The following is a 129281-nucleotide window of genomic DNA, read 5'->3' as shown; positions in this document are numbered from 1 at the left end:
TGAGCCCAAGGTACCGACGCCTGATAAATACGAAGGGGATTTGGGAAGATGCCGTTCATTTCTTATGCAGTGTGGTTTAGTGTTTGATCTGCAGCCCCACTCTTACGCCACAGACAAGGCTAGGATAGCTTTTGTTATTGAACTGCTGCGTGGTAGAGCTTTGGAATGGGCTTCAGCTGTTTGGGAACAACAGGACACCTGCATGGCGTCATACCAGGAGTTCACGGCAGAGATGAGAAAGCTTTTTGACCATCCAGTCCGAGGTAAGGACGCAGCTAAGCGGTTGCTCTCTCTTCGCCAAGGAGCTCGTTACGTGGCAGACTTTGTGATTGAGTTCCGGACATTGGCGGTGGAGAGTGGGTGGAATGAGGAGGCACTACAAGCGGATTTTTACCAGGGGTTGTCGGAGCAACTCAAGGATGAGCTGATCTCCTATCCGGAGCCTTGTGACCTGGACAGTTTGGTCGCATTATCTATTAGGGTGGATAACAGAGTTCGAGAGAGAAGGAGGGAGAAGCAGTGGGTCCGGTCCAATCAATCAGCTACTCGGTTACCATTCGGGTCAGGAGGTGGACCAGAAGGTGTTAATCATGTTTCCTCACACGGGATTAGTGGAGGAGTCCTGCCGCCAGATCCTGAACCTATGCAAGTGGGGCGGCACGGGTTAACTAAGGACGAGCGCCAACGTAGACGTGAGACCAACAGCTGCCTCTACTGTGGTAGCTCGGGACATTACATCTCCGTTTGTCCTCAGCGCCCGTTAAACTGCTCGGCTCGTTAAGTTTGGGAGGTTTGTTAGCGAGCCAGTTTCAACCTCTCAAGAGCCCTGTCAGACCTCGTTTTCCTGCTACCCTCATAAATAAGAATCAGAGTTTAGCGATTAACGCTTTCATCGATTCAGGTGCCGATGACAGCTTCATTGATGCCGACTTAGTGGAACAGCTGGGGCTTTCCAAGGAGCAATTACCGGAAGCCATTGAAGCAACCACTCTGAACGGCAGTAGTCTGGCACGGATCACTATGAGGACTGAACCGGTTAAGATGTTGTTGTCGGGGAATCATTCAGAGGTTATTTCTTTTTTCATTTTGCCTTCCCCCCATGTTCCTCTGGTTCTTGGATACCCCTGACTAAGAGAACACAATCCCTCGTTCGATTGGGTGACTGGAAAGGTAACTAGTTGGAGCATTGAGTGCCATGCTAACTGCCTCAGGACTGCCTGTTCTCATGCTGTTTCCAGTCGGGTCAGTGAGTCTGCTCCTCCTGATTTGTCCCTGGTTCCTGAAACATATCACGAGTTGGGTGAGGTGTTCAGTAAGCAGAAGGCTCAGTCACTTCCTCCCCACCGACCTTATGATTGTGCGATTAATCTGTTCCCTGGAGCTGCCTTTCCCAAGGGACGGTTATACAGTATCTCTCGACCTGAGCGGGAAGCCCTGGAGACCTACATAAAGGAGTCTCTTGCTGCAGGTCTCATTCGTCCCTCGTCATCACCCCTGGGAGCTGGATTTTTTTTTGTGAGTAAGAAGGATGGCTCTCTTCGACCGTGTATTGATTATCGGGGGTTGAATGATATTACGGTCAAGAACAAGTACCCCCTGCCCTTGATGAGCTCCGCTTTCGACTCTTTACAGGGTGCTACTGTGTTTACGAAGCATGATCTACGCAATGCGTATCATCTGGTTCGGATCAAAGAGGGGGACGAGTGGTTGACTGGGTTCAATACACCTATGGGACATTTCGAGTACCAGGTGATGCCGTTTGGACTTTCCAACGCTCCAGCAGTGTTCCAAAGTTTGGTGAATGACGTGCTGAGGGATATGATCGGTCTGTTTGTGTTCGTTTACCTGGATGACATCCTTATTTTCTCCAAGGAGCTTTCCAGCCACATCCAGCATGTTAAGCAGGTCCTGCAGCGGTTATTGGAGAACCGTCTGTTTGTGAAGGCAGAGAAGTGTGATTTTCACGCCCACACTACATCCTTCCTCGGGTACATCATCTCCAGGGGTGAGATCAAGATGGACCAAGAGAAGGTTCGGGCGGTTCGGGATTGGGCCCGGCCCGGTACGAGATTGCAGCTCCAGAGATTCCTGGGATTTGCGAACTTCTATCGGAGGTTTCTCCGTGATTACAGCCGGGTGGCCGCCCCTTTAACTGTTCTGACGTCTTGCACCAGAACTTTCTGTTGGACTCCTGAGGCAGACCGAGCATTTCTGAACTTGAAGAGCCGATTCACCAACGCCCCGATTCTCTCTCAACCTGACACTTCCCGTCAGTTTGTTGTTGAGGTGGACGCATCTGATGTGGGGGTGGGCGCCATCCTGTCCCAGCGTAGCTCCACTGACGGTAAACTCCATCCCTGCGCCTTCTACTCTTGTCGTCTTTCACCAGCTGAGAGAAACTACGATGTGGGTAACCGGGAGCTTCTCGCTGTGAAGCTTGCCTTGGAGGAGTGGCGTCACTGGTTGGAGGGAGCGGAGCAACCGTTTGTGGTCTGGACTGACCACAAGAATCTGGCTTACGTGCAATCGGCTAAACGTCTCAACTCCCGTCAGGCCAGGTGGGCTTTGTTTTTTGGACGCTTCAATTTTTCCCTGATGTTCCGACCTGGGTCGAAGAACGGCAAGGCGGACGCCTTGTCCCGGATGTTCTCCAAGACGGAGGAGAGTGGGGCCAAGACTGAGACGATTATTCCCCAGAACCTTGTCGTGGGAGCCGTTACATGGAGGATTGAGGAGGATGTGATGGCGGCCCTTCGGACGCAGCCCGGCCCCGGTAACGGTCCACCCGGTCGGTTGTTCGTGCCTGAGTCGGTCCGTTCTGATGTCCTTCAGTGGTCCCACGCCAGCAAGATAGCTTGTCACCCTGGCGTTGCCCGGACTATGGCGCTACTGCGCAGACGATTTTGGTGGCCTGCATGGGAGAAGATACCCGGAGGTTTGTTGCCGCTTGTCCTGTTTGTGCGCAGAATAAGAGTACCAATCGGCCCAGCTCTGGGCTTCTTCACCCCCTTCCTATTCCCCGGCGACCTTGGTCGCATCTGGCCCTGGACTTTGTCACGGGGTTGCCCTCTTCTGTTGGGAACACGGTCATTCTGACCATTGTGGACAGATTCAGCAAGTTTGCTCACTTTGTCCCCATCTCCAAGCTTCCATCTGCCACTGAGACGTCCGAGATCCTTGTTAGGGAGGTTTTCAGGGTCCACGGATTGCCCAGTGACATTGTTTCTGACCGTGGTCCTCAGTTTACCTCTGCTGTCTGGAGATCCTTCTGTTTGGCCATTGGAGCTACAGTCAGTCTCACATCTGGTTTTCACCCCCAATCTAATGGTCAGGCGGAGAGAGCCAACCAGAAGATGGAGTCCACGCTGCGCTGTCTTGTCTCCTCTGATCCCACCTCTTGGTCCTCTCAGTTACCCTGGGTCGAGTATGCCCATAATACTCTCCCTTCATCTGCAACTGGGATGTCTCCCTTCCAGTGCCTGTATGGTTACCAACCTCCCTTGTTTCCTTCTCAGGAGAGGGATCTCTCGGTTCCCTCTGTCCAGGCCCACATTCGTCGTTGCCACCGGACCTGGCATCGGGCCAGGAAGGCCCTCCTTAGAGTTTCGGACCGGTATCAGATCCAGGCGAATCTTCGCCGTATTCCTGCTCCCGCTTATACCGTCGGAGATAAGGTTTGGTTGGCTACACGGGATCTTCCTCTACGGACTGAGTCGAAGAAACTGTCACAGAAGTTCATTGGTCCGTTTGTGGTGGAGAGAATCATTAATCCTGTTGTGGTTCGACTCAAGTTGCCTGCAACGCTTAGAGTACACCCCACCTTTCATGTCTCCTGCCTCAAGCCGGTTCTCCTCAGTCCTCTGTTGCCCCCTCCTCCTCGTCCTCCTCCCCCTCGGATGATCGGAGGTGGTCCTGCCTACACGGTGCGCCGCATCATGGACTCCAGACGGCGGGGTCGAGGGTTCCAGTATCTCGTGGATTGGGAAGGATATGGTCCAGAGGAGAGGAGTTGGATTCCTCGGCGTCAGATCCTTGATGCTGACCTGCTTCGTGACTTCTACCGCCTTCACCCTGACGCTCCGGGTAGTACGCCCGGTGGCGTTCGTCGGAGGGGGGGTACTGTCACGAATCCCGCTTCCTGAGTCTGTTTTTGCCTGTGTTCTGTCCTGGAGTGTTTTTTCCGGTGTCCTGGAACGCACCCTGTCTGGTTGCCGGGCGACGTAGCTAGTTGGAGGATCTCTGAGTACCCGCACCTGTATCCCATCAGCTATCTGCACACCTGGTCCTGATCATCACCCCTCCACTTCATAAGCGCTGACCTGACATCCATTCCCTGCCGGATCGTTAGCCATGAACATCATTCACCCGGAACACTCATCCCATCCCTACCTGGTCGTCGGTGACTTCAGTTACTTCTTTGGATCTGCCTATTCGATCCCATCAACTCACCTCCGCTGCCCGCTCCGCCACTTGGATTTTTCTATCACTACATTTAAACTTGTAAATAAATACTCACCTTCGTCTTACTCTCCTTATCCTGGTCTGCTTCTGGGTTCTACATTAGAAAACCGTGACACAGGTAGGCTAGTTGAGAACAAGTTCTTATTTGCAACTGCGACCTGGCCAAGATAAAGCATAGCAATTCGACACATACAACAACACAGAGTTACACATGGAATAAACAAAACATACAGTTAATAATACAGTAGAAAAAAAGAAAAGAAAAGTCTATATACAGTGAGTGCAAATCAGGTAAGATAAGGGAGTTAAGGCAATAAATAGGCCATGGTGGCGAAGTAATTACAATATAGCAATTAAACACTGCAATGGTAGATGTGCAGAAGATGAATGTGCAAGTAGAGATATTTTGGTGCAAAGGAGCAAGATAAATAAATAAATACAGTATGGGGATGAGGTAGATAGATGGGCTGTTTACAGATGGGCTATGTACAGGTGCAGTGATCTGTAAGCTGCTCTGACAGCTGGTGCTTAAAGCTAGTGAGGGAGATATGAGTCTCCAGCTTCAGTGATTTTTGCAGTTCGTTCCAGTCATTAGCAGCAGAGAACTGGAAGGAAAGGCGACCAAAGGAGGAATTGGCTTTGGGGGTGACCAGTGAGCTATACCTGCTGGAGTGCGTGCTACGAATGGGTGCTGCTATGGTGACCAGTGAGCTGAGATAAGGCGGGGCTTTACCTAGCAGAGACTTGTAGATAACCTGTAGCCAGTCGGTTTGGCGACGAGTATGAAGCGAGAGCCAACCAACGAGAGCGTACAGGTCGCAGTGGTGGGTAGTGTATGGGGCTTTGGTGACAAAACGGATAGCACTGTGATAGACTGCATCCAATTTGTTGAGTAGGGTGTTGGAGGCTATTTTATAGATGACATCGCCGAAGTTGAGGATCGGTAGGATGGTCATTTTTACGAGGGTATGTTTGGCAGCATGAGTGAAGGATGCTTTGTTGCGATATAGGAAGCCGATTCTAGATTTAATTTTGGATTGGAGATGCTTAATGTGAGTCTGGAAGAAGAGTTTACAGTCTAACCAGACACCTAGGTATTTGTAGTTGTCTACGTATTCTAAGTCAGAGCCGTCCCGAGTAGTGATGCTGGACGGGCGGGCAGGTGCAGGCAGTGATAGATTGACTAGCATGCATTTAGTTTTACTTGCATTTAAGAGCAGTTGGAGGCCACGGAAGGAGAGTTGTATGTCATTGAAGCTCGTCTGGTGGTTAGTTAACACAGTGTCCAAAGAAGGGCCAGAAGTATACAAAGTGGTGTCTTCTGCGTCGAGGTGGATCAGAGAATCACCAGCAGCAAGAGCGACATCATTGATCTATACATAGAAGAGTCGGCCCGAGAATTGAACCCTGTGGCACCCCCATAGAGACTGCCAGAGGTACGGACAACAGGCCCTCCGATTTGACACACTGAACTCTATCAGAGAAGTAGTTGGTAAACCAGGCAGTGCAATCATTTGAGAAACCAAGACTGTCGAGTTTGCCAATAAGAATGTGGTGATTGACAGAGTCGAAAGCCTTGGCCAGGTCGATGAATACGGCTGCACAGTAATGTCTCTAATCAATGGCGGTTATGATGTCGTTTAGGACCTTGAGCGTGGCTGAGGTGCATCCATGACCAGCTCTGAATCCAGATTGCATAGCGGAGAAGGTACGGTGGGATTCGAAATGGTCGGTAATCTGTTTGTTAACTTGGCTTTCAAAGACCTTAGAAAGACAGGGTAGGATAGATATAGGTCTGTAGCAGTTTGGGTCTAGAGTGTCACCCCCTTTGAAGAGGGGGATGACCGCAGCAGCTTTCCAATCTTTGGGAATGTCAGACGATACGAAAGAGAGGTTGAACAGGCTAGTAATAGGGGTTGCAATTTCAGCAGATCATTTTAGAAAGAGAGGGTCCAGATTGTCTAGCCCGGCTGATTTGTAGGGGTCCAAATTTTGCAGCTCTTTCAGAACATCAGCTATCTGGATTTGGGTGAAGGAGAAATGGTGGGGGGCTTTGGCGGGTTGCTGTGGAGGGTGCCGGGCAGTTGACCGGGGTAGGGTGGAAAGCATGGCCAGCCGTAGAGAAATGCTTATTGAAATTCTCAATTATAGTGGGTTTATCAGTGGTAACAGTGTTTCCTAGCCTCAAAGCAGTGGGCAGCTGGGAGGAGGTGCTCTTATTCTCCATGGACTTTACAGTGTCCCAGAACTTTTTTGAGTTAGAGCTACAGGATGCAAATTTCTGTTTGAAAAAGCTGGCCTTAGCTTTCCTAACTGCCTGTGTATATTTGTTCCTAACTTCCCTGAAAAGCTGCATATCACGGGGGCTGTTCGATGCTAGTGCAGAACGCCACAGGATGTTTTTGTGCTGGTCAAGGGCAGACAGGTCTGGAGTGACCAAGGACTATATCTGTTCCTAGTTCTAAATTTTTTGAACGGGGCATGCTTATTTAAGATGGTGAAGGAGGAACATTTAAAGAATAACCAGGCATCCTCTACTGATGGGATGAGGTCAATGTCATTCCAGGATACCCCGGCCAGGTCGATTAGAAAGGCCTGCTCGCAGAAGTGTTTTAGGGAGCGTTTGACAGTGATGAGGGGTGGTCGTTTGGTCGCAGACCCATTACGGATGCAGGCAATGAGGCAGTGATCGCTGAGATCTTGATTGAAAACAGCAGAGGTGTATTTGGAGGGGGAATTAGTTAGGATGATATCTATGAGGGTGCCCGTGTTTACGGATTTGGGGTTGTACCTGGTTGGTTCATTGATCATTTTTTTTGAGATTGAGGGCATCAAGTTTAGATTGTAGGATGGCCGGGGTGTTAAGCATGTCCCAGTTTAGGTGATGATGCAATCTCTATTGCACCACACACTGCCCTTTCCCACCTGGACAAAAGGAACACCTACGTTAGAATGCTATTCATTGACTACAGCTCAGCGTTCAATACCATAGAGCCCTCAAAGCTCATAACTATGCTAAGGACCATGGGACTAAACACCTCCCTTTGCAACTGGATCAATGGACTTCCTATCGGGCCGCCCCCAGGTGGTAAGGGTAGGTAATAACACATATGCCACACTGTTCCTCATCACGGGATTCCCTCAGGGGTGCGTGCTCGTTCCCCTCCTGTACTCCCTGTTCACCCATGGCCAAGCACGGCTCAAACACCATCATTACGTTTCCCAATGACACAACAGTGGTAGGCCTGATCACCGACAAATATGAGACAGCCTATAGGGAGGAGGTCAGAGACCTGGCAGTGTGTGCCAGGATAACAACCTCTCCCTCAACGTGATCAAGACAAAGGAGATGATTGCGAACTACAGGAAAAGGAGCGGCGAGCACACCCCCATTCTCATGGACGGGGCTGTAGTGGAGTAGATTGAGAGATTCAAGTTCCTTGGTGTCCACATCACTAACGAATTGTCATGGTCCAAACACATCAAGACAGTCGTGAAAAGTGCACGACAACACCTATTCACCCTCAGGAGACTGAAAAGATTTGGCATGGGTCCTCAGATCCTCAAAAGGTTTTACCGCTGCACCATCAAGAGCATCCTGACTGGTTGCATCACTGCCTGGTATGGAATTTTGACTTGGATTAAATGTCAGGAATTGTGAAAAACTGATCTTAAATGTATTTGGCTAAGGTGTATGTAAACTGCCGACTTCAACTGTATAGTCGGCAGTTCACATACACCTTAGCCAAGTACATTATTTAAGCTCAGTTTTTCACAATTCCTGACATTTAATCCAAGTCAAAATTCCCTGTCTTAGGTCAGTTAGGATCACCACTTTATTTTAAGAATGTGAAATGTCAGAATAATAGTAGAGAGAATGATTTATTTCAGCTTTGTTTCTTTCATCACATTCCCAGTGGGTCAGAAGTTTACATACACTATATTAGTATTTGGTAGCATTGCCTTTAAATTGTTTAACTTGGGTCATACGTTTCGGGTAGCCTTCCACAATTTTGGCCCTTTCCTCCTGACAGAGCTGGTGTAACTGAGTCAGGTTTGTAGGCCTCCTTGCTCGCACACGCTTTTTCAGTTCTGCCCACAAATTTTCTATGGGATTGAGGTCAGGGCTTTGTGATGGCCACTCAAATACCTTGACTTTGTTGTCCTTAAGCCATTTTGCCACAACTTTGGAAGTATGCTTGGGGTCATTGTCCATTTAGAAGACCCATTTACGACCAAGCTTTAACTTCCTGACTGATGACTTGAGATGTAGCTTCAATATATCCACATAATTTTCCTCCCTCATGATGCCATCTATTTTGTGAAGTGCACCAGTCCCTCCTGCAGCAAAGCACTCCCACAACATGATGCTGCCACCCCCGTGGTTCACGGCTGGGATGGTGTTTCTTCGGCTTGCAAGCTTCCCCTTTTTCCTCCAAACATAACAATGGTCATTATGGCCAAATATAAAAATATACTATTTTTGTTTCATCAGACCAGAGGACATTTGTCTAAAAAGTACGATCTTTGTCCACATGTGCAGTTGCAAACCGAAGTCTGGCTTTTTTATGGCGGTTTCAGGTTTCAGGTTATGTCAATATAGGACTCATTTTACTGTGGATATATATACTTTTGTACCCGTTTCCTCCAGCATCTTCACAAGGTCTTTTGCTGTTGTTCTGGGATTGATTTACGCACCAAAGTATGTTAATCTCTAGGAGAGAGAACGCATCTCCTTCCTGAGCGATGTAACGGCTGCGTGGTCCCATGGTGTTTATACTTGCGTACTATTGTTTGTACAGATGAACGTGGTACCTTCAGGCGCTTGAAAATTGCTCCCAAGGATGAACCAGACTTGTGGAGAACCACCATTTTTTTTCTGAGGTCTTGGCTGATTTTTTTTAATTTTCCCACGATGCCAAGCAAAGAGGCACTGAGTTTGAAGGTAGGCCTTGAAATACATCCACAGGTGCACCTCCAATTGACTCAAATGATGTCAATTAGCCTAACAGAAGCTTCTAAAGCCATGACATAATTTTCTGGAATTTTCCAAGCTGTTTAAAGGCACAGTCAACTTAGTGTATGTAAACCTCTGACCCACTGGAATTGTGATACAGTGAATTATAAGTGAAATAATCTGTCTGTAAACAATTGTTGGAAAAATTACTTGTGTCATGCACAAATTAGATGTCCTAACCGACTTGCCAAAACTATAGTTTGTTAACAAGAAATTTGTGGAGTCATTGAAAAACGAGTTTTAATGACTTCAATCTAAGTGTATGTAAACTTCTGACTTCAACTGTATATACACACACACACACACACACACACACACACACACACACACACACACACACACACACACACACACACACACACACACACACACACACACACACACACACACACATACATACAGTATATACGAGCTGACAAGGTACAAATCTGTCGTCCTGCCCCTGAGCAAGGCAGTTAACCCACTGTTCCCTGTGCTCCGAAGACGTGGATGTCGATTAAGGCAGCCCCCCACACCTCGCTGATTCAGTGGGGTTGGGTTAAATGTGGAAGACACATTTCAGTTGAAGGCATTCAGTTGTACAACTGACTAGGTATCCCCCTTTCCCTTATATACAACCACAGGAAGACTCAGGAGCCCACTTTCAGTGAGTGTAGACAGCCTGCTGCTGCCACTCTGCTAATCAGATGGGAGGAGGAGAGTAAGTAGGGGGTCCATGTGGGTAACCGGGGGGCCCTGCGTTGATTGGGTGACTGATTAATACAATTAAAATAAAGAAACTGCATAATAAATAAATCTGACTTGTCAGTTGTGTTAGTCAGGGGCTGGGCCCAAGCCCATAGTTACGTGTTTCTATTTAAATTTTAAATCCAACCACAGGAGCCCGCTCTCAATGTTCAAAATTCAGCAGAGAGCATAATTTAGCCACAGGGGATCAATAGTTTATAAAACAAAATGTGGTTACGACAAGCACATAGTGGTATCTGCACAAAGGGTCTTAAAAGGGTGTTGCAGAACAGCTTCAATGCGCCTTAGCATAAAATCTACAAGTGGACTTAAACCATGCCAGGAAAATGCACCTCATACCATAAAATGTTGTATCATTTGTTTACTCAAGTGTTTCCTTTATTTTGCCAGTTATCGGTATGCCTACAGTCAGGAAGGCTGCCGTTTGGACAGCATGTGTGCCATAGATATATAATCCATAGAAGAGTTTTGTAACCTCTTAAACCGGGTGTACACTACACGACTTTCAAAATCCTAACGTTGCTAAACTATTTCCTGTTATGTTTTTGTCTTGCTAACGTAGTGGTGCGCACACTAAACGATGTGGTACAGACAAGGGTCACACACTACAAGATTCTTCACTTGGTCTTGAGGATTCTCGATACCATGCTGTCTCAAGAAAACAATGATCTGATTAAATTTAACGTAGCTACAACGAGCTGTGGCTGAAGGCAGCCTCAGATGTTTTCAGTCATATATTCACGTTTGCCATATAGAGTTGAAACATCTAGCCAAAATGTTGAATTGAATAACATTGTGAACTACAGAGCTGTAACGATTTGACACTTTGGCTTTGATTAAAGGCATGTACAAACGCATACTAGTAGTAGTCATCGCTCCATCTCGAGTCCACACATTATGGGTGATGTGAAACAACTAATCATCTCACTGGCTTCTTCTCAGGTGAGCTCTCATTGGCTATTGCTCATCACTGTTCTCAAAACATGTTGTTGCACATCTCACACTACAAGAGCATTGTAGATTTTGTGCGGATAAAATCAAACATATAATATTAGGACCTCTCGGACTGCTCAAATATGAGCTCGGTAGCACTCAGATTGCGTCTCTGAACCGCTTACATTAAACGAGCGTTGGTGACGGCCGCGCGCCCCGAGTAGGCAAAGACATGTGGATTTTGTCTCTGATCTCAAAAACTTGTCTGGGAAAGCTCAACGTCGGGGCCAAAATCGTGTAGTGTACGCACGGCTTTACCCTGGTAATTTGACTGTTCAACTCATGGTTACGCTATCAAAGGATGCCAGTCCTGACTTGAATGGGAACCACCATTTATGGATTTTATTTCTATGGTTGGTTTCGGCTGTCGGTTTGCCTTTGCAGATTTCAAAATACAATCGAGGGAAAAATGTACAGAAAGAAAATGCCTACTGCTGAAAAGAGAACACTAATCTGTCTGTAGAACCAATAGGAAAAAATACCTCAACTCCCAATTTGTAGCGAACAGCAGCACCGTTTTTCAAAGTAGATCTATTGCCACGAGTGCATCAGCCATCACCATGAGTAGCGTATGGTTTCATCTTCATCATTAGTTGAGTCAGTGTGCCACTGGAAATGTTATTTAGTATCCTACTGTAGCCTATGACATAAGGTGCATTCGGAAAGTATTCAGACCCCTTTACTTTTCCCACATTTTGTAAATGTCAATTCTAAAATTGATTAAGTTGTTTTTTCTCCCTCATCAATCTACACACAATACCTCATAATAACAAAGCAAAAACAGGTTAAGATATTTTTGCAAATCTATTAAAAATAAAAACTTAAATAGAACATTTACATAAGTATTCAGACCCTTTACTCAGGACTTTGTTGAAGCACCTTTAGCAGCGATTACAGCCTCGAGTCTTCTTGGGTATGACGCTACAAGCTTGGCATACCTGTATTTGGGGATAGCCCTATTTGGTAAAAAACTAAGTCCATATTATGGCAAGAACAGTTTAAATAAGCAAAGATAAATGACAGTCCATCATTAATTTAAGACATGAAGGTCAGTCAATCCGGAACATTTCAATAACTGTGAATGTTTTTTCAAGTGCAGTCGCAAAAACCATCAAGCGCTATGATAAAACTGGCTCTCATGAGGACCGCCACAGGAAAGGAAGACCCAGAGTTACCTCTGCTGCAGAGGAAAAGTTCATTAGAGTTAACTGCACCTCAGTTTGCAGGCCAAATAAATGCTTCCCGGAGTTCAAGTAACAGACACATCTCAGCATCAACTGTTCAGAGGAGACTGCATGAATCAGGCCTTCATGGTTGAATTGCTGCCATGAAACCACTACTAAAGGACACCAATAATAAGAAGAGACTTGCTTGGGCCAAGAAACACAAGCAATGGACATTAGACCGGTGGAAATATGTCCTTTGGTCTGATGAGTCTAAATTTGCGATTTGTGGTTTAAAAGGCAGATTTCTTTCCCCGGCCCTGTATGTACTTCTATGGTCTCTCTGTGTACTACTATAGACTCTCTCTATGCGCTCTCCTAACACTTCCTTCCTAAAGACCTTTATGTTTGAGCCTCATCGGTCCACTTCAAAGAGATGAAAAATAACTGATGCATTACCATCCCTTTATTCTTTTACTCCAGGTTTCTTCATGCAAAAGTAAAATACTGATTTGATTTCCTGCCTCAATTATGGAGATTGTTTTTACATCATTGTGAATTACCATATGAAAGGCATGTTGGATATGAAATTCAAATCAAGCATTTTCATGCAAAGTGCCTCCCATCCTATTGACACTTCCCAATTGAATATATCTAATGTGTTACTACTATTGGTTTATTGGTTTACTCAGATCCCTATTAGCTTTTGCCAAAGTAGCAGCTATTCTTCCTGGTGTCCATAAAAAACACAAAACAGGACAAGGAACAAAACACTGATTCACTGATAGACAAGGACAGTCACACCAACTTAAAATACAACAATATACCAACAATACAAAAAAATATATATATAATAAAAGTACAAACAATACAACAACGACAAAAAAATGTTTGTTAGTGTGTCTGTGTATGCGTGTGTTTAACCCCTCACAGTCCCCGTCAATCCATGAAATATTGTTTAATATTTGTTTTTAAAAGGTAATTTTGCTATTTGCCTGAGTAATTGGAGATGGAAGGGAGTTCCATGGCATCATGGCGCTGTAAAATACTGTGCTTTGCAGTGAATTTGTTTTGGACTTGGGGATTGTGAAGAAACCCCTGGTGGCATATGTATGGGTGTCTGAGCTGAATGTTATTTGATTATGCAGACAATCTGGATTTTTCCTTACAGTAATACTTCTCATAAAAACTAGAAGAGAAGCAGTTCCTCTCTTGTCAACCCTCAACCTATCACTCCCTGACCGTAGAGAGCTTGTTATGTCTCTATTTTGGTTTGGTCAGGGTGTGATTTGGGTGGGCATTCTATGTTCATTTTCTATGTTTTGTATTTCTTTGTGTTTGGCCGGGTGTGGTTCTCAATCAGAGGCAGCTGTCTATCGTTGTCTCTGATTGAGAACCATACTTAGGTAGCCTTTTTCCCACCTGTATTTGTGGGTAGTTGTCCATTTATAGTTGCCTGTGAGCACTTCGTTGGCGTCACGGTTTCGTTTTGATGTTTATTGTTTTGTTGGCGACATCTTAAAATAAAGAAGTATGTACGCTGACCACGCTGCACTTTGGTCCACTGTTTCCACCAAAGAATGGCATGCTTGTTGTTGTTAGTTCTGTATGTGCAGTTAAGGCCAAGGTGTGCTTCTCTGTTTTGAGCCAGCTGCAGCTTTGCTAGGTCTTTTTTTGCTGCACTTGACCATATTACCAGACAGTAATCAAAATTGGGACAAGAACAGAGCCTTAACAACTAGTACAGTTGATTTGTGTAAAATACGCAGACCTTTTTATAACAGACATGCCCCTCCGCATCTTCACAACAACTTTGTCAATATGACTTGACTATTACAATTGACCATCCATGTTATATGATTCAGCAGTCCATCAACCAGGTGGTGTGTTTAAGTGTGTGTGTGCTATGGGAGACATACACTCAAACATCATATTAGTGAGAAATACACTCAAACACATGTATGTATCGTGAAACTGACAGTAATGTGTACTGTCAGTTAATTTAAAGGTCTACTCTTATAATAAGTGACTTTTGAGTTAGGAAATGAAAACCATCTATACCCTGAGAATAATAATGTTCTTGCTACTGAAGGCCTTGGAAGTAGGCTTCACTCAGGCAAACACCATCACCCACAAGAAGAATCTCTGTTCTCCTAGAAGGCACTTAGTCAAACAGGACACACATTAGCATGTACACAGTACACACCACAGTTGTGTGTGTGGATGGAACACTGTATTTGAACCTCATTTTCGGATCACTGAGTTTTTGCAAAAAGCCATTATGCTCTCTAGTGTGCATTTCGCTGTCAGTGATTCAGCAAAAAGAGATGATCAGGTTAAGTATCATAGTAATATAATGTAATGACAGTTATTAAGTGATAACCCTGATGGAGAAATGAAAGAAACTATTATTATGTACAAAAATGAGCCTCTGAGATAATTACATGTTTCTTAGTGTTTGAAAATGTTTTGATATTAATATTGTTCTTTGATCAGGAACTTTTATGCACCTATGAAAATCTACACCTATGAAATCTGTTAGATGTACATACTACCTTCAACACTTCTCCTATGGTGGCCTACATGTAATGTGTAATGTATGGAGGCCACCCAATGTCTTTTAGCCCGAGGGTTGATTGACACACCAAAAGTCAGAGAAGAGCAACAATATTGACAGGAGAGATGAGAAAAAATCTTAAAGAATAGAAGCAGCAGTGAAAAGTTGAATTGATATTCAACAGGTGTGATGGTGGATGACAAAAGCAGGGAGAAAGGTGTGTGTGTGTGTGTGTGTGTGCGTACGTGTGAGAAAGAGATGGCTTAAAACCAATCTATATCCAAAACCTTTTTGGCAGCAAGAATGGGTCACAGTCACAAGTAGGGCTGTGGTGGTCATGAAATTTTGTCAGCCGGTTATTGTCATGCAAAAGACTGCCGGTCTCACGGTATTTTACCGTTAATTAACATAAACACGTTTAGCATCGCCAGGCCTCCACACATACAAGTCGCTGATGCACCTCTTTTCAACATCTACAGACCCCTTGACTTTTTCCACATTTTGTTAGGTTACAGCCTTATTTTAAAATGGATTAAATCATTTTTTCCCCCACACAATACCCCATAATGACAAAGCTAAAACACTTTTTTTTTTAGAAATGTTTGCTAATTTATAATCACATTTACATAAGTCTTCAGACCCTTTACTAAGTACTTTGTTGAAGCACCTTTGGCAGCAATTACAGCCTCGAGTGTTCTTGGGTATGACGCTACAAGCTTGGCACACCTGTATTTGTGGAATTTCTCCCGTTCTTCTCTGCAGATTCTCTCAAGCTCTGTGAGGTTGGATGGGGAGCGTTACTGCAAATCTATTTTCAGGTCTCTCCAGAGATGTTCGATCGGGTTCAAGTCAAAGCTCTGGCTGGGCCACTCAAGGACATTCAGAGACCTGTACCGAAGCCACTCCTGCGTTGTCTTGGCTGTGTGCTTAGAGTTGTTGTCCTGTTGGAAGGTGAACCTTTGCCCAAGTCTGAGGTACTGAGCATGTTTTCATCAAGGATCTCTCTGTACTTAGCTCCGTTCATCTTTGCCTCGATCCTGACTAGTCTCCCAGTCCCTGCCACTGAAAAACACCCCCACACTATGATGCTGCCACCATCATCCTTCACCGTAGGGATGGTGCCAGGTTTCCTCCAGACGTGATGCTTGGCATTCAGACCAAAGAGTTTAATCTTGGTTTCATCAGCCCAGAGAATCTTGTTTCTGAGAGTCTTTAGGTGCCTTTTGGCAAACTCCAAGCGGGCTGTCATGTGCCTTTTACTGAGGAGTGGCTTCCGTCTGGCCAGTCTACCATAAACACCTGATTGGTGGAGTCTTGCAGAGATGGTTGTCCTTCTGGAAGGTTCTCCCATCTCCAGAGGAACTCTAGAGCTCTGTCAGAGTGACCATAGGGTTCTTGGTCACCTCCCTGATCAAGGCCCTTCTCCTCCGATTGCTCAGTTTGGCTGGGCGGCCAATTCCTTCGACTTCACGGCTTGGTTTTTATTCTGACATGAACTATCAACTGTGGGACCTTATATAGACAGCTGTGTGTCTCATAGAAAAGGGTCTGAATACCTATGTAAATAAGGTATTTCTGTTTTTAATAGATTTGCAAACATTTCTACAAACCTGTTTTTGCTTTGTTTTTTTATGGGGTATTGTGTGATTATAATTTTTTTAATCCATTTTAGAATAAGGCTGTATGTAACGTAACAATGTGGAAAAAGTCAACGGGTCTGAAAACTTTCCGAAGGCACTGTAGTTGGCATGGTAATAATGACATCAAGGCTATGAAAGCAAAACTGTCTCCGTTTCAGCATGATGTACAGGGAATTTGGAAATTAGATTTTATTGTCTGTGAAACCCAGATGAAGTGTCCATTGAACTCTCAGACTGATTCAACAGTACTTTGGATGACAGAAGTTGTGGGGATTCAATCACAGCGGAACTGTCGTGGCTGAATCAGAATTAGTTAGGTAACATAGATAGATAAGATGTTATTTTCATCATATGCTTGTGAGATACTTGTCATTAGAATGGTTCCCTTTGGACTATAGGGTTGGCAGTTGCATTTTCCCTTCTCAGCTAGGGCTTAGTCACTTGGGGCCCAGAGAGGGGAGAGGTCAGGCTTGTCTTCATATGTCAATGTATCTGTTAAACCATGTGATGCTATGAAGGTTGCCCTTATCTTGACCTAGTATATGACCTAAGAGGCTCACTGTCTTTTCTGAGCTTGTCCAGGAGGGGGTGTATTTGAGATGGGGGTATCTAGAATTGACAATTGATATATGCCATTGGATGAGGTAATGTTTTGGTACCAAGCACGAGTTTGAAATCTCGTTTTAGGAGACCAAACTGAACGATAATTTATAGCTAATGCTATCTAGCTATGGGATACTCCTCTTTCAAGTAAAAGGTTCTTTGTAAGTTGAGAGGGGTGTATCTTGGCTATAAATTATACAAAGATTTTTTTGTAGAGACTCTCAGAGAATTCATTTATAGACACTGAATTGATCTGAGAGTCAAAAAGGGCTATGGTGAAGTTCATATATAATTAAAGATGGACTTTTAAATATAACTCTGACTTGTGTGTGGTTTGCTCTCATCATTGAGTAATACAGGAAATTACCACGACAGAACTCAAATATCAAAGCATCTAAATACAGGCGTGACAGAAGGGAGAGAGAGAAAGAGACTTTTTGGAAATTAAGACATTTTGGTTATAATTTCAGACATTCCTGAAAATTACAGCTATGCTCTGAGAAGGAAAATCAGGTTTACAACAAATGAATGCATTTTCCTAGTCATGTATGCAGCCCTTTTTTTATTAATAGAAATGACTCACATAATCAGTTTTCATTATGGTTATGAGGAGATGGGCTTACTTTCCTTTAATCCTGAATGTTCGACACTAACATTACATAGTTGCCATGAAATTCCCATTTTCAGTTTAAGGCACAACAAAACTTTTTGGAGATTGAACTCCTCATAGAGGTCAGAAATGTCTGTTCCTTTCTGTAAACCGTTCAACAATATTACAGAGTGCATTGCCAATGACTAGCATTCAGAGTACATCACTTTACTTTGTCTTCTTGCTTTTTGACTTTTTGTTCTTCCCTCCAGCTTTGGATGCCTCATCCTGCAAAACAATAAAAGAACATTGAATAAAAGAGGGAAAATAGAAAAGACGAAGAGCACCACTTCATTACAAAGCTGGAAAACATACAGTAATTATCCTCAACCAGTGAGTTGTTTACCTTATAATCAGTGTATTAGATGTATACGCCTTCAGTGTAGTTGGATAGCAAATGGCTACCAATGTTTCACCTTAATACGCATATTCCCCTGATCTGAATCAGCAAATGAGATGTGACCACCATGTTGCATTTATTATTCCACAAGACCACATTGGCCAGACAACTCGCTGAACGAGGGAGAGCTCAGTTTGTTGTTTTGGAAAGTTTTGAAAGTCTGAAGAAGTGTTCTATTGAAAAAGTGTCACAGCCGGCCGTAACCGTGAGACCCATGAGGCGGCGTACAATTAGACCAGCGTCGTCCGGGTTAGGGGAGGGTTTGGCTGGAAGGCATTTCCTTATCTCATCGTGCTCTAGCGACTCCTTGTGGCGAGCCGGGCGCCTGCTAACTGAACTTGGTCGTTAGTTGGACGGTGTTTCCTCTGACACATTGGTTCGGCTGGCTTCCGGGTTAAGCGAGTAGCGCGGCAAGAAGCAGTGCGGCTTGGCAGGGTTGTGTTTCGGGGGACGCATGGCTTTTGACCGTCGCCTCTCCCGAGTCCATAGGGGAGTTGCAGCGATGGGACAAGACTAACTACCAATTGGATACCACGAAATCGGGGAGCAAAAGGGGTAAAAAAAAAAATTAAAATATAGGAAAGTATTTAGACCCCTTGACTTTTTCCAAATTTTGTTACAATACAGCCTTATTCTAAAATGGATTAAAGAAATAAAAATCATGAGCAATTTACAACACAAATTTATAAAAAAGTTAAACAGAAATACCTTATTTACATAACTATTCAGACCCTTTGCTATGAGACTCGAAATTGAGCTCAGGTTCATCCTGTTTCCATTGATTATTCTTGACATGTTTCAACAACTTGATTGGAGTCCACCTGTGGTAAATTCTATTGATTGGACATGATTTGGAAAGGCACATACCTGTCTATATACGTTCCCACAGTTGACAGTGCATGTCAAAGCAAAAACTAAGCAACGAGGTCGAAGGAATTGTCCGTAGAGCACTTTGACAGAATTGTTGTCGAGGTACATATCTGGGGAAGGGTACCAAACAATTTTTTGCAGAATTTAAGATCCCCAAGAACACAGTGGCCTCCATCATTCTGAAATATAATACGTTTGGAACCACCAACACTCTTCCTAGAACTGACCTCCCAGCCAAACTAAGAAATCAGGGGAGAAGGGCCTTTGTCAGGGAGGTGACCAAGAACCCGATGGTCACTCTGACAGAGCTCTAGAGTTCCTCTGTGGAGATGGGAGAACCTTCCAGAAGGACAACCATCTCTGAAGCACTCCGCCAATCAGGCCTTTATGGTAGACTGGCCAGATGGAAGCCACTCCTCAGTAAAAGGCACATGACAGCCCGCTTGGAGTTTGCCAAAAGGCACCTCAAGGACTCTCAGACCATGAGAAACAAGATTCTCTGGTCTGATGAAACCAAGATTAAACTGGCCTGAATGCCAAGTGTCACGCCTGGAGGAAACCTGGCACCATCCTTACGGTGAAGCATGGTGGTAGCAGCATCATGCTGTGGGGATGTTTTTCAGAGGCAGGGGCTGGGAGACTAGTCAGGATCGAGACAAATCGACACAAATCAGGTGTGCCAAGCTTGTAGTGTCATACTCAGGAAGACTCGATGCTGTAATCACTGCCAAGGGTGCTTCAACAAAGTACTGAGTAAAGGGTCTGAATACTTATGTAAATGTGATATTTCAGTTTAAAAATATATATATAAATTATCAAACATTTCTAAAAACCTGTTTTTGCTTTGTTATTATGGGGTATTGTGTGTAGATTACTGAGGGGAAAAAACAATTGAATCAATATTAGGAACATATCAAAATGTGGAAAAAGTCAACGGGTCTGAATACTTCCCGAAGTTGTGTACACACACACACACACACACACACACACACACACACACACACACACACACACACACACACACACACACACACACACACACAAACACACGTTCAAAAGTTTGGGGTCACTTGGACATTTCCTTGTTTTTGAAAGAAAAGCAAATTTTTCCTCCATTAAAATAACATCAAATTGATCAGAAATACAGTGTAGACATTGTTAATGTTGTAAATGACTATTGTAGCTGGAAGTGGCAGATTTTTTATGGAATATCTACATAGGCGTACAGATGCCCATTATCAGCAACCATCACTCCTGTGTTCCAATGGTACGTTGTGTTAGCTAATCCAAGTTGATCATTTTAAAAGGCTCATTAAAAGGATCATTAGAAAACCCTTTTGTAATTTTGTTAGCACCGCTAAAAACTGTTGTTCTGATTAAAGAAGCAATAAAACTGGCCATTTTTTAGACTAGTCGAGTATCTGGAGCATCAGCATTTGTGGGTTTGATTACAGTCTCAAAATGTCCAGAAACAAAGTACTTTTTTCTGAAACTCATCAGTCTATTCTTGTTCTGAGAAATGAAGGCTATTTCATGTGAGAAATTGCCAAGAAACTGAAGATCTCGTACAACGCTGTGTACTACTCCCTTCACAGAACAGCGCAAACTGGCTCTAACTAGAATAAAAAGAGGAGTGGGAGGCCCCGGTGCACTACTGAGCAAGAGGACAAGTACATTAGAGTGTCTAGTTTGAGAAACAGACGCCTCACAAGTCCTCAACTGGCAGCTTCATTAAATAGTACCCGCAAACACCAGTCTCAACATCAACAGTGAAGCGGCAACTCTGGGATGCTGGCCTTTAGGCAGAGTTACAAAGAAAAAGCCAATAAAAAGAAAAGATTAAGATGGGCAAAAGAACAGACACTGGACAGAGGAACTGCATCCCGGAGTCGGCTCTTCACTGTTGACGTTGAAACTGGTGTTTTGCAGTTAAACATCATTCAGTTTAACTGAATCCGCTCTGATCTTGACCCACTTTCCATAAATAAATAACATTTGTTTCAGATAAGTAGAGGGGAAAGTTTCCATTAGACTTTCAGATTAGATTCTATGTACAGTATATGCACTGTATATGCCTGCTTATGTCAAAAGCTTCCAACAATGAGGAACGCAAAAACAATTCCCCATCAAGCTTGATATTACAAACAAACATTTAAACTTAAATATAGATGTAAGATACATTTTGCACACATTTTGAATTACATCCAAGGTCTTGTTCAACATTCAGACTAAAGTTACTAAATTTCTATACTTTAGTGTGGACTTATGTCAAACTTGGACACATTGCTAATAAGGAGAGAGGGTCTCACCGCAGAGGATGTGTATCCCTCCTGGACCAGGATGTTTCTGGCAGAGTTGTTGATATGTTTGAAACGGTCTGGACCCAGTAGAATCCCTCCATACCAGCGAGACACAACCACCAGCACATTCCGCACATCCAGGATCTGAGGTAGAACAACAGAGTGGTGTTGGCACAGAGGGAATGACAGTGGCACATGATAGATGTGGTAGCTACTGTATGTGTGGATGTTGATGATCGGTTTGGCATAGACTCAAAGAGGACTGCAAAAAATCTCATCATCACATGACAGATATGAATCACAAATAATGGCTGTTTGGGGAATGATTATAAAACCAATGTTTAGCAATAGAGAGGCATACAGACATGTTTTCCTCTCCCAAGATAAAGACATCAGCATACAGAGAAAATCTTTGTGCAAGGATTGCTCCCACGGCAAAATATAGATAACAGACTTAATAGCTGGCATCTTCCCTTAACAGATGATTTGTCAACAAGTGTGCTTGGAGATTTGGATGAGCAACATTCTGGTCACTGGTCCATGTACCCAAGCACTTCCTCATGTGTCATATCAAAGAGGATGTGACGATTAGCAAGACGATTGAAAGACCACATGTGACAGGGGATGACTAGTGAACACCCCCTGGAAGCCTTGTTTCAGCTTTGCAGCTGACACAGGATGCATCGTAAAGAATAAGCCTTTATCCAGGAGAATATCTGCCTCAGTCCCTCCGCTGTCAATCAACAGCCCTCTACGCAGCAGGGGAGAATTTGGCTATGGGAGACCATGCCAATGCCATCTGTCTATTTACTGTAATAATAAACGTCTCCCTTATTCTCTGCTCCGCACTTCACATTCGTACTGCCAAAATGAGTAAATGCTAAATTCAAAACCAGAAAACGAAGAAGGGGTCTGAGAGGAAAATATATGAGAGAAAAACAGATTAAGAATCAGCCCTCAAAGTAAATTGCCTGTCAGTGTTGAGAGGTTCAAGTAGAACATTAATCAGAATCTTACCCAAAGCACCTGGGTGGTAGTGGTGGGGGTGAGCATTAGACTGAAGGCTCTTCTTTTCACTTGTTAGGTCAGATTCAGTGACAATGGAAGAATGATGACATACAGTCAGGTCCAAAATTATTGGCACCCTTGAGAAAGATGAGCGAAAAAGACTATAAAATAAATCAAATACTGAGCTACATTGTATGCTCAATAATTGTTTATTTTTTATACTAATAAAATTGCTCAAAGAAAGAGATTTTGTAACAAGTAATATTTTTTTACTCAAAAAGGTAGGGGCCAAAATTATTGACACCCGTTTTTCAATACCTTTTAATACCTTTCTAAAATGTTTTATGAGTTGGAGAACATATTGGGAAGGATCTTAGACCATTCCTCCATACAGAATCTTTCCAGATCCTTGATATCCTTTGTCTGCGGTTATGGACTGTCCTCTTCAATTCAAACCACAGGTTTTCAATGGGGTTCAAGTCCGAAGACTGAGATGGCCATTGCAAAATGTAAATTATAAATTGGGTGGTTCAAGCCCTGAATGCTATTTAAGCAATAAGGCACAAGGAGGTGTGGTATATGGCCAATATACCACGGCTAAGGGCTGTTCTTACGCACAACGTAACACAGAGTGCCTGGATACAGCCCTTAGCCGTGGTATATTGGCCATATACCTCAAGCCCTCAAGGTGTCTTATTGCTATTATAAACTGATTACCAATGTAATTAGAGCAATACAAATATTTTGTCATACCTGTGATATATACAGTCTGATATACCACGGCTGTCAGCCAATCAGCATTCAGGGATCGAACCACCCAGTTTATAATGCTTAATTAACCATTTCTTTGTGGATTTTGATTTGTGCTTGGGGTTATTGTCTTGCTGGAAGATCCACTTGCAGCCAAGTGTCAGCCTCTTGGCTAAAATGTCCTGGTACTTGGTAAAGTTCATGATGCCATTGTCCTTAACAAGGGCCAAAGGACCAGGGTATGAAAAATAGCCCTAGAGCATCAAAGATCCGCCACCATATTTTACAGTAGGTATGAGGTACTTTCTGTATACTTCCGTTTTTCGACACCACTGGTGTTTGTGGCCAAAGAGCTCATGTCATCTGAACCTAGCACCGTCTGGAGTTTGATAAACGGCATTGGCACTTGGATTGGAACATGTGCTATGGTCATAAATCGGTCTCCATTGAACAGACTCAGTGCAACCTATAATCCAAAATCAGATTGTCCAGAGCATAGATAGAGCAACATCCTGTGGGGTTCAGGATGAACCGTTCAGCTCAGTACAAATTCCTCGCAAGATGTCTTATCCCACTCAGACATTGCTATTGTTTTTGAAAAGGGGCTACCATCAAAGGCAGATTCATCTGAGAAACGTGTAAACAAGACTCTGGACTCCAGCAGAGAAATCCAATGAGACATTTCACTGCGGTGCACTCATAGTCTGACATTTGGCATTCTTGCAAGCTGGTGTTGTGGATGCTGTGGGTGAATACGAATGCATGAAAACGATTTGATTGCTAGAGCCTCAGTCTGTACCCACTAATATTGACTGAGACAGGAATGAATGCTTGCTTGAATTATGGATAGGCAGGAGTACTCGAATGGATGTCAAAGATAAATCTTTAACAAGATATTAAAAAAATATATAAATAAATACAATAAAACGATTTGGTGGAATGTGCTTTGTGGCTGCCCGAACGGGCAAGTATTTTTTTTTCTTGAAGTCAATGTTAATTTGCTTTGACTCTAGTGTTCTATTTGTACATGTGCATTTGCGGGTCACAACAAAAACAAAAACAACTTCAAGCCAAGCAACACAGCGTTCTTCTCCCTAAATTCCCTTTCCCCTCCATGTCTCATTCACTCAATTGCATTCCGGCCACTCCCTGCGCACACAAGCTCCCGGTAGGCCTATACAAATAAATGTCTATAAAAAAGTATGTAACTGATGAGTCCTAGGGTTGCCAACTGTCCCGTATTAGCCGGGATGTCCCTTATATTGCGTTAAATTGGTTTGTCCCATACCGGACCCCTCTTGTCCTGTATATTCATCCAATCACAGTATAGCGTAAACGCGCCAATTCCTGCAAAGTAATTTCTGTTGTTGTTCGGTCGGTTTGGCATATCAAGGAAATATGGACAAACCTGCAAAAAAGAAAAGACTGTGCAGCTACAACAAACAATGTGACGCAAAACAGACGTGGGTTAAGCCCGTCAGTGGTGACTCAACGAAAGCTTTCTGTACTGTATGTCGTCGGGAATTCTCAATTGGCCATGGAGGGGAGAATGACCTAACTCAGCATGCGTCCACAGAAATGCACAAGAAGGCCCCCTAGCTAAAGGTGCTAGTGTAACAGGGTTGGTTATGTTTCCACTTGCCTCTAAAGAAATGTGTATTTAATGTTCAAGCATTCTTATTGGTTAGTTCAACTCTGATGACAATAAGGTGTGTTGTGATTGGCCCCACTTGCAGATAGGGGGAGATCGCGAACGTCAGGTCTTCCCAGTAGGAAAATGTGATGCAAGGGGAAGGTCACGTTCTGAATACTGTTTTCTATTTTACAATGTGTACATGTTACACACCTGAACAAGGGGGGAAAGAATCACGAGAGTGATAGGTTAATGTTTACTCATTGAGAACTTTTAGTGCAATCATTTTACAAAAGTAACACATTTTACAGAATAACAGATCTACAGGAAATAGAGTCTTGTAGGGTACAAGGCTTATTCAAGTCACAACAGTATACACTGTACATCACTGAAACAAATACTATTTTCAATATAACTGTCAAGCACAAAGCTTTAACTCAGTAAACCATAACTCAATTTATCAACAGGCAATAAAGTGTTTGAATCATCAATAACGTACCTGAACAAGGGGGGAAAGAATCACGAGAGTGATAGGTTAATGTTTACTCATTGAGAACTTTTAGTGCAATGAGAAAAAGACCGCGAATTCTCCGTGAACTTGAGTGGAGACCAGAGCAATCGATCTCAGGCTCATAGATTAAGAGCATTTAGTAGATCACAGATTAACACTTTTACCCACGACAACATAAAGTAATCAACATAACGTTTACACATTCCTCTCACAATTCGTACCCTTTGTATGCTTGACGGATTTTAACACAATTATAAATGTTATCAATCTATCAACTAATACTGAATGCATGATCTTCTTAACCTTAGATGTTTTAAGATCCTCACATACTATGAATTTACTAATACTTTTTAATGTATAACAGGCTATTAGTATTTCCTTTAACCTGTCACACTCTCCCCGACAAAATAAATGTTGTCCCAACATTACCAACATTGTCTTCTTCAACAGTCTGTATGCACTGGACCTCGAAAATCCTCTTCTGTAAGGTAGTACTTGAGCAGAGGTCAAGGGTCACAGTTCAAATATAACTAACAAGTTATTCACAGTCCATATCTGTTGACCAGTCCTTTCTCATACTATTGATCAACAGTCCATCAATTTTAATGATCTAAATGCATAGTCTGCAAATTGTCTCTTGTGACAGTCTGTGAAATCAGTCAGTAGTCCATGGTCAAACATGTCAACTCTGTTGCTGAAGCCCATACATGTAAGGTGGCTGAAAGTAACATTGCTGTAGTGGTGGCAGCCATGGAACCAGTCCTGGTGCAGAGTAGACAGGAAACAACTGTGGCTGTATACTGTAGCAGGAAGGGATACCAAGCTGATCATAGGTGATACGTCTTGGAGGGTGTCTCTCTCTTTGTGGCAGCTGGTAGGCTGATTCCTCAGGTTCAGCAGCATCAGTTAATGAAGGAAAGGCACTTGGTGGACGATCATCAGGCAAATTTTCAGCAGGCAAGTTCATCTCCTCAGCAGGCAGGTCTTGAACTGTTGTTGTCTCCTCCAGTCGCTTTTCAACAAGAGGCTGTGCTGGTAGCGTATCAGGGACTGGCACCGCAACTGTCTGTTTCACTGGTGGGGGCCTGTGTTCCCACTCTCTCGCTGGTTCAGCATTCCTCTCCTCAGGTACTGTAGGAGATGTGGGAACCTGTAGCGGCTCATGATGAAGGTCATATTCATCCCCGCTGTCTTCATCAGAATCTAGAGGATGTGATGCAGGCTGATGTCTCCTTTCTTTCTGACTTTTGTCATCTTTGGTCATTTCTGGTTGTCTCTCAAAAGGTAAGTGGTCACAGGACATGAGCAGGTTTCTGTGCAGGACCCTGGAGCGTCCCCTACCCTTTTCTGGTCTCAATTCATAAATCGGCAGGTCTGAACCCATTTGTCTCACTACTGTGGGAATTGTATCTTCCCAATAGTTACGGAGTTTGCCTGGTCCTCCTCTTGGTGTCAGGTTTTTAATCAGAACTCGCTCGCCAGGCTGTAGCACTGAACTCCTAACTTTAGTGTCATAGTACTTCTTACTTCTTTCAGCAGCTTTCTGAGCATTTTCATTTGCAATGGCGTATGCTTCTTCCATCCCTTGTTTCCAGTTCTCCACGTAGTCTCGATGGTTACTGGAACCTGCCTCTGTGCACAATCCAAAGAGCATATCAACTGGAAGCCTGGGTGATCTCCCAAACAGAAGATAAAATGGTGAATAGCCAGTCACTTCGCAACGGGTGCAGTTATAGGCATAAACCAGTTTGTTCAGAGACTCCTTCCAATTTGACTTTTGTGTCTCAGTTAGTGTCTTTAACATTTGCAACAATGTTCTGTTCATGCGTTCCACTTGACCGTTCCCCATCGGGTGGTAGGGTGTTGTTCTGGACCCCGCCATGCCACTGAGTTTCTTTAACTGATGGAACAACTGATTTTCAAATTCTCCCCCTTGGTCATGGATGCGGGACGGGAACCCAAACTTCAGGGCAAAGTCATTGAAGATGAGATTTGCAGCAGTTTTACCTGACTTTGATGTGGTGGCGTAGGCTTGAGTGAAACGTGTAAAATGATCAACAATCACGAGGATGTACTCATATCCCCCTTTGCATCTGTCGAGATGAAGGAAGTCTATACATACCAGTTCAAATGGCTGTGTTGTCACAATGTTTGTCAGAGGAGCTCTTGCTTCATGGGCTGGCTTTTTCTGCTTGACACAGCTACAAGTTTTAGTCACATAGTGCTCGATGTCAGATTGCATATATGGCCAGAAGAAGCGGTCACGTACTAGTGATACAGTGCGGTCAGTACCTTGGTGTCCCATGTTATTGTGCAACTCTTCCATCACTTTACTTTTGTACTGCTCTGGTAGAACTAACTGCTTGCGGGCTGTAGTGATTCTGTACAGAATGCCATCACTGTCTATTGTCAATTTGTCCCATTCTCTGAATAGGCATTTTGTCTTTGGACTGAATTCCTTTTGCTCTTTAACTGGCGGTTTGAAACCCGACAGTTTGAAATTGAGCACAGGACGGATGACCGGATCAGATTCTTGTGCTTCTCTTATCCCATCTTTTGGGATCGAGCTGGTTGTTGCAGTGGTTGTCTCACCTTCAGCTGACACTGACATAGCTGCAGCTGAAAGTGACCAAGGTACAACAGCCTCTTTCTGTACCTCAACTGCTTGTATTGTGGCGGCAATGGTGTCTGGTGGAAGCTCCTCAGAACATTCTCTCATCAGTGACTCTACATCCAGTGGCATCCTTGACAAAGCATCTGCATCACCGTTCTCTCTGCCTGGCCTGTACTTTATGGTAAAGTGGAAATCAGCCAATTCTGAAACCCACCTGGAAGTGGTTGCGTTCGGTTTTCAGTAGACAGAATGTAGCTGAGCGGGTTGTTATCGCTGTATACAGTGAAGGACGGAGCATAGTACAAATAATCATGGAACTTATCAGTGATTGCCCATTTTAGAGCTAGAAATTCTAGCTTGCCCGAGTGGTAGTGATAGTTCTTCTCAGCTGCTGTTAAGGTTCGAGAGCCATAAGCAATGACCCTAAGCTTCCCATCTTGCTTTTGATAGAGAACTGCTCCCAAGCCTTGGTGTGACGCATCAGTGTGTACAACAAATGGCTGAGTGAAATCAGGGAAACCTAAGACTGGTGGGTGAAGCAAACACTCAATCAGCTGTTCAAGTGCCTGTTGATGCTGGTCAGTCCACAGGATTGGCTTGTTTGAGGGCACCACATGACTTAGTTTCTTTGTTTTTGTTTTCCGTGGGTGGTCAGGTAATTTCTCTGAATCTGCTTTCAGGAGGTCATACAGGCAGCTGGCCCTCCTAGAAAAGTCTTTGATGTACTGTCTGTAGTAAGTGAGTAAACCAAGCATTTGTCTGAGCTGGCCCACAGTCCCTGGTCTGATTTCTTTCAATGCTCTTACTGCTTCAAAATCGGCTGGGTCAACTCGGCTGCCCTCTGCATACACTACTCTGCCCAAATAACGGACCTGGGGTTTAAAGAGATCACACTTACTTGGTTTGAGTTTAATGCCATACTCTCTGAGACGCCTCAAAACTTTTCGCACATCATTCACATGGCTGTCGAAAGTTTTACTGAAAACAAGCGTGTCGTCCAGATAAGGAATGCAGATGTCATCCCGGAGCCCTTCCAAACACTCCTCCATACACCGCTGAAAAGCTGCAGGAGCGTTCATGAGGCCGAATGGCATCCGCATCCACTCATAGAGTCCCCACGGGGTCACAAATGCTGTCAGTGGTCTGCTTTCTTCAGAGATGAACCCCTGGTGATAAGCTTTTCCCTGATCTAAGAGGGAGAACCAGGAATTACCACCTAAACTGTCCATGATGTCTTGGACCCGAGGGATGGGCTGGCGGTCGGGATGTGTCTTTCTGTTCAGGTCTCTGTAATCTATACACAACCGGAGGGTCCCATCCTTCTTACGAACGCACACGACAGGTGAAGAATATGAAGAGTTTGACTTCCTAACCCAGCCCTGGGCTATGAGGTCATAAAGGTAACCCTTCATCTCCTGATACAGTGGCCTGGGCACTGACATGTATGTGCGCTTGACTGGTTCAGAGTCCTTTAGAGAAATAGTCATTTTCAATCGTTCAATGCAGCCAATGTCATTGTCTGATCTGGAGAAGGAGTGACACTCTTCTCTAAGCATTTGCCTAACAACCTCTCTCTGCTCTTCGGTTAGGTGAGTTAAACCTACTGGTGGATCCCACTGTTCAGTAGCAGTACATGGGGTTCGAACGCTGGTGTGATTCACTGTGGCTGGGGTGACAGTTTTTTCAAAGACTTGGGCAGGTAACACAGTCATAATGGTTTGTACTGTACCGATTATTGTGCGTCCTAGCAGGGCAATGTCGTGGTCAGTGGGGTTAGAGACATCAAGCCTGATAACTGGAAAAACACCTTTCCTGACTCTGACTAGTGTGTCAAAGAACTCAAGGTCGTCTGGCCACTGCGGGTTCAGGTCTGGCTGGAAAAGCATTGTCATGTCCTCTTTGAAAGGCTGGGAAGCTACGCGGCACTCAATCTGAATGCTACTGTGTTTTGGGATAGCAACCTTCTCTTTCTTGGTTTTCACTGCGTATTCATCTGTCTGTTCTGCGCTAACAGCCTGTATAAAAGCACTCACCTTGTTTCTTTTGAGGCTTGGGAAAGCTGTTTTTATTGTACTGTATCGTTTAGTCTTTTCAGTCATTGTCAGGATGTGCTCGATAACATTGAAACCTATGATGGGATGAGATAGGTGACAGCCTTTCATTACCAGCACTGGGATGATCAGTTCCTTTGTTTCGTCAGTTTCAGAGGCTAGCCGAAAAGTTGTTTCAATCCATCCCAGGTACGGCATTTCAGTCCCATTTGCTGCAGTCAACCGTAGATCAGCAGGTGAGTCCAGGATTTCTGAAACATCTCTCAGCCTTGCGTTTGGGAGAGATTCCTCTTTCCATCGTTCATCAATGACCGATACCTGAGAGCCTGTGTCCCATAGAGCTTGGAGGTGGTGGCGATTCAGGTGACACTCAATAAGGCACTGTCTGCCGACTAGCGAGGTGACCTTACGGGGGTGGCAACCTTGAGCTAGGGATGGTAAGGAGTGGGCATTTTCCTCTGTGCAGGAAAACCTTTCACTGGTAGAGTTAATTTTCAGGTGAGTGCATTTTTCCTTATGTTTAATCCAATGTTGATTTTGACATACTTTGGAACAGTACAGTGTCTCTTTACATGATGAACATTGTTTCAGGTTCTCAAATGAATCTTCTCTGGCACAATTTGCACATTTCTGGGACTTTTTGGTAGCTACGGTTAACACTCGTCCCTCAGCGGTAACCTTTGCCCGTTTAAAGGGGCCTCCCTTGAAGGTCTGACTCCCCGGATTTTACATCCAGCTTGAAAATGTTCTCCACTCCCACATCGGAAGCAGTGTGTGCAGCGTGCATCTGTTCTGGCCTGCTGGCAGACAAAACACCTCCTTGGAGCTTGAGCAGAGCGGTTGGCATACCGGTTAGGTGCATATTGATGCTGCACAGGGTCAGGTGCTTGGGACTGACTGTAGTTGCTGTAATACTGCTGCTGGGACACAGGTGGCTGGGGGTCCCTATCTGGCCTCCTAACTGGAGGTGGGGCATAGGCACAAGGCGGTGACCGAAACATAGGCTGCTGTAATGTCTCCTTAATCTGAGCAATCTCTGCACTGAGACCTTTTAGAGAAGCTACACCTGTCTTAAGTTCAGCTAACTCTGTTAACAGTTCTGCGGGTATCTTAACTTCGGCTTCCTTCACAGGACACTTTGTGGATGGCGTATCTTCTAACTGGACTACACTTACAGTTGTAGCAGGCTGTGGGGCATGAAACCGCTTTTTGTTTCGTCTTTCTATCTCATTAGCACAAGCAATGTTAAGCTTCTCTAGCAAAACCTCATCTGATGTTTCGCTATCTAGCAGGAGAGGCTGCATGTCTATCCTGATACTGTCACTCTGGAGACCTGTAAGGACTGTGTGTAAACACATGCGCTGGACTAGAGCAGGGTCATACTTAAGCCCTGATTCTGACTCCTGGGATGCAAACAGTACTTTTTGCCTCAAATCTAAGACGCGCATCAGGAAGCTTTGAGGGGTCTCCTTGCTATGCTGTGCTTCTGAAGCTAGCTGTTTGTAAAGCTCTGTGGCACTCTTCTCTTGGAAGTGGGAACGCAGGATACATCTAAGTGTGGGAAGAGTTAGCTGGGGTTTACCTTCCAAGTAACTGCGTAGCTGTGAGCCTGGAGAAATAGCCCTGACTACTGCGTCTACTATTTCTACCTCAGGATAGCCTCTGTTAAGTCCATTCTCGATCTGATGGGCAAGGCTGGAAAAAATCAGTTTATCTTTCTGGCCCGGTTCACCTATCTGACCAGAAATTTTAAACTCTTTGCGCCAGTATGAGCTGGGCTGTGCATTGGGTGAGAGTGGCACGCTCCCCTGAAGATTGGCATGGGGTTGGGGCTGACGCAGAGAATCACTGGCTTTGGCTGCAGTAATCTGCTCAGTTCCCACCCTTTGTTGTGGGGTTACAGTTCTCAGTTCCTCTATTCTGTGATGTGTTCCGGCTGTTTCAATATCATGGTCAGTTTGCCCTGTTTTGTTATCTATGCCACTTATCATCTCTGTCATTGTCTCTTTAAGTAGCAACAATTCCGACATGCCGCCATCTTCTAACTCCGCAACTTCCTCTCTTTCAAGGAACCTCATAATGTGAGTCATCAATGATATGCGGGATTTGTCTTGAACATCTCTTCTCTGTTCGCCTGATATGTCAAGGAAACCACATATCTCTAGTAACTTGTCTTTAGTCAGGGTGTGCAATTCTCCTACTACCTCTTCCTGTAGTTCTTCCAAGGCGGTTATCATGTTGACAGAACAGGAGGAACTTTTACTGTGCAGGAGTTGACTCTGAATTAGATGGTCCTTACTGTCTCTGATGGTCGATCAATGGCCTCAGTTGACACGTACTTAACCACCAACTTCCAGCTCTCCTCGAACAGCAACACTTTCCTCACTGCAGCCTGCCTGAGTTGTTATGTGGGGATTTAGCTGGCTCGGAATTCAGCAACCAGGATGTGGAAACTGGACATCTGAGCAGCTATCTCAGCGGAGCCTCCAAAAATGTTACACCCCTGAACAAGGGGGGAAAGAATCACGAGAGTGATAGGTTAATGTTTACTCATTGAGAACTTTTAGTGCAATGAGAAAAAGACCGCGAATTCTCCGTGAACTTGAGTGGAGACCAGAGCAATCGATCTCAGGCTCATAGATTAAGAGCATTTAGTAGATCACAGATTAACACTTTTACCCACGACAACATAAAGTAATCAACATAACGTTTACACATTCCTCTCACAATTCGTACCCTTTGTATGCTTGATGGATTTTAACACAATTATATAAATGTTATCAATCTATCAACTAATACTGAATGCATGACCTTCTTAACCTTAGATGTTTTAAGATCCTCACATACTATGAATTTACTAATACTTTTTAATGTATAACAGGCTATTAGTATTTCCTTTAACCTGTCACATACAAGTTTGCTAGACGTTACTGATTTATACATCTGTGGGTATATGGTACCTGTTAGGGATTGAGGGGCTTTCTGGGATGTGCTTTGGCATATGATTGCTGTAAATAAGTGTGTTAGCTAGCATACACCGATGTCATGGTCACATAAGCCATTGCTAACACGGTTGTCTTCATGCTACAGATTTTGCCATCGACAGCCATCAATACTGTTAAGCCCTGCACAACTAACGTGCTGTTTCCCATTTAACAACAGGTATTTACACATGTTATATTTTGTATTGAATTTTGTTCGCCCAGTAGGAAAATGTGATGCAAGGGATTTTGCCATCGACAGCCATCAATACTGTTAAGCCCTGCACAACTAACGTTCTGTTTCCCATTTAACAACAGAAATAAATGATGCTCAACTGGGACCACTGGCCGAAGTGATTTATTTTGAGAAAACAACGCATGGAGAGTACATTATACATCTGTTACACTAGCAATATCGGTGCATTCTTCTTGACATCGACTGCGGAAACTGACAAAATTGGAAAGCACCACTCCGTTTACCAGTTATTGAGCAGTGCCAACAATTGCATTCTGAAAGCTAATTACATAGCTCATAATGCCTGCAAGCACGCTTGCGATCAGCTATCAGTGGATATTGAGACACTTGTTTTAAAGAGCTACAGCCACGTATCAGTATCTGCTTCCCGAAGAGAGGAACTGCGTGCATTTTCCGCCTTTGTTAACATAGAGTGCCGTGAAATTCTGCGACATGTTTGCACACGATGGCTCGCTCTTCATCCAGCTGTCGATCGTCTCCTGCAAAGCTGTCCAGGTCTTACTTCATACTTCAGGTCCCTTGGGGAGACCTGTCCTGTGGCACTGAAGAGTATTTTTGAGTATGAAGAAAAAACGGAAGTAGCTGAGATGTATCTGTGCTTTTTCCACAACGTGGGTGTGTTTATGACCAACTCGTAAAAAAGCTGGAGGAAACAACGCTCTGCATCACAGATGTTTACGAGGAAGTCCAAAGGTTCAAAATGAAGATGCTTCAGCAGAAACAGGACAGCTTTTTTGGATACCAGACCAAGCAGCTGATGGACAAACAATTGTCATCAAAGGTCCAAGCAACAACAGGACTTTGTGAAGTTCTATGACACTGTCATTACATACATTGACAAGTGGTTTGATTTCTCACCGGAAAATGTAATGGTGAAACTGAAACCGATCGGCCTCTATGAGGAGCTCTCCTTCACTGACCTGGAGCAGGTGGTGGTTGCCCTCAAAATGACAGAGACAGTCATTGAAGAGATTTGTGCTAGATGGGAGGAAATACAGAAAGCCAGACAGGATACCACAAAATCCACCAGTGAGAAGTGGATGGCAGTTTTCCAAAACCTAGGGAAAGCCAACTTGATCAACATGTTCAGGATTGTCTCATTTGTCCTCAGTGTGCCAGTGTGCCAGGCTGTAGAGAGGATTTTCTCTGATGACCATTAAATGGTCAGACTCAAGAAACAGATGCAGCACAGAGCAGATCAAAAATGAACTTCAAATATCTGATTTGTCATATAATGACTTCTCTCTGGCTATGCAAAAGGACAAAGGACTGCTTGAATCAGTCAAGAGCAGCAAAAAAAATAAGTAGACTTGGTGAGTGACTCATGCCCCTCTTTTCCTCTTTTGCATTTTTAAAAGTTTTTTTGTTGTTGCTGTAAAGGCCCAAATTGTGATTTCTTTAATCATTCATTTTGAGGTTTACTCACATAAGTTTACATAATGATACCGTTTTAGTAAAGCTATAGACTAAATGGAATATACAAATGTTTTGCCTTTCCAATTGAATAAGAATATACACTGTATATTCATATATTCACACAACACCATACCCACACCACCGTGGCACCGTGCACTGGCACGCCACCTTTTGCCCCTTATTTGGTAATGAGAAAGTTGGCAACTCTACCGATGACATACACAAGCTACATTCCTTACCAAATGACTAAAGTTTTATCACCAATTCAAAATGGACTGGTTGACTGAAGTAGGAAAATGTGTTCCACAACAAGCTGCAGTTTTGGAATAATTGCTTCCCGTCTATCTTCCGCTTAAGCTACTTTGAAAACTGCTAGTGCCATTTAGAACTGGTTAACCTGTTTGGCGTGCAAGCCCGACGTCGGTACACTTATGACAACAGCCAGCTCAAAGTGCAGGGCGCGAAATTCAAAATATATATTTTTTAAATATTTAACTTTCACACATTAACAAGTCCAATACAGCATATGAAAGGTACACATCTTGTGAATCAAGCCAACATGTCCGATTTTTAAAATGTTTTACAGGGAAGACACAATATGTAAATCTATTAGCTAACCACGTTAGCAAAAGACACCACTTTTCTTACTCCACCAGTTTTTTACTCCATCAGTAGCTATCACAAATTTGACCAAATAAAGATATAAATAGCCACTAACCAAGAAACAACTTCATCAGATGACAGTCTGATAACATATTTATTGTATAGCATATGTTTTGTTCGAAAAATTTGCATATTTCAGGTATAAATCATAGTTTACATTTCAGCTACAATCAGAAATTGCACCGAAAGCAGCCATAATATTTACAGACACCAACGTCAAATACCTAATTACTCATCATAAAACATTTCTGAAAAATACATAGTGTACAGCAATTGAAAGACAGGCATCTTGTGATTCCAGACAATATTTCCGATTTATTAAATGTTTTACAGCGAAAACAAAATGTAGCGTTATATTAGCGTAGCCACAATAGCCAGAAACACTTGGGCGCCGACGACCAGTTCACATGCACGACAGATATTAGAAATAGCATCATAAAATGTTTCTTACTTTTGGTGATCTTCCGTCAGAATGTTGGACAAGGTGTCCTTTGTCCAGAACAGTCGTTGTTTGGATCTGGAACGGCAAATTTCCCTCATCATTTAGCATGGGCACTTGCCAAGTGGCACGGATCTCTCCAACGTCAACAAAGTCAGAGAACGGAACACGGCAAAACTCCCGAAAAAAATTCAATAATCTGATTAAACTATATTGAAAAAACATACTTTACGATGATATGGTCACATGTATCAAATAAAATCTAAACCGGAGATGTTAGTCGTCCATAACGACAGCTAAACAGAAGGCAAATCCATGTCCCCTTTCGCGCGCTCCAGAAACAGGAAATGGACGGTCACGTCATACAAAGAGCTTTAATTCCACCTCAGACCAAGATAAACACGAAATTTCTTCTCTCACCGCCTCTTGACAACCAGGGGAAGGTGTATGAAGTGTACGTAGACTCTTACGTATCATGCCCATGTATAGGCAGGAAGTTGAACAGAGCATCGATTTCTGACATTCCACTTCCTGGTCAGGAAATGTGCTGAAGAATGAGTTCTGTTTCACTCAGAGAAATAATTCAAACGGTTTTAGAAACTAGAGAGTGTTTTCTATCCAATAGTAATAATAATATGCATATTGTACGAGCAAGAATTGAGTACGAGGCCGTTTGAAATGGGCACCATTTAACTGGCTACTCAATACTGCCCCTTGCAGCCATAAGAAGCCTAGGCTTTAACCCCCCTAAACAGACACGTTCCATCAGAATCATTAAGCATAGGTCTACTCAGCAAACAGATGTCGTGGTTGTAATTCATCACCATGCAGTGTTCAATGTGGAATTGTTAATCCATTTGGAAAATTCCAAGGGACAGGCAGAATTTAAAAAAAATCGAACGTCTGTATATTAAAAATAAAACATTTATTTTAAAGACTGTAAAAATTTGTCTCTGCTTGCCACTCAGCATTAAATAACCCCCTAGAGTCGATTGATTCACCGGCAGAGCTAGAGTGGTGTTTGTCAGACCATGACACATCCTGAAAATCGGTCTTCTCACGAAAACACCTGTAGCATCTGTACGGTTTGACATACAAACTATTATGGAAAGAAGAGACTCACGATGGCATCTGTACGGTTTGACATACAAACTATTATGGAAAGAAGAGACTCACGATGGTGTTCTCTGTTTTACTCTATGACCCCCACAAGTGTCACGGAACTTGTCTGAAGGTAACCCATACGTAAAAAAAAAGATATTGTGTGTGTATATATATATATATATATATATATGTACACACACACACACACACACACACACACACACACACACACACACACACACACACACACACACACACACACACACACACACACACACACACACACACACACACACACACACACACACACATAGTGCATTCGGAAAGACCCCTTAACTTTTTACACATTTTATTACGTTACAGCCTTATTCTAAAATTAATTAAATAATGTTTCTCCCCTCATCAATCTACACACAAAACCCCTTAATAACAAAGGAAAAACAGTAAATATTTTTGCAAATTTATAAAAAATAAAACAGAAATACCTTATTTACATAATTATTCAGACCCTTTGCTATGAGACTCGAAATTAAGCTCAGGTGCATCCTGTTTCCATTGATCATCCTTGAGATGCTTCTACAACTTGATTGGAGCACCTGTGGTAAATTCAATTGATTGGACATGATTTAGAAAAGGCACACACCTCTCTATATAAAGGTCCCACAGTTGACTGCATGTCAGAGCAAAAACCAAGCCATGAGGTCGAAGGAATTGTCAGTAGAGCTCCGAGACAGGATTGTGTAGAGGCAGAGATCTGGGGAAAGGTACCAAAATAATTCTGCAGCATTGAAGGTCCCCAAGAACACAGTGGCCTCCATCATTCTTAAATGTAAGAAGTTTGGAACCACCAAGACTCTTCTTAGAGCTGGCTGCCCGGCCAAACTGAGCAATTGCGGGAGAAGGGCCTTGGTCAGGGAGGTGACCAAGAATCCGATGTTCACTCTGACAGAGCTCCAGAATTTCTCTGTGGAGATGGGAGAACCTTCCAGAAGTACAACCATCTCTGCAGCACTCCACCAAGCAGGCCTTTATGGTAGACTGGCCAGACGGAAGCCACTCCTAAGGGATATTTTTCAGAGGCAGAGACTGGGAAACTAGTCAGGAACAAGGGAAAGATGAACGGAGTAAAGTACAGAGTGATCCTTGATGAAAACCTGCTCCAGAGCGCTCAGGACCTCAGACTGGGGAGAAGGTTCACCTTCCAACAGGACAACGACCCTAAGCACACAGCCAAGACAATGCAGGAGTGGCTTTGTATTTTTATAAATTTGCCTAAACTTCTAAAAACCTGTTTTTGCCTTGTCATTATGGGGTATTGTGTGTAGATTGATTTGGGGAAAAAACAATAATCCATTTTAGAATAAGGCTGTAATGCAACAAAATGTGGAAAAAGTCAAGGTCTGAATACTTTCCGAATGCACTTTATTTCCTGAGCTTTCTTATCTCCTAGATTTAGGACAAACACTTCAAAACCTTGATTCTTATGATTTATTTTTTGACTGTCTTTTTTGCCAATTATTAATGTTATTCAATGCGTTTCTCTGGGCTTTAGTAGTAAAGGCCAAATTCTATATTTTATCAAATCATTTTTTTCATTAAAAAAAAATCATACCTAAATGGGTCCTACATTTCAAAATCAAATAGCTAAATGATCCATAGTATGACAAAAAATTCACCTTTATTTAACCATAGTATGACCATCTTAAAACAATTCCATATGACTAGCGTACAGGGGGTGTACTCACGCTACAGAAACAGGACAAAGGCTCCTGCCAAGGCTTGTGCATGGCTACTTATCAAAGTGAATCTGAAATAGGATATATTGTACATTACCTTGGACTTAACATGATATTCAAGTTATAAACAGTAGAGGGTCAGTGAACCTCAAGACCACAGAGGGTTGGTTTGAAAATGTAAAATAGGTCCTTGAGGCATAAGGCAACCGTGTGAATACTGAATGAAGCACTAGAGGGAACGGAGCAAAGTGGACATAGAGCAAAGCACCTGTAGTAAGTGAAGCAATCGTCCTCCCGCTGCGGTCTCTCCATCATCCTCACAGTCCTGCAGGAAACTCTGCTTTTCTTCACAGTATATCCTACAATACAGAGAATAAAGGTTGGAGTTGGTTGAGACTTTTAGTATGAGAATGTACTTAAACTGCATGTCTCCTTGAAGGAAACTTTTCAATTCTCTAAATGTCAGCATCTCCTGTTGGGTTAATGACCACCCAGAAAGCATCAAGCATCTTATAAAGGCTCAATGTAACTCATTAAACCTAGCAGAGCTCCGTTCTGCCTACTTACAGCACACACATCGTCAAATAACAATTGATCAACTGTGTGATTAGAGAGATATAAACCCACTGTGAATATTACAACCTGTTATGTATATTCAAAACTGGATGCTCTACCTGTATGCATAAATATTGTGAGTGGCACTTGCAATCTTCTTGTTTTCAAACAGCTTGTCAAGAACCATTCTAACCTGAAATACAAAAACAAATCTGTTTGAATTGCCTCCTTTCCTCTAATCATACTCTTAACATTAGAAGTATGATGGGTACGTCTATCCCTAAAGTACAACTTCTGCAGTAAAGACAGAAAGGTAGCCCACTCATCTGAGAACTCCTGTGTGGTGCATAAAGATGAGGGTAATCATTGATTCCTCTTCAAACAGATGGCATATCCAAAAGAAAGACTAAGATAATACCCCAAACAGGTTCGGTTAACTCCTACTCTTGACAATATATTAGGTAACTTTATTTCAAAAGTTTGTATAAACAGTTTTCTTATAAAACATTGCCTACTTGTATATTGGGTGGGTAATCGTAATACTGAAAATGTACAGCATGTAAAAAGAGAACCATACAGTTGTGTAATAGTTAACTATTAATGCTTATGGTACAATGTGCACTGTAATTATATCTACACAGTTCATGTACTCTCCAGGAAATTACATAATTATCACTGTCTAAATTGCAATTGATGGCAGGTGAGATATGTTTAAAGCAGCTCTTTCCGTTTTCATCCTGAGAACATTTAGCAGCAGGAGCACAGCCTGAGGATGTTTAGTTTTCCATATTGGAAGCACATTAGCATTGAAACTACATCCTCTCCACATGAGCTTTAACTCACAGCTTCTTCTCTCTCCCAACAGGGTAGCATTGTCTAGCATGATTTTGAAGATTTTAAGGCTTGTGATTTACTTCCATAACTTGTTCTGTGATGGATGTGAGAATATGAATGTTTTATAGTCAGAGAGAGGAGGGAGACAGGAGAGGGCCTACACATTACCTGTCTAGGTGTTACCACAGGGGCTAAGTGTGGTTGGAAGGTGCTGCGTCTTTCTGTTATCGTCTCCCCCAGTTTTATAGGAGGTAGTTCCTCATCTACAAAGATTTATAAACACAAAAATAAAAGGCACAAGTAAGAACCAATTAACACTGGATTAACACGTGGGCAGCAAGCACAATTCAGTTTATATACAAAATGTAAACTGTTCCTTCCTTTCAGATACGATTATAATTAAGGCTTAGAAATTACACTTGTTTTTTTTATTCTTTCTCTATTCAAGAATCTGCAGTCAGTGCCATACCACTTGAGTGATTTTCAAAGAGGTGTACATTCTCTTTGTTCAGCTTCAGAGTGCGGTAATCAGGGATTTCTACATCATCCGCCACTTCCTCCTCCTCTGTTGCCATATTTCTCACCTCTGGTTGCTCCACTGTGAGAGAAGTAGAAAGATGGACAGGCTGTGAAATGAATTCAATGTGTATTTGTGATTGTGTATCTTTGTGTCCCATGATGCGTTTGAGTGACTTTGAAGGTCCTTTCTGCCTTGACCATATGCCTAATTTACATGGACACCTACCACGCAGGTCCCATCTTCAGATAATTACCATTGCATGACCGTAAAATTAACAAAATGTTCTAACAAGACAGATAAAGCCAATTAAGAGGGATAAGTAGAACAAGGGTTACTTTGAATGTTAATATACTGATATTTCTGGGGAAAATTATACTAAAAAGTACATACAGTGCCTTCAGAAAGAAACTCCCGAGCCCATAAAGATGACAAGCATACCCATAACATGATGCAGCCACCACCATGCTTGAAAATATGAAAAGTGGTCCTCAGTGATGTATTGTATTTGCCCCAAACATAACACTTAGTATTCAGTACAATTATTTTGCAATATTATTTTAGTGCCTTACTGCAAACAGGATGCATGTTTTGAAAGCTTCCTTCTTTTCACGTTGTCATTTATGTTAGTATTGTGGAGTAACTACAATGTTGTTGATCCATCCTCAGATTTATCCTATCACAGCCATTAAACTCTGTAACAGTTTTAAAAATCACCATTGGCCTCATGGTGAAATCCCTGAATGGTTTCCTTCCTCTCCGGCAACTGAGTTAGGAAGAGCGCCTGTATATTTGTAGTGACCGGGTGTATTAATACACCATCTAAGGTGTAATTAATAACTGCACCATGCTCAAATGGATATTCAACATTATTATATATATTTTTATCTATCTATCTATCTATCTATCAATACGTGACCTTCTTCGCGAACCAGTGGAAAACCTCCCTGGTCTTTGTTGTTGAATCTGTGTTTGAAATTCACTGCTCGACTGAGGGACCTTACAGATAATTGTATGTGTGGAGTACAGAGATTGGGTAGTCATTTAAAAATCATGTTAAACACTATTTTTGCACAAAGAGTGAGTTCAGGCAACTTATGTGCCTTGTTAAGCAAATATTTATTCCTGAACTTATTTAGTCAAGATATTTCAGCTTTTCATTTTTTAATAATTTGTAAACATTTCTAAATACATAATTTGACTTTGACATTATGGGGTATTGTGTGTAGATCAGTGACAGAAAATTTGAATTTAATCCATTTTAAATTCAGTTTGTAACAACAACAATGTGGAAAAAGTCCAGTGGTGTTAATACTTTCTTGAAGGCACTGTACAACTACTATATTAAATATACAATGCATAACCAAATTATGCCGTTGAACTTTATGGTGCTATAATGATTATGGAGTCCATGTACATCTACAGTGGGGTCTGAAATTAATGAAAAGTGACTAGATAGGATAGATAATAGACAGTAGCAGCAGCGTATGTGGTGAGTGTGAAAGTGTGTGTGTGTGTGTGTGTGTGTGTGTTGGGGTGTCAGTATGTGTGAGCGTGCGGTCGGATCCCAAGCAGTTGCCATACCAAACAGTGATGCAGACAGTCAAGATGCTCTCGATGGTGCAGCTGTATAACTTTTTGAGGATCATTCATGTAGAAAATATGAAATATTAAGAAAGTCCCTGGAATGAGTAGGTGTGTCCAAACCTTTGACTAGTACTGTATATATTATTTTACACATATTTAACCCCTTTTTTTTGGTTAGGCACATTCATGTTTTAAAACGGTACCGGTAAACCTTAAGATGAGTTCCTATTTCTTTGTGGATTAGTATGCGTTTGTGGTTATTGTCTTACTGGAAGATCCACTTGCGGCCAAGTTTCAGCCCCTGGCAGAGGCAACCAGGTTTTTTGCTAAAATGTCCTGGTACTAGGTAAAGTTCATGATGCCATTGACCTTAACAAGGGCCTCAGGACCAGTGGAAGCAAAATAATGCCATAACATCAAAGATCCTCCGTCATATTTTACAGTAGGGGGTTCTTTTCTGCTTATGCATTCTCATTTCAACACCAAACCCACCACTGGTGTGTGTGGCCAAAGAGCTCTATTTTCATGTCATCTGACCAAAGCACCAGTTCCAATTCGAGTGCCAATGCCGTTTAGCAAACTCCAGACATTTACATATGTTGGATGAAATTAAAATGTAAGTTTTTGGCCACGCACACCAGTGGTGGGATTGGCATTGAAATGAGAATGCATGAACAGAAATGAACCCCATACCTACTGTAAAATATGGTGGTGGACACAATGTAGCTCAGTATTTGAATGATTTATTCTAAGCAGTCATTTTTGCTCATCTTTATCAAGGGTGTCAATAATTTCAGACCCTACTGTATAGGCCTTTTCATCAAATAATCCCAAATCACTTCTCTGACAGTTTTTAATCTAGATAACGATGCTTCCACAAGTAAAATTATTGCATTTAGAATAGTAGGAGTTCATTAAAAAGGGGAAAACATTGAGAATACATTTAAATGAAGGTTCAGAGGGCATTAACACCAACCATTTCCCAAATCAGTTGCTCGTTATGGAAGAGGACACAAGCTTCAATTTGAACACAAAATACAATTTTCAACTTGCCTTTTATACTTTTATGAATGTGCTCCAAACTGAATGATTTCCTCTAAAGCAAGGATGCTCTGTGACCTATACCCAGCATCTCATTTTCACAGCATACACATTCTCTGCTTTCCCCCATTTCAGTTGATCATAACAACTGTACAGAGAGAAATAACATAATTACAATGATAGGACTGCATCCATATTGATGGATTCCATAGTCATTAATAGAAATAGTACTAAATTAAAGCACTGTGCTTAATTAGCTAACAAGTTTAACGGCTTTAAAAAACAGTGAAGAGTTAGAATGTTATGGTATCCTGTTTTTCGTGGTGTTCAAAAAGGGGAATAAAAGGCATTAAAACTCATTCATTCATAGAAAACCATTTTCAAAGCCACTACAACAAACAACCAAATGTACTTCTCTTTCCTCAGTCTCTTGAAAAAAATATTTGACAAAGGCTTCGTCACAGGCTCACAGCACTGAAAGCCATTACTCAGATACTGATCTTCATTCAGTTAAATTACAGAAACAGGAAAGAGGGCTTTTCATATACCACCCACCAAGTCTTGTGTTCATCTTATCACAATGATGCATGGGAGCACATCAAAGACCTGAATGAAAGACCCCAAGAATTCTGACTGTCATCTCCAAGAAAGGAAAGAGATCGAAATCAAGCTTTCTCAATAGTTTTTCTGTCTGAGCTCATGGGCATGGATATCTACCTTTATGAGGAAGGCAATGGGTGCACACTTTTATAATTGGATTTCTGGAGTTGGATAAAAATATTTATTTACTGCCCTCTAGTGAAAAAATATAGCATACTATCAATCAGACGTGACATGCGATTCTCACCTGTGTCTGTGCTTTGGGATTTCTCCAGGAGGAACTCCCGGATCTTCTCCACCCAGAGGTAGAGGATGCTTTCCCCAGTGTTCTCCCTGTTAGGAAAGACACAACTGGTTAGTTTTATGTCAGTGGAGGCATATCTACTCAGAGACATGGGTGAGACAGTGTAATGGACTGTAATAAGCAATATCGCAAGCTAACATGGCTTCACCATCAGGCAATCCATCTTTAGGTTAACCTTATGATGGAATCCCCTCCATCTTCAGGGATAACTATTCTGTGCTTCATGTACAGTAGTCAGTGATTATGAAATCTACTTACACATAGAGCTCCTCAAGGCTGTTGGACAGGGTCTTTCTATCAGGGCCTCGCAACCATGCTGCACTGCAGGAGGAGAGAAGGCAGAATATGTCTCAAATGTTAGTCTTAATAATGAGCTTTTTTTATGCCTGATACATGTTTATCAGAGGTAGTGTAAGTGTACTGTACTGTAAAACCCAACATGTAGACTTACTTTATTTGGTAGACAGGTGGCGCTGCACTCGGGTAATCATGTGGGAGAATGATCTAATTATGGAAATTAAACTCTTGAGTTATTGTTATCATACACTGCTCTGAAACTTTTTAAACACACACAAATGTAATGAAACAATTACCTGTAAACATGCTTTCAGTTTTGGATAGTCTATATCATCAGTTATTTTGATACAAAATATTCTTGCTGCTTCATCAATAACACACCATTCGTCACCGTATATGGAGGAAAGTGCCTCGACCTCTTCGATCTGATGAAGAAAATAGTGTAATATTGTGTTATAATAATAATAAATGTTTTAATCTAAAAGCAAATTATCTGTAAGCTTTCTCTCATGTCTGTTTTTATAGTTGAGTCAAATATATAAAAGTATGAGTCAAAGTACAAAATTGGTCATACTCTCCACTAATGTGAACTTCAGTCATGCCCAGCCCTGAGTTCTGTTCAACAGTAGGGTACTTACTTGAGATTGAAGATCCCCGGCATTCCCAACATCTATGTTTGCCATTAATTTATCCAAAGCAAGTAAGCAGACAAACACTTCAGTTCATACTTAGAAGTAGTAGTGTTACAGCAGTCTATTCGTACAGTATCAACACAAAATTAGCTCGATAAGAGGCTTGCTTGACATTCTGTATCACCAACTCAGCTGTTGCTCTGACAGGACGGAACCACCTCCGGGTCAAGGTTTTCACGTACTACCAAAATAAGAGTCCTTATTTGAAACCAGTGATATATAAATCATTGTTTGAAACACATGGTGCAATAAGTGGATTAATTAGCTAAACAAATATTATAGCAATCATCACTCATTTTAATTTCAAGGAAATGTAAATCAATGTAAAATTCCATATCAATCACTTTCCCCCCACCATTTCATCTTTTGAACTAGGACTTTTACAATGAAATGTATTCACCTTTTGACCCGGAAATGGTAGTTTAAATCATAAACGCTTGGTATGAATTACGAAAGGTCCTCTAGCTAGACGTTTTAAAACTTTGTGTTATTATCGCCACGTCAGCAACCCGTGGTCACAGCATATAGATCCTATTAAATTATTAATATAGGTTGTTCTAATTCCTAATTATATGGGCCACACACAATGATTTATATATACACACCTCACCCAATTGTGTATATATAGGCCTCACCACAGTTGGCAATATTAGGACTTTCGTTTTGTGCTTTCAAAATAAAAGCCCGCAGTAAAACGCTATGCGTATGATACGAATCAATATTTGTTTGCAATTTTGCATCGTGCATAGTTTTATGTTTTTATTGTCACATACACCGGATAGGTGCAGTGAAATGTGTTATTTTACAGGGTCAGCCATAATGTGTGCATTATAGTCATAGTGCTTTGTGATACAAAAATATAACTACATCTGGGGAAAATAAAAACTCAAGAGTGTTCTTACTTTTATAAGATAAAGAATATTATTATTTGGAGCACATTGAGAAATGGTTGGAGTCTAAGTATATGAATGTAATGAACATTAAAATATTTAAAATAGAAATCACTATTTGGAAGGATGCAGTTTGGAAATGTATTGACTTATGTTGTATTGCGCAAATTTGGACTGTAGAAATAATATAGATTGTGTGTTTGTCCCTTTACAACTGGGACGATGTGGTGCGAATCGGTGCTGCTACGTCGACAGGAGAGCCACAGAGCTGGAAACCGATTGCTCGAGCTTCGCAAAGAGGGATGTAGCTGGGCAGGAAGCGGACAGTACAGGAAGCGGACAGTACAGGACACTCACTAGGCATACTTCGTAGCTGTCAGAATATAGCTCAGTGTGTCAGTCACATCAGAAATATTACTTCACGTCATGGGAGAGATCATATTTGATCATATAATCACACAGCCTGGATGTTTTGTGTAACGGATACAAGAAGACGTGCCTGTAAAAGGAATTATTTATGGTTTGGGAAGGTTTTATGGGAGTAGCTAGCTAGCAACTTTGCTGGCTCGTCGGAGGACATTTTGCAAGGATGCTACGGTGGATAAGGCAACAGCTGGTAAGTGAGCCTCTTTTCTAACTAGCTATATTTGCTAGCAAGTGTTACTTTGCTATTGAGAAAGACGTTGATGCACATTAAACAATATGATGTGGTTGTTTTTTGAAGAGTTAAACATCCAACCAGAACTGGGTGCTAGTAGCTAAGTTCGCTTAGTAGATAACGTTAGTTAGCAAGCTAGCTAGCTTGTTTGTTTACCAAACATTGGCGTGGCTAGCAGCGAACTGGTTTTAGGTACATGACGCCAGTCAGGCCCACTTATACATTCTACTCAAACTTATTTTGTCTGGCAAGTTTGTTAGCTGGTGTGCCTGATGATCTAGCTAGTAGTAGCTAAGCTGTTTTGACAGTAATAGTTATGCTAACCAGCCAGCTACTGTAGCTAACTATATATTTGGCATTGGACAGTTTAGCCACAGATATGTAACGAGTCGTTATCAATGGTTAACTTGCTACCAACTAACTAACTAGGAAGCCATTCATTTTAGCCGCTGCATTGAAAAGCCAGACACGCAGGTATATGTTTAGAACTAGCCCAGCATTGCCGTTGTATCATGTAGTTTGCCTAAATCTTAGCCTCAACGCCTAGCTACTTAATTGTCTACAGCAGCATTAGCTAACTAAATCAGATTCTAGAAGGCTACGGCTAGCTAGAACATCTACTATTTTCTCTCAATGAATCAGGGTGAAGATCCAATTCAAGATTAATTTAAATCAGTTCTGGAGATTGATTGAAAGTTGTATTAATGTGGCACTAACCGAGTCTTCATTTAGCATTTTTCAGTTAATTAATTGAATTTCAATTAAACTTCCTGAATTGACCCTAAACTCAATTGTTAAATACTTAACTAGTGTACAGAAACAATCAAAACCAACTCCCCTTTTTGTCATGAATAATGAATGCTTTTTTTAGTTCTGGTGCAGAACTAAAAAAACAGCCCGCTTGATGACCTAGCCCTATTAGTTACTTATGGACTAACATATACTAACATACTGTCTGCCACCTGCAGTAAGTGGAATTCAGCCAACTGCTTCGCTTACAGTTCTTAAGGAATACAGAATTTGAGAAGATTATAATGCAAGTGACTGCGCAGTGACCTTGATCTCATGTGAAAGTTTGCTTTCAGGAAAAACAAGCAGCTGAGGGGAGTAGATATCTGAGTGATTTCATTGATATAATAGTGTTTCCCAACTCCAGTCCTTTAGAACTTCCAACAGTACACCTTTTTTTGTAGCCCTGGACCAACATTCCTCATTCAACTCATCAAGGGCTTGATGACTAGTTGAACCAAATGTTCTTGTCCAAGGTTACAGTAAAAATGTATACTATTGGGTTTACTCGAGGACCAGGGTTTGGAAACGCTGATTTAATACACCACAGAACATTGTTTTTCATAGAATGGGCTGAATGTTATCATAGAATGCTCAGGCTACACACAGTAACTGTCACTATTACCAACCAGCCTAATTCACTGTAAATCGGAATAATATGACATGAGGTCATTTTCTTGTTAAATGGGATCATGGCAGGGAATGCCCAGCCTGAGCTGACCTTTTGGAGCTATAGATTTGGATAGTACGGCCAGGGAGGGAGAGGGATGGCCAATCCTATCCCAGCTGCTGTTACCTGCACCACACTCAATCCCAGTCCTCACTTCATTAGTTTCACACTGATGGGGTGCCACTCACAGCTGTGCTGTCAGACTGAGCCCCAGGATGTGAAATACATTTTTTTTTAATCAGAAGGCTGTTTTTATCATGAGAGCCATCTACAAGTTAGGGTATATTGATGATTAATGGTAGTGTAGAGAGCAAAAGTAGCCATTTCAAGTTTTATATTTTCCAGGACCTAGAAACCTACATTATATAATGACTACCTGGGGGTACTACTGTGTGAGGGATTTGTTTTTACTTGAGAAAATATTTATATAATTGAGATTGTAACCTATGTCGGATTTGAAAGATGTTCAAATTTCAAATGCAGGAACCAATTATCCGCTTTGTTTTGGTGTCAACAGAAGTAAAACAGTCAGTAATGATGATAATGCTACCATAGGAGTGTCGGTTTACTGACTGCTCACTCAGAGCATACTGAAATGGGCAAAGGAAACAGTATCTTACAACACTGTGTGAAACAACCTGTGGTTTACATACGTCTCAAGGCAGCCTTGAGCATTGCAGAGGGAGAGAAAGTGTGCAATCTGGCATCCTATTAAGTTGCCATTAGTTTTTAATGAGCTTCTTCATGTTGTGGTTTGTTATTTTGAATTATTACAGCTCCTCATTTATTATCCCCTCCATGTAGCTGGGCTCTGGGTTTCCTTAATGCTGGTAGTTGCAGGCTTTGTTAGAGCATGAATTAACTTGATATTTCTAGGCATAGGAGGGGCATGTCAGACCAGGTGACAAAATACATTTCATCGAAGTTGTAGCTTGTCACAGGTAGTAGGCAAACCTAACTATACTAAATATATTTTGTTTACCACTGTTTTGGTTGCTACATGATTCCAAATGTGTTATTTCATAGTTTTGATGTCTTCACTGTTATTCAACGATGTAGAAAATAGTAAAAATATAGAAAAACCCTTGAATGAGTAGGTGTGCCCCAACTTTAATTTTTTCTCAGAACAAGGAGTTACCGTATGCAATGAATTAGTAATTCCCTGGCCCAGACAGCCATATTGACACTTGTCTCTCAGAATACTGCTTAGTGGTCAAACAATAATTTCCAGAAACTCTCAACATGCCTGCCTGGTGAAAATATAACTCTCTGTGACATCGTCAGCTCACTCCCTCTAAAATTCCAGACAGCAGCACATACTTTATACATCACCTATGATAACAGATGTTTGCTCACCAAGGAGGACAGACTGTACTTTTGAATGTGCTTGGGGGTTAACAGCACAGGCAGATCATGAGATGAGAACTTTTGCCTGGGTGCAGTGAACATGGCCAAGATGGTGTGTGTGTAAGAGTGTTGTGCAAACACAAAAGCCCATTGAGGAGGGCAGGCTGTGACAGTAATTGAATACATGTGTTGCTGTCTGGCCTCAGTGACGTGGCCAACTCATTCTCACTACATTGCAGGCAAGGAGTCAGTCAGCACCAGCCTATAGGCCCACTACTTATGAATATGATGCAATGGACAGACAAATGGTCTTTATTGTTATTACCCATCATATGCCCCAGATTAATTTACTCTCTTTTTTTGTAACCTTTATTTTGCTAGGCAAGTCAGTTAAGAACAAATTCTTATTTACAATGACGGCCTAGGAAGAGTGGGTTAACTGCCTTGTTCAGGGGCAGAACGACAGATTTTTACCTTGTTAGCTCGGTGATTCGATCTAGCAACCTTTCAGTTACTGGCCCAATGCTCTAACCACTAGGCTACCTGCCGCCCCTTTTGAACATTGTGTACAGAAATGTAATTTTAAGATGGGGCCAGCCTATAGCATTCTAGGATTAGAATTCTAGAGTTTTTGTTCTTTAGTTCCCTGCAATAAGGAAGTTATTGACCAGCCCACTAGAGAAGTGTCATTGACTTAAATAGGCTAATTTGGTTTAACATATTTTGTTCAGTACAGTGCTTGGTCTCTGGCTGCAGGCTATATTCAGGCTATAATAATCTAGCCTAAGTGTTTTTCTGACAGATAATCAGGGTGCAAAATAGTGTTTGCAATCAATGTGTAAGGCTATTTAAATATAGAGTAGGGTGTTTTCACATATCGTCCTCTTAAAATAACTGATCTCAGTCCTCTTTAAAGTGAACTATGGGGTAAAAAAAAAGCAGAAGAACTATGTATGCACACTGCCTTTGCCTTTGAATGAGGACTCAACTCTTTTGCCAGTTCACTTCACCTATTTTGTGGTCCGAGTCCTCTTTACATTCACATTGCTATATTTAGAAAGGAACCAAGATCTTTTTCCAACATTCACTCCATGCACTCTGGGTTTTTCCATCAGAATGTGTTATTGGAGAGCTAGATGTACCTACTTACATTTAGGAAGATAATAGATTGCATTTAGTTAGATGAACTATCGCACCGCCATTTCCTGGTTGCTAAAATTCTAATAGTTTGCCTAATTTCAGTTTGTGACCAAGCAAGTATAGTGTAGATAATCATTGTACCATCTAAACCCCTGTGAAATATCTTTCCCATAACCAAAAATATAGTATTTTCAGCCTGGGAGGCATAGAAATATCACGTAGAACAGATCTACCGCTTAGACTTGTTTTCAATGAGAATGACAGATCTTTAACTTTCATTTATGTGAATTTGGTCAGGTCACCAAAAAAGTTATATATTGCAGCTTTAAAAGATGATCCATAATAATTGTAATCAGAAGATACTATTAACATGTAAATATTGTTAACATAATAAATAGCAGACGAAAACTGCAGATTAAATAATACTGTAATTGAAAATTGTACACTCAATGTTGGCTACTACCCCTTTAAGAGCTAGAATATATTTTGTACCCTATGTTGTGATTCTCACCAAGTATGTTGGCGTCTTCTCACACTAGTCAAACCCCACAATTGAATAAACGGCTTATGAAGCGCTCTTAGCTTATAGATCACATATTGCAAACAAATATTCTGAATTTAAAAACATATTTTGGAATTTCTGTGCATCCTTGACAATCGCTAATCAATAGGCCTACCCAAAAACAGCACACCCTTTTTTTCCCAGGAAACTGCACATCTTCTCTCTCTTGTGGCACCAATGTGAGAGAGTTTTAAGCAGGGGAACAGTGTTGCAGTAGTCTAGTGTGTGGTATGGAAAGAATGACAATGGAACCTGGGGAGCTTTGTGTTCACATTGCTCTAAAAAAGGGAAACGGACCACGGAATTCAAGGAAACCAAACTCAGACTACCACTTGATGGTCTCAGTTTGGTTAGCTTCGGAGGCTCTTTTTTGACTGGTCTGAGTTCCTTTAGTGTTCACACTGCACAAAAAATAAAGCGAACCGCACTAAGTTCACAAAGATTGTCTGAAAGGGACAAAGTGTGAACACCCTAACTATGGAAAAACATTGTATAATTTTTCTGACCAGTCTCTAGATAAAAGTTGCCCATATTGGTTCTGAGTGAGTGGTAGAAGTTTGACCTGTTCCTTACACCCTCCTCTCTCTCTCCTCCAGGGCTTTGACCCTCCCCATCAAAGTGACACCAGAACGGTTTACATCGCAAACCGCTTTCCTCAACATGGCCATTATGTCCCTCAGCGGTTTGCAGACAACAGAATCATATCATCCAAGGTAAGGCAGTGGTGTTGAACACCTAGGTTTTGTGTCAAGAGCAACAACAAATGTTCAAGTTACGCAACCATTTTATTTCAGTGCCAAACAGCTCACACTTTGATGTTTCTGTTCTCTCCTCCCCTTCCGGCCCCCGCTCCCCTCTTTAGTACACCATTTGGAATTTTGTTCCCAAAAACCTGTTTGAACAGTTCAGAAGAATAGCCAATTTTTATTTTCTCATCATATTCCTGGTTCAGGTAAGGCCTTGCCTCAGCACCCAGTCTACCATATTTATAACTGTTGCTGGCCTAAATACTATACTATTACTAAATATTGTGCTAAAAATAATTGCTGTGTGCTCTTGAGCATACTGTGCCCGGAGGTCCCTAACAGCTAACCTTCGGTATTCATCAGGCTACTCTTAGAAGCCACACTTTGGTTTCTGCTTTCTGTGGCCGCCACTGTGTCCAAATCTACATTTGTTGTTTCGTTATACTTAGTACAATATTCATGAAGCATTTTCTGCAATAAGAATGGCTTCAGCTTACGAATGGCCAGTGTGCTTTTAGGTTAAATTAGGAAATTACACTATTGCCAACTGTTGTCTCCTTTGACATAATCTCTTTATTTTGCAGCTAATGATAGACACCCCCACTTCCCCTGTCACCAGCGGACTTCCTCTGTTCTTTGTCATCACAGTAACTGCCATCAAACAGGTGAGAGCAGCAACAGGTTTAATTCCTCTTTTCTTATCAACAGTAGATCCAAGAAATTGAATGTGGTTACTTATCAAACATACTGTACTTTGTCTGGATGTCAGAATGTCTAGATGGTTAAATCTCATCCCTTCCTCCATCACTCAGGGCTATGAGGACTGGCTGAGGCACAAGGCGGACAACGAGGTGAACGGGGCGCCTGTGTTTGTGGTGCGCAGTGGCAGCCTTGTGCAGACCCGCTCAAAGAACATCCGAGTGAGTCACCGGGGTGTCATAATGAGTCCTACCTTGAACAGCACACCATCCTAACACTTAGCATACCCTAAACACACATTTCAGACAAACGGCTACATTTCATGTAACTCCCACTTTTGGCTGGTGCTTTGTACCACTGTGTTAAAGATTTGTCAGAAAGCCAGGAATGTAAAACCAATGTACCACTCACAGTCTCAGGCGTTACATTCTTTGTTTAAATGTTGGTACACACTATTCCGTGTGAAATGTTTTCACCGGGTAGTTATTGAATAAGAAGATTTGTTCCCAATTAACAAATGTTAGAGTTAGCTAGCCAATGTTTAATATCAGCACTCTTCATTCATGTACTCTAATAATTCACCCAACACCACCGTTTTTGTTGCTGAGCTGAGGAGCGTGGTAAAAATAATTACAGTACATATTGTGCTCTTGTATCGCACGGGCAATGATGTCCGAGTGGAAAAAAACTGTTTGTTTGCAGTAACTTCTTTATTGTAATATCGTAAACGGACGTGGCAGTTTCACCATGAAGGATTCTAGCTTTAAACTGCCAGAAGAATACGTGTATTCAAGTGCTCTTTTAGTTTGTTTTTCTTTCACAGTTCTGCAGATGCAATGTAGCAGTTTTCACATGGGAAAATGTTTTCTCTTTTTAAAACAGTGCATGGTGGCATTCACTATTGAACTAGACTGTCCAGTATTCAGAAAATATTGGATTCTGAGGTCGTGGATATCATGGGAGAGTTTTGCTCCTCATTCATGTTGTGACATGTCTGTCTGCTCAGGTGGGGGACATAGTCCGGGTGGCCAAAGATGAGACGTTCCCAGTGGACCTGGTCCTCTTATCATCAGACCGAGCTGAGGGGACATGTCACATCACCACCACCAGCCTGGACGGAGAGACTAATCTAAAGGTTGGGCTTTTAATCTTCCGTCCCCACTCTCGCTTTCTTTTTCTCTCTGAGCCCTAAATTAATTAGCTTTCCCCCTTTCACAAGGGGAGGGAAAACTTGTATTTAATTTCTGTGATAGTACTTGTGCAGTCTGAGACATCTCATGTTTTTGCCAGAGGCAATATATCTAATTATCTGCTTCTAATCAAAATGCTTGTGTCATATATCAGTTTATTTATTTATCAATTTTTATTTAATTTGTGAAATGTATTTTGTCCGTTTTTTTTCTTGTGCAATCTTAGTGGTGCAGCCTCTCTGTCATCAGCCGTCAGTTCCAGCTACTTGTATTTTATGGCTGTTTGCAGTAATGACATTAGAATGCAATGGAATCGCTTTCTCACTGAGGGGGTTTTAGCACCAGATTGGATTTTGCCTCAAGCAGTCAGAGTGATTCAGTTAAATTATAAATGTAAACCTAACAAGCCTCGTGGCCTCTTTAACCTGTTCACCAGTAGACAAAGGCTGGCGCTGTGAAACTGTTGACATTTTTATGGCACTGTAAGGCTGTATTCCTTTCTAAATCATTATAATGTACACTGCTATTTCTTTGCTTTTAAGGCTTACTGTCTCACTGTAAAAAGTCTACTTATATTCTATAAAAGTGATATATTTGTCCCTCTCCTTGATTGTATCCCTACGCTCTCTGTGGTCCTGTAGACTCACTACTCTGTGCCGGAGACGTTGGTGTCTCAGTCGGTGTCCAGGCTGGAGGCCCTACATGCTGTGCTGGAGTGTCAGCAGCCAGATGCAGATCTGTATAGGTAAGGTACAGTCACCCTGCGCTCACTCGACAGTCAGAACGCTGAGCTCTTCTTTCACTGGCCCCAGAACTGAACAGGACTATTTATTATTTCTCACATTCACATTTCTACTGGCTGGAATGGAGGTCTTTTTTTAGGGTTGAATGACAGGACTGTTGGTGTTGCAGTTTCTCTGTTACTCTCCCCACTCAGCAGAAATGCTTCTACTTTCAGGTTTGTCGGGCGAATAACGGTAACACAACAAGGAGAAGAGATTGTAAGGTGAGATTGCAAAATCGGCAATTCTAGTTTTTTATCTGGGTTGCATGGATGGAATGGCACAAATTGTTTCTATTTGCTGTTGAAAAAAAAAAGTAATTCTGTTGTATCATTCACTCTTTGTCTCTGCCTCATTAGACCCCTTGGACCAGAAAACCTACTGCTTCGAGGAGCAAGATTAAAAAATACCAAAGAAATTTTTGGTAAGTGGCTTCTGGCTCTCAATGTTGCCATCCATATTGTTGTCTGTCCTCAGTTATCCTCTGTTGAACTCAGTTGCCCAGTTGGTTGTTGTCTATGCAGGGTTCAGTAGAGTTCCACTCTTGATTTGCAGGTGTGGCAGTTTACACTGGGATGGAGTCCAAGATGGCCCTGAACTACAAGTGCAAATCCCAGAAGCGCTCTGCAGTGGAGAAGTGCGCATTAGGACATTTTGCACCGCTACAACAACTCTGAACACTTCTGAGTTTCCTCGTTTCAGGTTCATCTCTATGTACATCAGACTGTGTGTATCTGTGCTGTTTTTCCCTCAGGTCCATGAACACCTTTCTGCTCATATACCTGGGCATCCTGCTGTTTGAGGCGATCCTCAGCACCATCCTGAAGTACGCCTGGCAGGCTGAGAACAAATGGGACGAGCCCTTCTACAACCAGAAGACAGAGCAGGAGAGAAACAGCAGCCAGGTCAGTCACTGTCTGAGACTTTATTCACGCTGATACGTTATGGTCTAAAACAGAGCATCTTAGATTTCATAGGATTCTTGGATACTTATTATTTGCAAATAGTTTGTGGTTTTGGGGGATAATGTGTTTGAAGGAGATGGGAAGATGTATTACATTTTCAACATCTCTTGGTGTGGCTTCCCATACAGTAGCAGTGGGTATGACTCAACGTATTGTAACAGGATATTAGAGAAAGTGCCTCTCACCCTGACAGTCAATAAGAAAGGTGCTCTCCTAAAACCTCTGTTCGCTTTCCAATGAGGTCTCAAGCCATTTGTCGTGTGTCCCTCTACCACCCACTTCCTTGTTGACAGATCCTGAAGTTCATCTCTGATTTCCTGGCATTTCTGGTCCTCTACAACTTCATCATCCCTATCTCGCTCTACGTCACTGTGGAGATGCAGAAGTTCTTGGGCTCGTTTTTCATTGGCTGGGACTTGGACCTCTATCACGAGGAGAGCGACCAGATGGCTCAGGTCAACACATCCGATCTGAACGAGGAGCTGGGACAGGTACGGGCACCAAGCACTTCGCTGTAGGTCTCAACGTCATAGCTGAGTTTGTGTGAGTGTGTAATGATCAGCCTCTGTTTATTTGTGTTCTAGGTAGAATACGTATTTACGGATAAAACCGGTACCCTGACGGAGAACGAGATGCTGTTCCGTGAATGTTCAATCAACGGTATCAAATATCAGGAAATCAATGGAAAGCTTGTACCTGAGGGAATGACGGATGACTCGCCTGACCGATCTGTGCCTCCTCTGGTAAACACCATTAAAACCTCACATATTGCCCAAGTGACTTGTGACAGTATTTATCCATTCACTGTCTGTCCATTCATGAAATATACAGGTTATGTCTGTATTTCTACCCATGTGTTATACTTGTTCATTAACTGTCCTCATGGCTTTGGCCGGTCAGTGGTTTGATGACTAGGTACTGTACTCATGTCTGTCTGTTTGTCTCTCTGTCTGTCACCTCTCAGAGTCGGGAGGAGTTGCTGTTCCTAAAGGCAGTGTCGCTGTGTCACACAGTGCAGATCAGCTACGAGCAGCCAGGCGACGGCCCGGGGGATCCCTTCTCCCACGCAAACGGCTTCTCCTCACAGATGGAGTACTATGCCTCCTCGCCGGACGAGAAAGCACTGGTGGAAGCCACGAAAAGGTACCCAGGAGGATAGCTGTCATGACGTGCTGTTCAACCCATTTGTACTGTTGTTGGTGAATAAAATGTAATATCTATAGATATATGACCAGTGCTGGTCTCCCAGGTCTTTTTGGACATACAAGCACTCAGACAAATGAACATTTATTGAGACAAATGGTTTTCAAGGTTCAGCACATTCCAGACCACATTCCAGACCCAGCTGACCATGCATTACAGTTAGGGTCATGTATGGGCAACAGTCTGCATGTTAGTATTTATGGTCAGCAATGTCACATGATCAAATTTAATTGCAGGATGGGGGTAACCTTCATTGGTAGCCACGGAGAAACTATGGAAATAAAAACATTTGGAAAGCCAGAAAAGTAAGTATAATTTTGTATGATTGAAGAGTCCATGGCATTTTATGTAGATGATGAACCTGTACTGTGCATAACAAGTGATGTAATTCCTTGTCCCACAGGTTTAAACTACTCCATGTACTAGAGTTTGATGCAAACAGAAGGAGAATGAGTGTCATATTACAGACACCCACAGGTACAGTGATTTCTCCATATTAGACTTGAATGGCTCATTCATAAATGTTGTATTAGCATTTCATTACAGGAGGTCCTCTGTAGCTCAGTTGGTAGAACATGACTCTTGCAACATCAGGATAGTGGGTTTGATTCCCGGGACCACCCATACGCAAAAAAATGTATGCACTTATGACTGACTGCAAGTCGCTTTGGAATAAAAGCATCTGCTAAAATGGCATGTAATTAGATAGATGTTACCCACCTTTTGATTTGGTCCTGTAATGTAGTTCAGTCAATTTCCCTGTATTTCATATCGGGCCAAGACTGATTATGACAACTCATTTGCAATATATTTGGTCTATTGCTGTAGGGGAAAAAGTACTATTTACAAAGGGAGCGGAGTCCGCTATTCTTCCTTTTACTACAAGTGGAGAAATCAACAAAACAAGAGTACATGTAGATGAATTTGCCTTGGTGAGTATACCACATCAAATCATATTAGACTAGGAACTATTTCCAGCCCTTATGTGCAGCAGATTTTTGCTATGCTAAATGCTATCTTTTATTATCTGTACTGAAGAGCGCACCAGTGCAGCTGGGATACTTCCTGTCTGAAATGAACACATGGGTACTTGGATGCTCATGCACACATGGACACCCTCACATACCACATTTTCATTCCACAAGATTGGAGATACATTTCACACTTGTCTGAAAAAAGTCCCCACATTTTTCCATGTGTGGGCTCTCGATGGTGTATTTAAAAAAATATATATATAAAAAATTGCACTGTAAAGATTACTTTTGGTCCTTTCCCCCCAGACTCCCCCACCAAAATCAATAAATCCTGCATCTTAACAGTCAATTTATCCAGAGATCAGGATCTACTGAGAGATTGTTTTTGATTTGTGACTGGCAGGTGTGTGGTTATTTGATATAGAGCCCGTCCCTGACAGCTTCTCATTTCTTTCTCTTTCCCCTCTTTCTTCCCCTCTCTCCAGAAGGGCCTGCGGACGTTGGTGGTGGCCTGCAGACACTTCAGTGTGGAGGAGTATGAGGAGGTGGACCAGCGGCTCCACAAGGCCCGCACGGCCCTGCAGCAGAGAGAGGAGAGGCTGGCCGAAGTCTTTAGCTTCATAGAGAAGGACCTGGAGCTGCTGGGAGCCACTGGGGTGGAAGACAAGTATGTCAACAACACTGTGGTGTATGTCTGGTCATGGGTTAGCTCATTGTGAAACCAAGCAATGTTATCTGAAAGGGTTGGGCTATTTGAACAATTGATCAGTAGAGTTTAACATATACAGTGCCTTCAGAAAGTATTCACACCCCTTGACTTATTCCCTATTTGTTGTTACAGCCTGAATTCAAAATGTATTAAATCCATTTTTTTCTCATCCATCGACACACAATACCCTGTGACAAAGTGAAAACATGTTTTTAGATTTTTGAAATGCAGAAATATCTATTTTACATAAGTATTCACACCCCTGAGTCAATACAAGTGATTACAGCTGTGAGTCTTTCTGGTTAAGTCTCTAAGGGCTTTGCACACCTGAGGCATAATTTATCAATATTGCGTAGAAACTGTTCTAAAATACTACTTTCGAACGGAATTTAGAATGTTCGTATGCGTAGAAAACGTAATTCGCACACCAGTACGAGATGACCATTTATATAAATACCAATTGTTCTTAACCTCTGTGCTCATGCAGGACTTTGGCTATTTGCATTTCTAAACGTCCCTAATTAACCAATAATGGTCAGAATCATCCCTTTAAAGCCTGTGTGTAATATACAACGCTGTGCCGTGAAATACATTGCAAGCATAAAAAGCTACGACAAAAATATGAATTTCTCCGAGACTGAAATAGAAGTGCTAGTGTCAGTGTACTTCAAATAAGTAGGCAACACTCAGCCATCCATCCTCAACAGCTCCCTCCTGTAGGCTTATAGGCCAACATTGCTGTTCTGCAGAATGAACGAGTCGTGCGTACCACATGGCCACCTTGCCATCATATTCAGTAGCGTCTTTTGCTCATCACATAACCTATCACATTAAGAGTGGAAGCCGTTTCTGTTCACATAGTTGCACTTGTTTTGGGATGGTGCTTTTATGGCAATGTGGGTGCTGTCTATTACACCGTTTGTATTTGAGAACCCATTGATGGCAAAGAAACCCCTCTTGACTTCAACTTGTTGTGCGATGGTGTAAGGAAATTGTATGTTACAGTTCGTTTTGCTGAAAATTGCATCCAAAACATTAGCTCATTGAGGGCTGTGAGATGCCAATCGGCCAGCACCCGCTGAAAAGTGCTAGTTGCCAAAAACACGAGGGTGGATGGCGCTTGGATGTGCACAGGAATGGCATGTTTGCCATTTTAAAGTAGGTCTTAAATCCTCACAAAGATTCTATAAGATTAGTTTTGGGAAACAATATCTGATGAGCCAATCTGTACTTTCTACAAAAAAAGTCCCATCTGTCTCTAAAAACGCGCTCCCTGCGAAATGCAGCGTGTGCCTAATCTTCCAACAGAGCGAAATCAGCCTCTCATTTGATTTCACAGTATCTCAGTCTTTTATAGTATTTCAACCTTGGTTTTATTTTCACACCTGCCTCTAATTTAACTAATTACTGTACTTTATATGGATTATTATCGTAACAAATGCACTGATGAGGTCAAATTATATGCCTGTCAAGATATGCTGCATGAATTCACAATGGAAATACAATGGAATCGGAAAATGATTTAACATGGCACTAGAGGCACATCACTTCCTCCTCTGTTCCTTTTCCCCAGATTGTTTACCTTAACAGATCATTGTGACTCATCACCTCCGTGCAGCAGGAGCCTCCCTGGGCTGGGGGCTGGGCTCAGTCCTCCTGAGCCTAATGCACTTAACCAATCAAACATGACTCATGCCTTTCTGCATGCAGCCCTGCAACGTGTCATACATCAGTCACCTAGTGTGCTGCTGAGCATAAAGGCATTGCACGCGTGCTGCTGGATTGAGATGGTGCTCTGAATTTTGGGATCTAGGCTCTGTTAAGATTGGTTAGAGGCATATCTTTAGAAAGGATCAGGATCCAACATTCAAGCTCGTTTTATGTGATTGTGTTAAGGGGCCTGTCAAAATAAAATGTGATTGGGCGTACGCATGCTCCAATAAAACAATAATGTAACAAAGGCTCAACTGCCATCTGCATCTGGGTTGGTTTTGAGTACATCTTAAGGCGACTATTCATGTCTAAGCTGATTACAACATTTATTACATAGAATCCCTCAGACTGGTGTAGCTCCCTGTCAGTCACACATGCTGAACAGTGGCCATGGAGACACTGAAAATCAAATCAGTTTATTTGTCACATGCTCCCAATACAACAGGTGTAGACTTGGGGCTCCCAAGTGGCGCAGTGGTCTAAGACACTGCATCTCAGTGCTAGAGTCACTACAGACAACCTGGTTTGAATCTAGACTGTATCACAACTGGCCGTGATTGGGAATCCTATAGGGCGGTGCATAATTGGCCCAGCATCGTCCGAGTTTGGCCGGTGTAGGCTGTCAGTGTAGGCTGTCATTTGTTCTTAACTGACTTGCTGGGCCAAGTCAGTTAAAAATAAAAAAAATAGACCTTACTGTGAAGTGCTTACTTACAAGCTCTTAACCATCAATGCAGTTCAATAAATTATTTACTAAATAAACTAAAGTAATAAAATAATTAACACAATAAAATAACAATAACGAGGCTATATACAGGGGGTACCGGTACCAAGTTAATGTATGGGGGTACAGGTTAGTCAAGGTAATTTGTACATGTAGGTAGGGGTAAAGTGACTATGCATAGATAATCCAGTGGCCATTTGATGAATTGTTCAGCAATGTTATGGCTTGGGGGTAGAAATTGCTAAGGAGCCTTTTGGACCTAGACTTGGCGCTCACGTACCGTTTGCCATTGGGTAGCAAAGAGAACAGTATGACATGGGTGACTGGAGTCTTTGACAATTTTTGGGGCCTTTCTCTGACACCACCTAGTATATAGGTCGTGGATGGCAGGAAGCTTGGCCCCAGGGATGTACTGGGCAGTACACACTACCCTCTGTAGCGCCTTACGGTCGGATGCCGAGCAGTTGCCATACCAGGCATTGATGCAACCAGTCAGGATGCTCTCGGTGGTGCAGCTGTAGAACTTTTTGAGGATCCATGCCAAATCTTTTCAGTCTCCTGAGGGGGAAAGGTGTTGGCCATCCCTCTTTACGACTGTCTTGGTGTGTTTGTACCATGATAGTTTGTTGGTGGTGAGGACACCAAGGAATTTGAAACTCTCGACCCGCTCCACTACAGCCCCGTCGATGTGAATGGGTTGCATGTTCGGCCCTCCTTTTCCTGTAGTCCACGATCAGCTCCTTTGTCTTGCTTACATTGAGGGAGAAGTTGTTGTCCTGGCACCACACTGCCAGATTTCTGACTTCCTCCCTATAGGCTGTCTCATCATTGTTGGTGAAGCAGAGGCAGTCTGGATTTGGCCACTGGTCAGTGGAAATCCAGGAGAGACTCTGTTGACGTTTGAGTGTGTGTGTGCTTGCTCTGTAGTGAGACCCAGACAGACCACACCATCTGCCTGTGACGCAGCCCAGTCTCCTCTCTTTCTCTCTTCTCTAATTAATTCCCCCTCCGGCGAACAAGGTGCTTATAGAACTTCTCGCTCAGAGGATGCTGCTCTGCTCACCCCCAAAAAAGGAATGAGCCTCTACATTATTGAGGATATGATCAGTCTGGCTTTTACCACCTAACTTTAACATTTCTATCGCAACATCATCTCTGTATTCATACTGCAGTGCCGCTTGTGAACAACGTGCTTAATAGGGCGGTAACGATACCAGTATCGTAGACATGGATAGTATCGACTATCCACCTCTACGCTGATTACTACATTTCTTACATGGAATGCCTCAGCTAGGGCTGTGACGATACCAGTATAGCAATATTTTTTCCATGGCAAAAAATGAAAACACAAAGTAAGCTCTTTGGTCCTTTAAAAACCTGCCGTATGTAAAATATTGTAAGCTATAGCTTAGGAAATAAATAAATAAATGTGACTCTGGATGAAAACATTATGTTTGTGTCCAACATTAGGGCTGAATAATCAAATAAAATGCTATTGGTTGCATACACATTTTGCAGATCTTATCGCGGTTGTAGCAATGCTTACACTACCGTTCAAAAGTTTGGGGTCACTTAGAAATGTCCTTGTTTTTGAAAGAAAAGCATATTTTTTTGTCCATTAAAATTACATCAAATTTATCAGAAATACAGTGTAGACATTTTTTATGTTGTAAATGACTATTGTAACTGGAAACGACAGATTAAAAAAATATATATATATTTAATACCTACATAGGCCTACAATTATCAGCAACCATCACTACTGTGTTCCAATGGCACGTTGTGTTAGCTAATCCAAGTATATCATTTTAAAAGGCTAATTGATCATTAGAAAACCTTTTTGCAATTATGTTAGCACAACTGTAAACTGTTGTTCTGATTTAAAGAAGCAATAAAACTGGCCTTCTTTAGACTAGTTGTATCTGGAGCATCAGCATTTGTGGATTCGATTACAGGCTCAAAATGGCCAGAAACAAAGCACTTTCTTCTGAAACTCGTCAGTCTATTCTTGTTCTGAGAAATGAAGGCTATTCCATGCGAGAAATTGCCAAGAAACTGAAGATCTCGTACCATGATGTGTACTACTCCCAGGAGTGATGGTTGCTGATAATGGGCCTCTGTACGCCTATGTAGTTATTACATTTAAAAAATCTGCCCTTTCCAGCTACAATAGTCATTTACAACATTAACAATGTCTACACTGTATTTCTGATCAATTTGATGTTATTTTAATGGACAATTTTTTTTGCTTTTCTTTAAAGAAAATAAGAACCTTTCTTTTGAACGGTAGTATAGTGTATGTTCCTAGCTCCAACAGTGCAGTGATACAGGATGTTCTTGTTTATAACACAACACATTCTTCTTGCTTACTCTTAGAGGGATAATAGGCAATATTTGGCTTTTTCTCACTACTAGATGTTTCACCACTTGAACACTTGGTTAAGCAGGCTGCTTTAATGGGCTATCATAGAGCAGATGTTTCATTCGTTAGCCCCCTAAGGGCCTCAGGTTTTTGTTCCACCCATCTCCCCAATGTAATTATGTTCACATGGTTAATTGATTGACTAATTGCCTGGTCTGACTAAGACATCTGATTGATGCCCTCGTTACCTCTATTGATTCTGTCATAACATCAATTGTAAATTAAATGGTCAATTAAACAGAATTAAGAGCCTACATACACTACATGACCAAAAGTTTGTGGACACCTGCTCATCGAACATCTCATTTCAAAATCATGGGCATTAATATGGAGTTGGTCCCCCCCCTTTGCTGCTATCCAGCCTCCACTCTTCTGGGAGGACTTTCCACTAGATGTTGGAACATTGCTGCAGGGACTTGCTTCCGTTCAGCCACGAGCATTGGTGAGGTCGGGCACTGATGTTCGGCGATCAGGCTTGGCTCGCAATCAGCGTTCTAATTCATCACAAAGGTGTTCAATGGGGTTGAGGTCAGGGCTTTGTGCAGGCCAGTCAAGTTCTTCCACACTGTTCTCAACAAACCATTTCTGCATAGACCTCGCTTTGTGCACGTGGACATTGTCATGCTGAAACAGGAAAGGACCTTCCCCAAACTGTTTCTACAAAATTGGAAGCACAGAATCATCTAGAATGTCATTGTATGCTGTAGCATTAAGATTTCCCTTCACTGGAACTAAGGGGCCTAGCCCAAACCATGAAAAACAGCCCCAGACCATTATTCCTCCTCCACCAAACTTTACACGGGCTGCCAGATGGTGAAGCGTGATTCATCACTCCAGAGAATACGTTTACACTGTTCCAGAGTCCAATGGCGGCGAGCTTTACACCAATCCACCTGACGCTTGGCATTGCACATGGTGATCTTAGGCTTGTGTGTGCGGCTGCTCGGCCATGGAAACCCATTTCATGAAGCTCCCAACAGTTCTTGTGCTGACGTTGCTTCCAGAAGCAGTTTGGAACTTGGTAGTGAATATAACAACCGAGGACAGACGATTTTGACACGCTTCAGCACTCGGCGGTCCCGTTCTGTTAGCTTGTGTGGCCTACCACTCTGCGGTTGAGCTGTTGTTGCTCCTAGACGTTTCCACTTCACAATAACAGCACTTACAGTTGACCGGGGCAGCTCTAGCAGGGCAGAAATGTAACGAACTGACTTGTTGGAAAGGTATCATCCTTTGACGTTGCCATGTTGAACGTCACTGAGCTCTTCAGTACGGGACATTCTACTGCCAATGTTTGTCTATGGAGATTGCATGGCTGTGTGCTCGATTTTATACACCTATCAGCAACTGTAGTGGCTGAAATAGCCAAATCCACTAATTTGAAGGGGTGTGTACATACACGTTTAATTCAGGAGGATGGTCTCTCAACACACTCCAATGGATTATGGATGTGTGCAAATTTGCTACAGCAGCATTGAGGCTATTCAGACAGGTTATGTTAATTGTGCAATTATAAGCTGTAAATTGTTTGCCTCCTGTGGTGGAAGGATGAAAATTGAGGTAGAAAGAAAAAGAAAAACTCTGTTTCTTGTACTGCAATGAGTGCGCGTACACTCACAGAAACCCTCCCTACTGTTTAACGTAAATGAACCACCTCTGGTTCTACCTTTTTCGGTCTTTATATGGCAGAGAGGCTGACGTGCTGTGTAACGTGCTGTGACTGGTGTTATGTCTGTGTCCCCAGGCTGCAGGAGAAGGTCCAGGAGACCATTGAGGCGCTGCGTCTGGCCGGGATCAAGGTGTGGGTGCTGACCGGGGACAAGCACGAGACAGCGGTCAGTGTCAGCCTCTCCTGCGGCCACTTCCACCGCACCATGAACATCCTGGAGCTGGTGCAGCAGAAGTCTGACAACGAGTGTGCCGAGCAGCTCCGACAACTGGCAAGGAGGTAGGACACTTTTACTCACATCTACCACCATGTTTCCCCATGATCTTCATGTCACTCACTATGTCTGTGATCCATGTTGTGTCCTGGGTTGACTTGTCCACATGCCCTCATCAGCAGGTTGATGTATTCAGGGTAATCTACAAGTCTGGGTTCAATAAATAAGTATAGAAGTCAGAGATTAACGTCATATTTAGTGTTAAGGACAGTGCTCTAATGTTCACACTACACAGTGATTCTCTACATGTCAGAATGTTGTCAGAGCAGCTCTGGAACCTTCTGTTCTGTATCACCACTGATACAGTCCCTTTTTCAATGGTCCTTGGCTTATTAATGGTGAAGGTCCCCTGGGGGGAGATTATCATTAGGCACGATGTGCCGTGGGTGACTCAGTTTGGAAAGCAGAGAAGAGTTGCCATAGCACTCTAACTGGAAGATATACATTTTTTTGTAGAGGTAGTCACGACTCGAATCCTCCCACATACCACCCGTGCTGGGTGACAAATGATGGATATGGTTATGAGAAATCAAGACCATTAATGTTTTTATTAAATTCCATTTAAAATGGGTTGATTATGTTCGGAAATGATGCATAACCCTCCCAGTGATGGCCCATTTGTGAGATGCACTGTAGTGTGTGTGTGTGTGTACACATCCTGTGTCTTGAGGACCTCTATGCTAAGGCTGTATAGTTATTTATACCTGCTCTCCTCTCTGTGTGTGTAGGATCAAAGAGGACCATGTGATCCAACATGGCCTGGTGGTGGACGGGGCCAGCCTGTCTCTGGCACTGCGGGGGCACGAGAAGCTCTTCATGGAGGTGTGCAAGAACTGCTCTGCCGTGCTGTGCTGCCGGATGGCGCCCCTGCAGAAGGCCAAGGCAAGTTCCCTTACTGTCACTGCTTCACGTCACTACCAGCCTATTAGGGGTCTCCTTTATGAATGGAGCCAGAGAACAGCGCTATTTGGATTTTTCTCATGCTCTATCAAGAATTTAGAACAAATGTCTAAAGATGATTGTCTACTAACAGGCTACAACTTATATCCTAGTAGAATTAACATACTGTATGATTAAAACAGTGCACTCTTACAACTCACTCACAACCAGTGTTGGGGAACGTTACTTTTGAAAAGTAACTCGTTACTTTACAACGTCACGTTCGTTGTAGTGAGGAGACCAAAGCGCAGCGTGATGTGAATGCATATTTTAATACAAGACGACTGAACACAAAGAACACTAACAAACTATACAAAATAACAAAACGAACGTGAACGCTATAAACACGGAGTGCAGACATGCAACATCAACATAGACAATAACCCACCAACCAAACTGGAAAATGGTAACCTAAATAGGATCCCCAATCAGAGACAACAATAAACAGCTGCCTCTGATTGGGAACCAATCTAGGCCACCATAGACCTACATATGTCTAGACACACACACCTAGACATACAAAAAACCCTAGATAAGACAAAAACACACATACCACCCTTGTCACACCCTGACCTAACCAAAATAATAAAGAAAACAAAGAATACTAAGGTCAGGGCGTGACAGGCACACCCATTGAAAGTAACGTACACCGTTACTTACTATGGAAAGTAACTAATTAGTCGTTACATTCATTTTGCGTTAGCAAAAAGAAAACCCTCTTAAGACATGTTGATCATTCTTATGCCGAGTAGAGGTAGCGTTAGCACGCTACGTCTGTATCACTCTGTGCTATACCAACTCATGTAACAATGACAGACGCAATATCTCCTTTACAATACTTAAATACATATGTAAAAGGAGAGCTCAAATAGCTAACAAGGACAACTGGCTACCAATCTGTTGTACCTGATACGAACTGGGTTATATGTAAAACTAGGCCTATACGACTACATTGTGAACTTTTAGTGCCCTTTTAACGTCAACTAGCTAGCTACATCATATCAAGCCTGTTGTCTGGTTTGCTTTGTTATATAGTTAATAGCCAATGCCATGGCAAGGAAGGTAGGAATTAAGCTAGCCTGTTATGCTAGCGACGATGCTAACAGTTTAGCTATCTAGCTAACATTAGGAAGCTAAATACATGGATCGCAGTCTGGCTTGCCCTGGCAGGTGTGTAGGGTAACGTTAGTTACAGCATGGTGAATTATATTCAACATCTTGCTAGCTAGCAACATTAGCGAAGCTAGCTGCACAGTCACATATTGGCTACCTAGCAACGTGACATTTCTAATTTCTGGAGGAGGTGGAAACTCAATTCGAACTAGCCCACCAAGGCCAACCCGGATTCACTTCAAAGTGCCAATGGAAACAAGTCTTTAGTGCCCTTTCCTTTATGCTTATGGCGAAGACGGAGCTGGAGAAATGTAAATTCTTATTAACTGAGCTTAACTTGTTCACCTACATTGTTTGCTATTACCAGACAATAAACGGGCCACTCGCCTAAACCCAATGATCCGTGTGAGTCCTGCAAGTAGCGCCAGTCAAGATTCGAGAGGTAACATCTGGCCTTTTCTTCTACCAATTCAAAATAGTTCCACAATGTATTCTCCGGCATCTCGCTACCAGCCAGCTACCCAACACAACGTTCGTGCAGAAGCAGGAAGAGTGCGAACCGGCATAAACAGCCTAGGGAGAGGGATTTTCATTTTTTATTTGCACCAACAAAGAAAAAGCTAAATAATATTGTTAAAGTAACAACTTACTTATTAGAAGAAGTAACTGATTACTTAAATTGAAAAACTAACACTTGAGTTAGTCATTACCACAAAAAGTAATCTGAGTACTCTAACCCGTTACCTTGTAAAGCATTACCCCCAACACTGCTCACAACAGTGCGTGCTCTTGCATGATATGCACAAATTGTTTTAGCTATTAATCTTCAGGAAGTTATTTCAGCTTTATATTTTGGTTTCTCTGCTTTTTGTATTAGTGGTCAGTGCTGTGGAGGGTAGATTATCTGACCAGTGCTGTGATTTTTGTCTGCAGTGTTACATTAAAGGTTAATTGCTGTGGACTTGCCCCTGGTCTCATTTGGACTGCTTATTAATGAGTATTTTATGCTGCTTGGCAGGTGGTGAGATTGCTGAAAACATCTCCAGAGAAACCCATCACTTTAGCCATTGGGGATGGAGCCAATGATGTCAGCATGATTCAAGAAGCCCATGTTGGCATAGGTAAATTCACCATCCCATCAAATTACAATAGGGTCATTCCACCTCAAAAAGCACGAGAAAGAGGATTTCGATGCCCACCATCTCAGATTGTTCTAAAATCGTTTCTGTTAAGATTAGCATTCCCCCAACATTATTTTGTTGAAATATAATTTGGTCTCTGACAAATTAAGCTGCACCCAAATTGGCCATTTTAATTTATAGGATTCATATAATATTCAATAAATATAGTACCAAGCATCTGATTTGGACCAAACTTTATTCTAACAATGAATTAGACATGAGGAATCCAAAGAAATGGTCGAAAGCCATCCACAGACCTACCCACATCCCACGCCAAATATCACCCCAACAAAGAGTATATAGTATGTATCGGTTCTCTGTTTGACAAGTAGTATGGCGCTGCGGGTCAGAGCATTGTTTTTTCATATTATTATGTATTCAGTGATGGGGATTTTTTTCTGTTCATAGAAATTAGTCATTGTAGTTGTTGGGTTTATGTCCCATCCTACATCCTGATATTACCAGGTTCTGACCACTAGATGGTGCTGTTCCTGCTATTAGGTGATTATTATTATTATTTTTTTTTTTAAGAACCCCCCTGCCTTGTTAAAGGGATCGTTCACCCAAATTACTAAATTGCATTGTTGTTTTTTACCCTGTAAGCAGTCTATGGACCAGATATGACAGCAACTCATGCTTTGCCAGGTCAAGGTAAACAGTGCAAGTCAATGGTACCTATATTATCATTTGTGTGCTTTATGTCCAAATCATGTCCAAATTTAAAGTATCTAAAAATTGATTGTGCAACTCAATGATGTTACTTATAGATGATTTGGATATGAAGCGTGGAAATGCTAATATAGGTACCATTGACTTGCATTGTATTTGTGCTACAAATGCAAAACATTTAGTATTTGAAACAGTGGCCAGGTAAACAAAACCAAAGTGTGGGTTGCTCCCATACCTGGTCCATAGACTGCTTACAGGGTAAGAAAACCAATATGTAATTTGGATTAACTGTTCCTTTAACAATGGGGAGTTCTTTAAAAAAAAAAAAGCCTAATAGCAGGAACAGCACCATCTAGTGGTCAGAACCTGGAAATATCAGGATCTAGGATGGGACATAAACCTTCAATGACACATTTCTGTGAACAGGGAAAAACCAAATTCACTGAGAATACATTACATAGGATGAAGAAACAATACTCCGAGCCGCAGCTCCATACCACTTGTTAAACATTGAGAACTAATGGCTTTTGACCACTTCTTTGGATTCCTCATGTCTTACTTATTAATAGAAAAACGTTTGGTCCAAATTGGATGTTAGATACTATAATGACTGAATATTATCTGAATCCTATAAATTAAAATGGACAATTTGGTTGCAATCAATTAGCTTAATTTCTCAGAGATCTAATTTTATTTCAACAAAATGTTTCCTGAATGCTTAGTTTCTGTAGTTAGAAACATAAGATATTTCAGAACAATCTGATATGGTGGGTCATGGCTTTCTGAAATGACATGGAACGTCCCAATAACCAATTACTCAATATTGTATTTTGTTTGTAGTTTCAGTACAAGGTGGCTAATAACAGACTTTTTCATTTTTCTCAGGAATCATGGGCAAGGAGGGAAGACAAGCAGTACAAAACAGTGACTATGCAATAGCGAGGTTTAAATTCCTTTCCAAATTGCTGCTTGTCCATGGCCACTTCTACTACATTAGAATAGCAACCCTTGTACAGTACTTTTTTTACAAGGTGAGTTCGATGTTTAAGGATGCTTTGCAGTGTCCTATACAATGAAAACCAATACAGGAGCTAGATGTTATTGTCTCAGGTCTAAATCCCTTTTTGTCTTCTTTTAGAATGTGTGCTTTATTACGCCCCAGTTTTTATACCAGTTCTTCTGTCTGTTTTCACAACAAGTAAGTGTCTTTCAATGTCTCATTAGTTCTATTTGTTCATTTTTTGTGGTCCCTTATTACTGTTGCTTTTTAAGTGTTGTGTCAGTGTAGTGTGTTCTGTGTGATAAACATCCCTGTTGTTCTGAAGGTACCACGTGTAGCTTTATCTCCACTGAGGGATCAACAACTCAAACTGTCCAGCTTTGGATCATCAACATACAGTATAAATTAGCCAAATGTCGTCCCTAGTTGATGCTGGATAAAGAACGGAAGTGATTTTTTTGGCAGGTGTATGTGCTGTGCTGTACATGGCCCGGGGTTATGTGGCAACCTTGTCCTAACTCGTTTTTGTGTCCCTGTTTCCCCAGACTCTGTATGACAGTGTCTACCTGACACTCTACAACATCTGTTTCACCTCCCTGCCCATACTGGTGTACAGCCTGTTTGAGCAACTGGTCCATCCTCATGTGCTGCAGAGCAAGCCAGTGCTCTACAGGTAGGACATGGTGTTCTATTTGACATATTTTTTTCCATACAGAATGAGGCTGTACCTCCATTAGATGGATTTACCTGAAAACACAACAAGCATTTGATAACGGACAGTACTATCCCTTTTTGTTCCTCCACACCAACAGAGACATCAGCAAGAACTCCCTCCTTTCCTTCAAGACCTTTTTGTACTGGACACTGCTGGGCTTCTGCCACGCATTTGCCTTCTTCTTTGGTTCCTACATACTGATGGGGGAGGACACGTCTCTCATGGGGAATGGACAGGTGAGGGTGGCTGTACTGTACCATCTGCTCTACCTCTGGTAGTGGTCCGCTTTGGGGAGGGAGGGCCAGAGATCAACCTGGCCTGGCCTGACAGCGAACCTGATTGTGAATGTTCTGTGCAGATCTCTGGGAATATTGATTGGGTGTTTTACCAAGACAGTAATATGAAATCTTGATATTTCAGTTTGTTAGGCAGTGTGATGGCAGTAAGTTCTAGACGGTTCCAGGAGGCTGCCTGTGTTGTGGTTGTTCTATTCATGCTACAGCCATTTTTCTCTCTCCATTCTGTCTCTATTTTGTCTCTTCTGTTTGTCTGTGGCAGTCTTTCTACTAGAGCAGGGGTGGGAACGGACTCAATTTACTTTAAAATGACTAAAACCAAATTGAAACGGTGAAGAAATGATAAAGGACCTACATTCATACAGTTTCTTGTCCAGCTCACTAATAATCACCAAAAATGAAAGCTAGACAGTCGGGGAGCATCAACAATTCCCAAAATAATGTATAGAGGACAATTTTTTTGCCAATCTTGACGGCGAGGAAATACATAAAATTTTCAGTGCGGCCCTCCGGACCTCGTTGAAGACCTACTGCAGCCCCTGGGGCAAAACGAGTTTGACACACCTGTTGCTCTTTTTTGCTTTTTGTTTTCTTTATTTTTCCTCTTTTCTTCTCCCTCTTTTCATGCTCTGCATGTCATCAGATTTTGAGAGCTAACAGACAACTGGTAAGAGTTGACTGAATTACCGTGGATGCATGCCCGTCATAGTTACTACGCTAACATCTGTTGCTATCATTGGTCCATTCTATATCAGCATCCTGCTTGGTTATGCTTTTGATGATGTGCCATGTTTCTCAGTGTGAGTGGTGATGGCTAGTTGGAGACGCTCACTTCAATAGCTTTCGGAGAGTCAGTAACTTTGTCTCCACAAGTTTGTCATCAATTTAGCTTACAACGCTTAGGCCTAGTCTTCTGGAAAGCTGTCTAATAACACATGACTCGATTTACATTGAGTGAATAAAACATTAAGAACACCTGCTATTTCCATGACATAGACTGACCAGGTGAATCCAGGTGAAAACTATGATCCGTTATTGATGTCACTTGTTAAATCCACATCAATCAGTGTATATGAAGGGGAAAAGACAGGTAAAATAATTATTTTTAAGCCTTAAGACAATTAAGACATGGATTGTGTGTGCCATTCAGAGTTTGATTATAAGTGCCTTTGAATGGGTATGGTAGTAGGTGCCAGGCGCACCGGTTTGTGTCAAGAACTGCAACGCTGCAGTTTTTTTTCACGCTCAACAGTTTCCCGTGTGTATCAAGAATGGTCCACTACTCTTCGGACATCCAGCCAACTTGACACAACTGTGGAAAGCATTGGCGTCAACATGGGCCAGCATCCCTGTGAAATGCTTTTGACACCTTGTAGAGTCAATTCCCAGATGATTTGAGGCTGTTCTGAGGGCAAAAGGGGGGGGGGGCAACTGAATATTAGGAAGGTGCTCCTAGTGTTAGGTATACTCAGTGTACATCCCTATTAAAGCATTATTGCTATGATAGATGTTATGCCATTGTATTTTCTATTTTCTATTCTAAATGTTTTATTTTTTTTGTCTTGTAGATGTTTGGAAACTGGACATTTGGCACTTTGGTATTCACAGTAATGGTCATCACTGTTACACTGAAGGTAAATCATGTTATTTGAGTTTTTGCAATTGTTTGATTCATAAATCTGAAAGCAATCCCACATGAAATCTATCTATGTTTGATATTGTTGTCACTGGCACCTCACTCCTCTCTGCTCTCCTATGGCGTTTCACATGCTGTTCTGACCAAACTACATGTTGTTTCTCCTCTCTGTCAACAGCTGGCCTTGGAGACTCACTTCTGGACGTGGATGAATCACTTTGTTACCTGGGGCTCCATCGCTTTCTACTTCATCTTCTCCCTTTTTTATGGGGGAATCATCTGGTGAGCTGAGCTGCCATCTCTTTCCCACACAACCTGTGTTTGTCTAGTACACATGGCACTCCAGTATATAGTATGTGATAAGACCAACAAGTGTAATTGAACTGCATGTGGCATACAGTCTACTCAGATTTTCACCTGTTTTACAGTGGCTAGCATCACTATCTCCATTGTCATCTCAGACAGTCAAAAAGCTTCAAGTTCCATTCCAGGCTCTACTCACAGGGTTAGTTGAGCCTTAACAAATGTTGGCTGGCTAACAGTGTGATTCTCTGTGACCTTTGCCCCCCTCAAGGCCTTTCCTCCACACCCAGGACATGTACTTTGTCTTCGTCCAGTTGCTGTCCAGCGGCTCTGCCTGGTTCGCAATCATCATCATCATCATCACCTGCCTTTTCCCTGACATCATCAAGAAGGTGTTCTACAGGCACCTCCAGCCCACCAGCACCCAGAAGTCTCAGGTAGGACAGAGGAGAGGAGAGGGGGAAGGGGTGGGCGGCTTGTTGCTAACCCACAGGACACCCTCACAGCAACGTTGTGGTAACAGACTATACACTGACAGGAAACGCATGACACTCGCACCACAGCATGGCTTCTCACCTCACAGACAACACAAGAACAACAATTCATTGTGCAACTGACAAAGGCATGCTCAAAACGGCGGGATCTCTGTTCCAGCTCTAAACCTACTGTAGCGTGTCTGTGTGTCTGCTAGGTGGGAGAGCTAGACGGTAGTAGCATGTTACTCAACATGAACACAGTTTTATTTTTATTTTTAAACAGCCTCCTCGAACAGACTTTTCAACTGTTCTGTTTTTGTGGTCACAATTTCCTCTTTGCTTAAAAGGTTGACATTGATATGCCCTGTTTTTTTGTTTGTTTATTAGTATTGACCTTTTTTTGCATCAAATAGTTGTTCAGTCAGAAATTCTAGCATCTCCACTCTCTAAAGTGCTGCTCGGCGGTTCTTAGAAGATAAAAGCTCTTTCTTTCTCAGGCTTGAGTCTCATGTCCTGTCTCTGTGATAAAGGCACATTTCTGCCTTTCTCTGGCTGTCGTGTGTGTGCGTGCACATGTGTATGTTTGAGTGTGTTACAATCAGCCTCTGTTTGTCTTACTACTGTGTCTACCATGTATGTCTTCTTCCCTCCTAACTGACCGTCTGTGTGTTCCACCCTTCCCTCTGCTCTGTAGATGTACTCCAACCGAGTCGCTATAAGTGACGACTTCATCGCTCTGCAACCTCTCTCCAGAGCCAAGAATCAGATGGGCAAAATTAGGTAGAGTAGGAGGGCCGTGCTGCCTAATAAGTCTTGTCTGCATGCAGAGGACAAACTAACTAACCAGCATTCTAGGGAAAAGGGAGAGGAAAGGATAAGTCTAAGGCACTTTGTTATGCACCCCTGCATGTTGGCCCTAGGAAAGCCTCTATCAAGTGCGCACCACTTCAGGTTAGCACAGAAGGACCAGTGCTCTCTGCATTGGGCAGAGCAGCACCTCACTGCAGCATGGTGCAGCAGCCCTAATATAAAGCTCCAGCCATAACGGCATGTGGAGCACAGCTCGAGTCTGTTTGTGTGCTGCTGCTAATACAGTAACTCTGAGGCACAAAATTATAGTTAGCAAGAACTTCAAAGCTGCTAGCTGGTGAATGCTATTTCCATAGGAGTTTATTCACTGTATCTCAAGATCATATTCTGGACAGCATGCTCTTAAACAGTAGCATTCGTTTCTTAAGATATGCACAATGAGCAGAGAAAATGACGACCACTCCATCCAAAAGCAAGTGATCAATTTCCTAATTGGATTGACTTGTTTACGGAATAATTGATCATCTAAATTCTATATTAATTCCTCAGTCATCCAGATAGTTGATCAATTTACATAATTGAAAGTACACTGAAATTAATAAACTGGCTCATTGGTTCTTTGGAACATCTTTGTGCCCAGTCTCCTAATTAAAAGATTTGTGTACACATTGTTTTGGACACACATTGATCAGTAACTGCTATGTGGCTAGCTTCTTACCTCCTATGGATGTGGGAGTAGTTTTTGTGCTCATTCATCTTGTTCTCTCCTGTTTCCGTCTGTCCGGGAGACTTAATGGGTTGTTTTGTGCTTCCAGATGGGAGAGGATAGGAGTTCAGTCAGCTCAGAATATGACTCTGCTGAAAGCTGGAGCTGAGGGGAGGACAATTGGCAACTGCTAGCTGCTTCTCCTCCCCCCGCCCAAGGCCCAGCCCTATGCTCCCCTAGGTAGTAGTCCTACTCCTACTCCATCTGTGTGTGTGGGTCCTCCCCTGAACTGCCATCGTCCACCCATCCCCATATAGCCCCCCCCACCACCACATTGACCAGAGCCATCCCTCCTAGAGACTTTAGCTGGGATCCTATCAGGGTATGATCACCCTGGGTGGTGGGAGAATGCTGGCACGTTTGTTTAACTGTCCTCTCGATGTCGTCCCCGTTCGTTCTCCTGTCTGTCTGGATACTACAGCATTCTGCCCTGTGTGATAACAAAACCCAACCTCACTTAATCATGATTTGTGTCATTGTTCACCTTTCTGTCTGTATGTAAGCAATAATGTTTATGCATGTTTTATTTGCCTAAATGCCTTTAAACCAGCAAAAGACTGAAGCTCATCGTTTCAAACAAACCATATTTTTCATTTCAATATATAATAATCCTACCAGCATATGGCAAAATGATTGTTCTGTTTTTTTTGGTGTCCCCTGTCATTTAACTTCATATACCTCATTCCTGACTTCATTTAATCAAATCAATGGCAAGGTTACTATTTCACCTCATTAATAACAAAGATTATGATTGTCAATAGATCAAATGTATCTCATTGTATTTCACATGTTACCAATATCACCTTAGTCGAACTCCTATGTATTCCTGATTTTGTATTTTTGGTGGGTTCTACATGTTATTCATGGCTTCTATGTTGTTGATGGGTCTAGCTAGCTAACAATTGTGTAGTTCTGTATGATTTTTCTGTTTGTGCTAACACAAGGTGTTAATTTACAGGGGCGGTAAATCATGTAGGAAATGATCGGGGGGGCGGCTGATTTTAAAGTAACTGTCCAGTGAAAATTTTACTTTTAAAAGCTCATCTGTTAACTCATACCCAAATAATGTTGTTGACTCGTCCTGTTCTCTTATTTGTGGCCAAAGCATGCATTTCAGAGAAAAAACACTCTACTTGTATCTCAAACAGACTGTTCAAAAAATTATTGCTATTTCCTCATAGAGGATGATGTCATGTTTTTGGCCAATCAGCGGTTTACTTGTCATGAGTATTTGTATTGACCCGTATACGCCCACACCATTCTGTTGTTGGTTACACCCACAACATTCAAACATAGAAAAGCAGCTTTTTTAACACGCTTTATTCCCATTTTTGTAAGGGAAATTATTTAATTAATATTGTAATTTAATTATAGGTCATATTTCATAGAAATGTGGAATCACTGGACAGCTACTTTAACAGTCAATCATCACCACCTCCAACCATGTTAGAGGGATTCCCTAGCGACAGGTCAAGGTGGAAACATGAAGGGTTTTTGTGTAATCGGCCTTGTACAGTGTTGATAAGAATATCACCTGAACTTGCTTGCCAGTTTTTCATACAGTTATGATTCGGAGGACAGTGCGTAATGTAAGATACAGTAAGTAGAATGATACATTCATGACAGTGTAGCCTAATACCTATTTGGTTCAGTCTTCTTACCACTGTTTCTGCTGTTGTTGCAAATATGCAGTAGTTTCTGAGTGGTGGGGAGAGGGGGAAATTGAGCGTTGTAACCCCAAACCAGTGTCGATAGTCTTGGGATGTGTTCAGGTCTGCCTCTGCAGCAGTGCTCTGCACAATGAGTGCTTACTCAGGAAAATGAAGAGTTTGCTGTAAGAGATCAGAGCAGTCTATGAATCGAGGAATCGACTTTCCTACACTTAAGGCTATGCATTTTAAATTCGCAAAATTCTCTGCCTTCGCCATTCATTTGCATCCGTAGATTGTCTTTTGTTTGCGAGTGAATTGCCATTATATATCATTGTTATGTGGAACTGGGCCGACGGATTTTTAAGCACACGTTACACTGACATAACAACTCTAACTACTGTGTGATTTGATTACATTGACAGGCTTGCCTTGGCAAATACTGCATCGTTTATCACTTTTAAATGTATTGATTCGAGTCTTTATTTGATTGATTTTCACCTCCCCAGCTTTACTGTGTAAATTTGTGTCTGACACCTTGTACATCACCCACCCCTTATTGTTGTGAAAAGCTCAGAATCCCCAACACCCCCTCCTTGCTCTCTCGACAGTCACTCGACTGTTTCCTTCTGGATAGTGGTGTGACCTTTTTATGTGCTGATTGTAATATTCTCTTGTGCTCTGCCACCCGTCATCTCCCCTCCCTCTCTCTGCAGCTTATTGAGGCCAACTACCAGGGCATCGGCTGCGTGGACTCCATGTGCTGCTACTCGGAGGGGGAGAACGGGTGCACCCGGCTGGGCCGGATGGTGGAGCAAGTAATGGGCCGCTGCGACCCTGCCTGCGCTAACAGGTGTGACCCCCTGCTCTGTAGCCTCTACTGCTGCAGGCGCATCTCCTACAAGCTGGAGCAGGACGAGCCCACTGCTCCCCAGGAGTAGCCGAATAGAGAGAGGTCCTAGCCTAGTAGAGCGAGAGCTAGACTAGACTACGGTCTTACTGGTAGGACAGGCACCCCAGTGACAGCCAAAGGTTTTGTAGGGAGGGAGACTAGTATCAGGATCCTGGATCTTAAATGGCCTTTAATGGAGACTTGTTTATCTTGTATGCTATGATCAGCTTCAGCTTCCTTATAGTCTATTCTTCTTCCATATTCAGTGGGACAACGTGCTCACCAATGTGTCTATGTAATCTGATCTGTCCTTCCAAGTCTGTACTCTTATGGATTTCTTTTTAAATCTTCTTTCACTCGTGGGCTTTTTGTAACCTATCTTTGTGGCTGATCGACCTTGTCGTCTTCTGAAGTTTTGTGCTTCTTTTAACTTTTCCAAAGCCTGCCGAGTCAGTGTGTTGCACAGTGTAGGCTAAGCCCAGGTTCAGAGTCCAAGTCGCTATTGATCTACAACAATGTATGTATGCTGAACGATCTTTACAAGAGAATGCTACCCGAGGTTTATTTTTTGGATCATTATTAAAGCATTCTCGTTCTGCATTTTACCTGTACTCCTGGTCTTGGACTTGCCAAAGTCTGTTTATACTGTATGTGTTTTATCTATGGAGAATGACCGCATGATGCCAGTGTGATGCTTTCTCAGCCCCTCCCTTGTCTGCCCACACATGCACTCTACACCCTCACTGTCCCAACACTGAGGTGAGGCGAGCACTGGGAAAGAAAAGGATCTAAGTTAGACTGAGACTTGTTCCGGCCTTAATGCTAAGATACTGCCACTGCAAAGGGGCAGAAAGAGACCCTACCATGGGCCATGGGAGGTATATATCAGCCCTACTTTACCGTACCCTGTACTGTTACTGAGTGATGATGCTTGTGTTTTGACATGCTGCAGTGTTTGGTGTCTGTGTGCCACAGCTGAAACACTGGGACCACACTCCCTGACATAAAGATACTGGAAAACTGTAGTCTCAAAAGGAGAATAGGAGAGTGTTGTTGCTATGTATTTTATACAGTTAAGTACTTGAAGCCTTATAAGTGCTTTTGAGAGGAAGAGAACTCTTGTTGCATGGGGCTGCCTTTGGTATTTTGTATGCTGAGTAACCAGACGTTGTTGTGTGTCTTAACATGTGTCCCATGATCTTTTCTATAATGTTACTCCTCCTCTTGCTTTGCTGCACTTTGTCTGAACCTCTTGTCGTTGCCACTGTGTCTAAAATCTAGATAATATTCAACTTCCCCCATCGAAGTTATTCATATGCTGCTGTTATATCACCTTGACGTCACTATTCAATCTAATATTCTGCTGCTTGCCTTGTTCTGTTCTGTTAGATGGCCATAGACGATGGACGAATAGCTTGATATCACGAGGGAGTGCCACTAGACTAGACAATTCACACCAACATACACATTTATCAAGAAATACTTATTTTTGTAATTACACAGCACCATGTACATACAAGATCTTAAACGGTTGTCTTTGTCTGAAAGACGTAATCCACATAGCACGTATAGGGTGTTGTTGATACTTTTCATCCAAAGATAAAATAATGGGTATAGTTTAATGATGAATGAGATTCTACATGAATATGGTTGAGGTGGTGAGTCTCTACTATGTCCCCTGGTGGTGGTGTTGGCTTATACAGGCTATGAAAGATGGGGGGGCCTTCGTGCCTTTCTTGAAGGTAAGAGTTGAGCTTTCTTTTCAAGGGCTCTTAGATATATATTATGTTTTTTTTTTTTTACTATACATATGCACATATTTAAGTTGTTTTAGATATGCCTATTTTTGTATTAGCAGTATGTATTCAGTCTAAATTAGTTCATATATAGTACAGCCAAGAAATGAGCTTCATATTATAAAAATAAACAGTATTTAGTCTACCTGGTTATGCATAGGATGTATTATTCATACAATGACATTATGCAGATAGAGAAGGGAGATGCTGACTTTGTGTTCAAGTCACCCATGTTAAACCATCCTGTACTAACCCTCACTGTACGCACCTTATTCTCTCTCTCCTTTTTAGTTTGAATTTGTTTCCTTGTGCTGCTCCCTCTGTAGGTTGAAGTGTAGTGTAGGAGACGGGGTTGGGAGGCAGTGGAAGATGAGCAGGATGACAGGGCTTCAGTTCCAAGGCAGGGCCTCTCATATCAATACAGATAAGGTCTTCAACCACTCCTGTGCCATTACATCCCCTTACTGTACCATGCAATGGCAAGATGGCCGTCCATCCAACAGTAAATGAAGGATCTTTAGGCAGGTCAGAGACAGACAGAAGCACTCCAGAGGTAGGGTTTCAGCTTAGTCCTCTCCCACCGCCACCCCTCACTCCTCTGTCGTTGATGCTTTTAGATCGAGGAGCAACTCGGACCCCTTCTATTCCAACGACCGGAGCATCTTGACGCTCTCCCCCATGGAGGCCACTCATTGCTAAGGTAGCAGAGAGCAGTTGTCCCGCCAGGTGCCCCGTCCCGCCCTGTCCCATGGCCACACAGAGGGACTACTCACTGCACGGCCCAGGGCTGACCACCTCAGTGGACAGTCAGACTATATCTCAAGAGAAGAATGTTGAAAGCCATGAGGCTCTGCACCACCACTTTGAGAGATGCTGCATTTGCCTAATAAAAGGGAATCAGACCAAAGAAGGATTTGTCAGACTTAAGTGGGGAAAAAACATGGTCTACTACTTTGCGCCTGTAGGTTAGTGCTGCTCCTGCTTCTCCACCTGAAAGGTCTGCCACCTTTCCTGAGGAAATTAGGTGGACCTTTTTAAAGCCATACCTTCCATTTTTACTACCTGTTTTTTCAAGGTATGGAAATGTAAAAGCAGTTAGGTCAGGTCTCTAGTCTTTTTTTTCCTGAAATGCCTTTTTTGCTCAGATTTGTTAGCATTGCGTTTGTTCCGAAATGTCGACAGGAGAATGTCCCTATAATAGCTTCCTATGAGAGATGTGTTGTTCCACCAATACAGTGCCTTTTGAGAAGTGTAACTTGGTCCCTCCAAAAATTGTTACCTAATTTTAACATAAAAAGCACATGTTCAACTTTAAAAAATTACTATAGTAAGTGCCAAATAAAGTATGGGGGGGGGGTCAATTGTGCAACAGGGAGTGGCAATTGAATGCAGGCTTCACATATATACATAAAAAATTCTAGCTTCTACAGATAAGTTTAACACTCAGTTTTCACCACAAAACACCAGATAATGGCCCCCCAAAAATAAAGGAATAGTTTCACCATATTAAAGGGAAAATCCACTCAAACTGTTTTTATTTTTTTATTTAATTAATCACTGATAACATAAAATAGTTTTCAGAAATGCAAAGCAACTAAAAAAGAGAACATTTACAATGATGGTAAAAATTTGAGAAATATTCAGGTTAAGTGGGTTAAAATCATCTTAGAGGGTGCAGAGGGACATGTCTAAATGCTTAATTTTGGCACTTTAGCAAGTCTTTATTCAAAATAAAATCAGATTTATTGAATTTTCCATATTAAAGGGCACTTCATTTAATATAACAAATTGGTGCACAATATCAAAGGGTCGCAAAAGGCACTCTTTTCGTGGAACAACCCAGATATGAAATAATAGCTGCCAAGATGACATAGCTTTCACATCTAGTTGTTTTCAAAGCCACAAATTGTTTTTGTTTGCCTTTCACTAATCATTGCCAATCATGTTTTCATTTATTTTGTTAGTCTTTTCCCCCCTCTTACTAACCACTTGTTAATGTTTGTATTTATTTCCATCATATTACTGGTAATAGGGCAGGCGAGAGAGCCTCACGGACTGAACGCAACTGCTTTAGCTCTCTGTATCCTCTTTAGCGGCCTTTAGCCCACAATAATGGAAATGCCTGAGTCAAGAGGGTCATTGAGACAACCATTTTAAACTTGCTATCAATGACAGTGACATTATGCACATCAGCATACATATTTATTAGAATATTGCCGAGATATAAAATCCCATGATTATGTATGGTTACTATTTTTAGCCGTTACATACCTCTCAGTAGCTTGAAATGGGAGACACTTGTCCAAGAAGTCAGTGGAGCTTGATATTTATTTGCATGGTACCAATATTCGTAATTATATCTGGCACTACTATTGATCTTGGTCATATCTGATGAAGTATACTTTGATTGTACTTGTTTGCTACAGTTGTTACTCAGTTTTGATATATAAATGCATCTAGTTCAGATGTCACATTTCAATCAATTTATGAAGGCATCTCTACAAGGACATTGATGTGAAGCTGTTTTTCTCTTGATCATGTTCATTGAAAAAAGAAAAAAAGGTATGTTATTGTACTCCTGTCAGTGAAATGGTTGATGTTTAAAGCAAATTCTATTTACGGAATAAATATGTTTTTAAAAAGCATGTGTAACTTTTGTCCTTTCCAGCAGAATGTGTATGCAACAAATGTTCACACACACACTACTGTGAACCTTCGATAGCACTAGCATAGTAATATACCTCTATACAGCTACAAAATTATCTTTTAGAAAAATGTAATTTGGCAACACTAATTACAAATTGAACACATCAATAACAATTAGGCTCACTATTGAATGGATGACAGCACACAGGTTAGCAGACATTCATAATAAGTTGTCAGGAGTGTGTGCTTGGAGGGATTCAACACTTTATAACCTGACTGATTTCAGCGCCACCCTTCTCTCAAATTGGTTATTTGATGGTCAATCGATACGTGAGAAGAGTTTGATGATAGGCCATCTCTTCCATGGTATTAGTTTTATGGACTAAAGTAACCACAAGGTAGGCAGTTATCAGTGAATAGCCCTTACTGTAATTTCACAGCCTGGATTGAATCATGAGACGTAGCTAGTCTCCCAGACAGACTGGTTGGCTCCCACAATGTTGCCCTATGTCTGGGATTTCCAAGACTAAAATGTAGCCTGAGTGCCAGTCTGTTTGTGATATCATGCCAAGTTGACAATGAGTACAAACAGATCTGGGACCAGGCTATAGAAGATGTGGCAGCATGTACAAAACTGAAGCTAGAAGAAAATTGCCTGGCTACCCAAATTCCTTGCTCTGGCCAAATGCTACGCCATGCTCATGGACGTTAGTTTCTTCTCCACAATGAGTCGATCTGAGTAACTCCCCGAATGGAAATCCATTCTAGACCGTCTGATTGGTCCCAGAAACTGATGGTAAAGTGACATTTAGAAAATTCTGATTGGTTCTTCTCTAACCAATCACAGTTTTTTTTATCACCCTTCATTTTGACAACACCACAAACGACTTCAATGATGGCAGTCTGCAAAGAGAAAAACTGCAAGAGCACTTTGCAGAGAATAGTACAAAAGCCAGACTTCTACACAGCCATCAGAAAATTTGGATTAGAAAAAAAACCTAAGCAAATATACCAGTATTGTTGAATATCTACACATTTCTGCCACAAAACATGAAGGCAATTTTCTGGCAACTGTACAGTGTGATCCACATAGACCTGTAGTGTGTTCCCTTAGGATTGTACAGCAGTTTGCTACTCCTATAGAAAATGCATCAACCCTTCTGGTTGAATTTTAAAATGCCTTTTTCATTTGATTTCTACAGTAACTCTTACAGTCTCAAAGTTCACAAATAGATATTCACACATGAGGATTAGATTGAGATTATTCCTCCTCAAACTCTACCAGGGCTGCGTGTCGGTTGGCCTGGGAGCCCTCCTTGAAAAACACCTTCTTGATGACTCCAGCTTTGGGTGCTCGGATGGTGTGCTGCAGAAAGAGAGAATAGTCTGAGGACCCATAGTTCATTTAGAGCCCAATGTGAGTGATAAGTGGGTGGCTACAGAGTTAGAAAAGTCAATGTGTGTGTGTAGTATTGGGAGTGGAATCCTCCCAGTGCCTGAAATGATGTAAGCTCACCTCCATTTTCATGGCATTCATCACCATCAAGGAGTCTCCCATCTCCACTGTGGCTCCTGCCTTCACCAGCACCTGGAATAAAGACGAGATCATATTAAGAATCTTACCTATCAATTCTAAATGGCCCTGTTAATGTTAGGACAGGAGTCCGTGTGGCCACATTCTGTTTTTCCATTGCAACTGACATTTATCAATTGGCACGTCTGAACGATTCACACCATGTCATCAACGGGAGGTATAGATTAAATCATTTTCCAACATTAGCCACTAAGTGAGCTAATGAGAGATATCCCATGAATCAGCATGCCTGACCATCTGGCAGGAAATCACATCCCAGAGCAACATATTAAAGATCAGTCAGAGTGGCTGGGTCAGCTTTTATAGACAGATAAATTATGTTGGTGAGAGAGACAGCAATGAGAAGAGATACTCCGTAATTTATTACCTTCTCAATGGTCCCGGTCATGGGTGCCACAGCTCCTCCCTGTGCACCTGTGCTCACACCAGCCAGGAACTTGGGCACTGGAATGCTCACCTCCGCACTACCCTCCTGATGGGGAGGAGAGAGTGGCTTAGAGGACCTAAGGTACCGTGATATGGAGAACGTGTGTTCCAGAGGAGGGGACTCACCATAGAGAATAGGTGTACTGTGTTATCCAGGATGACCAGTTTGGGCCGGGACTTCACCCCGTTCAAAGAGCAGTGCAGGAATGATGTCTGTCCCTCTGTCTCCACCTCCCCTGACACCTGGAACACTTCCCCTCCAATCTGAGGAAGTGGATAAAACCCATCAGCCGCAGGAAATCATGTTTGGGTATGTTCAAACTTTTCACAACACTCAGCACCCACATAACATGTACCTCCATAGAGTAGGTCCCATCTGGATTGTATGTAACTGTTAATTCCACTTCTGCACAGAAAAAAACATTTCACAGAACTTTAACAGTCTTTTTTCTCTGCCACTTGATTCATGGAAGACTTGCCTTCATAAAAAATGCATATGATGGGTCCTGTTCAAATTTCTTCATGTAAGACATAAAATATGAATAACTTTTACGACATAAATTCCATGTCACCAGTAAACAAAAAGCAGATTAAAAGTACTTAAAGGACAAATAAAGTACTTTTTTCTCTGTATTCAATAAATATTTTCAGCAACATTAAAACATGAGGATGCCATAGGGACTGCTGAATGTTTCATTATAGTGAGGAGATGGTATTAAGATGGGTTCACTTATAGTCTGGATGGAATCAGACACACTAATCAATGTCATTAGTGAGGTCTAGGAGAAAAAAGAATGAGGTCTATGAGGCCTGGCTGGGCTCCTCATCAATGTAAGACTGAGTGAGGAGCATTTCAATCAAACCAAGGTCTACTGGCTGCTTCCTCTGTGCTTTTGAAGGAGGTTTGGACTCACTAGTTTCACCCAGCTGGAGCGTCATATTCCTACTATATAGGATGTTCACCCTCCTGCCGTTACTGGAGGCAAAAGGAGAGAAGGGATCTGCGACAGGAGAAAAGAACAGACAGTTTAAAACCTGTTTGGGCTGCAAGGGGCAGTATTGAGTAGCCAGATAAAAGGTGCCCATTTCAAACGGCCTCGTACTCAATTCTTGCTCGTACAATATGAATATTATTATTACTATTGGATAGAAAACACTCTCTAGTTTCTAAAACCGTTTGAATTATTTCTCTGAGTGAAACAGAAGTCATTCTGCAGCACACTTCCTGACCAGGAAGTGGAAAGTCTGAAACCGAGGCTCTCTTCTACTTCCTGCCTATAAATGGTCATGAGATCTATTAGTATACATGCACGTCATACACCTTCCCCTTGATGTCAAGAGGCTGTGAGAGAAGAAATGAGGTGATTATCTTGGTCTGAGATGGAACACATCATCTTGGAATGACGTGTCCCCCATTTTCGGTACTCTGAAGAGCGCGACGTGGACAGTGGGATTGCCTTCTCTTTAGCTGCCGTAATAGGCGAGTACTATCTCCGGCTTTGATTTTATTTGATACATGTCACCATATCATCGTAAAGTATGTTTTTTCAATATAGTTTCATCAGATTATTGAAAATTTTTCGGGAGTTTTGCCGTGTTCCGTTCTCTTCCGTTTGTTGACATGGAGAGATTCGCGCCGCTTGGCTAGTGTGCATGCTAATTGAAGAGGGAAAGTTGCCGTTCTAAATCCAAACAACAACTGTTCTGGACAAAGGACACCTTGTCCAACATTCTGACAGAAGATCACCAAAAGTAAGAAACATTTTATGATGCTATTTCATATATCTGTCGTGCATGTGAACTGGTCGTCGGCGCCCAAGTGTTTCTGGCTATTGTGGCTACGCTAATATAACGCTACATTTTGTTTTCGCTGTAAAACACTTAATAAATCGGAAATATTGTCTGGAATCACAAGATGCCTGTCTTTCATTTGCTGTACACTATGTATTTTTCAGAAATGTTTTATGATGAGTAATTAGGTATTTGACGTTGGTGTCTGTAAATATTATGGCTGCTTTCGGTGCAATTTCTGATTGTAGCTGCAATGTAAACTATGATTTATACCTGAAATATGCACATTTTTCTAACAAAACATATGCTATACAATAAATATGTTATCAGACTGTCATCTGATGAAGTTGTTTCTTGGTTAGTGGCTATTTATATCTTTATTTGGTCGAATTTGTGATAGCTACTGATGGAGTAAAAAACTGGTGGAGTAAAAAAAGTGGTGTCTTTTGCTAACGTGGTTAGCTAATAGATTTACATATTGTGTCTTCCCTGTAAAACATTTTAAAAATCGGACATGTTGGCTGGATTCACAAGATGTGTACCTGTCATATGCTGTATTGGACTTGTTAATGTGTGAAAGTTAAATATTTAAAAAAAATATCTTTTGAATTTCGCGCCCTGCACTTTGAGCTGGCTGTTGTCATAAGTGTACCGACGCCGGGCTGCAGCCATAAGAAGTTTTAAGGTATCCTCCAACAGACAACAGCACTTTCTCAGACAGTTGTTGTATAGTTCTCAGCGAGCTGTAGAGACAGGCCTGTGTTGTTGTTCCTCACCGTTGGACTGGTCTCTGAAGGTTCGAGTGCTGGCCCTCTCTCTGAGCAGCAGGCCCAGGGCAGCCTGACACAGTGTGGCCCTGGAGGGAGGGCTGGGCTTGGGGAACAGCTGCTCATAATGCTGGGGGATGAAGCTGGTGGTCACATTCCCCGCCTCAAACTCTGGGTGGCCAGACAGACTCAGCAGGAAGTCAATATTGGTGTTGAGGCCTACAATCTGCCGGGATCAGTGGTCAATCAATCAACAGTACCTTACAAAACAGAAATACGCAGTAGGATGTGTCCAGTATGTGTATAATGTTAATACTCTTACGTTGTACTGGCGTAAGCAGTATCTGAGCTTCCTCAGAGCAGCAGAGCGGTCCTCTCCCCACACCACCAGTTTAGCGATCATGGGGTCGTAGTGGGCTGACACTTCATCTCCTGAGAACACAGACAGGTACATAATCATGTGGATATATCAACTAGAGGTCGACCGATTAACCAGCATGGCCGATTAATTAGGGCCGATTTCAAGTTTTCATAACAATCGGTAATCGGCATTTTTGGACGCCGATTATGGCCGATTACATTGCATTCCATGAGGAAACTGCGTGGCAGGCTGACCACCTGTTACGCGAGTGCAGCAAGGAGCCACGGTAAGTTGCTAGCTAGCATTAAACTTCTCTTATAAAAAACAATCAATCTTCACATAATCACTAGTTAACTACACATGGTTGATGATATTACTAGTTTAACTAGCTTGTCCTGCGTTGCATATAATCAATGGGGTGCCTGTTAATTTATCATCGAATCACAGCCTACTTCGCCAAACAGGGGATGATTTAAGCTCATTCGCAAAAAAAATCACAATCGTTGCACGAATGTACCTAACCATAAACATCAATGCCTTTCTTAAAATCAATACACAGAAGTATATATTTTTTTAAAACCTGCATATTTAGTTAAAAGAAATTCATGTTAGCAGGCAATATTAACTAGGGAAATTGTGTCACTTCTCTTGCGTTCATTGCACGCAGAGTCAGAGTATATGCAACAGTTTGGGCCGCCTGGCTCGTTGCGAACTAATTTGCCAGAATTTTACATAATTATGACATAACATTGAAGGTTGTGCAATGTAACACCAATATTTAGACTTAGGGTTGCCGCCCGTTCGATAAAATACGGAACGGTTCCGTATTTCTCTGAAAGAATAAAACGTTTTGTTTTCGAAATGATAGTTTCCGGATTTGACCATATTAATGGCCAACGGCTCGTATTTCTGTGTTTATTATATTATAATTAAGTCTATGATTCAATAGAGCCGTCTGACTGAGCAATTGCCAGCAGCTCTTAGCAATGCTTGCTTCACAGCGCTGTTTATGACTTCAAGCCTATCAACTCCTGAGATTAGGCTGGCAATATTAAAGTGCCTATTAGAACATCCAATAGTCAAAGGTATATGAACTACTAATGGTATAGAGAGAAATAGTTGACACGTCATAATTCCTATAATAACTACAACCTAAAACTTCTTAACTGGGAATATTGAAGAACTGGGAATATTGAACCACCAGCTTTCATACGTTCTCATGTTCTGAGCAAGGAACTCAAACTTTAGCTTTTTTACATGGCACTTGTACTTTCTTCTCCAACACTGTGTTTTGCATTATTTAAACCAAATTGAGCATGTTTCATTTTTTTATTTGAGACTAAATAGATTTTATTTATGTATTATATTAAGTTAAAATAAGTGTTCTTTGTTCATTCAGTATTGTCATTATTACAAATATATACACTGCTCAAAAAAATAAAGGGAACACTTAAACAACACAATGTAACTCCAAGTCAATCACACTTCTGTGAAATCAAACAGTCCACTTAGGAAGCAACACTGATTGACAATAAATTTCACATGCTGTTGTGCAAATGGAATAGACTAAAGGTGGAAATTATAGGCAATTAGCAAGACGCCCCCAATAAAGGAGTGATTCTGCAGGTGTTGACCACAGACCACTTCTCAGTTCCTATGCTTCCTGGCTGATGTTTTGGTCACTTTTGAATGCTGGCGGTGCTTTCACTCTAGTGGTAGCATGAGACGGAGTCTACAACCCACACAAGTGGCTCAGGTAGTGCAGCTCATCCAGCATGGCACATCAATGCGAGCTATGGCAAGAAGGTTTGATGTGTCTGTCAGCGTAGTGTCCAGAGCATGGAGGCGCTACCAGGAGACAGGCCAGTACATCAGGAGACGTGGAGGAGGCCGTAGGAGGGCAACAACCCAGCAGCAGGACCGCTACCTCTGCCTTTGTGCAAGGAGGAGTACTGCCAGAGCCCTGCAAAATGACCTCCAGCAGGCCACAAATGTGCAGCCTGGTGCAGGTCTACAATTTTGTTTCTGGTGTCCTTTGACAGCTCTTTGGTCTTGGCCATATTGGAGTTTGGAGTGTGAGTGTTTGAGGTTGTAGACAGGTGTCTTTTATACTGATAACAAGTTCACAGGTGCCATTAATACAGGTAACGAGTGGAGGACAGAGGAGCCTCTTAAAGAAGAAGTTACAGGTCTGTGAGAGCCAGAAATCTTGCTTGTTTGTAGGTGACCAAATACTTATTTTCCCCCATAATTTGCAAATAAATTCATTAAAAATCCTACAATGTGATTTTCTGGATTTTCCCCCCTCATTTTGTCTGTCATAGTTGAAGTGTACCTATGATGAAAATTACAGGCCTCTCTCATCTTTTTAAGTGGGAGAACTTGCACAATTGGTGGCTGACTAAATACTTTTTTGCCCCACTGTATATAAAAATATTGTCTGATTAATCGGTATCTGCTTTTTTTGGTCCTCCAATAATCGGTATCAGTGTTGAAAAATCATAATCGGTCGACCTCTAATATCAACAGTACTGTCTGACAGTTGTGTTAAATAGGTGTAAGTAGGTCCAGGTGAGCTGGGTGTATTGTACCTTCCCTGACGCCTGTCTCGATGCGTGTGCACTCGTCTGCCAGGGGTGTAGACAGATGAAGGAGGGGTCCTGCCCCAGGGAGGAAGTCGTTGTTGGGGTCTTCAGCGTATATCCTGGCCTCAAACGAATGGCCCATCAGTTCTATCTCCTCCTGCAGGAGGGGCAGCCTCTCGCCTGCAGCCACCTGAGAGACAAGAGGAGCACACAAACGTCAGGGTGGTGCGTTTACAAATTGTTAATCAAATCTATATTCAAATTGAAATCCTGCTATCTCTTGGATTATGTGAGATTATGAGGCCCTCTAAAAGAGCTAATAAATACACTCAACATATTACAACACATTGATGTCCCCAACACCCCCCTTCTGTTGGCATTCCTCTCCCTCTTTCTGCGTTACCCTGAGCTGCCACTCCACCAGGTCAGTACCAGTGATCATCTCAGACACAGGGTGCTCCACCTGCAGACGCGTGTTCATCTCCATGAAGAAGAAGTTGTGCTGTGCATCCATGATGAACTCCACAGTGCCTGCATTGAGACAGGGACATACATGTGGTTGTTACACCAGTGCACAGGATGGTGCAAAGCAACAGGTGTTACCTCAGAATATTATTTCACACCCTCTAGTGGGTGAGTGCCCAAAAAAAAGACAATGGAAATTGAGGACTCTGCATCCCAGCATGCAAATATTAATTATTTGTGTAAGGTTTGAGGTCAATTCTCTGTTCACCTGCTCCCACATAGTTGACGGCTTTGGCTGCTCTCACGGCTGCCTCACCCAGTTTCCGCCTCACCTCCTCGCTAATTCCAGGCTGCAAGCACAGGTGCAAACACAAAAACACTACAAATCATTAACACACACATACAGTCGCACAGACATCAAGCCTCCTAACCAGCGGGCAGCCATTCACACAGGAAACCAAGACATGCTGTGGTGCTGAGAGCAAAATTATGGAGATAGCTGTATCATAGCACTTACCCCTGGTGCTTCCTCAATGATCTTCTGGTGCCTTCTCTGCACACTGCAGTCCCTCTCAAACAGGTAGACAGCATTTCCATGCTGGTCCCCAAAAACCTGGACCTCCACATGTCTGGTGAGTGAAGGAAGATCTGTCACAACATCTAAACAGGGGTGCAGTCTGAACCTCCAACATAAATAGATAGTGTCTTCTACATACCTGGGGTCCTCTACAAATTTCTCCACTAGCATGACATCATCATTGAAGGACTTGCGAGCCTCTCGTCTTGCAGACACAAGCTGCTCATGGAAGTCTTCAGCGGTGTGTGCAATGCGCATTCCCTAGATAAACCAATCACAACCAATAGGAGCCTTAAGACACAAACAACAACACTATCATTCCATGAAACAATCCTTTCTGTGTGTGCATCTTACTTACTTTACCACCCCCGCCACGCACAGCCTTTATCATCACTGGGTAGCCTATCCTGACAGCCTCAGCTTGGAGCTTCTCATCCGATTGGTCCTCTCCGTGGTAACCCTCGATGATAGGAACACCCGCAGCTGACATTATGTATTTTGATGTACTAGGAAAAATAAATAGATTTCTAAGATGTAACTTTTGAATAACTAATATTCAAAATCAGACTTATAACATACAACACTGAGGAGTGACTTTAAAGAGAAGAGTCATTCATTGGCCACACCCACCACATCCCCCCTCACTAACTTCACAACTGCTGCTAAAAAATATCCTAGGGGACACACTGTCATTTAAAAGGTAGACACAGCAAAATAATGTTCCCACAAGCAGCCCCGTAGATATTGAGATGAGCGAGATGCAACACTTCGCTCTCACACAGTCACACAGTATCTGCGCATGTGCACGGGTTCGCTTCACACTGTTACAGCGTGGTAGCCATGGCACCAACACAGCAGACGTTGTGCCTCGCGCTTCAACACTCTTAGTTGTTGAGGAAATTGACCCACTATGCCGTTTACTTTCTGCATCTATGTCATATCGCTGAGTCTACCTTTAACTATACCTTTTGATACCCATGTCTCTGATAGCAGATGATGGAGGGCCAATAAAGATGATACCCTCCTGTTTGCATGCCTCAGCAAACTCTGTGTTCTCTGACATGAAGCCATATCCTGGGTGGACAGCCTATAACAAAAACACAATTCATAAACATAAACGTATTCTTCAGATATAGTCTGAATTGTGACTTTGAGAAACTGGGGATTGCCATAATGAATGAGTACTGCAAATACAATACTGCACTTGACAACATACATGTGATCCAGATCTCTTGGCAACCTCCAAGACTTTCTCCATGGACAAGTAACTCTGCTGGCCCAATGTTATAGGCCTCATCTGCCTAAGAAACATGAGAAGCCCCATAAATACAGCTGCATCTACAAACATATACTGACAGAGGGGTCAAAGTTTCAACCTTTAGCCTTGACATACCATGGCCACATGCATGGAATGACGATCTGCATCACTGTATACTGCCACAGAGCGCACACCCATCTTCTTTGCTGTTCGCATCACACGACAGGCGATTTCTCCTCTGTTGGCAATGAGGACTTTGTCTATCCTGCCTTGCCCTAGAGGAAAAGAGACCTGAGCTATGAGTGATGATGTAATGCATACTAATTGAGACAACTACAATGCTTCCTCTGCAGTTCAATCTACATGGAGATGAATAACTTCACAAAGAGACATTCAATATTGCTCCATGTTACTTACCAATTGAGGCAAACCGCACAAATCCTTTGGTCCATATCAATTTCCTAAGATGAGATAATAAAATAACATTGCAGGACACGGACCTTGATGATTGAAAAGGTCATGTAAAGAGAGCACGTTCTTACAACTGTTTACATCAATGAATGGCTTTCAAGGGCATGCTAACTGTAGCATGTACTAAAGCGCAGTTTGCTTCATCACAGCTGGCTAACACTCGTATTCATAATGATCATTGCTCAAAGATGATAACTAGTTGATATATAGCTAAATGCATTAAATTAAGTGCCCATCGCTTTGGAAACAAAACATTTAACCGTCCAACTGGTTAACTACCTAGCTGTTATGCTTAGTTGGCCAGCTAGCTACCTTTATTTAACCTTGCACAGAATCGGTGGATAATTGTTTTTAAAGTAAGTAGACTAGCTAGCCATGTTGACACACACAACATATGGCTTAAACGTTTTGGCTAACATGTGCTAGGGTTGCTTAACCATTCTAACACTAACGTTAGTTAGCGTCAAGAAGCAAACTAGCTACAATGTCGCGCGTTGGGTTTGCTGACTAGTTAAGTTAGGTAGCCAGCCAACTGTCTTGACAGAAAACTATCGGCATCTTCCAATCTTAGCAGTTTATTTATTCAAAATAGATAACATGCAGTGATAGTAAACACAACACATGACAAGCATTATCGACTTACTGTTGAAACATTCTTAAACCCTGTAAGGTTTGAACTTTCAGGACAGAAGCCATGTGTACTAACGTACTGTGTGAAGTTAACGTTAGCAGTCTAAACTGTCAGTAACTAGCTAACGCGTTAGTTGAATAAGAAAATAAGCGTTTGCCTTTAAAATATATTATTTTCGATTTACCATTTCAAATGTAGCTAGTTAAGATACTGCACTTAACAATACGTATTATCAACTAAAGTTGATCGATGGAAATGGTATTATATGAAACTATAGGCCGAAACATGCTCTTAGTTTGGTGAAAATAGCTACAAAGTGACGTAAACGACTAAATTCAATTTGCTGTGTGCTTTTCTCTTGTGGACGCGTAGGATGATCAACCAATAGAACATGTCGAGACAGAGGCGGGGCAGAGAGGAAGAGGCAAAGCAACACGTTTTACCAAATCAAATCAAATCAAATTTTATTGGTCACATACACATGGTTAGCAGAAGTTAATGCGAGTGTAGCGAAATGCTTGTGCTTCTAGTTCCGACCATGCAGTAATATCTAACAAGTAATCTAACAATTTCACAACAACTACCTTATACACACAAGTGTAAAGGAATGAATAAGAATATGTACATAAAAATATATGGATGAGCAATGGCCGAATGGCATAGGCAAGATGCAGTAGATGGTATAGAGTACAGTATATACATATGAGATGAGTAATGTAGGGTATGTAACCATTATATAAAGTGGCATTGTTTAAAGTGGTTAGTGATACATTTATTACATCCAATTTTTAATTATTAAAGTGGCTAGAGATTTGAGTCAGTATGTTGGCAGCAGCCACTCAATGTTAGTGATGGCTGTTTAACAGTCTGATGGCCTTGAGATAGAAGCTGTTTTTCAGTCTCTCGGTCCCAGCTTTGATGCACCTGTACTGACTTCGCCTTCTGGATGATAGCGGGGTGAACAGGCAGTGGCTTGGGTGGTTGTTGTCCTTGATGATCTTTTTGGCCTTCCTGTGACATTGGGTGGTGTAGGTGTCCTGGAGGGCAGGTAGTTTGCCCCCGGTGATGCGTTGTGCAGACCTCACTACCCTCTGGAGAAGCCTTACGGTTGTGGGTGGAGCAGTTGCCATACCAGGCGGTGATACAGCCCGACAGGATGCTCTCGATTGTGCATCTGTAAAAGTTTGTGAGTGCTTTTGGTGACAAGCAGAATTTCTTCAGCCTCCTAAGGTTGAAGAGGCGCTGCTGTGCCTTCTTCACCATGCTGTCTGTGTGGGTGGACCATTTCAGTTTGTCCGTGATGTGTACGCCGAGGAACTTAAAACTTTCCACCTTCTCCACTGCTGTCCCGTTGATGTGGGTAGGGGGGTGCTCCCTCTACTGTTTCCTGAAGTCCACGATCATCTCCTTTGTTTTGTTGACGTTGAGTGTGAAATTATTTTCCTGACACCACACTCCGAGGGCCCTCACCTCCTCCCTGTAGGCCGTCTCGTCATTGTTGGTAATCAAGCCTACCACTGTAGTGTCGTCTGCAAACGTGATGATTGAGTTGGAGGCGTGCATGGCCACGCAGTCATGGGTGAACAAGGAGTACAGGAGAGGGCTGAGAACGCACCCTTGTGGGGCCCCAGTGTTGAGGATCAGCAGGGTGGAGATGTTGTTTCCTACCCTCACCACCTGGGTGAGGGTGGTGAGGGTATCAACGCCGCAGGCTAAAGTTAAATCTAGACTTGGCTTCCTCTATCGTTACAATATAATAGCTAATCTTCGGGCGTGGTCATCCAATAAAGAGAGGTCACAGTGTTGACACTTTGGAGGTACATTTTTTGAGAGGTTCCAGACATAATTTCCACCATCTTGCAGAACAGCCACGTAGGTAGGGGTGGGCTTGGTTGGCCCAGGCCCACCCACTGGGGAGCCAGGCCCCACCCAATCAGTGACATATGCGCGCGCATTGAGGCATACTGTATGTTACTGTGCTTCTATGGCTATATGTGTAACAGTATAGCTTCCGTCCCTCTCCTCGCCCCTACCTGGGCTCAAACCAGGGACCCTCTGCACACATCAACAACTGACACCCACGAAGCATCCTTACCCATCGGGCCACAAAAGCCGCGGCTCTTGCAAAGCAAGGGGAACAACTACTTCAGGTCTCAGAGCGAGTGACGTCACCCGATTGAAACGCTATTAGCACGCACCACCGCTAACTAGCTAGCCATTTCACATCGGTTACATATGCACCATGCCACTGCCTATGTCACGTTCCTGACCTGTTTTCTGTTAGTTTTTGTATGTGTTAGTTGGTCAGGACGTGAGTTTGGGTGGGCAGTCTATGTTTTCTGTTTCTATGTTGGTTAATGGGTACCTAATATGGTTCTCAATTAGAGGCAGGTGGTTTTCATCTCCTCTGATTGAGAATCATATTAAGGTAGGTGTTTTCACTTTGTTGGTCGTGGGTGGTTGTCTCCTGTGTTAGTGTCTGTCTATGTTGCACCATACGGGACTGTTTCGGTTTGTTTGTTCATTTTGTTCGTTCGGTTTTTATGTAGTCATTTCCCTGTTCATGCGTTCTTCGTGTTTCATGTAAGTTCGTCGTCCAGGTCTGTCTACTCCGTTTGTTGTTTTGTTAGTTTATAGTGAAGTTCGTGTTTTCGTCTTTTCTTTAAATAAATCATGTCAACTCAAGAAGCTGCATTTTGGTTCAATCCCTGCTCCTCCTCTTCGGATGAAGAGGAGGAGGAACGCCGTTACAGAACCACCCACCAATCCAGAACCAAGCAGCGCAAGTTTGAGCAGCGGCCAAGAAATCAGGACTCATGGACTTGGGAGGAAGTATTGGAGGGAAAAGGACACTGGGCTCACATTGGGGAATATCGCCGCGCTCGTGAGGAGATGGAGGCAGCGAGAGCCCAAGAGCGGTGGTATGAGGAGGCAGTAAGGAGACGTGGCTGGAAGCCCGAGAAGAGACCCCAAAAATTTCTTGGGGGGGGGGCTAAGAGGTAGTGGGCCGAGGGCAGGTAGGAAACCTGCGCCCACTTCCCAGGCTTACCGTGGAGAGCGGGAGTACGGGCAGACATCGTGTTACGCAGTAGAGCGCATGGTGTCTCCTGTACGTGTGCATAGCCCGGTGCGGGTTATTCCACCTCCCCGCACTGGTAGGGCTAGATTGGGCATTGAGCCAGGTGTCATGAGGCCGGCTCAACGCGTCTGGTCTCCAGTGCGTCTCCTCGGGCCGGCTTACATGGCACCAGCCTTACGCATGGTGTCCCCGGTTCGCCTACATAGCCCGGTGCGGGTTATTCCACCTCCCCGCACTGGTCGGGCGACGGGGAGCATTCAACCAGGTAAGGTTGGGCAGGCTCAATGCTCAAGGGAGCCAGTACGCTTGCACGGTCCGGTATTTCCGGCGCTACCTCCCCGCCCCAGCCCAGTACCACCAGTGTCTACACTACGCACCAGGCTTCCAGTGCGTCTCCAGAGCCCTGTTCCTCCTCCACGCACTCTCCCTATGGTGCGTGTCTCCAGCCCAGTGCCTCCAGTTCCGGCACCACGCACTAAGCCTCCTGTGCGTCTCCAGAGCCCTGTACGCACTGTTCCTTCTCCCCGTACTCGTCCTGATGTGCGTGCACTCAGCCCGGTGCCACCAGTGCCGGTACCACGCACCAGGCCTATAGTGCGCTTCGAGAGGTCAGTGTGCCCTGTCCCTGCTCCCCGCACTAGGCTTGAAGTGCGTGTCTCCAGTCCGGTACCTCCAGTTCCGGCACCACGCACCAGGCCTACAGTGCGTCTCAGCCGGCCAGAGTCTGCCGTCTGCCCAACGGCGCCTGAACTGTCCGTCTGCCAAGCGCCGCATGAACTGCCCGTCTGTATTGAGCCTTCAAAGCCGCCCGTCTGCCATGAGCCTGCAAAGCCGCCCGTCTGCCATGAGCCTACAGAGCCTTCCGCCAGACAGGAGCCGCTAGAGCCTTCCGCCAGACAGGAGCCGCTAGAGCCTTCCGCCAGACAGGAGCAGCCAAAGCCTTCCGCCAGACAGGATCAGCCAGAGCCATCCGTCTCCGCAGCGCCATCTGAGCCATCCGTCTCCGCAGCGCCATCTGAGCCATCCGTCTCCCCAGCGCCGTCTGAGACATCCGTCTCCCAAACGCCGTCTGAGCCATCCGTCTCCCCAGCGCCGTCTGAGCCATCCGTCTCCCCAGCGCCGTCTGAGCCATCCGTCTGTCCCGAGCCATTAGAGCCGCCAGTCTGTCCCGAGCCGTCAGAGCCGTTAGTCAGTCAGGAGCCGCTAGAGCCATTCGTCAGTCAGGATCTGCCAGAGCCGCCAACCAGACAGGATCTGCCAGAGCCGCCAACCAGACAGGATCTGCCAGAGCCGCCAACCAGACAGGATCTGCCAGAGCCGCCAACCAGACAGGATCTGCCAGAGCCGCCAACCAGACAGGATCTGCCAGAGCCGCCAACCAGACAGGATCTGCCAGAGCCGTCAGCCAGCCATGAGCGTCCAGAGCCGTCAGCCAGCCATGAGCGTCCAGAGCCGTCAGCCAGCCCGGAGCTGCCAGTAATCCGGAACTGCCCCTCAGTCCAGAGCTGTCTCTCTGTCCGGAGCTGCCTTTCAGTCCGGAGTTGCCCCTCTATCCTGAGCTATCTCTCTATTCTGAGCTACCTCTCTATCCTGAGCTACCTCTCTATCTCGACCTACCTCGCTGTCCTGAGCTACCTTGTCCCGGAGCTGTCCCTTATCTTGGTGTTGCCCCTTATATTAGGTGGGTGGAAAAAGAGGGTGGTCATTCTAAGGGGGAGATGTAAGCTGGGATTGACTATGGTGGGGTGGGGACCTCGCCCTGAGCCTGAGCCACCACCGTGGTCAGATGCCCACCCAGACCCTCCCCTAGACTTTGTGCTGGTGCGCCCGGAGTTCGCACCTTAAGGGGGGGGTTATGTCACGTTCCTGACCTGTTTTCTGTTAGTTTTTGTATGTGTTAGTTGGTCAGGACGTGAGTTTGGGTGGGCAGTCTATGTTTTCTGTTTCTATGTTGGTTAATGGGTACCTAATATGGTTCTCAATTAGAGGCAGGTGGTTTTCATCTCCTCTGATTGAGAATCATATTAAGGTAGGTGTTTTCACTTTGTTGGTCGTGGGTGGTTGTCTCCTGTGTTAGTGTCTGTCTATGTTGCACCATACGGGACTGTTTCGGTTTGTTTGTTCATTTTGTTCGTTCGGTTTTTATGTAGTCATTTCCCTGTTCATGCGTTCTTCGTGTTTCATGTAAGTTCGTCGTCCAGGTCTGTCTACTCCGTTTGTTGTTTTGTTAGTTTATAGTGAAGTTCGTGTTTTCGTCTTTTCTTTAAATAAATCATGTCAACTCAAGAAGCTGCATTTTGGTTCAATCCCTGCTCCTCCTCTTCGGATGAAGAGGAGGAGGAACGCCGTTACAGCCTACTTCATTTGTTCATTTAGCAAACAATTTAGCTCATAATCCAGTGCCTTTATCACAGTCAGTATATTTGAGCTTTAATTAGCTTAAAAAATGCTAAATGTTCATCTCGACCTCATTGCAAAATGTGTAGAATAGCAAGAGATTGGCTATAAAACTGCACATTTTCCTCTCTGCCCCATGGCAACATTTGTAGAATTGCAGTAAATCAGCTTTAAAACGGCAATATTTTCTCTTTGCCCCATGGCAAAATGTGTAGAATTACAGGAAGTTCGCTTATTTTTAAAATAAAATAATGATTATTTTTTGCAGGCCCACCCTCCAACGAATTTCTGGCTACGCTACTGTTACAGAATTAGCTATTTTTGGACAGTGCTTTTTTAATAATAAGGCATGCAAGAAATCTATACTTATATGTGAACTTGAAAATAATGAATTTCAATCGTGCTGGATAAAGCCACACTTTTAATAAGGGAAAATGGGCACTCTTTAAACAAAATATAATTTCCCCCAAAAAATATAATTAGCATGCATCATGATTCAATTTGCTGACCATATTGGCTGATTATGATTGTAAACTTACAGAGTGCTTTCCTAGAAGTATTAACCACATTCACATATTTTTTACTGTAATAATATTATTTCTATTTTCTTTGCAAACAGAATTAAATATTAAAAAACAACAATAAAAATGTTAATATTGAGTCATGGATAAAAATACTAAAAAGCATCTAGGAAATACAAAACATGGCTATAAAAAGCATTCATGTTATGTTTGCATGAAGTCTTCTCAGATCCTGTCATAGCCAGCTTGTCTACGGCTGTTCCAGATGATCAGGAAGGTCAGGACAGCAATCAGGAGGAGTCCCACAACCGTGGCACCAATAATGATGGGGAAGATCCTCTTGTTGAAGTCAGCCCAGCACTCAACCTCTGAAATGCCATAGGGGGGACAAAAAATATATATATTTTGTTTATGGAACTTGAAAGGGGGAAAAACAACAACTCAAAGACCAGCATGAGCTTCCTGAAACTAGCTTCTTAATACTGGTTAAAAGAAAATACAAAATACAATTTCCCTAATACTCCAAAGGAATCACTACTCAAAAATCGTATTCATAGTACTTGGTCAACTTGAGGTCTGATCTCACTGATGTATAATACACGGAATAATAATTGACCTACTTATAATAACCTAACATACAAATGAGACAGAAAGAGACCTAGGCTGTAACTATGACCCAGTAGACTAGGATGACCTGCTGAAACCTTTCAGAGCTTCTTGATGGCAACCAAACATAGACAGATGCAATTCAATATATTGAACAACACATATTTTACTCCACATAGACTGCATTTACTTGATAATAAGTTAACTGACACATGTCTTAGATGTAAGATAAATACAGGAGATTTACTGCATATGTTATGGAGTTTTCCCTACCTAGATCATTTAAAAAATATATATCAGCAAAATGACATCAGCGGTATTAGAGCCAGAACTTCAAAATGACCCCAGGATGTGGTTAACTTTGTTTGCAAGTTTTTTAAAACTTTGTTTGTAAAGTAAATGTAATGTAAAAATTTAAACGCAGTATTGATTTTGTTTTGACTGATTCTGTTACATTGTACAATATTTTTTTAAATAATAATATTTCATCTGGATCTTAACACTTGGATAATTGTTTTTGAGGGGCCGAAAGAGCAAAACATTACCTTTATAATATTACATTTAAAAGAGCATTATACCATATATAACCTTACAGAAAAATAATAAACAGAAGGCTTTCAGAAATCATGAACGAAAAGGTCTGCAAAATTTAAAAATCGACATACCCTCTCCAAACTTCCCATTGGTGAGTTTGAAGGCTTGGAACTGAAGAGGCCCAAGCTTCACTCGAAGGTTTTCAGCCAGATGAAACTCGGTCTGAGAATTACACTTGAGGCTGTGGTCAGCGGCAGTTGGGAACAGCTTTTCATGTTCTATCACCCCAGGATAGTTTTTATTTCCTAATGGTGAAAGAATATGCTCAGCCTTGTTTTTCTAACAATGAAAAATCAGTTTAAAAATATCCATGCATTTTTTTCAAATCATGTGTCTACTTGTGAGATCATGTTGGTCAACTCACCTTTGCTTGGTGCCAAATTAGCTTTGACCTTTGACACATAGGATATGTTCCCTTCCTGTGGGAGGAAAAATAGTTAATGATGTGCATTAAATAAATAAATCATTGTTTTTATTAAAAGCCAAACATGCAAATCATCATGCAAATGCATTTGAATGAATTTGCTTCTGCTCAGAGCCATATATAGATATAATGTATTGCTCTGCTTCTGATCGTTACATGGAAGAGTTGTGGTCAACCTGTGATTATTCTTAGTTATCATCTCAGAGTCGGAGAGGAAAGGAAAAAACTTTTCCAGTTATAAGGTGATGTGGTCATATGCGTTAGACATCATGTGTGGCATGAGAAGATGGAAGTTTCTGAATTTGTACCTTTTCAAAGGTGAGCTCCAGATAGCCTCCCTCTCCTACAATAGCCAGTAAAAGAACTGCCTCTTTTTGACCACATCTACCCGTAGCGAGGGTGGTGGAAGGGTCTAAGTTGAAATAGAAAGCTTTCTGAAAAAGGATGAACATACCATTGGATTGGAAAAGGACAAAAGCAATAGCAAACAAGTGATGATGTAGGAACAAGTGATAACTTAATTCTTGTTATAGATTTAGTATAGTATCATAATGATTGTATGGTCGAACTCATGACCAAACATAGTAATGTGTATGAGAATGGCCTTCGTTGTTTTTTCACGACTTAGGTGACAAACCACATGATGTCTCACCCCTGATAAAGAAGTGCTGAAACACAAACAAAAAGTGCTGAGAAAGTGACTGTCCCTACCGTCTTCACAATAACTATGTACACCCCTCCCATGGAGACCTTGATGCATGGCTTGCCTGCGGTGTCATTCAGCACATAGTTTCCGGTGACAGGAACGGTCTCTTTGGGCTGAAGAACAGGCTTCTCTGGTAGGCTTGATTGCTCGGTGGGCTCAGGGTTGTTTAGACCAGACTCATCTGTGGTGATGATCGTCTGGTCCAATGCAGCAGTCATAAGGCTGTTTCCTGTGAAGCGGTGTAGTGTGAAGTGTGAAGTGAAACCGTTTACAGAAATCATAAACCCAGGGCAACATTCACATGCACAATTACAGATCCCCCTTAGGTTCATCTTATTTTTACAATAAAATTAAATAAATAATTGTAAAAAAGTGTTGAAGTAGCCATGATAATGTCTGTAAAATGTCATGCAGTTTTACCTGCAATGATTTAGACTTTTTAAGAGTACACTTCCACTCTTTTTTAACATGATCTCAGAATCAAATTCAGATTCAAATGGCCTGCAGTATCAACTTATATCAGACTACCACTACCACCGAATAGATTAGACATTATTAGATAGAGGTGCATGCAACTCACCCATTATGATCGCAACCAGTAGAAAAAGTATTGTTTCACGATGCATGTTGTTTCTGAGTTTGTCTGTCATCTTCTGTGTTCAGTTGAGTATTTGTGTTGTGACCAAATGTATGAAGTGTGATGTGGTGAATTCATCTCCAGACGACCAAAACGCCTTGTTCAAGTGATGAGTGCCTTCAAGGGGAGGGGCAAAGAGGGTTTTCTTTTTAAATTATTTATGAGCTATCTTTAAATGGCTGATATACCCTATATGATGTGACTAACTTTACCTTGTGCTGTTGCAGGTCAGATATCTTGTTATTTGTGTCTACTCAACTCTTTATCTAAAAAGATAGCGTTAAAGTAGGTTGGTTCAAAGGACATGTTGATTGAGCAGTTTCTATGACAATTACTTGTTTGAATTAATTAGAAGTTGCAGGCTTTAGCCTCTAAATTGAAAATATGAGGAAAATGTTTTTCTATTGGTTTATCAAAGATTGTATTTGTATCATACCTGGACCATGATGCCTTTATACATTGATTCTATGATTGGTTCATGTTTATTGCACCGGAGCTGTGGTTGGATTCTGGGAATGGCTGTGCTGCTGGGGAAATCAAACTGTTAGCAGGCATGGGATGCATTTAGGGTCAAAGGTAGAGAGGGACAAAGTATCTCCTAAAATACACACTACTGCAGCAATGTGTCAATGCAAGTCAGGATTCATTTTGGATTGACAAACTGACAAGCATTTTTGGAAAGGGTCATGTTTACCCATCCAAGTACTTTATAATGGGAGAGAGGTTGTCCTATTGCCTTCTATTTACATATTAATAACATGGACTTCTACTATTGTATTACCTTCTGACACACACTAATACTAAAGTAATATGTATGTTTACTTTAGAGATAAAACATTTGTTTTCGTTAGATCAAAAAGTTTTGATAAAGTCATTTTATGGCATGAAGTGGCTATTTATTACAGGTAATTAATTTGTGATGTTTCATTTGACCAGCACATTTACAGCACATTCGCAGAGACGTTCAAGGTTTTATTCCATAAATTATAGAGGAGACAGGACAATAAACCCTCCTCAGGCACTTGACTCCTTGATAGATCTTTTTAGATGGGTAAACAAAAAAAATGGTGTCACAACAAGTGACTGTAGGAGGATAATATGTTTTTAAACATGTCCATAATTTTTCTTGCATGCCATAAACTCTCCACAACTCAGAGACAGATATTGATTTTTCAAAGAATGCAGGCATGGTGGTGACAGCAGATAAGTAAACATTTACTCTGTTGTCACTGGGACTGCCTGGATGCCTTTCTGATTGTGCACTGTCTCATTTTATTTGAACAGGTCTGTGTAGGCGAATAGACTACAGTCAATCATTTCAGAGGTAGGAGTCCAGTAAGGAACGAGATCTGGTCTCACATTTCCTTCTCTCCGGACCTGGGACATAAATGTCTTTGTTATGAAGCTGGGAGTGAGGCTATGTGTGCTGGTGATCTCTCTCCAGCTTTTGGCTCTAGGACAGGGGCAGGAGCTTGAGCCAGAGCAGGTCCTTGTGTTCTGTGATGACAAAGATGTAGAGGCAGCTGTGGACTTGGTCCTTGTCAAGTATAATGAGAAGCTTCCTTATGGAAATCAACTAGCACTCTACCAGATTCTGGAGGCCTCAACGGTAGGTGACATATTGAGAACATTGTTATTTATATTTAGTTATTTATCCAGTCCTTTTTGTATACATCTTGAGTTGATTGTGTTGATGAAAAGAAAATACGAACATTACTACACAGAGTCACAGTATTTATTGCGTTCCTCTCTTGTAGGCTCAGAGTGACTCAGGCACTCAGTACTTTGTTGAATTCAATGGCAGGGTCACTGACTGTCCAGCAGGGGGAAACAAAGTCTGGAGAGACTGTGACTACCTCCCAACTGGGAACCAGGTAACTTACATTTGAATACATTTTAATAATTTTACTGGGGGGGGGGGGGTGCATTGTTATTAGATGACATCTCTATGCAATCTGATTAAAAAAAAACTTGTTCTGTTTATTTATCAGGTGCCAAGCCCTTGTAATGCAACGGTCCACATGTCAGAGACAGATAAAGAGGTCCTGGCAGTTTTCTGTGACCCAGTTGGTTAGTTTTTCACTTCACACAAAGTAGACCAAGCCAAAGACCACATACAAGTCTATTTATACTTAGAGTTTTTCCAGACAACCAGACAAATGTCAACCAAAGATTGACTCATGTAGTGGAATATTTATATTTGTTGATTTAGACTAGAATCACCAAAAAAATGTGTGGTTAAAATGAATTTCTATACTGACAACCCTCTCTGTTCTCCAGTGGAGGCCCCTGTTGTTGCTGTACGCTCCACATGTCTGGGGTGTCCTAGGGAGATTGATGTGGACAGTGAGGACCTAAAGGCTCCTGTGACATACTCCATCACCAGGTTCAATGCAGATTCTGACTCCAGCCATCACTTCGTCCTGAACAGTGTTGGTTTTGCTACGAGACAGGTAAATCCGTTTCAAATCTCAATCTGAGTTATTAGCTAGCTACAAAGGCTAGTTGACTATGCCACCTGGGGGAAAGTTTAGCAGGACTCTAAATACCTAGTTCAATTCAAATCTGATTCACACTGTAGGGCCAAACTGAGCTGAACTAGGCCAGGGCTGATCTGGTTACGCATCTACGATAGCTGCTGGAACCATACTGGAAATGACCATGTGAAAAGAGAAGATCAGAGCCAGTACGGTACAGTTCAAGCCCTAAAGTGTGAACCAGGGGTGATCAGGGGTGTTAGGCCCTACAACAGTTACCAACACAAATATTTTAAAGTTATCTACTTTTGAAAAAATATAATTTAAGTTAAGTGTCTTTGCTCATCCCTTCCAATGGAAATATTCCAAATCATCTCCTTGGCTCTGGAATTAGTGGGTGTGGTTATATTTACCTCTATGGGTGTGACCCTTGGACTGTACTGTACTTATTTGCGTTAGGAGTGTCATTCCAGAATCCACTGGGGGGAGGGCGGCTCAAACTAATGTCTTTGAATAACTTCTTTCACATGCTCCTCTTAGGTGGTTGCTGGATTCAGGTATAGACTGATGTTCGATATGAGGAAAAGCAATTGCTCCAAAGCGGACCACAAAGAGCTGAACGATGAATGTCATCCAGATGCTGAAGATGTGGTAAACCACAATGGAGCTCATAGTATTTTTTGAATAGGCTACAGTATATATAATATGATTCTGCTGTTGTAATACGGAAGGATTAAGGAAATTAAATAGTTATACTTTTTGGAGGAAAAAAAACCATACCATTCAATGTGGTATCATAACATTTCATTGTAATGTGATGTATCATGAATGCTTGTCCCTGCCATCCTGTGTGCCATCTCTCTAGGAACTTGCTCACTGCAATTCTACAGTAGATGTGGCACCTTGGAGACATGAGACTGCAGAAGCAAATGTGGAATGTGCACCAGGTCCCCTTCAGAATTTTGTGAGACATTCTGCAAACTACACTACTATAGCATATTAATGATGCTCGGAAAATCTGATACATTAATAGGGTAGTGATGTGTAGCTATATATTTCGGAAATTTGTGCTAAATGAAGGATTTTGACAAGGAACATTTTTCCATTCACAGGAAGTCTTTAGAAGAAGGCCTCCTGGATGGTCTCCCTTGAGGAACTTCAACAATTTTGCTGAAGCAACTCCAGCCTCAACTGCTTCAGCCAAAGAGGAGTCTTTAGAGGAGTCTCAGGAGCTCAGCCTGACTGCTGTTACCACGGCTAGCAGAGACCCAGAGCCAGCCATGCCCCCCACCACTACTGCCGAGATCCCTTTCCACTGCCCCTCCAAGCCCTGGAAGCAGTTTGTCCCTCCAACAATCCCCAGCCCTGCACAGGAGAAAAGCACAACACCCCCGCCAGCGGTAGAGGGGTGCTTCAGTGATTTAGACTTGCTGCAGAAAAAATAAGTGAATGCTGTATAATGCATTTGTATCATAAGCACACCTGCTGATTTGAAATAAAAATAATCATTTTATTCTCTTTTTGACAATGCAGTTCAATCTTACTTTTGCATTTCCTCAAATTTGTCAAAGTACATCTTAACTGTTTGGCAATTTGATACTAAAAATAAATAACTAAATGTATGAAATTGTGCTGGGTGCTATGTTATTCTGTAAAGCAACATACTATCCACAAAAGCAAGTACTTACTGTAACTGAGAAGTTTATTTGTACATTGTCACGTAACACAAATAATTGTAGTCAGTCTGGATACAATGTAAGTATTTAACTTAGAAGCAAACAGAAACAAAGAATACTGTATTTGATAATGCAGGTACAGTATGTCATGGGTTAGAGGTTGGATTATTATTAGTTGTTCCTAGTGCCAAACTTTCTTTATAGCTGCTTAGCAGAATAAATAAAAGTATATTATTTTAACAAACTCATGCAGGATGGCTGTGTAATAATACAATCATAGTAGCTTTGTTGATAGTAATGACAAAATATGAAAAATACAATTCAATATGTCTATAAACCTGTATTAAATGAAGAGATTTAACTACTCCAGATGTTTCAGTAAAACAAAAGATGACACTTGAACCTTTTCTTAAATAACAAATTGTTTACATCATTTACACATTAAATTGGTTATTTCCTTTTACATCATCGTATGGCCCAAGTCAACACGTATTTTAGAATCTCCAACTGTAGAGAGACTTGTAAGATGACCAAATGTTAACATTCACAATCGGTATGGATTTGCCTGTGCTAACCCTCAGTGCTATATACCAAATGGCTATGACAGCTTTGTTTTCAACATACAAACATGGTTCAGAACAATTACATTTCAAGTAAAACTTTTGAAGCTGAAATATGAAAAGTTCTCTTTTCTAACAAATGATGTTTCAAGTACAGCATCACAATATCTTCCCTGGTGCTGTTCAGCAAGTGGAAAAGGTTTACAAAGCATTTACCACACTCACTGTATTACATTGACATTATGAATGGGCTTTTAAATGGGTCCAGCCCAAGAAAATCTATAACCTGTACAGACCCATACTAATGCACACACACAAGTTAATACAACCATGCAATTAATGGCATTTGAAGAGCTAACAAAAGGCTGGTGACTACTATAAGCGTCTAATGCATCTGACAAATCTCAGATAGAAAGGGATACTATTGCTTATGCTTAAAAAAGACCTGCACTCAAACTACTGTAGGACCAAAGGCGTTAAAAAAGTGCAAAATCCACCTGCATCAGCAACTGTCCATCTCTATACCAGTTGATTGGTTTACTGCATAAGGGAACAACATGTTTTCAAAACAAGACTACTCCCATATCATGAATGCATATGAAGTCTGGAATACCACCACAATAGTATACTTTTGAGAACCTCATTCCCAGGCTATATCTTTAGGAGGAAAGGTCTACTTTTGAGACAACATTTGCAAACATAGGCATTTATAATGCAGTCTGAAGCCATGTCAAGTATATTACCTCTAGGGTATTAGAAATATTAATTGTTGTATTTGAGAGTTAGAATTCTGAAATACTAAGCAGGCGCAAGTGTCCCTCATTTTTTTCTGGTGGTTTAAAGCACAGTTTACAATCTAAACACCAAAATCCTATAACCTCTGGTCACAACACTTGTTCACTACATGCCCTTTTCCTCATAACATAACTGATACATATAGGCAAATATATGCATGCGTTAGTCTTTCTATGGTAATGCAGATAACCATTGAGCGATTCACACAACATTAGAGACTTAACTTTGGCTTTCATTGAATCAACAAAAAATATTAGAGAAGGGAAAACAAAAGTGCGTATATTTTCTTGATCAGTTTCTGAGAAATCTGTTCTGGTTGGGGAAAATCTGCCATAAAGAGACACTTCTTTAAATGCCACCTTATTTCTCAACAGCATATATCACAGAGTTACGCTTGAGAATACAGGGTTTTTACCCCAAAACGAATGTCCTTCATTTGAAAGGGGTTTGGACTTTGATAAGCCATTATGGAATGGAAACCTTTCCCACAGCTCCTATTCAGAGTTGCCTAGGTCCAACTATTATCAAAAGGTTTACTCTAAGAACACAATAGTAAACAAGGGGCGCATCATAATAAAGAATAAACAGAGGGGTCCACTCCACACAGAGAGAGGGAGGGGTGCCCACACAAACAACGCTGACTAGTTGCCTTGGGACAGCCTTACTGATCAGACTTCATCCACTTTCCAACGTGTACAAATAGTCTTATGTTCACATACTGTACTGCTGATTCTCCCCATGCCAACACATAGCACTAACATTCGTATAGTTCACAATCCAACTGCACTACTGACATGCATGATGAAAGCATCAGTTACATGAGGTGACTATATCTGTCTAGCTTAATGCACTTCTCAACATTCATTATGATGACGTCTCACTGAGCAACAGAGGTATTTTACCATTACCTCCAAGACACAAGAGGGAGAAATCCAGCCCTTGTTCATTGTACGTCAACTACATTAAGGCTTCATTTTTAAACTGCAAGGTTTTCTTGACAGTGCATTCATTACTTTCTGTACTGCTGTACTTTATCATAGTATCACAGGCTGGGCCCACAGTGTGTGTGTGTGTGTGTGTGTGTGTGTGTGTGTGTATAAACATGTAGAGGTATACATGTATAGGTGTCTAAAAATATACTGTATATATAACCTGCTGTTACTGCTAAATATGATGCCAAAGGAGTATGACAATGGATTTAAAAACTGTAGTGCCAGAAATGACCAGCCAGTAGAGCTATTGGCCACAATGTAACACTTCAAGGTGCTACCTTTCAGGGGATTATCTTTTTTTTTTTTTTTTACAACAGGTGGAGTAGGCTGCACATCTAAAAATGACTCAATTCATAAAGTTTTTTTCTGGGATGTTCCGTGCATATTCAAAAGGCATTTATGCTACAGGAAGACATCTATACACGTGACCCTGTAAAGGGGACGGCAAACTCTTCTCTTTTACAAAAAGGAAAGGAACGAGAGAAGATTTATATTCGAAGAGAAAAGCACACACAAAAGGTTAAAAAAATATTACAGGCAAAAAAAACTACCATTTTAGACAAGGCGAGTTAGTTGGTAAGTTTCTGCAGGGAAAACCAAAACAGTAAAAAAAAACGAAAATCACTCTGGATTGTTAAGTGCTCGATAGGATAGTCGAGCATCACCCATTAGTTCATGAGGTTTGGATGTTCCACTCACAGCTGGCTGGTGTGTCTGGCCGGGCAGGGCTGGTGGATGTCCTGCCTGGACTTAGTTAAGCGCGTGCTGGCGGATGGTGTGGAAAATCCAGTCCATCTTGGTGGTCCAGCCGCCATGGTGGGCGTCGTTCATTTGCTTCATGAAGTAGTCCAGGGCCTCCTGCTCAGTCTTGTCCAGGGCCAGGGTTTTACGGATGTAGGCAATGTCATCGAAGGACTGCAGCTCGGGCATCCCGGAGCCCAGCATCATGGAGAACAGGTTGATGAAGAGGTTGGCATGCTGACGAATGGCCAAGTAGGCCTTATAGCACATCTCCTGAAATCTGAGACCGAATAGGAGAAAGGGAAAATGCATAAGAATCAGTATATACCATTCCCATTGTTCCCTCAATTCTCTATAGCCTCAAAATAAGCCTTTGAAAGCATACATTTGGCCATTGAAATATATAGTCTTGGCTGGACATGATCGATTTAGCAGTACATTTGTTAAAGCAGAAGTATGGGAGAGGGTCTGGAAAATTGGCAGACAGTAGCCTATCAAACACCCAGGGAGACAGAGCACACATTGTTATATAATAGCTGTCTACTGTGTAGACACCAGCTGTCTGCCAACTCCACAGCCTTTACATTCAACACTAGACAGACATCCACAGATGTGTCCTTTCACACAAGGGAAAACGAAGATGGCTACCTCTCAAACTCTCTGGTCTTCGTGCACTCCTGGGTCCCTTTGCTGATCACAATCAAGAAGTCTTGAGTTAGGACAAACGGAACTCGCTCTCGCTTGTAGCCAAATTTCTTTTTCTTGTGATCCAGAAAATGGCCAAAATCTATGTGAAAAAGCTGCAAAACATCCCAGATTAGCATATGAAAGATAAGATAACACATAGCATTTGCAAAAAATATGTATCATGACAATATCTTGTTGATAACTCAGGTCCTACCTGCCCATCATCCTTCACCATTATGTTACTGTTGTGTCTGTCACCGATGCCTAGGATGAAGGTCGCCACGCAATACCCAGCACAGGATCGCGTAAACAAGTCAACGGCAAGGTCATACCTACAGACAGAGTTACGTCAAATCTGAGCCGTGAGACACTATGGTATACATTTTTCAAACCAAAGAAATAGTGGAGGAAAGTGCCCACACAACATATACAGTTTACTCACATCTCTCCCTTGTTCTTGTCTTTGAGCCACTGGTGTAGTGTTGAGCTGTTGAACTGTAGCGCCCCCTTCAAGCCACCTTTACACTGGATCTGCATGATGGTGTGAGAGCTCCGCACCACCTCGATCAGCCCCACACAGTCACCTAAAGACATGCAGCCGTACGGCAACATCCTGAGGTCTAGACCCTGGTTCTGCCAAATGTTCTCCATGATTCTGATGATCTGAAGTGTTAGCATGTCCTGTCGCAGGTCTGAAACAAACATGTCATATTCAGTGGTCCATGGCAGGATTTAAATACATTCCATCTGTCCAAACTAATCAAGTAGAACTTTACAAGGTAAAGCTATTGTTTAGAACGCAGTTTGATTATAAAACTCGACTCAGACTCACCGTCTCCGTTTTTGAATATGATCTCATTGTTCTGAAAGAGGAGCTCGGACATGATGTCAGGGTTTTCCCAGTTGAGCCACAGTGGTCTTTTGGCAGATGACATGATTCTGCACTCCTCAAGCCTGGGCATTTTACCATGAGGAATACATGCCAACAATGGGAGTCATCACAAGGGGCAAGCTACATTAGTTTCATTGATCAATTGCATGAACTGTGTTAGAATGCAAATGGTCTGCACTGAGGGGCCCAGTGGCTGAGCACATTAGTTGACAATCGGTTTACAATAACATTTCACATGTTCATGCATGAGCAGAACGTTATGATGGGGAAATAGAATGCTTACATTCTCTCTATCTCCTCTCTCTTAGGTCAAATTAATGTAAAATTACCACTAGGGACACTAAAGAGCGATTGCTGGCCTTTGCAAACAGAGTGTCCCATCTACAGTTTCAATAGTGTCCATGTTCAGGCATTGGGTGAGTAAGGTATAGGAGTTCCAATGTGGCGTGCCCACCGTATGTTTCCCAGCTGGTGTGCAGGGTTGAGGGGGGAGGTGAAATTCTGCAGGGCGTCCATGTAGTCTGGCCTCCTCATCTGCTCCACCAGAAACTTCATCTGCACCTGCAGGACCACACAGAGCAGGCTGTAATGAAGATAAAGCCTCCAATAGAAATGTGAAGCTTAGTTCTCTCTACATTAGGTAAACGAAGCCACTGATGTCAGTTTCGTAAGACAAACAGAAACGTGGAACAGTAAGCTGAAACAGCAGAGATTCTCTAACAGATCATCATGTTGGACAATAAGCATGGGTGTATTGGAGAGAGAGGGAATGCTGGGTTACTTTCTGAGTCTCGTCCTTCTTCTCCTGTTTGAGAATGTCAGTGAGGTTGATGAGTTTCTCCATGGCCTCCACTTGTCTGCTCAGGTGCTTCAGGTACATGCCACACGCCCGGCAGTAGGACTCCAGCAGCAGGCCGAACCGCTGACTCACCGTCTTATTGTGCATCTCGGACCTAGCGCACATAGTGGACAGCGAAAGAGGATGAGTTAAAAGGCATTTGCAGTCAGTCAACTCTGTGAAAATAATGTAATTTACTCTGTAAAGTAACTCGAAATCACTCACTTTAAGTGCCAGAAAAAGAAGTGTCCTATCCTTTGGTTAGTCAAGGCCTTTTTCAGTAGAAATCGTACCAGTGGGTTATCAAGGTACTGCTCATATTTCAGAACCTGACAAGAGTGTATGGAGATGAGCCAGTAAATTATGACATTTTATATTTGACAACAGTCCAAACAATCAAAGAAATGTGAGAGGAAGTCACTTTCTGGACACCAAAGCCAAATAAATCCTACCTGGACCAACTGAATGAGGTACTGAGAGAGTTTATCGTCGGTCAAGTACTTCTCAAGGCACCGAACAGCAAAGTCACGGATCATTGGGTCTGGATAGTTACAATCCAGCAGCTCCATGGCTTGCTCTGGTTTTATTGCTGGCCAATCCTTCAGAAGGCAATACATCTAAGAGCAAGAAAAACAACAGTCACGTCACCACTGCAGCAGTGCTGCAGCAGAAAATGATACAATTCCCACAAGAGTTTCAGAAAATGCTCTCTTGAAAAAAATGTCTCAGTAATTAAAAAAAAAATATGTCACCTGTGCTACTTCATCTCTGGAGTTCCACTTCACAGCCAGCAGGATCTTGGGCAGGATTTCAGGTATATTTACACAGTAGTGCCTGATGAGTAAGAGAGACAGTAGACATGTTAGTCAAGGCCTCTAGAAGTTTAAGTATGATGGTGACAGAGCTAGTTATGACTGTACCTGTGCCTCCAGAGGAAGTCCTTCTCCTGCTCTGTGATCTCAGACAGGGGGTCTCGGTTGCACACCTGTCTCAGCTGCTCGTTATCACTGTCCGTTAAGGCATGGTCTCGCGCCACTCTGTTACTCTGCAGGGGATCAGACGTCACACCAACAACCATATATGGAGTCATTATTTAGCAAGGAAACCTTAGACCGTCTTAATAAATGGTTTGTAATGATTTGAGTTACAACTGTATATATATCCATGTATGCCATTACCTGGCCTGACTGGCAGTAGTTGAAACCTAGCTCCCTGGATATGGTCCAGTTAGCATGTCCCTCCACGGTGGTCATGTCTGGGAACTTGACAGGACTGCTGAAGTAGTCAAACTCCAGCTCTAGACAAGGAGTTTCCTGTGTGTGTGGAGGAGAGGCATTATACTGTAAACCCTGATGATAAGGACCACAGAAACACAGACTGGTCATGTTAACATGCTAACTAACATGTTTACCTTGTTGGGGTTGGAGCCTGTGACTCCGATGGGGTTGAGTAGGTCCTCCAGGCCGTGGGGTACAGGCCACAGGTTCAGAGCCATTTTACCAGAGACCAGGGTGTGAGTGTAGTCAAACAGGTTGACGTTCCCCCACGCCAGTGGACAGTGCTCCTGAGTAGAGGATCACAGCCAAAGGGTGGCATTGGTTATTTACACAAATTGTGAATGGCCATCCTTCCACAGACAACAGTGAATACATAGACAGGGCTCTAACTCCTCTAGCTCCACAATGAAATAGGGTGCAGGCCAGGCAGCAGGCTGTTAGCCAACCTGCCAGCTTAGTGGAGTCTGCCACTAGGATAGTCAGTGTAGTCAGCTCAGCCATCCCCATTGAGACTGTGTCTGTGCCTCGACCTAGGTTGGGCAAAACTAAACATGGCGGTGTTCGCCTTAGCAATCTCATTAGGATAAAGACCTCCTCCATTCCTGCCATTATTGAAAGAGATCGTGATACCTCACATCTCAAAATAGGGTTACTTAATGTTAGATCCCTCACTTCAAAGGCAGTTATAGTCAATGAACTAATCACTGATCATAATCTTGATGTGATTGGCCTGACTGAAACATGGCTTAAGCCTGATGAATTTACTGTGTTAAATGAGGCCTCACCTCCTGGTTACACTAGTGACCATATCCCCCGTGCATCCCGCAAAGGCGGAGGTGTTGCTAACATTTACGATAGCAAAATTCAATTAAAAAAAAAAAAAAATGACGTTTGTCTTTTGAGCTTCTAGTCATGAAATCTATGCAGCCTACTCAATCACTTTTTATAGCTACTGTTTACAGGCCTCCTGGGCCATATACAGCGTTCCTCTCTGAGTTCCCTGAATTCCTATCGGACCTTGTAGTCATAGCAGATCATATTCAAATTTTTGGTGATTTTAATATTCATATGGAGAAGTCCACAGACCCACTCCAAAAGGCTTTCGGAGCCATCATCGATTCAGTGGGTTTTGTCCAACATGTCTCTGGACCTACTCACTGCCACAGTCATACTCTGGACCTAGTTTTGTCCCATGGAATAAATGTTGTAGATCTTAATGTTTTTCCTCATAATCCTGGACTATCGGACCACCATTTTATTACGTTTGCAATCGCAACAAATAATCTGCTCAGACCCCAACCAAGGAGCATCAAAAGTCGTGCTATAAATTCTCAGACAACACAAAAATTCCTTGATGCCCTTCCAGACTCCTTCTGCCTACCCAAGGACGTCAGAGGACAAAAATCAGTTAACCACCTAACTGAGGAACTCAATTTAACCTTGCGCAATACCCTAGATGCAGTTGCACCCCTAAAAACGAAAAACATTTGTCATAAGAAACTAGCTCCCTGGTATACAGAAAATACCCGAGCTCTGAAGCAAGCTTCCAGAAAATTGGAACGGAAATGGCGCCACACCAAACTGGAAGTCTTCCGACTAGCTTGGAAAGACAGTACCGTGCAGTATCGAAGAGCCCTCACTGCTGCTCGATCATCCTACTTTTCCAACTTAATTGAGGAAAATAAGAACAATCCAAAATTTATTTTTGATACTGTTGCAAAGCTAACTAAAAAGCAGCATTCCCCAAGAGAGGATGGCTTTCACTTCAGCAAGTAATAAATTCATGAACTTCTTTTGAGGAAAAGATCATGATCATTAGAAAGCAAATTACGGACTCCTCTTTAAATCTGCGTATTCCTCCAGGGCTTAGCTGTCCTGGATCTGCACAGCTCTGCCAGGGCCTGGGATCGGGAGAGACACTTAAGTGTTTTAGTACTATATCTCTTGACACAATGATGAAAATAATCATGGCCTCTAAACCTTCAAGCTGCATACTGGATCCTATTCCAACTAAACTACTGAAAGAGCTGCTTCATGTGCTTGGCCCTCCTATGTTGAACATAATAAACGGCTCTCTATCCACCGGATGTGTACCAAACTCACTAAAAGTGGCAGTAATAAAGCCTCTCTTGAAAAAGCCAAACCTTGACCCGGAAAATATGAAAAACTATCGGCCTATATCGAATCTTCCATTCCTCTCAAAAATGTTAGAAAAAGCTGTTGCACAGCAACTCACTGCCTTCCTGAAGACAAACAATGTATACGAAATGCTTCAGTCTGGTTTTAGACCCCATCATAGCACTGAGACTGCACTTGTGAAGGTGGTAAATGACCTTTTAATGGCGTCAGACCGAGGATCTGCATCTGTCCTCGTGCTACTAGACCTTAGTGCTGCCTTTGACACCATCGATCACCACATTCTTTTGGAGAGACTGGAAACCCAAATTGGTCTACACGGACAAGTTCTGGCCTGGTTTAGATCTTATCTGTCGGAAAGATATCAGTTTGTCTCTGTGAATGGTTTGTCCTCTGACAAATCAACTGTACATTTCGGTGTTCCTCAAGGTTCCGTTTTAGGACCACTATTGTTTTCACTATATATTGTACCTCTTGGGGATGTTATTCGAAAACATAAAGTTAACTTTCCCTGCTATGCGGATGACACACAGCTGTACATTTCAATGAAACATGGTGAAGCCCCAAAATTGCCCTCGCTAGAAGCCTGTGTTTCAGACATAAGGAAGTGGATGGCTGAAAACTTTCTACTTTTAAACTCGGACAAAACAGAGATGCTTGTTCTAGGTCCCAAGAAACAAAGAGATCTTCTGTTAAATCTGACAATTAATCTTGATGGTTGTAAAGTCGTCTCAAATAAAACTGTGAAGGACCTCGGTGTTACTCTTGACCCTGATCTCTCTTTTGACGAAGATATCAAGACTGTTTCAAGGACAGCTTTTTTCCATCTACGTAACATTGCAAAAACCAGAAATTTTCTGTCCAAAAATGATGCAGAAAAATGTATCCATGCATTTGTTACTTCTAGGTTAGACTACTGCAATGCTCTACTTTCCGGCTACCCGGATAAAGCACTAAATAAACTTCAGTTAGTGCTAAATACGGCTGCTAGAATCCTGACTAGAACCAATAAATTTGATCATATTACTCCAGTGCTAGCTTCCCTACACTGGCTTCCTGTTAAGGCAAGGGCTGATTTCAAGGTTTTACTGTTAACCTATTACATGGGCTTGCTCCTACCTATCTTTCCGAGTTGGTCCTGCCGTACATACCTACACGTACGCTACGGTCACAAGACGCAGGCCTCCTAATTGTCCCTAGAATTTCTAAGCAAACAGCTGGAGGCAGGGCTTTCTCCTATAGATCTCCATTTTTATGGAACGGTCTGCCTACCCATGTGAGAGACGCAGACTCGGTCTCAACCTTTAAGTCTTTACTGAAGACTTATCTCTTCAGTAGGTCATATGATTGAGTGTAGTCTGGCCCAGGAGTGTGAAGGTGAACGGAAAGGCTCTGGAGCAACGAACCGCCCTTGCTGTCTCTGCCTGGCCGGTTCCCCTCTCTCCACTGGGATTCTCTGCCTCTAACCCTATTACAGGGGCTGGGTCACTGGCTTACTGGTGCTCTTTCATGCCGTCCCTAGGAGGGGTGCGTCACTTGAGTGGGTTGAGTTACTGACGTGATCTTCCTGTCTGGGTTGGCGCCCCCCCTTGGTTTGTGCTGTGGTGGAGATCTTTGTGGGCTATACTCGGCCTTGTCTCAGGATTGTAAGTTGGTGGTTGAAGATATCCCTCTAGTGGTGCGGGGGCTGTGCTTTGGCAAAGTGGGTGGGGTTATATCCTTCCTGTTTGGCCCTGTCCGGGGGTATCATCGGATGGGGCCACAGTGTCTCCTGACCCCTCCGGTTTCAGCCTCCAGTATTTATGCTGCAGTAGTTTATGTGTCGGGGGGCTAGGGTCAGTTGGTTATATCTGGAGTACTTCTCCTGTCTTATCCAGTGTCCTGTGTGAATTTAAGTATGCTCTCTCTAATTCTCTCCTTCTCTCTTTCTTTCTCTCTCTCGGAGAACCTGAGCCCTAGGACCATACGTCAGGACTACCGGGTATGATGACTCCTTGCTGTCCCCAGGGTACCTGGCCTTGCTGCTGTTCCAGTTTCAACTGTTCTGCCTGCGGTTATGGAACCCCTACCTGTCCCAGACCTGCTGTTTTCAACTCTAAATGATCGGCTATGAAAAGCCAACTGACATTTATTCCTGATTATTATTTGACCATGCTTGTCACTTATGAACATTTTGAACATCTTGGCCATGTTCTGTTATAATCTCCACCCGGCACAGCCAGAAGAGGACTGGCCACCCCTCATAGCCTGGTTCCTCTCTAGGTTTCTTCCTAGGTTTTGGCCTTTCTAGGGAGTTTTTCCTCGCCACCGTGCTTCTACACCTGCATTGCTTGCTGTTTGGGGTTTTAGGCTGGGTTTCTGTACAGCACTTCGAGATATTAGCTGATGTACGAAGGGCTATATAAAATAAACTTGATTTGATTTTGATTTGAATACAGGCTTGAGGGAATTTTATATGGGGTACTTGTGTAACTAACACAAACATCCTAATTGCCCCTTGGGGATTAAAAGTCATACTGAATTGAATTTAAAAGATTAGTAGGCAAGGAAACAGACTTTGTTTTAGTTCAGTTAATTGGCTTCAAGCTGTACAGTAGGTTGCTCACAAAGGACGGCCTTTAGAGGCATTTATCTCTAATTCATCATGGGCACGAAAACCCATCTCCCCGACCTTTAGGTGACATCACTCAGCCCAGGTGTCGGTTACAGTCTTCATACCTACGTTACACAGCCACGATCTCTCCATGCCACAAGTCGATAAGTAATTCAACATCCACAGAGGACACCTCAGGCAATTCAGGTAAGACCTTTGAACACTGTTCTAGCCAGTGTGTATAATTTATATCATTAAAGGTCTGGGGTGTCCGATTAAATTGAGTGCTTACCTCCTTCGCCCCTTTCCTGCCTTTCACAGAGCAGATGGAGAGACAGAGGCGGGCCGCCCGGGGGATGTCGGGAATGTACATGTCGTAGGTCAGCCACTCGTTCCACCTGGGAGACAAGCACAGCCACAGTGAATCACCCTGAACCCATTACAAGTGTTAATATCACAGATCAATACACACCCTCCTCCCCCATTACCATGGGATAAATAGTAACAATATGATGTCTTTTGATGAGCGAGATACTGTCTGTGACACCATGTGTGTTGTGTGTCTGTAATACCTGGGATTAGAGCATGGCACACGCTGCGTGTTCACATTGTCACACATCTGCTCCCCTCCATGGTAGATGCCGGTTCGCACATAAATCTACATGGACAACAGGAAGAAGACACCAAAAACCCCTGAAAACCACCAGCAGTAGCAGCATGACAGACATTCACGCCAAGGAGTCTTACAGAAAATTAATTACTGAAAAGTGGCTATAAGAGGAGTTGAGGGCTAGCCAAGCATAGAAACAGAAAATCAATGTGAAAAAGTTTATCTAAAACAATAACCATTGAAGTACCTTATCTATATCCCGAATGTTCACATTGACGTATGTGGCACAGAGCACTCGTATCCGCAGGGTTCCGTTGATGGTCCACAGAGACTTGGTGGAGGACTCTCCGTTCATGTACGGGGTGGCGGTGGAGATGCGCCGGGCGTACGAGGGCATGGTGAAGTTGTCCATGGGTAACTGAGAATAAAGGCTATCCTTCGCCATCAGCATGAGGTTGGGCATCCTGCCAAGCATGATGCAACTCCTCACATACTGAAAGGGAAAAGGAATAGGATTAAGATACATGATTAAGCAATATAGACCTGAGTCAGAACTAATGTTAGGCTTCAATGTGTATGCATTGGTTACATGCACACTAGGGCCCAACAAACCTTATATTGACTCAGGGGGCATTTCTCCAGGAGGTACTCGTCACAGCCGCACACCTTGAGGATGTACTTGCCCTGGTACTCCTGCACACACATCTTGAGTTGTTCAGGGGACAACAGCATGCTCCTGGTCTTCTTCCTGATGGCCTCAGCTATCACCTGTTCTGGCACACAATCATGGTTGATCTTCAGGGTGTATTTCTGCTTGTCATTGTTGGGTGAGACAATCACCCAGATCACTACAATGATTTGACCTATAAAATAAGCCACAGAAAAGAGAATAATCAGAACATTACTCCACACAGGCTGAGAACAAACTTGAAATAGATTATCATGAAAAGGAATTAGGATCATTTTGTTTGTTGCTTATTAAAGTGTCAGCCTATGTGTTGACAAAGTAGAAAAGGTTGTTGTTTGACACCCACTAAATGTGCCTTAGGCATCTTGCAGCATCTTGACATTACATTGCTTGATTTTAATTAATACAACAATGCCTACCTTTGTCCAGTTTGCCATGGATGTGCTTTGGAAGTTCTTGTGTCGATTCAACATTGGGAGGGTAGACATATAAAGCCCGACTATGGGGTCCATTGGCGTCTCGGAGTTCTACTGAATCCTTACAGACGTTAAGAATATTCCTCCTGAAGTCCTGCACCTCAGGGTCCTTTACTAAGTCAAACTCGCAAACAGGCATACCAATTGCGAATCCTAAAACAAAAGAAACTCACTTACTGATACTGTATGTTTTGGAAGAAAAATGTAAGCATGTTGTTACTCTACAAAGAGGAGGATAGTAATTAAGTCTTACCAATTTCTCTGTTCAGAATTTTCTCCTCTCGGTTACCAACCGGTTCGATGACCTTCAGAAAAGGCTGAAAGAGCCTGAGATCACATAGTCTCCTAGTTTCATCGTAGAACTCCTCTCGCTCTGCCTCCTGCGTAACACTGACAAATATGTAAGAGGTCTCCTCCTGTAGTAGGTGATGCAGGGGGTACTTCCTGGCCTCCTTGAACACTTCATGTTTGATGGTGATGAGCGTAGCCTCACGGAGGCACTCGAGGGTCAGGATCATCCCGTTTGGCAACAAGCAGTCCACAAAGATCCGGGGGGGCATCAAATGGATGCCCCATAATTCACCAGAAGAAGGCCTAGGAGGCATTTCTGTAGTCCTCACACACAAAGTTAATAGAAAATAGTTCCTTATCTCCTGAAGTGGAAAAGAGTAACAGTGCATTAGAATTATATGAAAACAAACATCATACAGTAGACTATATCCAGTCCCACCTCTTGCTGTCGTGTGACTGTAGAGTTAATAATAATTAATAATAATTTGGTGGGCGCTTAAATTTGTCCTATTTCACACATGTACAAGTGTGTATTAATAGACATGTGAATAGTAATTATTTATTTATTTTTGCATATCCCACTCTCCCCAAGACACCTTGTCAGCTCAGGGATTTGAACTTGAGACCTTTAGCTTACTGGCCCAACACTCTAACCACTAGTCTACCTGCCACCCTAAGACCCTCCTGCCCTCTCACCCCTACTGGACAGAATAAGAACTAGCCACGATTCACCAGTGGAAACTGACCCATCAAAACACTACACCTAATGACAAACTAGCCTATGTTATCATAACTGTGATGATAAATCATGTTTATTTCTATTTCTATGTCCATGATGATCTAGCCTACTCAGTCAGTCACATGACAGACAGAAGTGCTTCTGTCTCCGGGAGTCAAGTTATTTCTCCTCCACATACAGCGAGAGCCAACGACATTTGTGACCAAATACCAGAGTTTCCCCTTTCCCTGAGAGTGCAACAACATGTAGCCCTATGCTATACAAGGCACTTAACTTTTTCTGCTATCACTGTCTAACATCATTAATGTCAGTAAACATGCAGCTAACAATAACAACTAGGAAAACAGTCATGGTCTGTTCAATATGAAAGGCATCCAGTCTTGTCATCAGGATGTAAGGCAAATGAGGAAGCTTCTTCAAACAGGATGTGGAGAAAGGAAACACTAAACCTAGTTTATTTGAATACAGAAACATGTATGGCTGAGAAAATAGACGGAACATATAGAAACTCAGTACCACACTTTATCTACCTAATGTGGACTCATTAACAAAGGGGGAATAAATATGAATATTTGATTGACAAATTGACAAATCAATGTTGCTTCCTACCTTAAAAGAGCTGGTCTTAACTTGTGTTAAAACCCTCACCCTTCATGTTTCAGATCATCTGATCTCCAGTGTTGTTTTCTGCTGATTGGTAGGTACCTCTCAGCACAGTGCCATTCTCTGAAGACAGAGAGAGAGGAAGCATGAGACTCGTTATCACAAAAAGCTCAACAGTAAACCAAACTCTGTGATACAACCTCTCAACAAATGTAACTAGCTCGAGCAAGAAAACCATGCAGCAAGGAGTGGGTGGGTGTGTGTAGCCAAAGGGGAGATAAATAACGCTTCAATCATTCATGTAGCAAATTTCACTAACGTCTACCCTGGTGTTAGGTCCATGATGAGACTGTTATTATTCTGTAACAAATCAATTTATAGCATACCGTTACTTAAAGCTGTGCAGCAATCTATAGTTAGTTAGCTTCCATCATTTCATTTTTGTTAGCTAGCTAGATACTGTGATTGGTATAGTAGTTATAATCACGACTGTAATTACAGTATGACTATTAACCATATAACTAGCTAGATCATATAGAAATAACGTTAGTTAAATTTTAAGTCCAGTGTCCACATTGTCTCCGATTGTAAAACGTCTATTATTTTTAGTCATAGATATAACTAATATAAAAATGTAAAGAATTGACATAAGAAACACTCGTTAGGTAACGTTATAGCTAGCTTCTAGCTAACGTTAGTTGGCATTCACAAGAGACATTTGCTGACGTTCCAAATCATAATCTGTTTTGATATTAACTAACCAACAACATAACGTTAGCTAACATTAGCTAGGCTCCTGTCGGTCTGGTTATGGTCAGCCATTTTTCATTTAAATCTAAATATATCTAGCTATTTTACTAAGAATGTAGCTATTATTAGTTAAATGCGAGAACGCTTACCAAGACATGTCTACGATATGACCTCGTTGGCTAACAGCTCGCGCTAGCTAGCTTCCAACACCTTCTCATGCTTGGTTCCAGCGGGTGTTCCAGTGGGTGTTCCGCGGCGCAAGCTGTGTTCATTCGATCATGCAGCGCCAGGCTTTAGGCTACCTACGATTTGACAGCAGATTTCGCTATAGCAACCATGATGAATTTTGTGTTTTATTTTTAAACAGTCTACAATTTTACCATAGCTATCGGTTGCAATGAAATTGCATTATCAAAAATAAGATACACACACATGGAGCCTACCAATCATGTTTTGCTCAAATGTATTAGCTTCAATTATATAACGGCCAGTCAGTAAAACATTTACATTTGTTACCAGCTGCAACGATCATGCACTGGGGGATTTTGGTAGCAAATTGGTTTACAGGAGTAGCTGTCCCGCGAGTTTTGATGAGTTTGACGAGAGTAGGCTACAACCTCAAACCATAATATAGAAAATAGCTAATAAAATTATCTATGTTAGTTATTTAAAAATATATGTTTTATTGCATGAACATTTGGTTTTGATAGCATTTTGCCACTTGTAAGTGTTCAACTGTATAGATATTATGACGATGAGCCATTGCAATAAACCATGCGGTCAAGCTACCCGACTCTCGGAATTGAATGACCAAGCTAGCCGCGACTGAATCTGTGCGCCTGCTACTCCATGAATGGCGAAATGGACACATCAAATAGGCTAGACTAGTCGAGTTCACAATCTTTGTGGATTATTGAAGACCAAGGCCCATACTACCGTTATACTGAGTATAAAGCATTGTCAGTATGGCATGCCAATGACACCAAAACGTAATTCAAATATATCCTCCAGATCCAATGAGTTCCGTGTGATATCAGATCGGTAAATGTAGTGTAGTGGCGCATACTAATTCGGACACGGATAGCTTGACCGTGGATTTCCGAGAGTCGCATAGCTTGAATGCAGTAAATGGACTGTACCAACAAGAGAAGAATACACTCACAAACATGTTTTTCAAAGACCCACCTTTTCCTAAAAGTTTTACATATGTTGTTACTATTGTCTGGGGGTTTGATTATGATAGGCTTTAGTCTACTAAAATGTAGCCATTTATTTTTTTGCATAGTGTATATCCCCCACACCTCTCTGCTCGTGACACTGAAAACCCACCCCTCTTCTCTGGTGAAAGCAAGGTAGGCTGCTGGATTCTCAGCTGGTTCGAAGTTGGCCAGTATGCAATGATGGCGTTACATGTCAACAATAGAGATGCTTACTATCAGAGTGCCGATTATTACAGAAATTCTCAGCCTTTGAACTATGGGGATAGCAGCTATTATTTTTCCCGATTACCAGGTAAGAAAAGGGTCTCATTCATTGCTGTCAGCGACCGTGACACTGCGAATTGATGGATGCATATTTGCAGCCTCAGCTACAGTGCAACAACCAGTGCTGATTGAAGGGGGTTTATCCAAACGGCATCTTGGTATTATAGGTTGTAGTAGGCTATACAGATATAAATACATTTGGTTGAGGTTGAGCCTACTCATTGATTGGAAGAGATTCGACCAACAACAGCCATGTTGAAATTACATCTGAAATAAGAGGTATCGTAGGTTTCTGATCAATTCAACCCCAAAGATATGCGAACCTAAGTTAGTTAATTTGTTATATCCACAGCACCCTCTGTGCTTCTTCCAGTGAAGGTGTGATGCGGTGGACAGCTGTTTCATGTAAAATCAACTAAAGTGATAATAGTCAGATCAGTGGGTGTAGAATTACAGTATGGTCTGCTTGTTTAGAGGGATGAGCATGGTCTTTATTGACAGTCTCTGTTCCCAAATCTTGAAATGGAATTCTGTCTACTCTTGTCATAGCACAAGCTCCTTGACACAACATGCTGTGTGTACATTATTCACATCATGATGATTAGTTTATTAATCAAATGCACAGGGTCACAGATGTAATTGCAGGGTACAGTGACATTCTTAAGCTCCGAGCTCCAACAGTGCAGGCCAAAAATGTAACAATAATATAATAATAATAATGTATACATATTTACAACTGTAACAATGATAAATGTCCATTGGGGGTTGGGGCAGGGTGAATGTCTGTTTGGGAAGTGGGGAGTGATGAAAGCGGGGAGAACAGGCCCTGGCTCGGGTGGCTGAGGTCCTTGATGATCTTCTTGGCCTTCCTGTGACACTTGGTGTTGTAGGTGTCCTGGAGGGCAGGCAGTGTGCACCCAATGGTGCGTTCGGCTGAGCGTACAACCCTCGGTAGAGCCTTGCAGTCAGCGGCGGTGGAGTTGCCATACCAGGCTGTGATGCAGCCTGACAGTATGCTCTCGATGGTGCTCCTGTAGAACACTGTGTGGGCCCTCTGGGACAGGCCGAATTTCTTCAACCTCCTGAAGTTGAAGAGTCACTTTTGTGCCTTCACCACAGTGTCTGTGTGGTTTGACCATTTCAGCTCCTCTGAGATGTGTACGGCGAGAAAATTTACGCGGTTGACCGCCCTGTTGATGAGGATAGGGGTGTGCCCAGCCGGGTTCCTCCTGGAGTCCACAATCAGCTCCTTTGTTTTGCTGACATTGGGGGAGAGGTTGTTTACCTGGTACCACACCGTCAGAGTGCCTACCTCCTCTCTGTAGGCCGTCGCATCATTGTTGGTAATCAGGCCTACTACTGTCATGTCGTCAGCGAACTTGATGATGGAGTTGATGGTGATGGTGCTTATGCTGATAATAATTATGATGAATAACAGCTTGGGTCTGGACTTGAGTTTACCTTGTTATCCAGCAATGTTGTCTTAAGTAATTAAACCTGTTATAGATTGCATACTCTGTCTGTTGTAATGAGATACAATGACATTGTCCCCTGAAATAGGTTGACAGATCTTAGTCTGATAGGTTGACATCCTTGGTGATGTTATAAATGTTTGATAAGCAGCCTCATTGTGTGCTTTACCCTGATTTGCTGTAGCTTTATTGGTAAAAATATATATATTGATAGATTGATAATTTAGCGTTGTTGTCACGATCGTCTTTGGGTGAGAGATTGGACCAAGGCGCAGCGTGTGGAAAGTACATCTTCTTTTATTCAGAAGAGGGAAAAAAACACGAAACAAACACTATACAACTAAACAAACAAAATAACAAACTGACGACCGTGAAGCTATAATAACAAAATGGTGCTGACACTGACCATTACATACTGACATAGACAATTACCCACAAAAAGCTAAAGCCTATGGTTGCCTTAAATATGGCTCCCAATCAGAGACAACAATAACCAGCTGTCTCTAATTGAGACCCAATTCAGGCAACCATAGACTTTCCTAGACACCTACACTGAACACTAAACCATCTCCTCTACTAAACCCCCTAAACCATACAACACCCTAGACAATACAAAAAACACACAAACTTCCCCATGTCACACCCTGACCTAACTAAAATAATAATGAAAACAAAGATAACTAAGGCCAGGGTGTGACATAACCCCCCCCTTAAGGTGCGAACTCCGGGCGCACCAGCATAAAGTCTAGGGGAGGGTCTGGGTGGGCGTCTGTCCACGGTGGCGGCTCTGGCACTGGTCGTGGTCCCCACCCCACCATAGTCACTACCCGCTTTCTTAACCCCACTGGAATAAGGGGCAGCACCGGACTAAGTGGCAGCACCGGACTAAGGGGCAGCACCGGACTAAGGGGCAGCACCGGACTAAGGGGCAGCACCGGACTAAGGGGCAGCACCGGACTAAGGGGCAGCACCGGGATAAGGGGCAGCACCGGGATAAGGGGCAGCACCGGGATAAGGGGCAGCACCAGGATAAGGGGCAGCTCCGGACTGAGGGACGGCAGCTCCGGACTGAATGACGGCTCTGGCGGATCCTGGCTGGACGGCTCTGGCGGATCCTGGCTGGACGGCTCATGGCTGGCTGACGGATCTGGCTGCTCATGGCTGGCTGACGGATCTGGCTGTTCATGGCTGGCTGACGGATCTGGCTGCTCATGGCTGGCTGACGGATCTGGCTGCTCATGGCTGGCTGACGGATCTGGCTGCTCATGGCTGGCTGACGGATCTGGCTGCTCATGGCTGGCTGACGGATCTGGCTGCTCATGGCTGGCTGACGGATCTGGCTGCTCATGGCTGGCTGACGGATCTGGCTGCTCATGGCTGGCTGACGGATCTGGCAGATCCTGTCTGGTTGGCGGCTCTGGCAGATCCTGTCTGGTTGGCGGCTCTGGCAGATCCTGTCTGGTTGGCGGCTCTGGCAGATCCTGTCTGGTTGGCGGCTCTGGCAGATCCTGTCTGGTTGGCGGCTCTGGCAGATCCTGTCTGGTTGGCGGCTCTGGCAGATCCTGACTGACGAATGGCTCTGACGGCTCGGGACAGACGGGCGGCTCTAATGGCTCTGGACAGACGGATGGCTCAGACGGCGCTGGGGAGACGGATGGCTCAGATGGCGCTGGGGAGACGGATGGCTCAGATGGCGCTGGGCAGACGGATGGCTCAGATGGCACTGGGCAGACGGATGGCTCTGGCCGGATGAGGCGCACTGTAGGCCTGGTGCGTGGTGCCGGAACTGGAGGCACCGGGCTAAGGACACGCACCTTCAGGCTAGTGCGGGGAGAAGGAACAGGGCATACTGGACCCTGGGAGCGCACATTAGGCCTAGTGCGTGGTGCCGGAACTGGTGGTACCGGACTGGGGACACGCATCTCAGGGCTAGTGCGGGGAGCAGCAACAGGACGCACAGGACTCTGGGGACACACAGGAGGCTTGGTGCGTGGTTTAGGCACTGGTGGTAAAGGGCTGGAGACACGCACCATAGGGCTAGTGCGTGGAGGAGGCACTGGTGGTACTGGGTTGGGGCGGGGAGGTGGCGCCGGAAATACCGGACCGTGCAGGCGTACTGGCTCCCTTGAGCACTGAGCCTGCCCAACCTTACCTGGTTGTATGCTCCCCGTCGCCCGACCAGTGCGGGGAGGTGGAATAACCCGCACCGGGCTATGTAGGCGAACCGGGGACACCATGCGTAAGGCTGGTGCCATGTAAGCTTCATGACATCCGGCTCAACGCTCAATCTAGCCCGGCCGATACGTGGAGCTGGAATGTACCGAACCGGGCTATGAACGCGTACAGGAGACACCATGCGCTCTACTGCGTAACACGGTGTCTGCCCGTACTCTCGCTCTCCACGGTAAGTACAGGGAGTAGGCGCAGGTCTCCTACCTGACTTCGCCACACTCCCTTTAAGGCCCCCCCCAAGACATTTTTGGGTTGTACTCACGGGCTTCCAGCCTTGCTTCCGTGCTGCCTCCTCATATCGCCTCCTCTCGGCTTTAGCTGCCTCCAGCTCTTCACGAGGGAGGCGATATTCTCCCGGTTGTGCCCAAGGTCCCTTTCCATCCAATATCTCCTCCCATGTCCATGAATCCTGTGTAGGTGGGTCCTGTTGCCGCTTGACACGCCGCTTGGTCCTGGATTGGTGGGTAATTCTGTCACGATCGTCTTTGGGTGAGAGATTGGACCAAGGCGCAGCGTGTGGAAAGTACATCTTCTTTTATTCAGAAGAGGGAAAAAAACACGAAACAAACACTATACAACTAAACAAACAAAATAACAAACTGACGACCGTGAAGCTATAATAACAAAATGGTGCTGACACTGACCATTACATACTGACATAGACAATTACCCACAAAAAGCTAAAGCCTATGGTTGCCTTAAATATGGCTCCCAATCAGAGACAACAATAACCAGCTGTCTCTAATTGAGACCCAATTCAGGCAACCATAGACTTTCCTAGACACCTACACTGAACACTAAACCATCTCCTCTACTAAACCCCCTAAACCATACAACACCCTAGACAATACAAAAAACACACAAACTTCCCCATGTCACACCCTGACCTAACTAAAATAATAATGAAAACAAAGATAACTAAGGCCAGGGTGTGACAGTTGTCTATTGATATACACTAATTTTAGCCTGTATCCAGAGTCCCCAATTTCATTCAGCCCATATGCCTCTCTATTTATGTGTAGGAATACTTGGGAACAGATTCCCTAAATTAAAATCACTTTGAGCTCATTTCCTGGTGATCTTACAGTCTTTTATGTCCAAGAACAAGTATGTACAGTATATATTTTTTCTCAGCAAGCTTATACACCCTGTGTATAGTCTAATTATCAACCATCCCTCTCTTGAACTGGCAGTAATGAGTCCTTTCAGATGGCTAGCTGTCAATAGCCTAACTGCTATGTTGCCATTTCTAACTAGGCTAACTAATGGGTAAATATTTAAGCCTCAATTCATCTGTTTTATCTGCATGACTGAGTGTTAGTAAAATACCATAAATCTCAGGGTTTTTCAACAGATTTCAATGCTAAAACCAAGTCTCCATCGTGTGTCCCTGCAAGGCATTGAACATAAGAATTAAACAGGAAGTCTTTATGAGTTCCCTTCAAGCTTTCTCCATTCAAAGACTAGTCATGCACATCATTCCAGTGCATGAGGCATACACTCTTCGCTCCATAATTCATGTGGCAGAGGAACACAGTGTAAAAGGCATGAAATAACTATAAGTTTGTGAAGGGCTATTCAACTTTTGAAGGTTTTTGGTTCTTTCTTTCTTCTGCACACATACCAAATGAAAGAATTAGAACCCTCCACTTTAAGACCCAAGAAGACCTTTCCTTAAAATACTTTTCTCCAACTCAGAGACCCAAGGCCATCCCTCTTGATACATGGCCAATGACTACTCATTAATTTCCCCAGGACTTCCATTTTATGTGAAATCCCAGGGTTAAGCCTCAGGAGGAGTGTTATGTACCCAAGATGAGAAAAGAGGACTTCGACTCTGACCTTGGGCTATGACAATGTAGGTTCCTGGGACTATTTTTGGGATTAGGCTATATTCTCCAGTGAACATGTGATTCAGGTTTGTCTCCTCGTTACTCTGCAAGGGGAAATAATAGCAGTTATACAGCATACTGCGCTTCAAGGCTAAGCAGATTAGTGTTTTTTTCTACTTCATTGCAATACCCAGAAAAAATATTTAGAAAGTGAGCAATTTTCTTGAATTATTTTATTCACACTCATATTAAAGCATTTTTAGGTGTTTAGGCTACATTATGACATTTATCAGAATAACATTGATGTACACGTTGTCGACCTACAATTGCCGGAGCATCCTTTAGTTTGTTGTTATCGGAAAGTTCCATTTCAAGCATGCCATTCACTTGGTGTCACTGCATGGCTGCTGGAATCCAAAACATCCTACACTGTTATTTTAGGTCTATGAATCACTGTTGTTGGGTCTCCAATCTGAGTCGATACAGTGGAAACATCAGACATGAGCGCAGCTGCTGACCCAACCCCCACCCTTATATGCAGAAAAAAT

At 42.7% G+C, this 129281-nt stretch overlaps 6 protein-coding genes across 10 annotated transcripts; 2 read left to right on the top strand and 4 right to left on the bottom strand.

Annotated features, from left to right (window-relative positions):
• Positions 1 to 17723: 17723 nt before the first annotated feature.
• impact (impact RWD domain protein) lies at positions 17724 to 45128 on the bottom strand. Of its 4 annotated transcripts, none has more exons than XM_039002584.1 (11): positions 44936 to 45128; positions 44594 to 44722; positions 44452 to 44504; positions 44259 to 44321; positions 43944 to 44029; positions 40536 to 40577; positions 40120 to 40214; positions 39237 to 39310; positions 38831 to 38921; positions 21410 to 21544; positions 17724 to 18058 (listed from the first exon to the last, which is right to left on the bottom strand). In XM_039002584.1, the coding sequence occupies exons 1-11, from the start codon at positions 44978 to 44980 to the stop codon at positions 17999 to 18001; spliced, it is 873 nt and encodes a 290-aa protein (XP_038858512.1). In that variant the 5' UTR covers positions 44981 to 45128; the 3' UTR covers positions 17724 to 17998. The 4 variants fall into 4 exon arrangements, with proteins under 4 accessions (XP_038858512.1, XP_038858511.1, XP_038858514.1 ...); XM_039002583.1 differs by having other exon boundaries at positions 40421 to 40549; XM_039002586.1 differs by having other exon boundaries at positions 40421 to 40549; positions 44679 to 44722.
• Positions 45129 to 46150: 1022 nt separating this feature from the next.
• Positions 46151 to 82001, top strand: LOC120054878 (probable phospholipid-transporting ATPase IF). Its single transcript, XM_039002581.1, has 30 exons — positions 46151 to 46495; positions 51642 to 51758; positions 51908 to 51997; positions 52376 to 52456; positions 52604 to 52711; positions 53497 to 53625; positions 54322 to 54425; positions 54639 to 54686; positions 54822 to 54886; positions 55018 to 55099; positions 55217 to 55367; positions 55721 to 55918; positions 56012 to 56170; positions 56392 to 56570; positions 56867 to 56935; positions 57034 to 57107; positions 57459 to 57562; positions 58090 to 58271; positions 64917 to 65120; positions 65844 to 65997; positions 68186 to 68288; positions 69903 to 70048; positions 70156 to 70215; positions 70563 to 70690; positions 70830 to 70968; positions 72597 to 72662; positions 72843 to 72946; positions 73239 to 73404; positions 77385 to 77521; positions 79974 to 82001. The coding sequence occupies exons 1-30, from the start codon at positions 46469 to 46471 to the stop codon at positions 80053 to 80055; spliced, it is 3456 nt and encodes a 1151-aa protein (XP_038858509.1). The 5' UTR covers positions 46151 to 46468; the 3' UTR covers positions 80056 to 82001.
• LOC120054879 (methylcrotonoyl-CoA carboxylase subunit alpha, mitochondrial-like) lies at positions 80885 to 93269 on the bottom strand. The gene is given in 20 exon segments (XM_039002582.1): positions 80885 to 83368; positions 83519 to 83590; positions 83964 to 84068; positions 84149 to 84286; positions 84379 to 84428; positions 84937 to 85023; positions 86590 to 86806; positions 86903 to 87012; positions 89533 to 89716; positions 89930 to 90057; positions 90260 to 90341; positions 90509 to 90620; positions 90708 to 90829; positions 90927 to 91074; positions 91534 to 91655; positions 91785 to 91842; positions 91844 to 91869; positions 91962 to 92101; positions 92244 to 92287; positions 92941 to 93269. Coding segments are annotated over 20 exon segments (2103 nt in total). The 5' UTR covers positions 92994 to 93269; the 3' UTR covers positions 80885 to 83263.
• Positions 93270 to 98805: 5536 nt separating this feature from the next.
• On the bottom strand, positions 98806 to 102428 carry LOC120054498 (lysosome-associated membrane glycoprotein 3-like). 2 transcript variants are annotated; one of them, XM_039001928.1, is made up of 8 exons: positions 102329 to 102428; positions 102105 to 102158; positions 101836 to 102009; positions 101261 to 101484; positions 100858 to 100983; positions 100490 to 100544; positions 100197 to 100370; positions 98806 to 99293 (listed from the first exon to the last, which is right to left on the bottom strand). In XM_039001928.1, the coding sequence occupies exons 3-8, from the start codon at positions 101903 to 101905 to the stop codon at positions 99151 to 99153; spliced, it is 792 nt and encodes a 263-aa protein (XP_038857856.1). In that variant the 5' UTR covers positions 101906 to 102009; positions 102105 to 102158; positions 102329 to 102428; the 3' UTR covers positions 98806 to 99150. The 2 variants fall into 2 exon arrangements, with proteins under 2 accessions (XP_038857856.1, XP_038857857.1); XM_039001929.1 differs by having other exon boundaries at positions 101836 to 102158.
• Positions 102429 to 103158: 730 nt separating this feature from the next.
• LOC120054877 (kininogen-1-like) lies at positions 103159 to 105991 on the top strand. Its single transcript, XM_039002580.1, has 7 exons — positions 103159 to 103501; positions 103650 to 103766; positions 103884 to 103962; positions 104173 to 104345; positions 104910 to 105020; positions 105235 to 105333; positions 105482 to 105991. The coding sequence occupies exons 1-7, from the start codon at positions 103292 to 103294 to the stop codon at positions 105812 to 105814; spliced, it is 1122 nt and encodes a 373-aa protein (XP_038858508.1). The 5' UTR covers positions 103159 to 103291; the 3' UTR covers positions 105815 to 105991.
• Positions 105992 to 106052: 61 nt separating this feature from the next.
• LOC120054876 (phosphatidylinositol 4,5-bisphosphate 3-kinase catalytic subunit alpha isoform) lies at positions 106053 to 121934 on the bottom strand. Its single transcript, XM_039002578.1, has 21 exons — positions 121863 to 121934; positions 120970 to 121086; positions 119584 to 119983; positions 119274 to 119483; positions 118779 to 119029; positions 118414 to 118659; positions 118129 to 118214; positions 117849 to 117954; positions 112962 to 113114; positions 112729 to 112863; positions 112471 to 112595; positions 112303 to 112384; positions 112003 to 112167; positions 111776 to 111879; positions 111494 to 111665; positions 111167 to 111273; positions 110653 to 110774; positions 110263 to 110512; positions 110035 to 110152; positions 109782 to 109933; positions 106053 to 109413 (listed from the first exon to the last, which is right to left on the bottom strand). Exons 3-21 carry the CDS (start codon positions 119933 to 119935, stop codon positions 109143 to 109145), a joined length of 3207 nt encoding a protein of 1068 aa, XP_038858506.1. The 5' UTR covers positions 119936 to 119983; positions 120970 to 121086; positions 121863 to 121934; the 3' UTR covers positions 106053 to 109142.
• Between the last annotated feature and the right edge of the window lie 7347 nt (positions 121935 to 129281).

This window comes from Salvelinus namaycush, chromosome 10, assembly GCF_016432855.1.
Source record: "Salvelinus namaycush isolate Seneca chromosome 10, SaNama_1.0, whole genome shotgun sequence".
Taxonomy (NCBI): Eukaryota; Metazoa; Chordata; class Actinopteri; order Salmoniformes; family Salmonidae; genus Salvelinus; species Salvelinus namaycush.
The sequence above is the reverse complement of the archived record's forward strand: the minus strand, read 5'-3'. Positions and strand labels throughout refer to the sequence as shown.

What these genes read in the sequence shown, in the direction of transcription:
- impact (XM_039002583.1), bottom strand. Translation starts at nt 44,980, where the DNA reads ATGGCAAACATAGATGTTGGGAATGCCGGGGATCTTCAATCTCAA. An exon ending in CCGGGGATCTTCAATCTCAA is followed by an intron (nt 44,723 to 44,935) that starts GTAAGTACCCTA and finishes TTTCTTCATCAG; the next exon opens with ATCGAAGAGGTCGAGGCACT. An exon ending in CTTTGAAAATCACTCAAGTG is followed by an intron (nt 40,215 to 40,420) that starts GTATGGCACTGA and finishes AAATCTTTGTAG; the next exon opens with ATGAGGAACTACCTCCTATA.
- LOC120054878 (XM_039002581.1), top strand. Translation starts at nt 46,469, where the DNA reads ATGCTACGGTGGATAAGGCAACAGCTG. An exon ending in TGAACGAGGAGCTGGGACAG is followed by an intron (nt 55,919 to 56,011) that starts GTACGGGCACCA and finishes TTTGTGTTCTAG; the next exon opens with GTAGAATACGTATTTACGGA. An exon ending in CCAGCACCCAGAAGTCTCAG is followed by an intron (nt 73,405 to 77,384) that starts GTAGGACAGAGG and finishes CTCTCTCTGCAG; the next exon opens with CTTATTGAGGCCAACTACCA.
- LOC120054498 (XM_039001929.1), bottom strand. Translation starts at nt 101,905, where the DNA reads ATGACAGACAAACTCAGAAACAACATGCATCGTGAAACAATACTTTTT. An exon ending in ACATAGTTATTGTGAAGACG is followed by an intron (nt 100,984 to 101,260) that starts GTAGGGACAGTC and finishes ATCCTTTTTCAG; the next exon opens with AAAGCTTTCTATTTCAACTT. An exon ending in TAATTTGGCACCAAGCAAAG is followed by an intron (nt 100,371 to 100,489) that starts GTGAGTTGACCA and finishes TTTCACCATTAG; the next exon opens with GAAATAAAAACTATCCTGGG.
- LOC120054877 (XM_039002580.1), top strand. Translation starts at nt 103,292, where the DNA reads ATGAAGCTGGGAGTGAGGCTATGTGTGCTGGTGATCTCTCTCCAGCTT. An exon ending in TTGGTTTTGCTACGAGACAG is followed by an intron (nt 104,346 to 104,909) that starts GTAAATCCGTTT and finishes TGCTCCTCTTAG; the next exon opens with GTGGTTGCTGGATTCAGGTA. An exon ending in CAGGTCCCCTTCAGAATTTT is followed by an intron (nt 105,334 to 105,481) that starts GTGAGACATTCT and finishes TTCCATTCACAG; the next exon opens with GAAGTCTTTAGAAGAAGGCC.
- LOC120054876 (XM_039002578.1), bottom strand. Translation starts at nt 119,935, where the DNA reads ATGCCTCCTAGGCCTTCTTCTGGTGAATTATGGGGCATCCATTTGATG. An exon ending in GTGCCATGCTCTAATCCCAG is followed by an intron (nt 117,955 to 118,128) that starts GTATTACAGACA and finishes CTTGTCTCCCAG; the next exon opens with GTGGAACGAGTGGCTGACCT. An exon ending in GACTTCCTCTGGAGGCACAG is followed by an intron (nt 112,385 to 112,470) that starts GTACAGTCATAA and finishes CTTACTCATCAG; the next exon opens with GCACTACTGTGTAAATATAC.